Source organism: Pelodiscus sinensis, chromosome 25 (genome assembly GCF_049634645.1).
Source record: "Pelodiscus sinensis isolate JC-2024 chromosome 25, ASM4963464v1, whole genome shotgun sequence".
Lineage (NCBI taxonomy): Eukaryota > Metazoa > Chordata > Testudines > Trionychidae > Pelodiscus > Pelodiscus sinensis.
Window position 1 is genome coordinate 16230187 of NC_134735.1, and position 142985 is coordinate 16373171.

The 142985-nt window shown below is 47.9% G+C and overlaps 2 protein-coding genes and 1 long non-coding RNA gene across 4 annotated transcripts; 1 reads left to right on the plus strand and 2 right to left on the minus strand.

Moving 5' to 3' along the window:
- Window positions 1-14215: 14215 nt before the first annotated feature.
- LOC142819942 (uncharacterized) lies at window positions 14216-18884 on the plus strand. The gene is made up of 3 exons (XR_012897625.1): window positions 14216-14756; window positions 17062-17160; window positions 17703-18884. It is a non-coding gene; the product is annotated as an uncharacterized LOC142819942 (long non-coding RNA).
- A 1308-nt stretch (window positions 18885-20192) lies between these two features.
- MATN1 (matrilin 1) lies at window positions 20193-73238 on the minus strand. The gene is made up of 8 exons (XM_006134553.4): window positions 73057-73238; window positions 63664-64010; window positions 43721-43943; window positions 40366-40491; window positions 37120-37527; window positions 26827-26979; window positions 25824-25904; window positions 20193-21860 (listed from the first exon to the last, which is right to left on the minus strand). Exons 1-8 carry the CDS (start codon window positions 73142-73144, stop codon window positions 21811-21813), a joined length of 1476 nt encoding a protein of 491 aa, XP_006134615.1. The 5' UTR covers window positions 73145-73238; the 3' UTR covers window positions 20193-21810.
- Window positions 73239-96088: 22850 nt separating this feature from the next.
- On the minus strand, window positions 96089-140642 carry LAPTM5 (lysosomal protein transmembrane 5). Of its 2 annotated transcripts, none has more exons than XM_006134554.4 (8): window positions 140485-140642; window positions 121453-121546; window positions 114942-115018; window positions 112861-112989; window positions 109057-109182; window positions 106172-106267; window positions 97715-97807; window positions 96089-96740 (listed from the first exon to the last, which is right to left on the minus strand). In XM_006134554.4, the coding sequence occupies exons 1-8, from the start codon at window positions 140560-140562 to the stop codon at window positions 96666-96668; spliced, it is 768 nt and encodes a 255-aa protein (XP_006134616.1). In that variant the 5' UTR covers window positions 140563-140642; the 3' UTR covers window positions 96089-96665. The 2 variants fall into 2 exon arrangements, with proteins under 2 accessions (XP_006134616.1, XP_075764655.1); XM_075908540.1 differs by lacking the exon at window positions 140485-140642 and adding an exon at window positions 126278-126282.
- Window positions 140643-142985: the final 2343 nt, after the last annotated feature.

Genomic DNA, 142985 nt, shown 5'->3' on the forward strand with positions numbered 1-142985 from the left:
CCCTCTGGACAAAAAGAAAAGGGGGTATAAAAATTGTGAGGGAAAGTGGAGGCAAATATCATAATTCCATTTGTAAAACAGTAAAAAAAAAGAGAGGGAGTGAAAATAGTGTTCTCAATGTCTCTCTCTTTAAATAGTAATAGAAATGTAGCCGTGTTAGTCTGGTGTAGCTGAAGCAAAATACAGGACTATGTAGCACTTTAAAGACTAACAAGATGGTTTATTAGATGATGAGTTTTCGTGGGCCAGACCCACTTTCTCGAAAGCTCATCATCTAATAAACCATCTTGTTAGTCTTTAAAGTGCCACATAGTCCTGTATTTCTCTTTAAACATATTTATTCCCTTTTTTCCAGTGAAAAAAAGGAGGAGGTTAAAAAGGTAGAACATGGTTAAAATAGCCCACACTGGAAATCCCAAAATGAGGGATGTTTTGCATGCACTGAAAAAGAAAAGAAAAAGAAAAAGAAAAAAGAATCATCTGTGATCTGCCCACTCTCCCTGCTAAAAACTTTGACTAACTATTTCTTCCTAGCCTTGAACTTTTGATCAGAGTGGAAACTCATTACAGCATCAGATGTTAATAAAGCACATCTGGGAAGCGTGTTCTATCAGTTAGGACACAGGCGCTGGGAGTTGGCACTTCTACTCTCAAGTCTGTCCTTGGCCCTGAATAAATCACTCCGGGGCTGTGTCTACATTGGCATCCCTTTCTGGAAAAGGGATGCTAATGAGACACTTCGGAATTGCAAATCCGTGGGGATTTAAATATCCCCCGCGGCATTTGCATTTATATGGCTGCCGCTTTTTTCCGGCTCGGGGTGTTTGCCGGAGAAAAGCGCCAGTCTAGACGCGATTTTCCGGAAAATAAGCCCTTTTCTGGAAGATCCCTTATTCCTACTTTAAAGTAACACTTGATTTGCAATTCCGAAGTGTCTCATTAGCATCCCTTTTCCGGAAAGGGATGCCAATGTAGACACGGTCCGGCTGTGTCTACACTGGGCCACTTATTCAGGAAAAGCAGCCGCTTTTCCAGAATAACTTGCCAGCTGTCTACACTGGCCGCTTGCTTTTCTGTAAAAGCAATGACGATCTACTGTAAAATTGTCAGTGTTTTTCCGGAAAAACTATGCTGCTCCCGTTCGGGAAAAAGTCCTTTTCCAGAAAAACTTTTGTGGAAAAGGGCCAGTGTAGACAGCACAGTACTCTTTTCCGCAAAAAAGCCCCATCGCGAAAATGACGATCGGGGCTTTTTTCCGGGAAAGTGCGTCTACATTGGCCATGGACAATTTTCCAGAAAAAGTGCTTTTCCGGAAAAGCATCTTGCCAATGTAGACGCCCCTTTTCTGGAAATACTTATAACGGAAAACTGTTCCGTTTTAAGCATTTCCGGAAAAGGGTGCCAGTGTAAACGTAGCCTCCATGTTTTTTCCCCTTCTTGCCCTTTGTCTTTGTCAGGCTCAGTTGGGGTGGGACTGTTTCTACTATGTATTTGTCTAGCATCAAACACAATGGGTCCCTGAGCTCAGCTGGGCCTTCTAGATGCCATCATGATGATGGCTCCCTCCCATCTGGGCTGGATTGAGGTTGATGACCTAGAGCCTAGAGGTGAAAGGCTTCATGTGTTCTCCATGAGCCCAAATTCTCTCTCCTCACAACTGACATTTTCATTGGTGTTGTGCTGCTTTGGACAAAACAAAAACAATAGTACAATAACACAAGATGCTTGATTTTGAAATCTCCATCGACAGCAGAAGGAGAGACAACCACAGAATAAAGATATCCTGTTCAAAGGAAATAAATAAGATGTTGATTGGCAAGCTAAATCCTCCACAGCCTCACTGCTCATATGATAGGAATTCCAAATGAACCTAACTGCAACATTCTGTCTGCCATTCCCAGGCTCAAAATGCATCCTTAAATCTATTTCCATAAGCCTGCATCAGCACTACCTAGAATTCCACTTCCCATTTCTCTGCCTGGATAGAAACATTCAATATATTGCTCGCCCTTCTCTGTGCTAGCACTTTTCTTCCCGTGTCTCGTATTTCTAAGCACATAGGCAGGGTTAGCTTGTGTTAACAGAGCCATTGTCATGAGATAATGTACTGCTATTAGAGCTTCTTTTTTCTGATGGCCGCGAGCCATTTTTTGTGATAGAAAATAATAATGATTTGTGGTACCCGGATACATTAAGGGAATCAGCAGTCTCCTCTCTTACTGTTGTACAGCACAATCAGTTCTGCACCATCCCTCATGGGAGACAAGGTGGAAAAAAGTCACTGACAGATGACATTATCACGGAAAATTGAGGATGGCTAAGAGGGAACAACTGAACTGAGGCTGAATAAATGCTGGAGCAAAAAGTGTTGTCCAGAGGATAGGCACAAGGCTAAGAATCAGAAGATGCTGGGATTGTTTTTATCTTTGCCACTAATTCACTCTGTCATCTTGGGCAAGTTTCCATCTCTGAGAATGGAGGTGATGCTACTTGCTCTCCTTTGTAAAGTATTTGGGGTCAAAAGTGATACAATTACTTAAGCCAATGGACTGAGATCTTACTATAGGGAGCTTATTATCTCAGGGTATGGGCATAGATGACCTGTGCCTGTTGACAGTGAGAGCAGCTGGCTTTAACAGTGTTACTAAGGCAACGTCTAGACTACAGGTTTCTTTCAGAAGAAGCTTGTCTGGAAGAGATCTTCCAGAAAACTTCTTCCAAAAGAGAGCGTCCACACAGTAAAAGTGCATTGAAAAAGCTATTTTCTTTTTCGAAAGATAGGGTCCACATTGAATGGACACTCTCTCGCATTTCACATTTCAGGTGTGATTACTATGGACGGAGAGGCCACCAGCACAACTGTGCTTTTTTGTCTTGCCTCTTCTTTCGAAAGAACTCCCTGTTCCTTGTCCACACACGCCTTTTTCTGAAAGAGCTCTTCTGGAAAAAGCCTTCCTCGTAGAATGAGGATTACCAATGTCGGAAAAACCCCTCTGTTCTTTTGAATTTCTTTTGGAAGAATGAGATTGCAGTGTGGACGTAATTGAAGTTATTTTGGAAAAATGGCCATTTTTCCAGAAAAAAAACCCTCTCTAGTATAGACATACCCTGAATGTGCTTAGTTCATGTGAACATGCACAATACAAGCCAAGCAGCAAATTGGAGTGACCCTACATGCCTCCCAGTACATCACTTCAGGGTGTGGACTCAGATCACCCCCTTGAGGGAAAAAACCTCGTAGAGGACTGAGAAATACTGAAATGCAGAGCTAGACAAGCAAACATCAATTAACCAGACAGAGGGATACATAGGATGAAAGACAAATCAGCATTGTCACAATCAACATCTTAGCGGTTTTGCCTGCAAAGTCGGAACACATGGTTTCGTGTGCTCATCACATGGCTGGCTCACCTAGAGGCTAAACGTCTACAACTACTGTCTGCTAATAACATTGTTCCTTTAGTTCCAGTGGTGAAGGCCCATGTCTATTTCTTGCTGATTCCCCTCAGTAGGGATCATTATAAAAGTAATTGATGTCACCGTGTCAAGGGAAGAACAGTGAACATGGTAATAACATTAATCTTCTTGTAAGACCCTTTGTGCAAAATTTCACAGTGATGACAGTCAGCTAAAAGAGCAGCCTCCCGTGGTTGTGGGGAAATCCCTTACCTTCATTGCCTTGGTTTCCTTATCTGACCATTTTCCCAGTCAGGTGCCCTACATCATGGGACTCTCCTGAAGGTAAATCAGAAAACTCATTAATCTCGGGTTAAAGAATACTCTGAGCATGAAAAGTTCAATTTCAGTATTATTGTTGTTGTTTCATTAGTGGTGACACACCAAGGTAGAGCTGCAGAGACCTAGCTTCCGAGCAGAGAGCTGTCAGCAGCAACATTTTGCTCTTAAAGAGTTAAAAGGGAAGGGGCTGGATTTCAAAGGCCCGGGGATGTTGTGAAATACTGACTGAGGGCCCGTCAAATTGGAAACAAGAAGTAAACATTCATACTCGTGGCCTCAGCCTGACCCTCCTGTTGCTTCATATTATCCATGGCCACTGTGGATTTTGTGTTTGGTGGCTACAAGAAAGAGCATTGCACACGCTGCCGAGGTTTTGTTGGTTTTTTTATGCAAAGGTTAAACAAATCAAACATTACTGATCCAGTGCAAATGACAGAAGGCTAAATGGTGTTATTGTTAATTACTGTCAGTGTCAAGGCGAATGTGGGGAGAAAGCTGGGGTGGGGGAAATGGGGATTCATGCTTCCTCCTGTCTCAAGCAGACAGCATCAGCTCTCATCCGTGTGCAGATGGAGCCATCTAGCGGCCATGGTTGCACAGTGCACCAGCCCCAGGCTAATGGGATACAAGGTACTGTCAAAACAAGAATTAGAAGAGTCGGTCTTTAAAAGGACCACTGACGCTGCCTGGGAATCATCATTTGGCAGACACGCCCTCTCACGCGTTTGCTGCATCTCTCCCCTGCGCTGTATTACCCTTCAGAGACCAGCTCAGCAGATACAGCTTCTCTGCTGAAGTGGGGAGGAGTCCTCTGCCTTGCAAGGGGCAGACCAAGGTTCAGTCCCCAAAGGCTGAGGAGTTGACCAGCCCCAGAGCTGACAAGTTAGCACCTCAGTAGCTTTTCCTCCGTAGAGCTAATGGTGCTTTATGAAGAAGGCCAGGGCTGGTCAGAAAAACAGGCCTTTTGGTGAAATTTGCTCATTCATTGAGGTTGAAACGTTCCACAGAGATGGTCTGATTTTGATGATCTCCTCTGGAAGCCACACAGGGCTCTGACGAGCAGAGGGGCTGGAAGCTCTCTGAGAAGGAGGCCAGTGGGCAGGGGTAAAGGGATGGGGGGCATGAGAGGAAGAACTGAGACTCAGCCTGCAGAGCGACAGCCATCACGGAAGGGCAGGGACTCGGATGAAGATGCTGAGGCCAGGGAAGCCAACTCAGAGCCGCACAGAATGCCCTTGGATGCTCTGATGGCAATTCAAAGAGGCCTGGGTCTCTGGCCTCCACAGCTACCACAATAGCAGTAGTGGCAGCCAGTAGCCCTAGGCCCATTAGAGCCACCAGGCCTCAGGGCACTTGCTTCTTTTGCACCCTCCTGTTAGTGGACCTGGAATTCAGCTGCAGAGGGAGCAACCAACTCCAGGTTAAGAAGGGGGGGCGGGTCCTGTGAGCTCCCAGCCTGTTCTAGCCCATCCCAGGTCCAGGTCCCTCACCCTGCTTCCATGGTGGCTGCTCCTATCCCATCTGCCAGGTTTTCCATTTGAGGCAGCTCCTGGGTAGATGGGCCTCTAAGGCTACAACTACACTGCACAGTTATTTCAGAATAAGCTATTCTGGAATAGTTATTCTGAAATAGCACGTCTACACAGCAGGGAAGCCTCAAAATGAGTCTGAGGCAGGCTTCCCTAATGTAGACATACTATGTCATAGAATCATAGAATAATAGGACTGGAAGGGACCTCGAGAGGTCATCGAGCCCAGCCCCCTGCCCTCAAGGCAGGACCAAGCTCCATCTACACCATCCCTGACAGATGTCTATCTAACCTGTTCTTAAATATCTCCAGAGAGGGAGATTCCACCACCTCCCTTGGCAATTTATTCCAATATTTCACCACCCTGACAGTTAGGAATTTTTTCCTAATGTCCAATCTAAACCTCCCCTGCTGCACTTTAAGCCCATTACTCCTTGTCCTGTCCTCAGTAACCAAGAGGAACAAATTTTCTCCTTCCTCCTTGTGACACCCTTTTAGATATTTGAAAACCGCTATCATGTCCCCCCTTAATCTTCTTTTTTCCAAATTAAACAAGCCCAGTTCATGAAGCCTGGCTTCATAGGTCATGTTCTCTAAACCTTTAATCATTCTTGTCGCTCTTCTCTGTACCCTTTCCAGTTTCTCCACATCTTTCTTGAAATGTAGCGCCCAGAACTGGACACAGTACTCCAGCTGAGGCCTAACTAGTGCAGAGTAGAGCGGCAGAATGACTTCACGAGTCGATTTAGAGCCCCAGGAGGAATAACTTAGAATGGCTCTGGTGAGGGGCTATTTTGAAATAGAAGAAGTAGAGCGTCTACACACTCCTTATTCCGAAATAGCTATTTTGGCCTGGTGAGCTATTGGCAGCAATATTAGTATTTGTCTCAAATGAGTGATATGTGCTGAGCCTTGTCTCAGAGTTGTGATTCATTTATTATCCCTTAGGAGAAGCTGCTTCTTTCACAGATCCCTATCCTCTGCAGTAACTCACCGAAAGGAGCCTGGTAAGGTGCTAATAAATGTAAGTTGTGCAAACGATCATCTGTTCTTTTACATTTGATTGGCTAACAGACTGCAAATGATCCTGGAGTTACTCTGCATTTCCCTCTGCTGCCATATGCAATTATTCTAATGGTGAACTTTCTAGGGTTGGAGCTCTGGCAAAATGGCTTTATCATTTGGATTTTTTAAAAATCAGTGTTAACGCTGAGAAATGGGGTCTGTTTTTAGCAGTTCTGATGTTGTAGTTTTCTGTGGTACAACTACAGTTTAGTCAGGATATTAGATCAGAGGCAGAGATAAGAGAGATGGACAGGGAGGGGTAATTGCATTGCCACAAAGGATTTAGTTTTGTTGAAATGGAATGAAACCAACAATTCTGAAATTTGTGAAAGGGACGGGAACCCCAACCCTGAGACAGGCTGCCTGCTGGGCTGCTGCAGAGCCAGATGCCCTGGAAGCTCTGGGATTCAGGGGAGATGTGAACCTCGAATCCTGAGAGATGGGATTTCCACGGCTTCCAGGATCCTGGCCCTCAATCGTCGTGCCAAGAAGGCTGTCAAGTAGTCGAGCAGGTGAACTTGCAGGAAACCAGGTAGATTTCCAAGGAGGCAGGTAGGCAGAGATGCTGGAACAAATTGTTTAGTGGAGTGCTGCGAACCATTGAATTCAACAGGAAAACCACTTCAAGCCGGGAGGAGCAGCAGCAGCCGGAGTTTTAGCCCTTAGGCTGGCACGTTCTCTCAGAATCCTGCCTGGCTTCTCTCAAAGCTTTGCCAAAGCTGAGCCACCTCCACCCAAAGGTGTATCTCAGAGATTTGTCTCTGAACCCTACTCTGCCATAAGAATTTGTCAAATAATGAGCAGGATCCAGCTTTTGTGCTTATCAGAGTTATTTTTGCGACAACCTCTATCGTCAGGCTTGAACCTTCCAGCACCACAGCACAGTCTGATACCAGCTCGTAATAGTGATCTGGAGTAGAGAGATTTGCCCCAGATAGCAAAGCTGCCAATTTTTAGTTCTGCTACTGATTTGTTGGGTCACTTTGGGGAACTCACTTTCCCTCATGCCTCTGGATTTGTACAGTCCCTAGCACAAAGAGGTCATGGTCCTGACTGGGTTCTCAGCATTATACAAATAGCTGGCTTTTACACTCCAGATACACAGGCTGCTAGAGTGATGTGTGATACTATACAAGTGAGGCACACACCTGCACAGTATGGGTATGTCTACACTACAAGGTTAATTCGAACTAACAGACGTTAGGTCGAATTAACGTTAATAGGCGCTACACAGGCAAACCGCTAGTTCTAACTTAATTCGAACTAGCGGAGTGCTTAATTCGAACTAGGTAAACCTCATTCTACGAGGACTAATGCCTAGTTCAAATTAAGTAGTTCAAATTAAGGGCTGTGTAGCCACTTAATTCGAACTAGTGGGAGGCTAGCCCTCCCCAGCTTGCCCTGGTGGCCACTCTGGGCACCACCAGGGAAACTCGTAAGCCCCCCTCCCGGCCCCGGAGCCCTTAAAGGGGCACGGTCTGGCTACGGTGCCCGTGCCAGGTGCAAGCCTGCCAGCACCCAGCCAGCAGACCCTGCACCTGGCACAGCATGAGCCAGCCACCCGCTGACACCCAGCCCTCTGCCTCTTCCCGGGACCAGGCTGGTGGCTCCCAGCAGCTTGCCCGGGGCCGCAAGAGGCTGGCGCCTGCCTGGTCTAGTGCGGAGATTGTAGACCTCATCCGTGACCTCCACATTAGGCACAGGAAAGTGGCCGTCTAGGGCAGGAGAGTTGCCAGCCTGGCCACCCAGGAGCAGGTTTGCATGAAAATCAAGGTGGTCCAGTAAGACCCCTGACCCTGAGCCCTGAACTTAGAACATAAAAACATAAGAATGGCCATACTGGGTCAGACCAAAGGTCCATCTAACCCAGTAGCCTGTCTGCCGACAGCGGCCAACACCAGCTACCCCAGAGGGGATGGACCGAAGACAATGACCAAGCCATTTGTCTCGAGCCATCCATCCCCAGCCTTCCACAAACAGAGGCCAGGGACACCATTTCTACCCCCTGGCTAATAGCACTCCATGGACCCAACCTCCATGACTTTATCTAACTTCTCTTTAAACTCTGTTCTAGTTCTAGCCTTCACAGCCTCCTGCAGCAAGGCGTTCCACAGGTTGACTCTTTGCTTTGTGAAGAAGAACTTTGTTATTAGTTTGAAGCTTGCTACCCATTCATTTCATTTGGTGTCCTCTAGTCCTTCTATTATGGGAACTAATGAAGAACTTTTCTTTATGCACTCTCTCCACACCACTCCTGCTTTTATAGACCTCTATCATATCCCCCCCTCAGTCTCCTCTTTTCTAAGCTGAGAAGTCCTAGCCTCTTTAGCCTCTCTTCATATGGGACCAGTTCCAAACCCCTGATCATTTTAGTTGCCCTCCCCTCTCCCACCCTTTCTCCTCCCCTCTCCCACCTCCTTTTCCCAGTCTCCCCCAGTTTTGTTCAATAAAGAGAGTTTCTATTTTTGAACACACGTGTCCTTTATTTTGTACATCAGGAAGAGGGGCTAAGGAGGGGTAAGTGGAAGGGGGTGAGGGAGGAATGGGGTACGAGCCCCCAATGGGGAGGACTGGGGTGGCTCTGTGGGCTCCTCGGGGTGGAAGCTCTCCTGCAGCCCCCCGATCGACCCCCCCCCCCCCCGGATGGCAGTCTGCAGCAAGTGCAGCCGGTCTGATGGCTGAGTGCTGTGATGTGCCCAGTGTGGGCACTCAGGGCACTCCAAGCCAGGATTGCTTTGCAAGCGGGGAACCCCTGAGAACTGTCTGTCCAGGGTGGGAGTCACTTCCCTTTAAGCACAGCCCTCGGCTAGCCTGAGACAGCAGCTCCATGCTCTAAGTCCTACTCTGATGCCCTGCCGGCACTGCTTCCAGCCATCCTTAACCTCGCTTCAGGGTCCACTCAGTGTGGACATGCTAGTTCGAATTAGCAAAACGCTAATTCAAACTAGTTTTTAAGTCTGGATGCGCTAATTCGAATTAGCTTAGTTCGAATTAACTAATTCGAACTAAGTTAGTTTGAATTAGCGCTGTAGTGTAGACATACCCCAAGAGAGTAGCTGGCAGGGCTGGGACATGCCATCTTGCCGGTCACTAGACCATCTGTCCTTGACTGCAGCTCCAGGGGGGCAGGGAGAAGGAAAAAACCTGCCAGATGAGGGAGGAAAGGCCCCCGCAGCCATGTGGGCTGAGGGGAGAAAAAAGGTTCCTGCCATCTGTGGAAGTGGGAGGAGGCAGGAAAGTTGGGGTGCAGAGAAGGCTAAGGAGGGAAGAAGAGGCCCTGCCCGAGCCCTTGCAATGCAAACCCCTGTCCTCACCTTGAGCTCGTCATCCCTGGCTCCACCCCATTGCCCACACCCACAGCCAGAGCCCTTGTACCCAAACCATCTTTTCCACCCCTAATGCTCTCATTCACAGTCCCATTACAGAGCCTGCCCTGCTACCAGAGCCCTCATAGCCCTGTACCCCAAACCTCCGGCCCATGCCTGAGCCTCCTCCCACACTATGAAACCCTTGAACCCTCCTCCAGCACGTTAATTTTGTTATGTGCACTAATATGGAGGTGACCTGCAACACATCACCTCCTTGTTACACATCACCTCCCTACGGGGCCATGTCACAAACTTCATTCCACTCAGAGGTGTGACAAAGTAGAGGGAACACTGCCCACAGGCCAGAGCAAAGGTGGTGGAGCAGAAACATCCACCAGGGATGTAATACATAGCCAGGGAGCTGAATCAGTGGGCAGAGTCACAAGAGACTGTGGGTGTGTCAGGGTGCAAGCCCCCCACCGTGCCTCAGTGCCCCCTGACTGTCCTCATCTAGCCCGTCTCAGGGCAAGTTACAGTCTGTATGGGTTGCTCATCATTGGCATTTGTCTCAATGGCTCAGCTTACCTAGTCGACCTCATGATCCACCCACAAACCCGGGGCTTTGTCTCCAGCCCCTAGCTGGGGGAGTCTTGGCTGGCCCGCTTCCAGCCTTTGCTGGCTATCCCCAGCCTGTCTCCCTCCAAGGAACTCCTGCTTCCTCTACAATCAGCCCTCCACTAGCTCTCCCCTAAGCAAACTGTGCTTCTCCATTTATAGCTGTCAGCTGGGCTCTCACTCGCCCTAATAGCTTCAGCTGGCCCCTCCAGGCAAATTGGGCTTCAGCAAATCGCTACCAGCTGGGCTCTCCCTAGCCCAAACAGCCTCAGCTGGCCTCTCTGTTCCTAGCCCTGGCTCGGGGCTTGAGTCCTGGTCTAAAAGGGCCAGTGCAGGGCAGGCGCCCTGTCACAGTGTGGGATCAGATATTTTGATCTAAAATAGCAGGGCCCTCTATGGTTACAGCTACACTACGAACTTTTTCCGGAAGAGGAAATGCAAAGGTCGGCTCCTGGACTTCTGTGCTAAGTGACGCAAGATGGGAAGAAGATGGACAGCCCTTGGTGGGTAAAGAACAGGTTAGGAACTATTTAGAAAAGCTAAACGTACACAAATCCATGGGTCCGGACTTAATGCACCCGAGGGTACTGAGGGAGTTGGCAAATGTCATTGAGGAGCCTTTGGCCATTATCTTTGAAAAGTCGTGGAGATCGGGAGAAATCCCAGATGATTGGAAAAAGGCAAATGTAGTGCCCATCTTCAAAAAAGGGAAGAAGGACGATCCAGGGAACTATAGGCCGGTCAGTCTTACCTCGGTTCCTGGAAAAATCATGGAAGAGATCCTAAAGGAATCCATTTTGAGACACTTGGATGAGAGGAAAGTGATCAGGAATAGTCAGCATGGATTCACAAAGGGCAAGTCGTGCCTGACCAATCTGATTAGCTTCTATGATGAGGTAACTGGCTCGGTGGACATGGGAAAGTCAGTGGATGTTATATACCTTGACTTTAGCAAGGCTTTTGATACAGTCTCCCACAATATTCTTGCCAGCAAGTTAAGGGAATGTGGATTGGATAAATGGACGGTAAGATGGATAGAAAGATGGCTAGAAGACGGGGCCCAGTGGGTAGTGATCAACGGCTCGATGTCAGGATGGCGGTCGGTTTCTAGCGGAGTGCCCCAAGGTTCGGTTCTAGAACCGGTTTTGTTCAATATCTTTATTAATGACCTGGATGAGGGGATAGATTGCACCCTCAGCAAGTTTGCAGATGACACTAAGCTGGGGGGAGAGGTAGATACGCTTAAGGGCAGAGATAGGGTCCAGAGTGACTTAGACAAATTGGAGGATTGGGCCACTAGAAATCTCATGAGATTCAACAAAGACAAGTGTAGAGTCCTGCACTTGGGACAGAAGAATCCCAAGCATAGTTACAGGCTGGGGACCAACCAGTTAAGTTGTAGTTCTGCAGAAAAGGACCTGGGGGTTACAGTGGATGAGAAGCTGTATATGAGTCAACAGTGTGCCCTTGTAGCCAAGAAGGCTAATGGCATATTAGGATGCATTAAGAGGTGCATTGCAAGCAGATCCAGAGATGTCATTATTCCCCTTTATTCGGCTTTGGTGAGGCCACATCTGGAGTATTGTGTCCAGTTCTGGGCCCCCCACTACAAAAAGGATGCGGACGCATTGGAGAGGGTCCAGCGGAGGGCAACCAAAATGATTAGGGGGCTGGAGCATATGACCTACGAGGAGAGGCTGAGGGACTTGGGTCTGTTTAGTCTGCAGAAGTGAAGAGTGAGGGGGGATTTGATAGCAGCCTTCAACTTCCTGAAGGGAGGTTCCAAGGAGGATGGAGAGAGGCTGTTCTCAGTAGTGACAGATGGCAGAACAAGGAGCAATGGTCTCAAGTTGTGGTGGGAGAGGTCCAGATTGGATATTAGGAAAAACTATTTTACTAGAAGGGTGGTGAAGCATTGGAATGGGTTACCTAGGGAAGTAGTGGAGTCTCCATCCCTAGATGTATTTAAGTCTCGGCTTGACAAAGCCCTGGCCGGGTTGATTTAGATGGGATTGGTCCTGCCTAGAGCGGGGGGCTGGACTTGACGACCTTCTGGGGTCTCTTCCAGTTCTATGATTCTATGATAAGGGGATGGTTGGATGAAATAACATGATCTTGGTAACTAATTGACCATTCATTATCAGTTGGAAATAGGTCAATGGAGGGATGATAGGAGTTGCTATAGGGAACTTTCTGGGTGTCTGGCTGGTGAGTCTTGCCCACATGCTCAGGGTTTAGCTGATCGCCATATTTGGGGTCGGGAAGGAATTTTCCTCCAGGGTAGATTGGCAGAGGCCCTGGAGGTTTTTCGCCTTCCTCTGTAGCATTGGGCACAGATCACAGCTGAAGGACTCTCTGCATGTTGGGTCCTTCAAAGTATTTGAATGCTTCAATATCTGAGACATAGGTGAGAGGATTATTCTAAGAGGGGTGGGTGAGATTCTGTGGCCTGCACTGTGCAGGGGGTCAGACTAGATGATCATAATGGTCCCTTCTGACCTTAAAGTCTATGAGTCTATGAAATGAACATTCATTTGCATATCTCACACTCTCATTTGCATATTCTCTTCCAATCCTTTTTGCAGAAGAGGTTTTTGCTTTAACGGGGTTCAAAAAAGAGCTATATAGATTCCTGGAGGTTAGGCCCATCAATGGCTATTAGCCGGGATAGGTAGGAACGGTGTCCCTGACCTCTGTCTGGAAATGGATGATTGGAGAGGGATCACGTGAGGATTACCTGTGCTGTTCCCTCCCTCTGGGGTGTCTGGCATTGGCCACTGTCAGCAGACAGGATACTGGACTAGATGGACTGTTAGTCTCACCCAGTCTGGCCGTTCTTATGTGTGTTTGTACTCTGTACTCTACAGACTTCCCAGGAGAGACCAGCATTTCGCAAATTGGGGGTCATGGCCCAAGAGGGAGTTGCAAAAGAGGACCATAAGGTTATTTTAGAGGCATGGTGCTGACACCCTTACTCCTGTGTTGCCTACATAGGTTATATCTACACTACAATGATCTATCGGAAAAAGGTACGCGAATTGCGCTGTGCAATTTGTGTTCCTTTTTCTGATAGTTTTTTTAGGAAGAGGCTTTTCCGATATTTGGCCCATCTACACTGGGCCAAATTTTAGAAAAACCTCCTCTTTTGGAAGAGCCCTTCTTCCTCGTGGGAGGAGGAAGACAGGGCTTTGAAAGAGCGTGTCTGCTCTTCTGCATAAAAAAGTGTTCCCTGGATGTGGCAGAGTTTTTCCGGGATGGTATCAATACGGGCATGTTGAAAGCTTTACCCACTCTAAGGAGTAATCAACCTGTTACATTGGGATAATGGTGCCTGCAGCACTCAATGAGCCATTACAGCTGTCTCTCTGTCTGCTTCAGCACTCAGTCCAGATTCCCCTTTTATCTCCTGATGTTAAAATTAGACATCCAGTGATTTAAAAGATAAATAAATAAAGGTGCTAATTGGTGAGAGCTGCAATCCTATTGTTTATGCAAAAAATAATTACAGTGCTGGAGCTAATTGCCGTTGATCACATGACGGAGTGAAGGAAAAACAGTAATCATGTGACAAGGGAAAAGACGTAGAGAAAAGAGAAGTGGAGAAATAATGGCTAGAGGTATCAGTGCACGTTTCTGAGGGATGAGTCGACTCTCAGGCAAATATCTGATGCTAGTAGTGCAGTTAATATTATGGGTCAGATTCTTGCCATCTGCTGTAAAAGATTTCTACACAGATGCAGTTGTCTCAGGAGAAATCGTGCTGATGAAAGATCAATGAAGATGTATGCAACTGTGACGGGGCGAGCCTCTCCCGCACTAGACTAGAAGGGGTTAACTCGACTCTGAGGGCAAAGGAGGCCACACCCCCTGTAGCCTGCTGGGCATGCTCCAGCTGCGCTGGGATAAAAGAGGGCTACACGGGGCAGCTTGGGCATACAGCTGGAGGGGAAGGAGCTCAGTTATGGGCTCCAGATCAGATACCGCTGCAGCAATAGCAGATCCTGCAGTAGCCACTGTCACCACCACAGCAGCCCCAGGAGCAGCAGACCCTGCAGCGGCCATCACCACCACCACCGCTGCTGCAGCAGCTCCAGGAGCAGCAGCCCCTGCCACAGCCGCCACCACAGCAGCCCCGGGAGCAGCAGACCCTGCAGCGGCCATCACCACCACCACCGCTGCTGCAGCAGCTCCAGGAGCAGCAGCCCCTGCCACAGCCGCCACCACAGCAGCCCCGGGAGCAGCAGACCCTGCAGCGACCATCACCACCGCCACCGCAGCAGCCCCAGGAGCCAGCAGACCCTGCAGAGGCCATCGCCACCACTGCCGCAGCAGCTCTAGGAGCAGCAGCCCCTGCAACAGCCACCACCACCGCCGCTGCAGCAGCAGCCCTAGGAGCAGCAGCAACCGCAGCAGCTGCAGTGACAGCCCCGGCTCGGGAAGACCCCTACGATGCCCCAGCTCACTGAGCCAGGCCCCAAGACCAGAACAATACCCAGAGATGGTACGAAGGAGCCCAGGGAGAGGGACTGGCCTCCAGGAGCTCAGTGCTCTTTGGGTGGAATCCCCGCTGAGCAGGCAGCGTATGCTATTGCTGCCAACAAGGTCCTGGGCTGGGACCCAGTGGAGAGGGAGGGCCCGAGTCCCCCTACTGCCCCCACCCCACAGAAACCCAGCTCCAGGCTCGTTGGGAGGCCTATCAGGGAACCAGGCCTCCAAGGTCGTCTGTACCCTGGGGGAGGGGAGCTGTGTTTGTGACTAGGCTGCAAAGGCCGTATTTACCCTAATAGGGATGGACTAGATTTGTGACTAGGCCCAAGAGGCTGTATTGACCCTAATAGGGGGTGAATTGGACTAGTGACTAGGCCGCAAAGGCCATATTGATCCTAATAGGGGTGCATTATACTGATGATTAGGCCTAAGCAGCAGTATTGACCCTAATAGGGGGTGAATCCAATTTGGAAACAAAGCCTGACATTAGGGGCTGTACTTTACGGAGAATTACTAGGGGTGCCCCAGGCACTAGGAAACCCCATGACAGCAACCCTTTTTCTCTCCTTCATTGCAGCCCCAGAAAGAGGGGTGTACACAAGGAGCAGGGCTAAGGGATGATTGGCTTAGTGGCCAGTGTTCTCAGGCTAGGTTTAGACTACACCCTTTTATCAGAAAAAGCAGAGAGCCATTTGCGTAGCTTTTTCCAATTGCTTTTGCGGAAGAGGTTTTTCCGCCATTTCGTCCCATCTAGACGGGGCCAAATGGTGGAAAAGCCTCCTCTTTCGGCGGAGCTCTTATTCCTCGTAGAACAAGATATACAGAGCTCCCCAAAAGAGAGAGCTCTTCCAGAAAAAAAAGCGAAAGAGCAAACGCATTCCTTGGATGCAGCGGAGTTTTTCTCAGATCTGGTATCCTGGAAAAACCCACCAGTCTAGATGTACCCCCAATCTAGCCAATCTGGGCTTCTGAGAAATCTACAAGCAGCCCAAGGAAGGCTCTGTGTGTGGTGGTGTTTTTTGGTTATGTTGTTTAGAAATGGGCCTAAACCCAAACTTTATTTAGAGTGAGAATTCAAACTCAAATTGCCATGCTTGTATATACAGGCAGTTCCCGGGTTATGTACAAGATAGGGACTATAGGTTTGTTCTTAAGTTGAATTTGTATGTAAGTCAGAACTGGTACATATTGTAGGGGAAACTCGAGCCAAACATTTCTCCAGAGCTCAGTTTTATTCTCCCACACCTTGCTTCCCTCAGGGTATGTCTACACTACCCTCCTAGTTCGAAGTAGGAAGGTAATGTATGCATACCGCACTTGCTAATGAAGCCCGGGATTTGAATTTCCCGGGCTTCATTAGCATAAGCGGGGAGCTGCCATTTTTAAATCCCCGCTGCTTCGAACCCCGTGTAGCGCGGCTACACGGGGCTCGAACTAGGTAGTTCGGACTAGGGTGCCTATTCCGAACTACCGGTACACCTCGTTTCACGAGGAGTAACGGTAGTTCGGAATAGGACCCTAGTCCGAACTACCTAGTTCGAGCCCCGTGTAGCCGCGCTACACGGGGTTCGAAGCAGCGGGGATTTAAAAATGGCGGCTCCCCGCTTATGCTAATGAAGCCCGGGAAATTCAAATCCCGGGCTTCATTAGCAAGTGCGGTATGCATACATTACCCCGCTAGTTCGAACTAGCGGGGTAGTGTAGACATACCCTCTGTCCTTTATTCTCAAGCTGAGGTGTCTGCTGAGAAAAGCTGCTCCACGTCTCCCTGGTCTGCTGGAGCGGGAGGGGGGCGCTAGCTTCGTGTCTCCCTTGTCTGCTTGGGGGAAGCAGCTAGTGCGGGGTTGCCTCACCCCGTTTGTAAGTAGGGATCCGATGTAAGTCGGATCCATGTAACCCGGGGACTGCCTGTATACTTTAGAGTGTGTCTATCTGCAAGATCATTTGTTCCTAAACAGTAAGAGCTGGGGCCACCAAATTCAGTAGGCAGCTTCCTCTTCTCCTAGCAAGGTCGGGATTTGATTGTGCCAGGACAACCGGAAGCCTGGGAAAAGGAAAGCTTTCCATAACATGAAGAGGGAGGATCTGCTGTTCGAAGGGATGTGATCTAAGAGTTGCCACTGGGGGCAGTGAGCCCACAGTGGAGAGCTATCCTGCAGTGTCCATGGGGGGCAGCCATACCACCAACAGCATGGCTAGCAGGGCTGAGGCTCATCTGGCCTGCCAGCATACTGAGAGAGAGAAAAGGCCTGTGCCAGATGGGACCCCCTACTCTGTGGCCCGTCTCATTCCTAACCCTCACTCTTGCACCTCCCCAGCCTGCTGAACTACCCCCACATCTCAAGGTCCTGCCCTGACTCCTGCACTCCTCACATTGCCAGCCCCCTGCCTTGAAGGATCTGGGCAATGCATGCCAGGTAAGCCTACTAGTATTTGGTAAGTGCAAACACTGAGAAAGAAGAGGAATTATTTGGGGAGTGGTCATGAGGAATAGGTCAGTTGGTGGCTGGGACTGGAAGGGAGAGGAAAGAGTGGGAGGTGGTGAGGCTCTCCAGGCTAGGGGACGTGGGAGAGATCCTGCACAGGCAGGAAACAGACAGAGAACCCCGAGGTAAGGGTGAAAGGGAAGGGGCTATGTGGGAATTGGCCCAGGGAATAGCAGGAACAGTTACTGCAAGAAGCAGCATGTGGCTGCTATTTGTAGGGTCTCTGGTTTGGGACCCAGAGTGGCAGGCCTGGGTCCTCCCACTGCAACTGGGGAAGTAGTTTAAGCCCCAAGAAGGGGATAAGATGTATTTGGAAACACAAGCAGAAGGATAGAATTTAAAGGCAAACACCTCCAGAGCTCTATACCAGGACTGAGACAGACTTAACACTAGCCTGGAAGGGGCAAAGAGCAACGTGACAGGATTGTGAATGGGAGAATTTATCCTGAGTATCAGCTAAATCTTTCTCACAGTGAGAAAACTCCATCCCTGGGGACATTTGAAACTAGCCTGGAGGAAGCACTAGATGACGTGCTGTAAGAAGATGGGCAAGACAACCAAAGAGCTTTCTTCCATTGGTAGTTTCTGTACATTCCATCTTTTGGGGATATATTTGGATCATTTCCTAATCTGCATGGCAGTTATCCAGTAATGCCCAATCCTGTGAGATGTGCTGAAGTCCATGAGATTTGAGGGAGGTGTTCAAATTGCAAGAGTTAGGTTATATTTTTATATGTGACTGTATTTTTCCTAGGGGTAACCACTAAAATAGTTCATTTTCCTACTTGGCTGATGTTAGGCTTATGTCCTGAGTGCTTCTGGCATTGCATAGCAATATGAGCAAAACCCTAAACATGTTCTTTTTGTATGTGCATCCTGGAGGTATTGATTCAGCCTTGGTTATGTATAAATCAGACACTGAAACTAAATGAGATCTACAGATGCAATAAAAATAACTTCTCTGGGATAATTCAGTGATGCTGGGTCCATCTACCCTGGAGGAAATTAACAAATGGCAGCAGTCTGAGGTTTGATCTAACATGATGTGGGTTACATAGTTTGCAATTGCAGTTGTTGTCCCATGGTCATCAGTCCTTAGTGATTTGCAGTTCACCCCAAGAGATAGGAATAGGAGCCGACATAATGGACTCATGGTCTGCCTAGTCCAGTATCCTGTCTCTGACATAGGCTAGCACCAGATGTAAAAACAGAGATGCAAGAAATGCTGCAATAGGCAGATAGAAAATATTTGCTTCATGAATGTTTCCTCCTACTCCCAAATCAAGATTGCTTTTAAACCCTACAAAATGAGCTTTTATCTCCCTTTCAATGCTCCTTTTGTTCACTGTAGCTATTATAAATCTAGATGTCCTTCTTATTCCTATAAATATCTAATTCTTCTTTGCATCTGGCTAAATGTGTGTGTGTGTTTGCGTGTGTACATGCTTTTGTGCCTTTGTGTTTATGTTGCCGGAAAATTATGGCTGAAGCAGTCAAAGCAGTGACATTCCATTGGATTTGTCAATACGGGATGCAGCCATTATACAAATATGTAAAATTAAGAGAGAGAGAATAGTAGCAACAGCTCATCCAGCCAGCATGAACCCTGCATATGCTTCATCTGTGCTACACCAACTTTTTGTGATGTTACTTATTTCCTTTTTCTCTACTTTCTTTTGACTATATTCTGCCCCATATGACTGAAACTAAGGCTGAATCTAGACTACACTGCTTTTCCGGGAAATTTTTCAAAAAAAAAACAGACTCACTCTTTCGCTGTCCCTGTAAACCTTGTTTGAAGAGGAATAAGGGACATGTCGAAAAAGCACATTTTTCTGAAATCTGGCACTGTGTAGATGCACCAAATTTCAGAAAAGCCTCTTTTGACAGTAAAGCAGAAAAAGATATGCAATTTGCGTACCTCAAATTGCATTTCATTTTCCAACTTATCCTTGCAGTGTAGACCTAGCCAAAGACTGTATATCCATTCAGGATCCTATCCTGTAACTCTCCTAATTCCCTAAGTAGTCTCTGTCTGTGCTGATATATTTAGTTGCAGTATAATTTTAAACTGCTCTATGTCACTCCTTGCTGTTTGGAGACACAAGCTGGGTGGACTCAGTGGTAAACAAAAGAGACAAAGCTGGGACTCTAATAATATGCAAGCCTATTTGATTGGCTGCAATTTTAGCTGTGTTCTATAATAAATGGCTCTTCTTTAAGAAAGTCTGTAGCACTGTATAGAATATTAGCCTAGTAAATAGACCCACAGAAAGCAGTGGATAGGAATTACTCATACCATTAGGGGTTTACAAGATTATTAGCATTGGGATACATGGGTATAATGCTAGAGTAGGAAATAAGTGGAGTTATTTCAGATTTACACCCATATATCAGAGGGCAGAATTAGCCCTTTAGGATACGTCTACACTAGCTCATTAGTTCAAGCTAGGTAGGGTAATGAGGGCAAGCTGAGTTGCAAATGAAGCCCTATGCGACACGGAGGTAGGAATGAAAAGTAATGGTAGTTCGAATTAGGATCTTTAATTCAAACTACCTACTCCATAGGTAACCGTGTAACCGTGGGCACGGAGTTCGGACTAAGGGGGATTTAAAAATGGCGGCGCCCGGGAACATGCAAATGAAGCCCGGGATATTTAAATCCCAGGCTTCATTTGCAACTCCGCTTGCCCTCATTACCCTACCTAGCTTGAACTAACGAGCTAGTGTAGACGTACTCTTAGATTGCAAACTCTTCAGTACAGGAACTTGACTTAATCCACAGACCCTCTCACAGTGGTGCCTTTCCTGAGAGCCTTTCCATTAACTCCCATTGGTACAAATCTGACAGGAGCCTCAGTCAATATAAGTTTACTGAACGTTTTGGGCACTGAACATAATAGAATAATTACCAAAATAATTACAACCGGTAACACAAAACAACCAGCCTTTCAAAGTTTGGAGCAAACTTTTTAATTTTTTCTTCCATCCAAAAACGTCATCTATGGTGACATTTCTGAACAAGCTTCAGTTATTCTGAAAAGCTTTTTACATACACTCCAGTATAAATATTCTGACAGGAAAAAAATAATAATTCCCAAACCCAACCACTCATGCTCACATTTGGAGGGATGCATAACATGGCATGCGTCGCTGAGACTGGATGTTCCTTGCTTCTCACGGAGACTATGACTAGGTGTGGCATGCAGTATCAGACACCTCGGGACCAGGCTGGTTGTTTGTATAGACAGGGTCACCACCAGCTGGGGAAGGAGAATGGCTCTAACACTAGCACTTTGAGATGAGATGGTCAACATAAGAATTCACAGATGCCTCCAGAAATGGGTGGAAGAGGAAGCTGGTGCCCTGCAGGGAGAGAGAACATCATAGTACCTATAGCCTAATTCCATTGACAGCATCTCTGATTGCAGCTTACTGCACCGTGTCTTTGTCTTAGGTTTTAATACAGTTTAAGCTTGAACTGCATTTTTTGAGAATGCTGCCAGAAGGAACCGCACAGCCAAGCAGTTGGGTAACAGCATGTCCCATGGGGTTGGTGTTGGTAGCACTACCTTGTGTGACATAAAGCCATGCAGAGCCAAGTTCATTGTGCATTTCAGGACTTCACCATGGAAGGCTAAACATGGGACAGGTGCTGGCTTAGCCAATATATTACAGGGGTGTAAATTGACTGAGGATGCATCTACACTGCACCCTTAGCAAATTGCGTAGCTTATTTCAAGTTCATTTTGAAATAGCTTATTTCATAATTTAATTTCAAAATAAACCACATTCCAACACGTCCCTTAACCCTTGTGGAACGAGGTTTACAGGGACATTGGAATAGTGAGCCCATGACATTTCAAAATAACGGGCTTGCTCAAAAGACACAGAATAGCTATTTTGGAATACTGGAATATCCGGAAATAGCGCCGCAGTGTAGATGTACCCTGGGAGAACTAAGCTTACTTTCATCTACAGTACAGCAGCTGTGGGTCAAACCTGGCTGTAGGAATGTCCCATCCTAGCACATTTCAAAAGCCACACTCAGCACTCACTGCTTAGTTTCACCTACTTACTTTGTCCTTATAATAATACATTGGTTGTCTTGGGGGAGAGGGGGTTCCACACTAGAGATCCGAGTTGTTTTTAATCCAATTTGATTTTTAAATAAAATTACAGTACGCACAGAAACAAAAGATGCAGAATACCGCAAGGATTCACAGAACTCATAATCAAGTACTTAGTAACAATATATATATATATATATATTAAGCTTTAGATTAAAAAATATATTTCTGAGTTTTTATATATTCATACTATAGGATGCAAGGGACGTTAATGCATTTGGGCACACAGTGATTCACAGTGCTTTGCCCTTTACTATAATGCCTGCTCTAACATTATAATGTTTCCTTTTTAGAAGAAGGCAGCTAGATTAGACTATTTTTTCTTTTTCTTTTTTTAAATTTAGAAAGCTGGATGCAGCGCTGCAGCTGAACTGCTCCTCTGTCTGCACGAAGATCTCCTGGCACAATTCTCTTCTGTTAGGATGGAGCAATATCATAGTGTTCTGGGTGTTTAGATGATCTTGTTTTCCAGGGCTGCAATCCTTTTTGTCACAGCTTCCAGTGAGCAAGAGTTAAGGAATAAAGGTAGCAATGCACTTCATGCATCAAAGTTAGTGGAGATACCCCAATGTATGTCTGCTGAGGATCTGGCCAGTTACAAAAATCAAGTCAGTGGTTTTATCACCTGAAAAGTCATCGTTCATTCCAAGGAAAACAATGGCCAACCACCGTACATTTGCTATCAAAGCAAGAGTGAAACACATAACAATGTGTATGTGTTTTGAGGTGATGATCTTGGAAGATGAGTTGTGGGGAGAGAAGATTTTCTTTATTTTAGATTCTCATAAAATTCTCAATCCCTTGTAACCTTTTTGTGCCTCCTGTGGGGGTTGTGAAGCAGAGACTGAAAAACATCGATATAGTCTGACGTCCTGTATAACATCAGCCATAGAATTTCACCAATGATACCTTTAGAGGAGGGGATATACTATGTGACACTCAGGGCGGGGCTGGTAACTTGAGGCTGAACTATAGCATCTCACGTAGAAAGACATCCAGTTCCAGTGGAAAGTGATGGGGAATCTACCTTATCCCTCAGCCCTGGCCTACTCTAGGGAGTTATCATATATATAGTAGCCCAGTGTCTGTGAGTCTCAGCTCGGCCCCGGCGGGGGAGCAAGCGGCGGCAAGTGGCTGTTTGGGGTCTGCTCAGCTGGGCCCTGGCTAGTGTTGCCAGGTAGACCCCGCTAAAATAATGGACACACTTGTCTGGGGGGAGGGGGAAACCAGCCGGGAGGGGGGCGTGGCTGGCCGGAAGGGGGCGGGAAGCAGAGCTGGGGGGAATCGGGGGCCGTGGGGCTGGAGAGGAGGATGGAAGGGCCCGGAGGAAGGCGGGTGGGAAGCAGGGCTGGCGGGGGATCGGGGCCGGGGGGCTGGACGGGAGGAGGGGGGGACAGAGGAAGGGGGGCGGGAAGCAGACCTGGCGAGGGAGTAGGGGGGTACAGTAGGAGGAGAGAGAGAGAGAGATGGAGCAAGAGAGCTTAGGAGAGAAGACCTGAAAATCCCGTCTTATGATGGGCTAATTGGCTAGTCATACATATAGTAGCCCAGTGTCTGAGAGTCTGTAACGCTGAAACGCTGGCTGTTCCCTCTGGGGGGCGCTGTTGCCTGAAATGCCCGGGCTGCATGGGGAGTCCAGAGCCCAAATGGCCGCTTGAGCCGCTTGCTCCCCCGCCACTTCTGCGCCGCTCAGCCGGGCCGCCGCGGGGGAGCAAGCGCAGCAAGCGGCCGTTTGGGCTCCCCCGTGGCGGCCCGGCTGAGTGATGCAGAAGAGAGCTGAGCGCCACGGCGGGAGGCGAAGGGTGGTGGGGTGGTGTCATGCGGCATGACAACAGCTCCAGACCTCGCCCCCTGGCCGTGAACGTCACCGCCCCGTCCCCCTTTGCCTCCCGCCGTGGCGCTCGGCTGACTTCTGCACCGCTCAGCCGGGCCGCCATGTGGGAGCAAGTGGCGCAAGCGATCATTTGGGCTCCGCGCTCCCCATGCAGCACGGACTGTTTGGGCTCCGTGGTCACCTGAGTGACAGGCAGGAGGGGGAGGAGAAGAGAAAGAGAGAGGCAGGAGGCGGAGGAGAGCTGGGGGGGGAGGAGGCAGTAGGAGGAGAAGAGAGAAAAAGAGAGAGATGGAGCAAGAGACCAGAGGCTCAGGAGAGAAGACCGACGTGGAGGAGAGACCTAAAAATCCCGTCTTATGACGGGCTAATTGGCTATTTTTGAAATAACAAGCGGAGTATCCACCCTACCAAGCCCGTTATTTCAGAATAAAGGGCTGGTTATTTCAAAATAATAGCTCCTGATTTCCACAAGGAAGAACACATTTTTTGAAATAGTTATTTCAAAAATAATTATTTTGAAATAGCGGTAGTGTGGACGCTTCACTGCTGCTATTTTGAAATAACTACTCCCCAGAATCATTCAGAGTAATTACTCCCCCATACTTCCTAGGGCTCTACATTGAGGTAGCACATCCACATTAAGGGAGCATGCCTCAGATTAATTTCAAGGCTTCCCTGTAGTGTGGACACGCCATTTTTAAATTGTTATTTTGGGAGTTATTTCGAAATAAGTTATTTCAAAATAATGTCCTAGTGTAGACATGCCCTCAGTGAGTTCACACAGTGGTTTATCAATTACCCTTACTATTAAAAAGTTGTGACTTATTTCCATCTGGAATTTCTCCAACTTCTACGTCCAGCCACTGTTTCTCGTTCTACCCTTGTCTGCTAAATTGAAGGTCTGTCTATGATGAAATACAATTCTCCTGTTCTCACTGAAGTGAACTGGAGTTTTGCCATCAACTCAGTAGGAACAGGCACCAATTGCATACTGAAAGCAGCATCTCTTTGTGATGACAGACTTGTAGATTTGTACTTAGTATGCACCTTGCAGCAGGGCCTCTCATGAGCAATGTGGTCTGCCCACGCCTCTTCTCTTACTTTCTTTTCTTTTCCCTACTCTTGGGTGCTCTTTTATTTACCCGCTAAGAGAGCCTCCCTCCTCTGGCATGGCAGGAATTCTTAGTCCTACTTCAGGTCCCTCCTCAAAACTTCCTTTGACTGTCCAGCCTTCCATGGCTAATTCCCATTCCACTCCCCACTGCTCCTGCTCTCATGGGCATGTGCAACAAAACATGCCTTGCGTGCATGGGGAAAACTCCCCATCTTAGCCCTACAGCTGCCACCATAATGTCTTTCAAATCCCTTCTGAAAACTTCTCTTTGCTGTGGTGCTTGCACACCACTGTTGTTTGTCATTGTTCGGCAAGTGCCATCCTGTTTGTCTGTCTTGTTCTCCTGCCATGTCCTGTCTGCCTTGCAGGCGCTGCCTTCTTTGTGAATAGAATCCCCATACAGAATGTGTTGTAGTAGAAAGCAGTGTTGGACCTATAGCTCATCTCTTTAATTTGAAACAGGTTTCTTGGGACAACGTGCAGTCTAGGGGGCTCTGCAAGGAAGGATGAGCTCAGTCAGTCCGCAGACAGCCTAGAGCAAGGGTGGACAAACTCTGGCCCTGAGGCCGGATTTGGCCCACCAAGCCTTTCTCTCCGACCCACCCAGCTGATTAGCAGAGGTGAATACTTACAGCTGGCAGCCTGTGTTCAGCTGCCCCTCCCCTCCTCTCAATTCTCCTGCTAGCTGTGGAGCGGAGAAGGGAGAGCTGAAGTGTTCCTCTGCCCTGTACCCCATTGCTGCAGCACAGGGGTGAGGGAGACACACAGTGGAGCTGCTCCAATCTGAAGTGTGGATGGTAAGTGACCCAGAAAAGTGCAAAGCTGGATGGGGGAGACAATGGAACAGGGCAGATTTCCCTTAAATAGATAGTGCCTGGCCTCTCTCAGAAACTTACCAAGCATCAGCCAGCACACACACTCCCTATCTCATTGTCACCCCCCCCAGTCTGTGCCACACTGTACCTGTGCCACACGCACAGTCACTGTCACACACACACACACACACACACACACACACACTGACACGCACAATCAATCTGCAGCACAAATTCTATCTCTTTCACACTCACAGTCTCTTTGTTTCTCCCTGTAGATTCCAGCCCCACCCCTTCTGCTTGAGGCCCCACCCTTTCCGGGGGCCTAGAACTGGCCGGTGACCACGTACCAAAATTTGTGAAGTGGCCATCCCTCTGTGAAAATGATTGCCCTCCCCTGGCCTAGAGCAAGGTGGTTTGAACTGTGCCACTCTGCTTTTAGGGAGCAGCTTGCTTTGTCTCTCTCTGTTTTGGGATTCTTGTGTGTCTGTTGCAGCCTTCTGGCAAGAATACTTTATGTTTTTGTCTAACTTCTCTGTATACAAGCAATGAATTTTTATACAGCACCCAAATCTCCTGACTCCTACTCCAGTTTCTTGACCAATGCACTAATATGTCTCTCTGGTTGGAAATTCTGGCTAATCTGTACTCTCCAGAAAATGGAACCCAATATTGTGAAAATAAGTTGCTTCAAAGGATATGTTTTCTTGTTAATGACTTTATGAGGTTCTCTACTTTTGTCTGGAACTTCACAATGGCTTTACATTCACATGGGTCCTCCTCTGTGGACAAGAACAAAGGCAATGATGAATCAGCCATCAGACAAAGTAAGAAAAGAATATATCAAAATCTAAACTATGTGGCAAATGAGATAAAGTGAAAACCTTTTCTCCCGCCAGAGGTCTTGGGAAAACCAATACATCCTTTATCTAGGTTCTCTGAATGGCTATTGCTGAGTTTAACCTTAAACTAACTAGTCACACATGTCATTGTGTGTGACTCTCTAGGTAGACCAAGCTCGGTGTATTAGCCACATTTTTATTACATTAATGATTTAACTAGGGCTTTTAAAATCCTTGTTACACAGAAATGGCTTTTCTGATTTTCTGCAAAAAAAAATCTGTAGGGTTCTACTTATTCATGCCTTGACCATTCCCTGAAATTTTGGAATTGACCACATGTTGTTTTCAAAAGGGATTGTATTACAGACAAACCGAAATGAGTGTGGCACCTGGCTTCTCCCAGCCAATTAAAAGACCTAAATCAGGTACGTGACTAGAGCACAGGCCTTTTGTGCCATTCCGGTGGCAAAAGGGCTGAGAGAGCCAGTTTAACTGGCCAGGGATGGAGACCCCTAGAGAAATTCCTGGATGGTGGAGTTCAGGAAGGCTGTGAGGTGTTAATGAATTTCTGCTTTAAAAGGATGCTGTGACTTTTGACTGAAAAACACTAGGGCAGAAGTACGAAGTATTCTGATTTGGGCAGACTAACATTTTTTCTATCAAAACATTTTGACTCCACCCCCACCAAAAACAGAGAACTCAACAAAACCACATACCTCCCCAAAAACCAACCAACCCACAAGCACCCACCATCTTTTAGAGAAAACCTTCTAGGTGTGTTCTCCTCCTACTTCCGAGCTCACTGTTTTCCACCTGCAATCTCTACAACTATAAACATCCTCTTGCTCTCTCCCCTACTCACCGACACAGATTTTTGTCTGCAGTTTCTTCCCAATTTGGTTGATGGTTTTGAAATCAGCAGTGTAGAAGTAGTGCTCTGCCACTGGCTCTGAGGCAATTTCCCTTAATTCATCTTCAACTGCATTGCCCACTCCTACGGCAAACATCTTAAAGCCTGAAAGCAAGGAGGAATGTCAGTCCCACTGCCACCCGTTCATTAGAACAGCAACAAGAACCCAGCCAGCTTGTACATCTTGCTTGGCTTTTGGCACACGATGTGCTGCATACAAACCAGGGCACCCGCCCTGTACGAAGCCATGGACCAAATGCTCAAAGATGGGCACTTGAGAACAGTAACATCATTTGCATGTGGAGTTATTGTGTTTTAAATCCCTCAGCTGCAGGGACTCATGGAACGGTTGCTGCTATGGCTGTTTAATGCAAAGCATGCACCTAACAGGGAGCTATCTCTTTAAGAGACCCCTGTGCGGAAGGTAGGAGTGAGCTGAGTGTTACTGTTTCTGGGCAGATTTAGAGCTCCACACCCAGACACTTCTGGAGTTTGTGTGGTAGTTCGGGGTCCTAGGCCATGAGCAAGCAGGCAGGGCAGTTGCTTTTCTAAGGGCCTTGTGTCCTGTGTGAGCTGGCAGAAGCCAAGCCAGGAGCAGAGAGAGGACTGATGTTCCGCACTGTGCAGCAGGCCATGACGATGTTCACCCTCTATCAGGGCACATGGGCAGTGTTAATTAGAGCAAGGGGAAACTGGGAGGAAAAATAACATCCTCTGTGTCAGCTAGATGTAGGGTTACCAGGTATCTGGCTTTGAATCGGACAGTCCAGTATTTGAGTTTTCTGTTTGGGAAACAAATTGAGAAAATATCAATGTCCAGTATGTTCTAAATGCGATGGAATGTCGATTGTCATCTAATGTCAAGTGTGTGCGGTATTGTTGTTGGAACATCTGGCATCCCTAACCGGATGATCTGAGTGCTGTTTGGATTTTTAGCCAAACTGTTTGAGTTCGTGTCTTAGTCAGTGGGATTCTTCGGCATCTCTTTAAATGTAGCAATAGGGAAAGAGCCATTTCTATTTTGTTACTGTCACTTTCTGTATTTTCTTGTAACGGGGTTTTCTTTTGTGAGTTAACTGACTGGCTAATCAGTGAGCTGGCTGCCTAGCTGTGATCACAGCAGAGGAAGAGTCTGCCTGGACTCCAGCTGAGGATACCTACAAGCAAGTGGAGAGATGGTGCCGACTCAGCGTATGGCACAGATTTGATGAACAGAGGCACAAACTGAGACTTTGGTGAACTAAATCTAAGCTTTTGGGACCTCACTGTCTCTTCTTACTGTGTTTGGACTGTACTGTTCAAATTTTACTTTTCGTTTTCTCTTATGCTTAACTGTAACTGGACAAGATGGGTATGTCTTGACTGCATCCCTCTGTCAGCAGAGGGATGCAGATTAGGTAGGTCGACATTGCAAATGAGGCAAGGATTTAAATATCTCGTGCCTAATTTGCATTAAAATGGCTGCCGTGTTTTGCAGTCTCAGCACTTCGTTGGCAAAAAGTGGCAGGCTAGAGGGGGATCTGTCGAGAAAGAAAGCCCTTTTCGACAGATCCCTTATGTCTCCTGCAAGGAGGTTTACTGGCATCCCCTGCCCCCCAGACCCGATGTTACCTGGTTCCCCAGGGAAGCTATGTTCTGGCTTGAACAAGAACACAAAATGGCCACCGGCAAAAAGCCTAAAGACCAAGGGGAAACAATGCCTTCCCTGGGTCTTAGTGCTCAACCTCTCCCCTGTTCCTGTCCATATTCTAACTCTGCACTCACTCTGGGTATGTCTACACTTGCAGCCTAATTCAACCTAGGGCTGCAAATGCAATTTGGAAATGCAAATCAAGCCCAGGATTTAAATATCCCGCGCTTGATTTGAATCTTCCCAGCCAGGCGCCGTTTTTTGAAATTTACAAGCCCGAAGTAACTGCCCGTGTCTACATGCGGCAGTGAAACAGGCGTTCGAAATAAAGCCCTAGTTCGAACTACCTGTTATTCCTCCTGCAATGAGGTTTAACAGGTAGTTCGAATTAGGCTGCAAGTGTAGGCATAGCCTCTGAAAGGGGCCATGTTGTTTTAATGCTGTTTTATTATTTAAAATTTTTTTGTGCTTAATTCTTGGAGTCCTTTTTTTTTTTGCTCAGCAATGTTGGTCCCCCTCCCCCATTTTTTTCCTCAACAGAATTTTTTCCTTGGTGTTTTTTTTTTTTTTTTGTGGGGAGGTGTTCAGTATTTTTGGTTCAACTGTCTGGCAACCCTATCCAGTTTCTATGATTCCGGACCTTCACGCTGGGAAAGGCTGAGGCTAGATCCAATTTTATTTGGGACCCATGTCTAGCCTGTGTATGGGGCACCACTGGATGGTTGCAGTCTAGTGGGTTAGACTATAGGCACTTGCCTTCCATCTCCCAAGGTGAGTGTACTTGCTATCCAGTGATGAAAGGTCTGATGTGATACTGTATATGGATTGAGTGAAAAGATAAGGGAAGAAAATCAAGACCCCTTTAAAACTATTCTCGTCCCAAAATGATTCCAGTCAAACAAATGCTTGTTCCAGGTAACTGTGGTAATTAGTGCCAAGACAGCCCAGGGGGAAACCAGGGGGTCTGAATCCTAAAGATTAAGCAATTGAATCAGATGCCTGAATTCTGTAGTATTGCTCTATAAGTCTACGGGTGTGTCTAGACTACAGAGTTTTGTCGACAAAAGTGGACTTTTGTCGACAAAACTATACCTGCGTCTACACTACTGCTGAGTTCTGTCGACATAACGTCAACAGAACTCAGCAGTTTTGTCGACGCTGGTAAACCTCATTTTACGAGGCATAACACCTTCTGTCAACCGAGTTCTGTCGACAGAAGGTGTTATTGCCTGTAGGGTTGTGTCTAGACTACAGGGTTTTGTCGACAAAGCAGCTTGCTTTGTCGACAGAACTGAATGTAGTCTAGATGCTCTTTGTCGACAGAAGCTTTGTCGACAGTATCTGTTGACAAAACTCCTGTCGACAAAACCCTGTAGTCTAGACGTACCCTACATCTACAATGCAGCACTATTTCAGGATACCTCCGAAAATACCTGTCTGGTCTCCTGTGTAAACTGAGCAAGGTGATGTCAGAGACATTGGACATTACAGTTACATATGAGTCAACTGGGATATTATCAAGAGGAACAGATGAACAGCAGGGGAGAAGAACTTTTTGAGCGAGTACACTTCAGAAGAATACCTTTCAAAGGGCTATTGGACTATAAAAAGAAGGGGCCAGAACTCCTTAGTTATCCATCACTGATGGGATAAAAAGGCCAGCACCCTCTGAGTCTGTGAAAGTTGGCTCCTTTCTGCTGGAGTTGCTAATAACTTGATACAAGTGAGAAATTGTTCAGACACAGACATAACTTGTTAGAATTTTTGAGGCACTAACAACATGTGATTTTTGCTTTGTTTGTAACCCCAATTTCTCTCTCTTCCTTATTACAAATCTGTGTTCTTTCTTCATGCTCTTATTCCTGTTTTGTTACAAACCCATCCCGGTGCTTTATATTAAACTAAAGTAGCTAAACTTAACAGATAGGTGTATGGCCTGTATCCTCTGATCAGCAGATTTAATCATTTTCTGCGGGCGTCCAGGGAGAGGGACTGGTTACTTCAGATAGACATCTCTGGGGGTATGTCTACACTACAATGTTAGTTCGAACTAACTTAGTTCGAATTAGTTAATTCGAACTAAGCTAATTCGAACTAACACGTCTAGAACTAAAAACTAGTTCGAATTAGCGTACCTTTGGGAATTAGCATACCTTTGGGTATGTCTACACTACAGCACTAATTCGAACTAACTTAATTTGAATTAGTTAATTTGAACTAGGGCATCTAGACCTAAAAACTAGTTCGAATTAGTGTTTTGCTAATTCGAACTAGCATGTCCACATTGAGTGGACCCTGAACAGAGCTTAAGGATGGCCAGAAGCAGTGCCGGCAGGGCATCAGAGGAGGACTTAGAGCGTGGAGATGCTGTCTCAGGCTAACCGAGGGCTGCGCTTAAAGGGACCCGACCCCCACCCCGGACAGACAGTTCTCAGGGGTGCCCCGCTTGAAAACCAGTCCTGGCTTGGAGTGCCCGGAGTGCCCACACTGGGCACATCACAGCACTCGGCCATCAGCCCGGCTGCACTTGCTGCAGGCTGCCATCTGAGGAGAGGGGGCAATTGGGGGGCTGCAGGAGAGCTTCCACCCCCAGAAGCCCGCAGAGCCAGCCCACTCCTCCCCATCGGGGACTCGTACCCCATTCCTCCCTCACCTCCTTCCACTTACCCTTCCCTAGCCCCCCTTCTTATTGATGTACAAAATAAAGATAACGTTTCTTTCAACATTGACTCTGTCTTTATTGAACAAAACTGGGGGAGACTGGGAAAAGGAGGTGGGAGAGGGGAAGAGAAAGGCTGGGAGAGGGGAGGGCAACTAACATGATCAGGGGTTGGGAACAGGTCCCATATGAAGAGAGGCTACAGAGACTGGGACTGTTCAGCTTAGAAAAGAGGAGATGGAGCGGGGACAGGATAGAGGTCTCTAAAAGCAGGGGTTGGGTGGAGAGGGTGCATTCAGAAAAGTTCTTCATGAGTTCCCATAAAGAAGGACTAGAGGACACCAAAAGAAAGGAATGGGTAGCAGGCTTCAAACTAGTAAGAGGAAGTTGTTCTTCACAAAGCAAATAGTTAACTGTGGAACTCCTTGCTCCAGGAGGCTGTGAAGGCTACAACTAGAACAGAGTTTAAAGGGAAGTGAGATCAAGTCATGGAGTTTGGGTCCATGGAGTAGTCTTAGCCAGGGGGTAGGAGTGGTGTCCCTGCCCAAAGTTTGTGGAAGTCTGGAGAGGGATGGCACGAGACAAATGGCTTGGTCACTGTCTTCGGTCCATCCCCTCCAGGGTCCCTAGGGTTGGCCGCTGTCGGCAGACAGGCTACTGGGCTAGATGGACCTTTGGTCTGACCCAGGACGGCCATTGTAAGCTCAGGGCTCAGGGTCGGGGGTCTCAGTGGACCCCCTTGATTTTCATGCACACCTGGTCCTGGGTGGCCAGGCTGGCAGCTCTCCTGCCCTAGACGGCCACTTTCCTGTGCCTAGTGCGGAGATCGTGGATGAGGTCCATGATGTCCGCACTAGCCCAGGAAGGTGCCCGCCTCTTGCGGTCCAGGGCAAGTTCCCGGGAGCCGCCAGCCTTGTCCCGGGAAGAGGAGGTGGGCTGGGGGACATCGGGTAGGTGGCTCTGTGCCGTGCCAGGTGCAGGGTCTGCTGGCTGGGTGCTGGCAGGCTTGCACCTGGCACGGGCACCGTAGCCAGCCCGTGCCCCTTTAAGGGGTCCGGGGCCAGGAGGGGGGCATAGAGTTTCCCTGGTGTTGGCCAGAGTGGCCACCAGGGAAAGCTGGGGAGGGCTAGCCTCCCACTAGTTCGAATTAAGGGGCTACACACCCCTTAATTCGAACTAGTAAGTTCGAACTAGGCTTAAGCCTCGTAAAATGAGGTTTTCCTGGTTCGAACTAAGCGCTCCGCTAGTTCGATTAAAATTCGAACTAGCGGAGCGCTAGTGTAGCGGCTATGAATGTTAGTTTGAACTAACGTCAGTTAGTTCGAACTAACATTGTAGTGTAGACATACCCTGGAGGAACTTGAAAACTGGAGTTCACAGAATATTATTTGTAGGGGAAAATGTAGAGGCATTTGCAGGACCAGATTAACTCTTCTGGGGGCCCAGGGCTATTAGATTTTGTGGAGCTTCCTACTCTCTGGGATGGGGCCAAAAATGAGGGGTCCAAATTGTGGGAGGGATCTGTGAGTAGAGGCAGGAGGATGGGTGCAGGAGAGGTGAGGGCTCCGAGTGGTGGTGCAGACTCTGGAGTGGGGTTGAGGTGTGTGTGGTGCAGGAAGGAGTGGTTTGGAGTGTGGCAGGGGGCTCAGGAAAGAGGTTGGGGTGGGGAGGTGGGGTCTGGTTATGAATTAGGGTGATGGAATGGGGCTAGGGTGCATGGGGTGTAGGGTGCTTTCTTGGGGCAGCTCCCCTTGCCGGGGAAGCAGGTGGCTCAACATGGTCCACGCTTCTCTGTGCTCACCTGCTGTTACCATCCCAGCAGCTCCCATTGGCTAGAATTCCTGGCCAATGGGAGCTGTGGGGGTGGAGCCTCAGGCAAGAGCAGCATAGGGATGGTGACCCAACTTTCCACTTTCCATGTGACCCAGCTCCAGCCCAACAGGAGGGATAGCAGAGCACAGTGCTGCTTTCCCCACCCTGCCTAGGAGGGCCAGAATGCAGGGGGTTTAGTGGCTGCAGCCCAGAGTCCCAGGATAAGGGGGCCTTGCATAAAGATCTGGACTCTTGGTGGTCTGGGGATCTTTTTGCAGAGCCCCCTCCTCCACACACACACCTTTAGCCCAGGGTCTTGGCCTGCAGCCCTTAAAGCCCCTGCATTAATACGGCCCTGGGCATTTGTTGGTAAGGAAGATACACTGGTATGTCAGGGAGCTGGCACGCAGTTTAAATTCCAGCAATTCCCTCTCTTGCTGAGGCAGAGGTGTAACGCTGTGGCTTAGGTCCCACAAGTTGAGAGTCACAGGACTATGTCTCAGCCTTTTTCAGCCTTTTCCAGATGGGAACGCAGTGATAATTCCTTTCAGTCCTGTTCATGCCCCCCACAGAGGACATGACCCAGGCTACGAACCCAGGGCTTAAGAGGTACCCAACAGGAAGAGAGATGTTGTTTCTAAAACAGGACCCAGAGCCACTTGCTATGTTCTCAGCACTTCTGAGGGGCAAGTCACCCACTGAAAAGCAGACCAAATGCTGGAGTAATTGAAGCTACTCAGGAAAGTGTCAGAAAATCCCAATTCATCAAAAGTGAAACTCACAAAGTGTCCATTTCAATTTTGCAACTGACAAACAAAACTGAAGGGGACAAAGGTTTGAAATTGCTGAAAAGTTTCATTTCAACTTTTTTCAAAATGAAAAATTCAGGTTTTCTTGTTCAAAATTACTTTTGATTTTGACATTTAAACTAATGATAGAAAAAAGCAATAGTCAAATATTTAAAAGGTTAAAATAGAAACATGTTTTCATTGATCCAAATTGAGTTTTTTATCTCAAAAAAATTTCAATTTTGTTTGATTTTTGTTCCAGTTTTGGAGAGGGGCAATTTTTATGAAATCTCAAAAGTTTTGCAGGCATGGAAAACTAGTTTTGACCAGCGGTACTTTAATGGGAGTTTTGCCATTGACTTCAATAGGGCCAAGATTTATCCCCTGGGACACTGGCCTGAACTCCAAACATATATAGATTCAAGCATTGCTAACATTCCCCAGCTGTGTTTCCTTAGTTCCTTTGGATTAAATCAAACTCAATATTTAAATTTTCAATAGGGCATCTAAATAGAGCATCTCCTGGAATCCTTTCAGAGTACCACAACAAGCAGCTGTTGCATTTTCCGAATAAGAAACATGATCACTCGACAGTTGGTAAAAGAAAAAACAAACAAAGCAACAGATAGTGATGATAAAATAGAATTTGGGGCCTGTAAGATACATTGTTTTGGTGAGATTTATATATACCCGCCAAACACACTCTGTGCCAGCATCCCACAAATCCTGCCAACATGCTTCGCTAGTGCCAGTTATCATGCTGTCTTACTGGATCTGTATTATTAGGCACCAGCCCTCACTCAGGTCCCATGTTTGAGACCAAAGATTAAAAGAGGTGAAGCATTAACAACTCATCAGCATATCCCCAAGGGCATTAACAACTCATCAGCATATCCCCAAGGGCCACAATAAAGGGATACAAGGAACTGGAGCAGCAAGAGTTCAGTAAAAGGGGGCAGCTCACAAGAGATTTATGTTTCAAGGCCTTTAAAGTATCTTTCCAATGGAAGCTGGCAGCTGTAATGTGTCCTCTGCTCACCTCCCTTCTATGTTCCTGAGGAGCTGTTATTGTCTGGTCTGTAATGGGTATTGGCATGGTGCACAGGTGGATGAAATTCATGTGAGAAGGGCCAGCATAAGGTCTGTGCATCCCTCAAGTGCCATTTAAGGCCCTTTTTTGAGGGTGCTTGTTCCTTGTGCAGATGTGAATTTCACCCATTGGTCGGTGATTGGACAGCTGGGTCTTGTGAGGGGACACTATGGGGTAGGAAGACCTTCCCTAGGCCTTACTCCTCCTTTATGCAGGCATCTAGGACACTGTGCTACTTAATCTCTGGTGTGGTATCTCTGATACTTTAAAAAAAATCTGAGTTGTCAATGCTGCCGTACTTAAGACATTTCCTGTGGTTTCCTTTTCATGCCCATTGGCTATAGTGGGTCACACCAAGGCTACATCTACACTGGCCCCTTTTCTGAAAGGGGCATGCTAATTTTACAGGTCGTAATAGGGAAATCCGCGGGGGATTTAAATATCCCCCGCGGCATTTAAATAAAAATGTCCGCCGCTTTTTTCCGGCTTTTAGAAAAGCCGGAAAAGAGCGTCTACACTGGCCCCGATCCTCCGGAAAAAAGCCCTTTTCCGGAGGATCTCTTATTTCTTTAAAGTAGGAATAAGAGATCCTCCGGAAAAGGGCTTTTTTCCGGAGGATCGGGGCCAGTGTAGACGCTCTTTTCCGGCTTTTCTAAAAGCCGGAAAAAAGCGGCGGACATTTTTATTTAAATGCTGTGGGGGATATTTAAATCCCCCGCGGATTTCCCTATTACGACCTGTAAAATTAGCATGCCCCTTTCGGAAAAGGGGCCAGTGTAGATGTAGCCCAATGGTTCAGCTAACCCAGCATTCTGTCTTTGACACAAGGTCAGTGCCAGATGACTCAGAGGGAATGGGCAGAGCAGGGCAATTCTGAGTTACCGATCCACTGTCGTCCAGTCCCAGCTTCTGGCCATTGGAAACCCAGGACACCCACAGCATGGGATCGCATCCCCTCATCAGCTAAGCTAATGGTCATTGCTGGTCCCTCTCCTCCATGAACTTTGTGCATCCTCGGGAATGAGGGGGGCTGAAAGTTGGTTTAGGGCACTAAGCAGAGTGTGTCCTCGCCCCCAGAGCCATCACTGGGTGAGAACAGAATAGGTGAGGAAGTGGGATCGTCACGAGACACCAGGAAACCCAACCAATCTAACAAGCCAACATATGAAAGGCCATCGCTGCAGAGGATTGCTCACATGTCTAGCGATATGATGCCCTTGGAGTAAAGGCCAAACCACAGCATTTCCATCCTCCCCATGAAATGGAGGTTAGCTAGCTCTGCAGCAAATTCCTTTCCCAACAGATGCACAGAGTCACACCCTCACATCAGCATGTCCACCAATATGCCCCATGACGTTATCACAGGTACTCAGACTTATGCCAAGGAAGGGTGTAGCCTGCAGAGCTTAGTTTAACTGTGCACCAGCACGGAGTCCTGATAGCAAGAGAGGGAAGAGTTCATCACCGAAAAGGGTTCATCACCTCTGTCATGTGGGTGCCAAATGGCTACTTTGCTGATAGCTGCAGAAAGAGGCCACCGACGGTGTGGAAGAAAACAAGCCTTCACTCTGCGTTTGTATGCAACAAGTAGCCAGAGGCAGTTTATTTGAACAATATTGCAAAAGAAGCCTGATTTGGATGAGGGGGGGGACCCTCCCACAGGGGGGGGACCCTCCCAGGCAGATCTTCGAAATACAAACAGTTATGAAGCAGCTTAAATACTAGGCAACAATGGCTAGACAATTATCTCTTAGTTCCTCCCAGATGCTACCTTATCTTCAAGGTTCTCACTGGAGTCAGCTTTCCGTCCTTATCTCCGTATGGAGCGAGAGGCGAAGGCAGCGTCTTACTACAGCTCTCGCATTGTCAAGAATCACAATTAGCCTGACTCTTGCTCTCTTGCTAACAAGATTAAGATGGCTGCATAAAAATCCCCTTATCCCCGTTTCCTGCTTCCACAACTGACTTAGAATAGAGATAGAGGAGGAGGCTTACAAAGAGATTGTGGAAATTAGCTGCCCAGTTCCCACTGAAAGCCAAAGTTCCTTTGAAAATCCCTCTTGACCATATAAGGGGCCCTCTAAGTCAGCACTGAAGCACATGGGGGAAGGGAGATTGAGGCAATATAGACCAAGGTTTTGCCTTTCTGATGCCCATGTTATCTGGTGAATGTAGGACATCAGTTTCTGACACTGCCAGTCAGCATCCAATACAGACCAGTACTTGACCCAAAGGAAAAGCAATGTCACTGAATTCTGGAGCCTACCTTGATCCTTGGCTTTCTTGGCAGCATCACTGATGTAGTCTTGTGATCGCCCATCTGTGAAGACAATGCCCACTTTGGAGACACCAGGCCTTGCTCCACTGGAGAGTGAAAAAGAATTGTCAACGAGGTACTGAAGTGCTTGGCCTGTCATGGTTCCTTTCTCCATGTAGGACATATTTTTCACTGCTGCCTTGATGTCCTTTTTGTTGTTGTACCGTCCTAGTGGGAACTCCTGTCTGACAGAGCTGGAGTACTGGACCAGGCCCACGTGGGCATTTTTATCGGAGACATCCAGTGAATCCACAATCTGGTTGATGAACTTCTTCACCAGCTCAAAGTTCTCAGGCCGCACACTCTTGGAGCCATCAATTAGGAAAACGAGATCAGTAGCAGATCCACCACTGCAGGCTGAGGAGAAACGAGAACAGGGCAAAGGGGGAAAGTGAGAAATTCAGCTTCCAATTAGAGAGAGAAAACAAAACCCAGTATGGCTTTATTCATAATAATAATTTATCACCATGGTAAATCTCAAAAAGCATGTAACCTCCCTGCAAAAATAGCGCCAGTCAGATAAATATCTACCAAGGTCCTTACGCAGTTCTGGCTGGCTACTAAGTTTATGTCACTGCTGGTGATCTTATTGTGCCACTAAAGCATTTAATAACCATGTGATATCTAGTAATGTAGCAGCATTGCTTGGTAATCATATAATAATAAAAGTTAATAATAAAAAATAGCTTTTTGAAATGGGATAATTATTTTTCACAAGACTGTTTAATATTATTTCAAAATTTCCCATGAACATTTTTCATTTAAAAAACATTTTTTTCAGTTTGTGAAAACTTTCCATTTAAAATTTTGGTTTTTAATTAAAAATAACTTTTCAAAAATTGAGAAGTCCTGTGGTACCTTATAGACTAACAGATTTATTGGAGCATAAGCTTTTCATGGGTCTTTGCCCATGAAAAGCTTATGCTCCAATAAATCTGTTAGGGTAGGTCTACACTAGCCCCCTAGTTCGATTTAGGGAGGCTAATGAGGGTGACCGAAATTGCAAATGAAGCGCAGGATTTAAATATCCCGCGCTTCATTAGCATGTTCCCGGCCGGTCGCCATTTTAGAAATTGACTAGCCCGAAGTAACTGTCCGTGTCTACACGCGGCAGTGAAACAGGATTCTTATTTAAAGCCCTAAATTGAATTAGCTGGTAAACCTCATTGCAGGAGGAATAACAGCTAATGCGATTTAGGGCTTTAATTTGGAATCCCGTTTCACTGCCGCATGTAGACGCGGGCAGTTACTTCGGGCTAGTCAATTTCTAAAATTGGTGACCGGCTGGGAACATGCTAATGAAGCACGGGATATTTAAATCCCGTGCTTCATTTACAATTTTGGTCGTCCTCATTGGCCTCCCTAGATCGAACTAGGGGGCTAGTGTAGACATACCTTTAGTCTATATGGTGCCACAGGACTTCTAGTTGTTTATGAAGATTCAGACGGCTATGCCTCTGATACTTTTCAAAAATCCAAATCCAAATTATTTTACTGGAAACCAAAAACTTGTTCTGAAAAAATCTGGTTGGGTTTTTTTTGGGGGGGCGGATTGGTCTGGTTTTTTGGGGGAGTTGGTTTGGTTTTTAATAACAAACATTGATTTAAAGGAACTTTTGTTCATTTTTGACAAAAATTCATTTTTCCTACAAAAAAGGTTTGACAAAAAATTCTGCCCAACTCCCACAACAACAGCAAAGCTTTTCATTGATGGATACACAGGGCCTTTCATCTTGGGATCTCTGTGCACAGTCAACACAGTAATTGGTTGAACCTCCACAGTAAGCTATAGAATGCAATTGTCTCACTCTCAGGACCCATTGCTATTTATCCTTTCCACAGGGGCTGGGAGGGGGGTGTATTGGGCACTGGGGAAAGGATGGGGTAGGAGCATGTGTGATGGGCATTGGTCTAATCTGCGAATTGCTGTCATGGGACCATTCCAAACCTCAACTCATAAAATGCACTGTTTGTGAGGGAGTGATTAGAGAGCGATTACAGAGGCAGGAAGAAGCATAATTTCTGGAGCCATATTCTTTCCCTTCGTGTGTCCAGCAGCATGAATGTTTACAAGGGTGGGTTTCAGCTCTGGGTTCATTCTTCAGTTCTGCCACCAACTCAGTTTTTGTTTCACTTGAGTGAGTTCACGTCAGACTCAGTGTGCCTCTTGTTCCGACTGGCAGTGACCTGTCTGTGGATTAACAGGGATCACTAAACAGAGCACACACCGGAAATCTCAGAGCCATGAAGTCATTGGACACTGACACAGTGAGTGATGGTTAATCCCTTTTGTTGACTGACTGGCTGTAATCTGCTGTCATATAACTGGTGTTGGTCACTTTGGCTCCAACAGGAAGCTGACCCAGTGGTTCTCTTCTTACTTGCATTGGCAGATAATTTTACGCACCTCACCTTGGTCAACCTGGCATGGGCTGGGGTAGGTGTGGAGTGGCAGGAGATGGAAGGGGACTGTACAGGCAAGACAGTTCAGGAGCCTCTGGTAGGCACACTGCAGGGCATGGCAGAAGTCCTGAGAGACACTGTCCATATGGTAGTGTCTTCAAAGTTGCCCAAAGGATGTATGCCCCCAAATCCCATTTGAATTTCATTGGGATAGTTTGTGCTGTTTCTGTCCAATGCCACCAGCAAGGCTGGCTGGGATGGGCATTCTCTTCCTCAGATAAAGGAGTAGGAAGTGCTGCTAAGCCTCTTCCTGTTGGGACTTTGTTGCCTCAGTGCGTGTCACATCCTCCTGCTGCTTACCCCTCTTGTTTCCCGATCCTGCATGGTGCCTCAGATCGTGCCTCAGACTCCGTGCACAGCACAGCAGCTGGCTAACTTCAGAGATGAGGCAATCGAGCCCTATTGAAGCATCCACCTCCTGTTCCTCCCAGCGCCCCCTCTGGATCTGTGTCTTCATTTGGGCCTGGGGCTCTTCTGGGGCTCAGACCCACTGATCGACGGAGCTTGTGTTTTATCTACCTCTGCCTGAAGGTGGTTGGGGGCCTTCCAGGAAAGTGTTTTTCTTAGGGGAGAGCTACCCATGGAATTGAAGGCCCCCCTATTTCACTCTGCTTTTAGCATCTTCTTTTCTGAGCAGGGCACGCCTGGGACAGCTCACCAGCAAAACTCCCCAGTCCCCTGCCATATCACTGCATAGCCATATTCAGCTCAGGGGGGACAAATGGTATTTACCGCTACAAGTTTTCCCATCATTGTTCAATGTGAAGCCTTCTTTGCAAGCACAGGTGTATGAGCCGGGTGTGCTGACACAGATCTGCTGACAGTCATGGTCTCCAGTGGCACAGAGGTCTGACACTTCTGTAAGAAAAGATATAGAATAAAAATATGTTGAAGGGGAAAGTGTCAAGGCTGCTTTGGCCAAAGACGGCACTGGATGCATGTTCCTCCACCTGCCTGCGTAGCCAGTATAATAAGCACGTGCTTCAATGCTCTCCCCTTCTGTAAACTTGAGTTGAACTAACAATAGGGTGGTTCACTCAACAATTGTCTGTTCTTTTCATTTCTTCTGAAGCACCTGGCATTGGCCACTGTTGGAAGACGGGTCCCTGGGCAAGGTGGATCATAGGTCTGACCTAGTATGGCCACTCTGATGTTCTTTTTTGCTGCAAAATCTAAAAGCACCCAGGGACGTATGAGTTATAATCATGATTTTTCCAATGGGTGAACTGTGGCATACAGTGACTTGCCCAATGTCATATAATTCAATGGCGGAGCCAGGAACATGTCTCCAGAGTCCCAGTGCAATACCCTAGCTATGGGGGAACTTGTTCTCCAATATCCAGAGCAGCAAATCACAATTTACTTCACTGTTTAATGGTATTCAGTGAGAATTTTGTAACTTTTGTTATTCTTTGAATTGATCATGATCAACTGTCACTAGCCAACATTCATGGTTCCAGCAGGGTGTAAATAATCAGATAAATTACATGGGATTCTTTCTGTTCTAGGGTTATTAAAGTTCATTTTGCGGTGTTACTTGCACATTCAGCTTTAAATTTGCTGTCTGCAATCACAAGTGCTAGCAGAACTCAACAGGGCCTGAGCAAACAAAAAGGAATTGAAGTCAGTGGGCATGTCTATTACTCACCAACTGTGAAAATCAATCCTTGGGTGCAGGAATGTTGGTCGAAAGCCAACACAAAGGTATCGCAAATCTGATAGCAGCCAATTCATTTGCAAATCAAGTGAGTATTTCTAGGAAATGCCAGTATGTTGCCTGGCTTTGCCTCCACCCCAGTGTTTGGTTCACAGCCCATTATAGTCAATGGGAGACTTTCCATATGGGGAGCGGGCAAGAAATAGAGGTGGAGTACAAATATAAGAAAGTTCAAGCATTTTGATTGCTCCAAACAAAGCACTGTTAACTCCTAGCATCTATAAGCAGCCCTACAGCCAGCGAGTTAGCACATCTGCATGTAGAGACGGTGAAATTCAACCCTAGACAGAGGATTCAGACAAGAAGGGTGCACCATTTAAATCCCGTTGAAGTCCTCATAATAGGTCCTACATTGCACTGGCCATATGGTAGGGTTCAAAAAAGAGCTAGTTAAATTCATGGAGGTTGGGTCCATCAACGGCTGTTAGCCAGGATGGGCAGGAGTGGTGTCGCTGGCCTCTGTGTGTCAGAAACTGGGAATGGGCGACAGGGGAAGGATCACTTGCTGATTCCCTGTTCTGTTCATTCCCTCCGGGGCACCTGGCATTGGCCACTGACAGAAGACAGGACACTGGGCAAGATGGAACTTTGGTCTCACACAGTCTGGCCGTTCCTATGTTCTTAGTAGTGTGAATCGTCTGCAAACTCCTATTTACACTGACAGGTAGCACTTGTGACAGCTGGGGACTGTGCCTTTATGGGCTGAACTTCCCAGGCAGGGAGTCCGAGGGAGGTGCTGCAAAGCTCTTCTTGTCATGCACAGTGGGTTGGGCTTGGACTCAGAGTGAAGGAGATCTCTGGCAAGCTCTCAGGCCCAGGTCCTCAAAGGCATTTAGACTTCTGACTGCCATTGATTTTATTGGAAGCTGGGAGGCAAAATACCTTCAAGGGTTTAGTTCAGAGTGACCACCAAAGACAGCAACACGTAACCCCATGCCAGAGCATCACTGTTTCAAAATAGCTGCAATAATACTCACTTCTTGTGTCATCTAAACACACCTGGGCTACGTCTACACTGGCCCCTTCTTCGGAATAGCCATGCTAATTTAGAACTTTGGAATAGGGAAATGCGTGGGGGATTTAAATATCCCCCGCGGGATTTAAATAAACATGGCCGCCGCTTTTTTTCTGGCTTGGGGAAAAGCCGGAAAAGAGCGTCCAGACTGGCGCGATCCTCCGGAATAAAGCTTGAAAGTAGGAATAAGAGATCCTCCGGAATAGGGCTTTATTCCGGAGGATCGCCCCAGTCTGGATGCTCTTTTCCGGCTTTTCCCCAAGCCGGAAAAAAAGTGGCGGCCATGTTTATTTAAATCCCGCGGGGGATATTTAAATCCCCCGCGCATTTCCCTATTCCAAAGTTCTAAATTAGCATGGCTATTCTGAAGAAGGGGCCAGTGTAGACATAGCCCTGGGGTCTCACACGCCCTTCCTTCAAGGCACAGATGTGTGGCAATGGTTTGGGAAAGGTATGACATGATAAAGAGTCGATGAAGGAGACACACACACACACATATATATATATACACATGCCAGATGGTCCAAGACTGATTACACTGCATCTTTACCTCAAAATATACTACACAATTTGTGCTACACAAATTGAGTAGCTTCTTTCAAGGTAATTTCAAAATAAAGTGTTATTCTGACAAATCCCTTAACCCTCGTGGAAATATATTTCGAAATAGCGGGCGTGTTTAAAGATGTGGAATAGCTATTTCAGGATACTTCCAGTATCCCGAAATAGCGCCGCTGTCTAGACGTAGCCTAACAGTCAGTCTCTCTACTGAAACTGTGTGAGGGTAGCTAAGAGCAGCATGATGGCCAGTCTGTGCCAAGTGGGGTCAATGCTTAGTCTAGAGGAGGAGGGTATCTTTTAATCACATGCAGGTGCACATTTTGAATCCAGGGAAGTGATACATCTTCACACACCAAGGGAGTGGGCATCCAGATGGAACCTTGAGGGTGAGGGCCCCACTGAAGTCAAAGAAAGTTTCTAAGTGAACTGAAAATTTCATCCTAAGAGTAGAGGATTCTTTAAAAAAATAAATAGCTGAGAGAGGTAATAAAACACCCACAGTTACATTAAATACCATTTAAAAATGGAAGGGATGTGAAGCTCCTGGTTCCTAAAGCTCATAACTGGGGATTAGGAAGAGTTTTCCTTGATGGGGTGATTATTCAATTATCCCCTCATCAATACCTTCCACCTTCCTCTGAAGCAGTTGGTAATGGCCACTGTTGGGTACAACACTGGGTTACGTGGACTCCTGTTCTGATTTACTCTGGTAATTATGTTTCACATGTGCTGGGTACTCTCTGTTTACCGAGGAAGTTCTGCCCCCGATCCTCTTCCTGCTCTTTACGACTTACCACAGAAGGCCTCTTGAAACTTCGTGGTCATCTTCTCAATGACGCTATAACTCTCTACATAGTCCACGTGCTCATCCAGAGGCTCACTGGCCATTTGCCGAAGAGTGTTCATGTCCACTCGACCCACCCCGATGGCAAACAGTTCAATGCCTAGGGATCTCGCCCTCGCGGATACATCCTTCACGCCATCTTGGGGGCGTCCATCTGTTACAATGATTGCCACCTGAGGAAAAGAGGGGAGGGGGAACAAGAGAAGAGAGGATGGACTGTCTCACTGCAATCCAGCATAGTAGTTTTCTACAATGTAGATGTGAACATAGAGAAAATTGGCTCAATAACGAATTTTTTCATATCCGTGGAATACCCCAGTACAAAATGGAACATGATTCCCTTTCCCTGCAACACACCAGAATGCCAGCATATTCCATTGGGTGTGCCACCAGTGTCTAATTCTGGGCAGTAGGAGCTAAACTGACAGGCTGTGTCTACATTGGCACCCCTTTCCGGAAAAGGGATGCTAATGTAGACTTCGGAATTGCAAATTCCGCGGGGGATTTAAATATCCCCCGCGGCATTTGCATGAACATGGCTGCCGCTTTGTAATTCCTACTTTCAAGTAGGAATAAGAGATCCTCCAGAAAAGGGCTTATTTTCCGGAGAATCACGTCTAGACTGGTGCTTTTCTCCGGCTTATCCCCAAGCCGGAAAAAAGCGGCAGCCTTGTAAATGCAAATACCGAGGGAGATATTTAAATCCCCCGTGGAATATGCAATTCCGAAGTCTACATTAGCATCCCTTTTCCAGAAAGGGGTGCCAATGTAGACACAGCCACATTGTCTTAAATGCTTTAAACAGAGGCTGTCCAGATGATACTAAGGTTACGTCTAGACTGCAGGTTCCTTTCGGAAGAAGCTTTTCTGGAAGAGATCTTCTGAAAAAACGTCTTCCAAAAGACAGCGTCCTCACTGCCAAAGCGCATCAAAAAATCGATCTGCTTTTTCGAAAGAGTGTCCACACTGAATGAACACTCTCTCGCATTTCAGTGATTATTATGGACAGAGTGGCCACCAGGGCACCTGTGCTTTTTCCTCTTTCCTCTTATTTCAAGAGAACTCCCTTTTCCCCGTTCACACATGCCTCTTTGTGAAAGAGCTCTTTTGGAAAAAGGCTTCTTCCTTGTAGAAAGAGGTTCACCGACGCTGGAAAAGCCCCCTCTGTTCTTTCAATTTTTTTTTTAAGGAATGCAATTGCAGTGTGGACGAAAGTGACGTTTTTTTCAGAAAAACTGCCATTTTTCCAAAAAAACCTCTGTAGTGTAAACATAGCCGGAATGTAAGGAAACCAGAGTAATGCAGCGTGTTAAGAAGGTTTTCTTTAACACTGGCTCAAACTCAACAGTCATTGGTCAAATTAAATTCCTTCTGAAGTCATGGGAGTTTTGAATAACTACTGGCTGGAGGAGGGAGCTGGCCCAATAAATATGCCTTTAATTCAGGGGTGGGGAACCTGGCCCAGGGGCCAAACGCTGCCCCGGGCTTGCCCAGATCTGGCCTTTGAGGCTCTGGGCTCCCTTCTCCAGCATTGGAGAGCATCGGGGAGCCTGTGCTGGTGTCCAGCCCCACCTCCTGCAATCTCCCCATAGGGCTGGAACACACAAAATCTATCAGCCTGGGGCCCCCGTAGGCTCTGCAGTGTGAGGGGAAAGTGGAGAATGTTTTTCTCCTTTTCAGTAGGGAGCTATGTCAGTGAGGTCTTTTTGCTTCTTACTTGTGTGATTTTTCTGTGGGTCAACAGTCTTTGACCCAGAAAAGGTTCCCTGCCCCTGTTCCATCTGAGGGTATCAAAGAACTCTGCAAATATTAATTGATTATTTTTATCTCCATTTTACAGATGGGAAAACCAAGGCACAGAGGGTATGTCTACACTACAGCACTAATTTGAACTAACTTAATTCGAATTAGTTAATTCGAACTAAGCTAATTCGAACTAGTGCATCTAGACCTAAAAACTAGTTCGAATTAGCATTTTGCTAATTCGAACTAGCATGTCCACATTGAGTGGACCCTGAACCGAAGTTAAAGCTGGCCGGAACCAGTGCCGGCAGGGCATCAGGTTAGGACTTAGAGCGTGGAGCTGCTGTCTCAGGCTAGCCGAGGGCTGTACTTAAAGGGACCCGACCCCCACCCCGGACAGACAGTTCTCAGGGGTTTTCTGCTTGCTTGTCTAACTAGATGAGGGACAGCAAAGCAGTCCTGGCTTGGGGTGCCCTGAATGCCCACACTGGGCACATCACAGCACTCGGCCATCGGCCCGGCTGCACTTCCCACAGGCTGCCATCTGGGGGGGGGTCAATTGGGGAGCTGCAGGAGAGCTTCCACCCCAAGGAGCCCGCAGAGGCACCCCAGTCCTCCCCATCGGGGGCTCGTATCCCATTCCTCCCACACCTCCTTCCACTTACCCCTCCCTAACCCCCCCTTTTGGATGTACAAAATAAAGGACATGTGTGTTCAAAAATAGAAACTCTCTTTATTGAACAAAACTTGGAGAGACTGGGAAAAGGAGGTGGGAGAGGGGAAAAGAGAGGGTGGGAGAGGGGAGGGCAACTAAAATGATCAGGGGTTTGGAACAGGCCTCATATGAAGCGAGGCTAAAGAGACTGGGACTTTTCAGCTTAGAAAAGAGGAGACTGAGGGGGATATGATAGAGGTCTATAAAAGCACGAGTGGTGTGGAGAGGGTGCATACAGAAAAGTTCTTCATTAGTTCCCATAATAGAAGGACTAAAGGACACCAAATGAAATTAATGGGTAGCAGGCTTCACACTAATAACAGAAAGTTCTTCTTCACAAAGCAAAGAGTCAACCTGTGGAACTCCTTGCTGCAGGAGGCTGTGAAGGCTAGAACTAGAACAGAGTTTAAAGACAAGTTAGATAAATTCATGGAGGTTGGGTCCATGGAGTGGTATTAGCCAGGGGGTAGAAATGGTGTCCCTAGCCTCTGTTTGTGGAAGGCTGGAGAGGGATGGCACGAGACAAATGGCTTGGTCATTGTCTTCAGTCCTTCCCCTCCAGGGTCCCTAGGGTTGGCTGCTGTTGGCAGACAGGCTACTGGGCTAGATGGACCTTTGGTCTGACCCAGGACGGCCATTCTAAGCTCAGGGCTCAGGGTTGGGGGTCTCACTGGACCACCCTGATTTTCATGCAAACCTGCTCCCGGGTGGCCAGGCTGGCAGGTATCCTGCCCTAGACGGCCACTTTCCTGTTCCTAGTGCGGAGGTCGTGGATGAGGTCCACGATCTCCGCACTAGACCAGGCGGGCGCCCGCCTCTTGCGGACCTGGGCAGGCTCCCGGGAGCCACCAGCCTGGTCCCAGGAAGAGGGGGAGGGCTGGGTGGCAGCGGGTGGCTGGCTCGAGCTGTGCCAGGTGCAGGGTCTGCTGGCTGGGTGCTGGCAGGCTTGCACCTGGCATGGGCACCGTAGCCAGCCCGTGCCCCTTTAAGAGTTCCAGTGCCGGGAGGGGGCATAAGAGTTTTCCTGGTGGTGCCCAGAGTGGCCACCAGGGCAAGCTGGGGAGGGCTAGCCTCCCACTAGTTCGAATTAAGGGGCTACACAGCCCTTAATTCGAACTACTTAATTCAAACTAGGCATTAGTCCTCGTAGAATGAGGTTTACCTAGTTCGAATTAAGCGCTCTGCTAGTTCGAATTAAGTTTGAACTAGCAGTTTGCCTGTGTAGCGCCTATCAAAGTTAATTCGAACTAACGTCTGTTAGTTCGAATTAACTTTGTAGTGTAGACATACCGGCTATGTCTACACTGCACCCCTTTTCCGGAAAAGGGATGCAGATTAGACAGTTTGGAATAGCAAAATCCGCGGGGGATTTAAATTCCTTGAAATTAGGAATAAAAGATCCTCCGGAAAAGGGTTTATTTTCCGGAGAATCACATCTAGACTGGCGCTTTTCTCCGGCTTATCCCCAAACCGGAAAAAAGCGGCAGCCATGTTAATATTTAAATCCCCCGCAGATTTTGCTATTCCAAAGTGTCTAATCTGCGTCCCTTTTCTGGAAAAGGGGTGCAGTGTAGACACAGCCACCCAGAGAGAGGAAATGACTTGCTTAAGGCTATTGACAGAGCCAACATTTTTGATTCCTGGGTCTTCATTATAAACAACAGGGGTAAAAATCCTGGCCTATTTAAATCAATGGCAAAATTCTCATTGGTTTAAATAGGGCCAATTGAACTGCCTAGTTAAATCAAATTTTTCTCAGGCAAATGCCCTTGGTAAGAGAGAAGACGAAGAAATATGAAAAAAAAATGCAAGGGTAGGCTAGCTGAACCCGAGCTGTGGAATTTTCAGTGACCTAACATTATTAAGACTAAGCTGAGAATCAGCATTTACAATACTCTCTCCCTTGAGTATTGTTTACCTTCACATCTAGGCTGTGTCCAGACTCAGGGGTTTTTTCGAAAAAAGTAGCCTTTTTTCGAAAAAACCTCACCTGCGTCCAGATTCAAGCCGCGTTCTTTCGAAATTAAATCGAAAGAACGCGGCTTTTCTTTCGATGGCAGTAAACCTCATTTCACGAGGAAGAACGCCTTCTTTCGAAAGTTCCTCTTTCGAAAGAAGGCGTTCTTCAATGTAAATAGGGCTTCTTCGAAAGAGAGCTTCCAGACTCACTGGATGCTTTCTTTCGAAAAAGCAAGCCGCTTTTTCGAAAGTTCAATGTGCAGTCTAGACGCTCTCTTTCGAAAGAGGCTCTTTCGAAAGTATCTTTCGAAAGAGCCTCTTTCGAAAGAGGCTTGCAGTCTAGACATAGCCCTACACAGCAGCAACCACAAGTGTAGCGGGGGATATATATATATATATATATATATATATATATATATATATATATATATATATATATATATATATATATATTGGCAAACAGAATTCACACAAAAAACCCTGCATTTTTTGGACACCAAACCAATTCATGAAGTTGGGTAAAATCAAGCAAATAGTTCAGACAAAAATGAAAACATTAGAATTGTTGAAATGGTTCATTTTAAGAAAATAGAAAAAAAGCCTTTTTTAAATGACAGTTTTGAAACAAAATGTTGAATACAAATGATATTTTCAGAATGAAAAATGTCAAAAATGCTGTTTGAGGAGACATGCCATTTTAAAAAAAATGTGTCCTTTTGACTCAAATTAAATGCTTTTAGTGTTCTAGTGTTCTGTTCTGAAAAGAAAGACCAAAAAAAAAAAAAAAAAAACCAAAAACCCCTCGGTTTCAGTGTAAAACAAACCAATGTTTATTCATACCTTTGGTTTGACCACTGAACTAAAAAAAAATGTTAATCCCTCAAGTATGAGCAGAGAGAACTCAACAGTTGCCTAGTTTTGGTGGTTTAGTTGTTGTTGGTCTAGCTTTGGGCAAGGGGCTGGACTCAATGTACTCCTGAGGTCTCTTCCAGCCTTAGTATTCTGTAAGGGTACGTCTACACTACAGCGCTAGTTAGAACTAACTTAGTTCGAATTAGTTCCACCCCCAGAAGCCCGCAGAGCCAGCCCAGTCCTCCCCATCGGGGGCTCGTACCCCATTTCTCCCTCACCTCCTTCCACTTACCCTTCCCTAGCCCCCCTTCTTATTGATGTACAAAATAAAGATAACGTTTCTTCCAACATTGACTCTGTCTTTATTGAACAAAACTGGGGGAGACTGGGAAAAGGAGGTGGGAGAGGGGAAGAGAAAGGCTGGGAGAGGGGAGGGCAACTAACATGATCAGGGGTTGGGAACAGGTCCCAGATGAAGAAAGGCTACAGAGACTGGTACTGTTCAGCTTAGAAAAGAGGAGACGGAGGGGGGACAGGATAGAGGTCTCTAAAAGCAGGGGTTGGGTGGAGAGGGTGCATACAGAAATGTTCTTTATGAGTTCCCATAAAGAAGGACTAGAGGACACCAAAGGAAAGGAATGGGTAGCAGGCTTCAAACTAGTAAGAGAAAGTTGTTCTTCTTCCCAAAGCAAATAGTTAACCTGCGGAACTCCTTGCTGCAGGAGGCTGTGAAGGCTACAACTAGAACAGAGTTTAAAGGGAAGTGAGATCAAGTCATGGAGGTTGGGTCCATGGAGTGGTATTAGCCAGGGGGTAGGAGTGGTGTCCCTGCCCAAGGTTTGTGGAAGGCCGGAGAGGGATGGCACGAGACAAATGGCTTGGTCACTGTCTTCGGTCCATCCCCTCCAGGGTCCCTAGGGTTGGCCGCTGACGGCAGACAGGCTACTGGGCTAGATGGACCTTTGGTCTGACCCAGGACGGCCATTGTAAGCTCAGGGCTCAGGGTCGGGGGTCTCAGTGGACCCCCTTGATTTTCATGCACACCTGGTCCTGGGTGGCCAGGCTGGCAGCTCTCCTGCCCTAGACGGCCACTTTCCTGTGCCTAGTGCGGAGATCGTGGACGAGGTCCACGATGTCCGCACTAGCCCAGGAAGGTGCCCGCCTCTTGCGGTCCAGGGCAAGCTCCCGGGAGCCGCCAGCCTGGTCCCGGCAAGAGGGGGTGGGCTGGGGGGCATCGGGTGGGTGGCTCTGTGCCGTGCCAGGTGCAGGGTCTGCTAGCTGGGTGCTGGCAGGCTTGCACCTGGCACGGGCACCGTAGCCAGCCCGTGCCCCTTTAAGGGGTCCGGGGCCAGGAGGGGGGCATAGAGTTTCCCTGGTGTTGGCCAGAGTGGCCACCAGGGAAACCTGGGGAGGGCTAGCCTCCCACTAGTTCGAACTAAAGGGCTACACAGCCCTTAGTTCAAACTAGCTAGTTCGAACTAGGCGTTAGTCCTCGTAAAATGAGGTTTACCTAGTTCGAACTAAGCGCTCCGTTAGTTCGAATTAAGTTCGAACTAACGGAGCGCTAGTGTAGCGCCTAGGAAAGTTAGTTCGAACTAACGTCCGTTAGTTCGAACTAACTTTGTAGTGTAGACATACCCCTAGTCTGTATTATGAAACTGGCCAAAGCAGTTATTTGATCATAGGTTTGCTACAGCCAAGGCCAAGGTGCTAACCACCATACTACACAAACTCACTGGTGCGTATATTGGTCCCTAACCAGACATTTCAAGACAACTACATTTCGTGAAAAGACAAAAAAGATTTTGATTTTGTTCCAATGCAGAACAAAACCAAACTCTGACAATTTGGACATTGCTACTAAGTGGTATTGTTGTCGTCCTGTCAGCTGTATTTGAAACCTTACAAGAGCACAAGATCTCTAGAGTTTGCTGTTTCCGGTGGTGACAAATATCGTGCAAACATACGTTCTCGAGGTTCAGCTCTTCTGTTTCTGGCCAGAATCTGGAAATGTGGGTTTGAAAAAAATTATTCTGTGAAAATCCTCGCTGCAGGCTGTAAGAGTATTAGGAAAAAATAACATTCCATTGATGTTTCGTTCTTCCTTTATTGACCAGGAGCATCAATAGAAATATCAATCAAAGCCACAGAGGGCTCCCCTCTGGCCGCATGCTGCAGAAGCCAGCCGTGCAATCCATTCTTTTTGCCAGAAGAGAGAGCCATTGATTGAGTAACTCTCTGTGAAAAATGTCACTCAGCAAGTGGCAATGTACACAGCTTTGCTTTCATGTCTGCTGGCTCTGATATAAGGCTGCTGATTATGGCTTATCAACATGGTGCATTATCAACTAGTGCTAGTGAGCAACACTATCCTGTGAACACGATTCTGTCAGTGAGTAAGTGTCTCTCTAACAGCATCTATCACTAGTGGCCTGATGCACTCCTGGCATTTTCTTTCTCCAAGGCAGATAAGTGAAGTAAAAATCCCAGATTAATCTCTAATTCCACTTCTTTAATTGCACTGACAATCTGTACAGATCAGATATTAGGATATGGATCTGAACCAATATCACAGAGTTGATCCTCAGAGATATCTAATATCCAACCAGAAGCCTGGAGCCAATGGAAATTAGTGCTCAGAATAAAAATCCAAGCTCCAAGGAGCTATGGACCCAGAATTGATTTCAAATTTTGGAGTTTTGTTGCTTGAGCCTGTGTCTAGGGCAGGTCATGTTTTAGAACGACCTTTTGTGTTGTGGGTGCAGCATGGTAGTATGGAAGTATGGACTGGATATGGACTGTAAGGTGGATAGAAAGCTGGCCAATTGTCAGGCCCAATGGGCAGTGATCAATGGCTCAATGTCTGGTTGGTGGTTGGTTTAGAGCGGAGTGCCCCAAGTATCGGTTCTAGGGTTGGTTTTGTTCAACATCTTTATTAATGACCTGGATGAGGGGCTGGATTGTATCCTCAGCAGGTTTGCGGATGACACTAAGCTAGAGGGACAGGGAGATACGTTGGAGGGCAGGGATAGGGTCCAGAGTGACCTAGACAAATTGGAGGATTGGGCCAAAAGAAATCTGATGAGATTTAAAAAGGACAAGTGTTGAGTCCTGCACTTGGGATGGAAGAATCCCAAGCATTGTTACAGGCTGGGGACTGACTGGCTAAGTAGTAGTTCTGCAGAAAAGGACCTGGCGATTACAGTGGATGAGAAGCTGGACATGAGTCAATAGTATGCCCCTGTAGACAAGAAAGCTAATGTCATATTAGGTTGCATTAAGAGGAGCATTGCCAGCAGATCTAGAGAAGTGATTATTCCCCTTTATTCGGCTCTGGTGAGGCCACATCTGGAGTATTGTGTCCAGTTCTGGGCCCACCACTATAGAAAGGATGTGGACGCATTGGAGAGGGTCCAGCAGAGGGTGACCAAAATGATTAGAGGGCTGGAGCACGTGACGTACAAGGAGAGGCTGAGGGATTTGGGCTCATTTAGTCTGCCGAAGAGAAGAGTGAGGGGGGATTTGATAGCAGCCTTCAACTTCCTGAAGGGACGTTCCAGAGAGGCTGGAGAAAGGCTGTTCACAGCAGTGACGGATGGCAGAACAAGGAGCAATGGTCTCAAGTTGTGGTGGGAGAGGTCCAGGTTAGATATTAGGAAAAACTATTTCACTAGGAAGGTAGTGAAGCACTGGGATGGGTTACCTAGGGAAGTAGTGGAGTCTCCATCCCTAGAGGTGTTTAAGTCTCGGCTTGACAAAGCCCTGGCCGGGTTGATTTAGTTGGGATTGGTCCTGCCTACGGCAGGGGGCTGGACTTGATGACCTTCTGAGGTCCCTTCCAGCTCTATGGTTCTATGAGTCTATGATTCTATATGAATTTGGGAAGGTACCAAGAAGTCAGTCTGTGTGCACATGACTAGAATGCTGGCTGCAGCTCTGTAATTAATCCTCTTAATAAAGATTCAGTTCAGTTTTACAAATAAGGAGTCTGCCCAGCATGTGATACATGAAACTCTGAGCCTGTGTGGTTTGTTCATAGGTTTTTTTCATCGTTGGGTGAACAGACAGAGAGACATCAGGGCTTCTAAGTGATGCTATACTTATAGTAACATGGTGGCCTCACTGAGTGGGAAGAGAAGAGTTCTGTAGTAGACAGAGCCTATGACAAGTTTAGAGGGTCATAATCAAAAAAGTATCGAGGATGGGTAGACCGGTTTGTTTGTTAAAATAGTTGAGCTCAGTCAGCCCCCAACTGATTCTGAACTGAACCTTTAATTTTCTGAGGTTCAGAATTTTCCAGTTGCTCTTCTCCTTATTGTCCACTTTCCCTACTAGTCTCTAACTCCTGGTGTTCTAGTGATACAATCCATCCCTTAGATAACTAGGACACATCCCTGTTTGGAGCAATTCCTAGGTGTTCCTCGCATTCGTACAGGTATGGAGACATCCTGAGGATTCTGAGGTTGCCGTATCTAATTATTGAGGCATACCTGGATGTTTTCAATGGCTCTCACTGTAGCATTTAAGGAAGTCCCCATATCTTGTGAGGTGAGTGGATGTGTGAATACCCTTTTTGCTTGTTAATGTTCTTTACAATATGCTGATCCAAATCTTACTGTTCCTTAAGGAGGACAGTAATAAGCCAGAGACCCTGTCGTCTTTTGGTGGTAAAATAGCCAGACTTTTTGCTTTGGGCTACAAAGGAGTGTAAAACAAATAGACACAAAACCCCAGTTACCCCGTCTAATTTGGACCAGGACCACATGAGATAAAATCAAATATGGGATAAACTGGAGAATGGGAAAAGGTGAGGATGTGGTGCCATCTAGTGGCCCCAGGAGAAATCTCCTTGAAGGGATCACCCAGAAATGGTTATTGGGTAAATGCTGAGAGCCAGCTAAGGGAGGGTCAAATAAATGGGGTTCTAATATTTGCCTTGATCCTTTGGGGCTCCTTCCCTCTGGAAGCATAGCGGAGCCAGTGCTCAGAAGGTTGTGCTAGCGTGTGTCCTAGATATCCGGAAACAGCAGCATGGATTTTCAAAAGCAGGAAGCTGCAGCCATGCTCTGCTCCCACTGGCTAATGACATGTTTTCTATTGACTTGAACAGAAGCAGGATTAGGCCAGCACTTCCATTGTTTACACTTCTAACCAGACAGCCCACTGGCTACAGTGGACACAGCCAGGAGAGGAATTTGGCGGACAAGATGGGGAAACGAGACCTTCAGGCTTTGAAGATAATATCAAAAACCCCAAAAAGTTTAGAGAAAGGAAGTTAACGTGCACCATGTCTGTTGTCTGTCTATAAAGTACCTCCTGTGACAGGTTAGGAAGCTCAGTAACTGTGGAGAATGAGGAAGAAATGGAAAGACCAGCAATGAATACAAATCTGGTAGAGATAGGAAGCAAATTCTAGTTCTCTGCTTAGGGGAGTGCTCCAGAATCATGACTATGAAATAAGTGGTTGATTTAATGGGCTGGATCCTTAGCTGATGTAAATTGCCATAGCTCCATTGGATCTGGCCCAGCATGATAAGTAATGTGCTGGAAGAGCAGATGCTCTGTGTATTAGCCTGACATGTTTGAGGGCAGTAGAAATGCAAGGAAATTGTGAAGAACTCCAAAAGAACCTAAGTGCTATAAACAGCAGCTCAACTCCAGTGCAGACCAGAGCAGAATAATAATGCACTTTGGAAGGAACTATATGGAATGGATCAATGGGATGAGATCCTGACATTGTCATGGACAGCTCAGGGAAGCAGACTGTTCAGTGTGCACACTGGTTAAAGCAGCATGTGACTATCTCGCTGAATTAAGCAAAGGTACAGAGACGGATACAGAAAATATTAGAATGGCATTATATCCATCAGTTGTACATACTCATTTTTATCCAGCTCTGGTCTCCTCATCTTAAAAGAGACAGCTGAATGAGGAAAGGGCAAAAGAAGACAGAAAAATGGAGAGAGGTTGGAGGGGCAAAGGCAGATTCAGCGCATTTCAAATGAGATTCATGTGAGAAAGATTATAAAAGGTTGTAGATACTTATTTAATTTAAAAAGATGTAGATGAAGAGAAGGAGCGGTAGAGATAAGTATAATAATAGTATCAAGAAGTCTGGTCAAATATTGTCTTGACCCGATGCAATTAAACTTCCATAAATTAAAAAGTGATGACAGCAAATACATGCTCATACAATGTATGCTTAACCTGTGGAACTCATCACCACAGTATATTATTGAGACAAAGGGGCTAGTAAGATTTATATGAGGAATCCATATTTATCAGCAAAACCACAATGCTCTTGCTGGGCAAAAGTCTGATTAGACCCAGACTTTGCACAGATGAACCACCACTGAAATCAACAGGAATTCTATTTTTACAAGCAGAATGAGAAGAAGAAGACTGGGATTTGTACTGTTGTCTCCAATGGGAATTTTGCCACAGATAAGAGTAGCTGTGTGGAACCACACGTGGGTTAGAAAGCCTCTGCAGCCCTGGTTTGTATTCTGCTGAGGGAAGATTGTGTGCTGTATTGGGGAAACAGTTCCGGCTTTTGACTGTTGCTTAATGTTACGGAATTGCTGTATCAGGATTTGTGTAAGCTATGGGCCTGTGAGGTCCCTGTCATATAATTCCCACCCAGTCCGGAAGAGCTGTAGAAAAATAGCAGAAGTTCGTAATCTGGGCTCTGGTAGGACGATACGTATGCTAAGGAGGCTGGCTGAGGTGGAACACTCAGGTGGTCTCCAGGGAGTCGGCAACTTGGAAGTGTGGAAATCCTCAAAAGAAGAACCAAAGCGAGCAGTAGCAGACCAGAGTTTTAAGAAGACAAAGGCGGTATGGGACATGAGGCAGGAACAAAGGCACAGGATCTGAAGGGGAAGCAGTTACGGTATGTCTACACTAACCCCCTAGTTCGAACTAGAGAGGCTAATGTAGGCATTCGAAGTTGCAAATGAAGCCCAGGATTTAAATATCCTGCGCTTGATTTGCATCTTCCCGGCGAGTCGCCATTTTTGAAATGTACAAGTCTAGACTAACTGCCCGCGTCTACACGTGGCAAGGACCCGGTATTTCGAATTAAAGCCCTACATCGAACTACCTGTTATTCTTCCTGCAAGGAGGTTTAGCAGGTAGTTCAATTTAGGGGCTTTAATTCGAAATACTGGGTCCCTACTGCGTGTAGACGTGGGCAGTTAGTCCAGACTTGTAAATTTCAAAAAATGGCGACCGGCTGGGAAGATGCAAATCAAGTGCGGGATATTTAAATCCCTGGCTTCATTTGCAACTTCGAATGCCTACATTAGCCTCCCTAGTTCGAACTAGGGGGCTAGTGTAGACATACCCTTATATATTTCACCAAGGAATCAGCCAGGGTCAAAGGAAGCTGGCTGGAGGGGAGAGCGAACTAGCAGACAAGCTCCCGTGGAGAAGCCACGAGGAGAGAGGTCCAGGAGAGAGGATTTAGAATCAGAAAAGACAGTGCCCCAAATCCTGAAGAATGCTCCAGAGTGGTGAGGAAAGGGCAAACAGGCGTGTTATTGTGTTGTCTGGGTCTGAAGATTTCCAGTGCTGTCTGCAGGAGAGAGGGACTGACTTGGGAATCCATTTGCAAAGTCTGTGTGTTATGTGCTTCAGTTGTCATGAGTCCCTGGAGAAACCAGCTGTAGAGCAGAAGGCCCATGAAGCTGGAGGTCAGGGAAAGGAGGAGCTGAGGCTGTGGGGGAGGAGGAACCAACACTAACTATATGAAGATGGGGCTGTCAGCTCTCTCAGTAGGGTGCCCCCAAAGGATCTGCCCCCCAAAAATGGTCTTGAAAACCCAGAGCCAGAGGCAGTGCCTGGACCCTTTTCTGACTGAAGAAAGCTTTAAAAGCCTGGGGTCCTTCATATGGGATTTAAGCACAGGAGCCTAGTGAATCTCAAGAAGCAGGAGCTCAGCTAGGGCTTGGGCGCCATCTCAGAGCTGTTTTGTGGCCTGCACAAGATGAAATTGGAACAAGGCACAAAATGAGATTAAACCAGCCCAGGACATAAACAAGAAAACATTTTACAAATGTGATAGAAGCCAAAAGGCGGCCAGTGGGTAGGCCCCGTTATTCAGTGAGGCGGGAGAGATAATAACAGAAAACACAATAATGACCAAACCTTTCACCAGAAAGGTTAGCAGTGATCAATAGATGAACATAGTAAAATAGCTGTGTAAATGGGGTAGCATCTGAGGCTAAAAGAGAGAAGGAAAAAATTATTAATTAGACTACTTGAGTATCTCCAAGTCTCAGGGAATGCATTCTTGAATACCTAAGGCACCGGTTGAAAAGATCCGTGAGCCATTAGTGCTTTTCTTTGAGAACTCATGTAGGATGGGAAAGATCTCAGAGGACTGGGGAAAGGAAAATATAGTACCTCACTATAAAAAGGGGAATAAGGACAACCCAAGGAATTACAAATATCAGAGGGGTAGCCGTGTTAGTCTGAATCTGCATAAACAATGAGAAGTTCTGACGAAGTGGGTCTTTACCCACGAAAGCTCACGCTCCAATAAATCTCACAGACTCATAGACAGAGTCAGATGGGACCATTATGATCATCTAATCTGACCCCCTGCACAATGCAGGCCATAGAATCTCACCCACCCCCTCCTAGAATAATCCTCTCACCTATATCTCAGATATTGAAGCCTTCAAATACTTTGAAGGCCCCAAGATGCAGAGAAACCTCCAGCTGTGATCTGTACCCCATGCTACAGAGGAAGGCGAAAAACCTCCAGGGTCTCTGCCAATCTACCCTGGAGGAAAATTCCTTCCTGACCCCAAATATGGCGATCAGCTAAACCCTGAGCATGTGGGTAAGACTCACCAGCCAGACACCCAGAAAGTTCTCTATAGTAACTCCTATCATCCCTCCATTGACCTATTTACAACTGATAATGAATGGTCAATTAGTTACCAAGATCATGTTATCTCATCAAACCATCCCCTTCATAAACCTATCGGGTGCGTCTAGACTGGCAAGATTTTGTGCAAAAGCAGTTGCTTTTGCGCAAAAACTTGCCAGCTGTCTACACTGGCTGCTTGAATTTGCGCAAGAGCACTGACTTTGTAATGTACAAAATCAGTGCTTCTTGCGCAAATACTTTCACGCTCCTGCTCGGGAAAAAGCCCTCTTGTGCAAGAATACTTGCACAAGAGGGCCAGTGTAGACAGGGAAGAATTGTTTTGCGCAAAAAAGCCCTGAAGGCTAAAATAGTGATCAGGGCTTTCTTGTGTAAAATCGTGTCTAGACTGGCCATGGATGCTTTTGCGCAAAAGCACTTTTTGCACAAAAGCATCCGTGCCAATCTAGACGCGCTTTTGCGGAAATACTTTTAACGGAAAAACTTTTCCGTTAAAAATATTTCCACAAAAGCATGCCAGTCTAGACGTGGCCATCTAGCCAAAACTTGAAGCCAGATAGATCTTTTGTCCTCACTACTTACCTTGGAAGGCCGTTCCAGAACCTCACTCCTCTAATGGTTAGAAACCTTCGTCTAATCTCAAATCTAAGGTGCCACAGGACTTCTCATTGTTTAAGGAATACAGTTCATGCAGCTTCGCTTTGCTATCTGAAGAGACAATGGAGCTAATAATCAAAAAATCTATTTGAAAGCTCCTACAATAGATTAGTGATAAATAACTATCAATAGGGGTTTGTCAAGAACAAATTATGCCAAACAAAACTCATCTCCTTCTTTGACAGGATAACCATCCTGCGAAAGACTTGATTTTAGGAAGACTTTTGATATTGTCTCAGAATATTTTCTCATAAGCAAACTAGAGAAACAAAAGCCAGACAAGCCTGTTATAAAGGTGGTGCACAGCTGGCTGAAAAACCATACGCAAAGGGCAGTTCTTAATGGTTCACAGTGAAGTTAAAAGGGCGTATCAGGTGGAGTCTCCCAGATGAGGACAAATGGGAGGAAATCCAGAGGGTTGCAAAAAATGATTAAAGTTCTAGAAAACATGAGGTATGAGGAAAGACTGGAAAAAGGCGGGTGGGATTGTTTAGTGTGGAGAAGCGAAGACTGAGAGGGGACATGAGAAATCCTCAAGTACGTAGAAAGTTGTTATAAAAAGGTGTTAATTTGTCCTCCTTATACATTGAGCACAGGACTGGAGCTAATGGGCTTAAACTGCCCAAGGGAGGTTTAGGATGGATGTTATGAAAAACTTCCTACCTATCCGGGTAGTTAAGCACTGGAACAAATTACCTATGGGGGTTGTAGAATCTTCATCATTAGTGGTTTTTAAGAACAGGTTAGACAGACACATGCCTGGGATGGTAGATAATACTTAGTCCTGCCTCAGTGTGTATGAATATGTCTTGCAAATATGTATGAATTCCACCTGACAGCCAACATCAGTCCTAGGACAACTTCACTAGTGTCCACAGAGTTACCCCAGTGATTGTTTTGGAACACTTTTCTCATTTAAAAGATGAAGGAAACTGAAAAATAAGCCAAATTCATTCAAATTAAGCTGCCTAAAATTAGGCACCTAAGCTCATATTTCGGGATCTTAGGGTATGTCTACACTGCCACCCTAGTTCGAACTAGGGTGGCTAATGTAGGCATCGAACTTGCAAATGAAGCGTGGGATTTAGATATCCCGAGCTTCATTTGCATGTTCCCAGGAGCTGCCATTTTTAAGTGGCCCATAGTTTGAACTACCTGCTCGCAGCTACATATGTCACGGACTAGGTAGTTCGAATTAAAGCTCCTAATTTGAACTACCGTTATTCCTCCTGCAAGGACGTTATTTAAATCCCTAGTTCGAACTATGGTGGCAGTGTAGATATACCCTAAAATCCTGAAATATGAGCTTAGGTGCCTAATTTTAGGCAGCTTAATTTGAATGAATTTGGCTTATTTTTCAGTTTCCTTCATCTTTTAAATGAGAAAAATGTTCCAAAACAATCACTGGGGTAACTCTGTGGACACTAGTGAAGTTGCCCTAGGACTGATGTTGGCTGTCAGGTGGAATTCATACATATTTGCAAAGGGCACAGGAATCCCTAAGTGGAAGGTGCCAGAGAAACACAAAGTCCAGACCAGAATTCAAAACAACCTTGACAAATTGAAGAATTAATCTGAACTCAACATAGAATCATAAGGTTGGAAGAGGCCTCATGAGGTCATCAGGTCCATCCCCCTGCCCAAAAGAGGACCAACCCCAACTAAATGGCTGTGTCTACACTGGGCCACTTATTCCGGAAAATCAGCTGCTTTTCCGGAATAAGCTGCGAGCTGTCTACACTGGCCCTTGAATTTCCGGAAAAGCAACGACGTTCTACTGTACAAAATCAGCCGCTATTCCGGAAAAACTATTCTGCTCCCGCTCGGGCATAAGTCCTTATTCTGGAACACTGTTCCGGAAAAGGGCCAGTGTAGACAGCCCAGTAGTCTTTTCTGGAAAAGCGCGTCTACATTGGCCACAGACGCTTTTCCAGAAAAAGGGCTTTTCCGGAAAAGCAGCCTGCCAATGTAGACGCTCCTTTTCCAGAAAAACTGAAAACGGAATAGTATTCCGTTTTAAGCAGTTCCGGAAATTCATGCCAGTGTAGACACAGCCAATCATCCCAACCAGAGCCTCAGAAAGCTGGGACTTAAAGCCCTCTAGGGATAGTGATTCCACCACCTCCACAGGTGACCCATTCCAGTGCTTCACCACTCTCCTGGGGAAATAGTTTTTCCTAATATCCAACCTAGACCTGCCCCCATTGTAACATGAAACCATTGAATCCAGGAGAGCTGTCTGTATTTTAAAGAAGCCTTATTGAAGGCATAGGAACAAACCATCCCAATGTGCAGTAAGAAAAGCAAATATGGGAGATGACCAGGTTGACTTAACAGAGAAATCTTTGGTGAGCTTAACTACAAAAAGGAAGCTTGCAAGACATGAAATACAAATGAAAATGTACTAATTTTTTAAAATCACTAATTAATTTATTTTCCAGAATGTAAAGGATCTCAATTAAACATTTTGCTTTTTTCTTTTAGTGCTCAATAAACCAAAACATTTTGACCACAAAAAAATTCCACAAACATAAAAAAAATTCTTTTGTATAGAAAACGTATTTTTCTTTTTTAAAAAGTTTAGGTAATATTTTGATATCATAGTGGTCTGGCACCACCAGTATTATAGAATGACTTCTCAGAAGAAATGGGGAGGGTCATTTGTGATAGAGTCAAAAATAAATAAATAGGTGGTCACTAACTTATTTGCTTATCACACAAAAAAATGAGCAAAATCTATCCCTGGAATAATAGGGTCACTGAGTTACACTAAGAAGGATTTGAGTCTATTATTTTCTGCTCTGCTTTAGGTTTTTGGGTTGGTTGTTACTGAGACCAGACAAAAAATGATAGCAGCTTTTTGCTGGGGTTTTTTCTCATTGTCATGCTGTGAATTATCCATTGTAGACAGTCTAGGAGGAATGCGAGAGAGTCTCTGCCCGGCATTCTCTTCCCAAAGGCCACGATCAGACAATAGAGTGCACTGTTCTCTAGCACATAATACAGTAACATCATATTTCACTGAGCACAAAGCTACCTAGTAGTTTGTAACATGCCCAACCATCCCTCAGTGAAGTGGTGACTGTGTTTGCTAGAGTGCTTGGGAGACCCAGCTGAAAGGAGGCCCTGTATTTGCGTCTGTCTGATTGAGTTTCCACAGTCGGGTTTGCCACCTCCTGCACTGACAGGAGGAACTTGCTGGAAACATTAATTTCCTTCCCTCCTCATCGCCTCTTGCTGCTCTCTCTCCCTGGAAAGGTCTTGCTGGGGATAAAATTTCTCATGAGAGACCTGAACTGCTCTTTAGGGGGGTGAGCTGTAGGTCAGGTTCAGAGAGAAAGGACAGGCTTAAACCCACCCTAGAAAAAGTTCCCTCTGAAGCTGTTCCCAGTTCCACAGAGCACTGCCAATTTGCTCATGCTTTTTGGCTTCAGGGACTCAAGCTCTGAGGGAGGGCAGTTCCTTAGCACATTCAAGTAGGAATTTTGATGCCCCACGCCCTGCAGTCAGATGGTACCTTTACATATGGGATGAAGGAGCCGTGGGCTCTAAGGGCTTGTCTTCACTACATGGTGTATTGATGCTGCAGCAAACGATCCATCAGCAGTCCATTTAGCATGACCTCTGAGCACTGTCCTGTTGACTCCGGCACTTCACCAGGGCTATGTCTAGACTGCAGGCGGATCTTTCGAAAGAGAAATCCGCTTTTTCGAAAGAGAGCACCCAGCGAGTCTGGATGCTCTCTTTCGAAGACGGCCTCTTTACATTGAAGAACGCCTTCTTTCGAAAGAGGAACTTTCGAAAGAAGGCGTTCTTCCTCGTAAATTGAGGTTTACCGCCATCGAAAGAAAAGCCGCGTTCTTTCGAAATAATTTCAAAAGAACGCGGCTTGAGTCTGGACGCAGGGGAAGTTTTTTCAGGAAAAGACTACTTTTCCCGAAAAAAACCCTGAGTCTGGACACGGCCCAGGAGAAGAAGAGTAGCCAGAGTTGACGGGAGAGCAGTCTCCATCAACCTTACAGGAAGGAAGACACCGCAGCATAAGGATAATGCCTTTTTCACTAGCCACCTTGGAAGGCCTAGAGCCTAAGGCCTTCATCTGCAGCCATCATCAAAGAGTAGCAGCCATTAGCTGCAGAGCAGGGAGTTGCATCTTCACATTCCATCTCAATTGTGATAGCAGGCTGGTAAGAAAGAGACCTTGTCCTAACAGCCCCCACTATCAGACGAGAAAGAAATAGCTCCCCAGGCGGTTAAAGAAAACAGTTTGACAGCATCTCATCTGGCAAGACATGACTTCTCAACTACTTGGGTTGTGAAATCCTCATTCTATGACTATGGTCCTCGCTTTCCTATTGTTTGTCTGTCTGAGCTCTGTCTGGTTCCTGTCTGCTGTATAATTAATTTTGGGAGGTGTAAATCAATTAAGGTGGTGGGGTACGATTGGTGAGATAAGTCTGTTACAGGATGTTAGGCTTGGTTAGTAGGATTGTAGTAAAATAAATGGCTAAGGTAAAGCTAAGCAGGACTCAAGTTTCATTAAATAAACTGAGGTCCAAGAAGGAGACCAGGGGAAAAGGAGAAAGGAAAAGAAGGAACAGAAAAAATAAGGAGGAAAGACCTGGGAGAACTCACCTCCAAGACACAGCCTAAAGACCAGAGCTGCCTGTGCAGCAACCAGAATCCAGACAAGAATGACCTTGCCTGGCCAACAGGGAAGTTCAGCTGCCCTGATTAGGATGCATGAGGATGGCCCAGTATGCCTAGCATGTGTATTCTGCTAGCTTGGTAATGGTTAATAAACAGAGAGTATTAGTGGGCAAGGCTCTTTCATTGGCAAAAAGTCCTGCAAACTCACAGGAAGTTACGGCTTGAGCCCTAGGAACTGGGTAAAGTTGGGCACCCCCAGAGTGTGGGTAACAGCTTCAAGTATGTTGACTTCAGCTATCCTAGTCTCATAGCTGAAGTTGCGCAGGTTAGATCAACTGGAGGGTGGGACAGAGGGGTGACAGCGTCACGGAGAAGCACCATGGACTTCTCAGTGCTGCAGCACAGCAGCAAAGTAACTTACCTTCTTAATCTCTGGAGACCGCACACGGGACCCTTCTGACTCGCTGAATGCCCTGGTGATCGCAAACTGGATTGCCAGACCTGTCATGGTGCCTGTGGAGAGGGGCTTGATCTTGCGGACCGCTTGCAGCAGGCTGGCTTTGCTCCGGTGGGTCTTGAGGGAGAACTCGTTCTTGACGGTGCTGGCATAATTGATCACTCCCACCCGAGTGGCGTTAAGGCCCACGTCTAGGGACTCGATGACCTGGGACATGAAGACTTTAACCTGCTCAAATTCATTTGGGCGCACACTCCGGGAGCTGTCTATGAGGAACACCAGGTCCAAGGGTCTTGTCCTGCACAGGGTACCTGCACGACAAAAGTGGGCATGGAAAGGAGAAATAAATCTACCCAAAATATAGCAAGATTCTGGGGTCTGAGCAGGAGGCTGGGGACCCAGGACTCTGGAGTTCTCCTGCTGGCTCTTGTGGGGAGATGGCAGGGAACTAGGCATATTTAATATTCTTTATGGCAATATGCTCATGAATATGAATATACCTAACTCAGATATGCTTTATGCAAAATACCAAGAGAGGGAAAACTGCCTTTGTAGTGAGAGAACCATTCTCAGTCCTTATTCGGTCCCAATTTGATCGTGTTAAATTTGCCAATGAATTGCAGCTCTGCTGTTTCTCTTTGGAGTCTGGTTTTCAAGCACTGTGTAGGAGGCCACCCTTCAATCTGTTACTGTGTGTCCCGGGAGATTACAATGTCTTTCCACAGGTTATTCCTCGTGACATTTCTTGATGTCTCATTTGTGTTTATTTATCCTTTGGTGCAGAGACTGTCTGGTTTGGCCAGCACGCGTGGCAGAGAGGCTTTGCTGGCACATGATGACACAGCTCACCCCCTCCACAACAGAACGAGCTGGTACTGGCACTCCAGCCATGCGGGGATGTTGAGGCCGGATCAAGGCAAGCCACTGGCCACATCTGACCTCTAGGCTCTGCTTGGTGGGGGAGGAAGTGGTTCTCCATTGGGAACTCAGTTCAGAGAAGCTATGTCCCTTGTGCTGGCTTGCAGGCTCTACTGCCCCACCCCCATTGCACCCAGGAATACTGGCCAGTGGAGCCGGAGGAGGAGGTGCCTGCTAATGCAGAATGGCACAGAGCCATCTGCACCCCACTCCCTAGGGCTGCACCAGGTAGGGGCACCCCTTCTCTGACCCCTCCTGCACCTACTACCCAGACTCTACCCCACCTAGTCCTGCATCCTACCATCCCTTCCTTGATCCTGCATCCTACCATCCCTTCTCCGCTCCTACATCCTACCATCCCTCCCCCGCTCCAGCATTCTACCATCCCTCCTCCGCTCCTACATCCTACCATCCCTCCTCCGCTCCTGCATCCTATCATCCCTCCCCCACTCCTACATCCTACCATCCCTCTCCTGCTCCAGCATCCTACCATCCCTCCCCTGCTCCTATATCCTACCATCCCTCCCCCGCTCCAGCATCCTATCATCCCTCCCCTGCTCCTACATCCTACCATCCCTCCCCCACTCCTGCATCCTATCATTTCTCCCTGGCAGCCTCCTCCCACACACCGAGCAAAGACTAGAGCCTAAGGGGACACACAAAACCTACTAGTCTTGGATCTCCAGAAGACTTACTCTGGCCCTGAGGGAAACCCTGAGCCTTGACTCCTCCCCCCTCCACAGAGCTGGTATGCAAGGGGAACACTGGCACTCCGTGTTGAATGAGTGAGCTGAGTGACTTTTATTTTCTGAAGCTTCAGGGGGTAGCCAAGTTAGTCTGTACAGGATAAACTTAAAAAACAGTCTGGTAACACTTTATAGACTAACAAAAAATGTCGGTGGTATCATGAGCTTTCATGGGCACAGCCCACTTCTTCAGATGACCAGTCATGTTCCCATCTGCATGTTTTGTTAGTCTATAACGTGCTACCACACCGTTTGTTGTTTTTTATTTTCTGCTTAGTAATTGGTGGGAGGGTCACATTTGTGAGGGTTTTTCTTGTTGTATTTTTGCTTCTCACTAGTATGTGGCCCCCAGCTGATTTTTCTGTGGATTAGTGGCTCGCAACACAAAAAAAAAATCCCCACCAATATTCCCTCTAATTTTTCCATTTGGCTGTGTCTACATTGGCACCCTTTTCCGTAAAAGGGATGCTAATGAGACACTCCCCCGCGGCATTTGCAATTCCGAAGTGTCTCATTAGCATCCCTTTTACGGAAAAGGGTGCCAATGTAGACACAGCCTCTGTGTGTAGAATAAATGTGTATGTGCACCGAGGCATGTACAGATGTGCACCACCAATAGAAGCCCGTGCTCCCAGCTGTGGGTTTTGTCAGTGCTCTGCTAATCATCTGGGCAGCATTTGACTCTCTCCTGAATGGCCACCCAAACACTTAGCTTACAGGGAACACTGTTCCCCACCCTGCACTAAATAGAAAGAAATGTGAAGGGAGAGGAGACAATTAAGGCAAGTGATGGGGTAAGAAAGGGGGGAGTAAGAAAGTAGGTAGGATGAGTGCAGGTTACAGCAGAGGTTGTGAATCCGACCTATGCATGGGTCTTTGTGGTAGAAGGGGAGTCTAGTGGATCAGAGCTGTGACCTAGGACTCCTGGCTTCTGTTCATTGCTCTGCATGACACTGGGCAAGTCGGCGCGCCTCACTGTGACTCAGTTTCCCTATTTTAAGGCCATTTGGATGGTCATAAATAGTTACTTATATCATAAGGCAAAGTGGGGACTAATTAATCAGTGTTTATCAATGGCCTTTCATTTTGTGCACAAGAAAGTGTTTTCTTCAGTTAAAAAAATATCACCATGCACAAATCTGGGCATTTAGAATAAAAGGTGACAATACCAGGCATTTGTGGGGCATTTCACCCCGCCAGGTTTATGCTCCTCTGCTGATACAACTCAGTGCAGTCACAGTCCAGTAAAACATTGGAGTTGACCACCTGTCTAAAGGGTCTTTAGTAGATGCCCTTCAAACACATTACAAAAATCGATCCATAAATCCCTGCAACTCTGTGCATTTCAGAGATAGATACACAGAGGCATATAGCCTTTGAATAACTACCCCAACGTTCTAGGGGGTCAGTGGAAGTAGAAAAAGAACCCAGGAGTCCTGATTTATATAATCCCCTGCTCTAACCAGTGTGTCTCAACTAAAGGTTCATGGACCACAGGGATATTTAGAAGTCTTTCAGAGGGTATATCAGCTGATTTGCCTACTTTTACAACAGGCTACATAAAAAGCTCAGGAGAACTCAGTACAAACTGTCGAGTATCAGAGGGGTAGCCGCGTTAGTCTGAATCTGCAAAAGCGGCGAGGAGTCCTGTGGCACCTTATAGACTTACCAAAGTGTAGGAGCATAAGCTTTCGTGGGCAAAGACCCACATGCATCTGTCGAAGTGGGTCTTTGCCCACGAAAGCTTATGCTCCAACACTTCGCTTAGTCTATAAGGTGTTACAGGACTCCTCGCTACTTTCGTCAATACAAAATGAAATTTCATATGATGACTTGTTTACACTGCTCTATATGCTATACTCCAAGGATGGCCAACATGTTCCTGACAAAGAGCCTGGATCCAGGTGGATCCAGCAAAAAGAGCTGGGGGGGGGGGAGGGGAAGGAGCCCCCAAAAAATGGCAGAGAGAGAAAAAAAAGAACGACTGACCCTTTAAGGAAGTTGAAGGCTGCTATCAAATCCCCCCTCACTCTTCTCTCCTGTAGCCCCAATAAGCCCAAATCCCTGAGCCTCTCTTCATAGGTCCTGTGCTCCTAGTCATTTTTGTTACCCTCTGCTGGACCTTCCCCAATGTGTCCACATCCTTCTTTAGTGGGGGCCCCAGAACTGGATGCAACACTCCAGACGTGGCCTCATCAGTGCTGAAATAATAATGTTATAATCCAACTGATTTCTTTTACAGTTTCATGTAAAATGAGAAGACGCACAATTTTTCAATAAAGGGCATCGTGACCCTTTTGTGTGTTTATGTTTGATTGTGTAAGCAAGTAGTTTTTCAGTGAGGTGTAGCTTTGGGTTACAAATCAACCTCCAGAAATGGGGACAATCATCTGGAAAGGTTGCAAGCTCCTGCATTAAAGCACATCGTTTCCTATTGATAACCACCAACTCATCTAGATATTTGCCAAATTTTACAGCAGACTATCAAGGCCCTAGTGATTATGCAGATAAATAAGGATGCACGAGACAAGAGATGCAGAGTGAAAATGTAAACCAGGCTAACCAACATAGTTTCCATGGAATGTCTATTTTCTTGGTAAGATCAATAATATACATGATGGCGAAAACGACTGTGGACAAGAGGCTGTGTAGAACAGCTGGATGGACAGTCTCAAAACTGACCATTTTGATGACATTTTTCATCACAATTTGAAATTATGACCAAAAACTAAAAAGGATCGGAATTTTATGAACATTTTCCCAACATGTCCCATTTAGCCTTTCTCTGTGAGGTTCTAGGCTTACATGCTATATTCATATTTCATTTTCACATGGGGGGAGAATACAGTTTCTGCAACAAAGGGAAAAAGCTTGTTCAGACTTTGTTGGCAGATTGGTGCAAGTTTTTTGACCAGCAAGTCTGGCTGAAATTAAGACATAAATATTGAACTTGGTCATCAGTGAGAAATCTGGCAGAGTTCTCATGCTATTAGACAGATAAAAACAAATATCCCATTGTACATATCTAAAGAGAGAACATTGGGCAAATTTCCTGAGAGACTCTAGTATTGAATGAGTCTCAGATTCAGAACAATGTATTGCTAAACATCACAGTGTCCAGGAGGGATTCATAGAGCAGTTAGTCAGTAGGATACAGTGGTTGCCACTGAAAAGTAAACATTTATCACATAGTGTTGATTACATATCACTGCCATAGTCCAGTGCAGGAAATATAAAGCATCAGTTTAAATCAAGTGCTTTAATTCTTAGATCAAAAGAGAACTTTATATCATTTCATTATGCCCATTTTATAGGTAGAAAAACTGAGGCACTGAGGTTTGCCCAAGGTTACGCAGTCTGTCCTGGTGGAATAAGGATTGGAAAACAGGTCTCTTAATTTCCACTGCAATGCCCTAATCACCATCTGGGTTTTTTAAATTGTTGCCTGCTACCCAGAAAGAATTATGGTAACATAGCATGGACATGTGGGCTAAGGACTAACTGAGCTGAAAAATGATTTTGAGATCAATTTTTTCATGAAACATTTTTGTATTTTGTCCCAAATAATGTGTTGCGTATCTCTGCTTATAAAATTAAAACACATTGATTCACTATACAGAGGTTATTGGAAAATCAAAAGTGAATCTAGCAAATGGTCTAGAGCAGCGTTTCCCAAACTAGGGGCCGTGGCCCGGAACCGGGCCATGGGAAAAAAATACCGGGCCTCAGCGCGCCTGGTGGGGGCCGGCAGGGCCCCGCGCCCCTGAACTCGGAAGTGCCAGCGAGTTACAGAGCCGGGGGCTGCTCCACCGATATGTAGAGCTGGGTCTCTCCCCAGGACCCTCCCCCACGGGTCCCCTCAGAGTGTCCCCGCCATGCGTGGCTCCTCTCACCGCCTGCTGCTGCCCGTGGGCGGCGTTGCACGTGGGCGGGGAGGACGCCCGGGTGTGACGTGACGTCACGGCCCGGGATTTTAAAGCTCTGCGGAAACACGTGGTGGGGCCACGCTGGCTCCGGGTTCAGCCTCCGGCCCCGCCATGTGGAAGGCAGAAGGTAGGGAACGGGCTTGGGCGGAGGCGAGGACGAGGAGGCGGCGGCGGGCTTGCGCGGAGGGGGAGGGGTGGAAGAAGAAGGGGAGGAGAAGGCACCAAGGGACATGGTGCAGGAGAGAGAGACACATGCCAGGGGGCCAAGTGCAGACAATGAGGGAAAGGGTAGGAGGGGAGGTGTCAGTGGGAGGGGGGACAGGGTGATGCTGGGAGAGGAGAGGAGAGGAGGGGGAAGGACATTGGGGGCTGGAGGAGGAGGTGCTGGGACAAGGCTTGAAAGGAGGGGTGGCCATGAGAGGTGGGGATGGAGCAAGTCATGTGTGAGGGCACAGAGGGGCAGGAGGGGGTGGGGCAGAGAGTGCTGAGGGGGTGGGTATCAAGGAAAGAGAGGGCAAAGGGGGCAGGGGCAGTAAGGGAAGGGGGAGGCAGCAGGAGGGTGCAGGGCTAAGGGAAGGTACGGGTGCCAGGGGATTCTGGGGTGAGGAGGAGGGGAGAGCTGGCCACCAGAAGCAGCACTGGATGGCGGGACTGGGGGGCTGGTGGAAGCAGGGCTGCTGGCGGGTGCGAGGTTGGGGACAGGGAGCTGGCTGGGGAAGATGTTGGGGGAGGGGGGGAAGAAGTGGCCACCAGAAGGAGGGCTGGACGCAGGCAGCGGGGCTGGCCAAGGGAGATTGGGAGGAGAAGCGGGGGGGACCTGGCTGCCCAGGAGGGGGTTGGGGGAAATGGGGCTGGCCAGAGGTGCAGCGGGGGGAGCAGAGGGGAGGAATGAATCGGACTGTGGGGAGTGGGACTGACCTGGCCATATGTGGATCTTGGGGCACTGCCTCCGTTCCCCCCTGCCCCCCGCAAAGCAAAAAGCATGAGTTAGTCCATCCCGGGGATTCTATTGGTCCCCCCCCCCCCACGCACACACACCCCTCGAGTAGTTGCCAACTGTCTGGCTGGTAGACACACTCATGCAGCCTGAGCACATTTACCAGCCAGGCAGTTTGAAACTACAAACTGATACATCTAGTAATAATACAACTTACCTAATGAGAAAATACCAGACATGTTCTACATCTGGTATTTTCTCAGTTTGTTTTTTATGTGTTTATATTTTTGGGCTGCAAAAAGCAGTACTGGAAAAAAGGTTCCAACTAAAGTAAAACGTTTGGGAAACGCTGGTCTAACCAGCTTTCTGTCTGTCTTACAGTCCATTTATCCAATCCATATTCCTTAACTTGCTGGCAAGAATATTGGGGGTGACCATATCAAAAGCTTTGCTAAAGCTGGCACTGGGGGGGTTGGGAGGACCAGAAACAACTTATTTGAATATTCATCATTTGATTACCATTACCAGTTCGTGAATGGATTTACTGGTCCCCATGTCAAAAAGTTTGGGAACCACTGGTTTAGATGGTCCTTGATCCTGTTGTGACTGGAGGGGACTGGACTTTCGAGGTCCCTTCCAGTTCTAGGAGTCTGATTGTGTCCAGTCCCAGTGTGCTCACTAGTCTTAAAAGTTGTTTATACATGGAGCTCTTCAGGTAGAGCTATTCCAGAACAATTAACCCTGAAAGTCTCCATATATGGCCACTTTCGTTCTGGCATAAAAGTGCCTTTTCCAAATTGATTTTGGAAGGCATTAAAATAAATACAAATGGCCACATATGGACTTATTCCAAAGAATAGATATTTCACTCTAAATCCACAGTCTACCGTATTCCATATTAATTTTTATAAAATTCAAGCTCTTACCACAATAAAACTGAGTCTGGGTAAGCACCGTGTTGCTGTATTTATTAGAAAAAACACAAAACCTGTTAGTAGCTCAGAATTAAAATATTTGTATATTGCAAATATCACGAACTGGATGAATGGTCCATTTGTCATTTCCTAACGCTGGCAGTATTTAGTTCTTGATGGTTCCTTTCACAAAGCTGACCAGTTGGGCAGAAATTTCTTGGTCTACACTAGTTAATTATTTCAAAATAACAAGCAGGGCATCCACATTATCAAGGCCATTATTTCAAAATAAGGGGCTGGTTATTTCAAAATAATGACTCCTGCTTTCCACGAGGAATAGTTATTTTGAAAATAGTTATTTCAAAATAACATTAGTGTGTATGTTCCTTGGCTACTATTTCAAACTAACTGCTCCCCAGAGTCATTCAAAGTAGTTACTCCCCAGTATGTCCTGTGGCTCTAAGTGGAGGTAACACATCCACATTAACGAAGCCTGCCTGGGACTAATTTTGAGGCTTCCCTGTAGTATGGACACGCTATATCAAAATAGTTATTTTGGGAGTTATTTCAAAATAATTTCCTAGTGTAGATATGCCCTAAGTGGCCATGATCTGCACAGGTATAAATGTTGAAAAATGCCCTAAAATTACTCAACCTTTTTTACAATATTTGTTTTGATCACTCCCTGCATCCAGGAGTTCTGCAGGTTGGCTGAACATTAATTGTGGTCTGTAACTTTATCAGGTCCCCTACCAGGTGAGTTAATAGACTGATTTCTTTGCCATTTTTTACAAGCCTTTTTCACTGTTAATCTTTCTTTTGGAATTTGATCCTTGTTCCTTTATTAGATATCATTTGTGATACCACGGTGCCTAACCGCGCCAACATAGTAATCAATGCACTACGCATCTCACTGAGCTAGGTACTGTAGTGATTCCAGCAGACCCTGGTTATCTGCAGGCAGAATCTAACCTGGGACCTCAGGAGCTTAGGGCATGAGCCTCTACTGCATGAGCTAAAAGCCAACCGCTGCTCAGTGGAGGCTGTAGAGCAGGTTCATTCTCTCTGTGTGTAAGTGGTCTCAGTGCCACTGGATGGGACAGTCCCACAGCCAGAAGGTATGTAGGTTACACTGTACAAACACAGATCACGCAGGTCGTCCCTTCCCCAAAGCCCAGAGACAACAGGTGGAAACAAACAGCCTGGGAGTACACAGAACAATGTGACAGTGTTGTTCATCGTGATGGGCGGTCAGTTCCGCACACTGCCTGTCTAGCATTGTCACGTATTTTGTAGCTGGGAACAAAGTCTTGGAGACATGAAAATTAACCCTCCTTCTGTGTGGATGCCCAGGGGCTATCGCTTGGGCAGCCTGTCTCTAATGACACTCAAGCAGCCCCGTCATCCCAAATCAGGCAAAATCTGCCACTGACTTCACCAGCATGAAGGGGCTTCTCTGGAAGTTGGGGTGAAAGTGGAGCAGAGCAGGAGAGTCTCCTCAGCCCAAGCCAATTCCCTCCTCCAACTGCCCAAGCAAAACCAGCCCTTGAGGAAACACCGAGCGGAGAAGAGTGGGGGTGGCTCAGGACATCTCCTTTAAGGGCAGTGCCTCCTCCAGCGAAGGGCGACTAGACCTGACACAGTATGGAAAGCAGAATGGAAACAGCTTTCTGTTACTGGTGTCTGTGCCATGCACATGGGGCTTTTCTTCCTCAGCCAGGATCAGGCAGGAGAACGCAGCAACACATCTGAAGTGTGCTGCCGTGGTCAAATATTTGCAAAAGATTCTTTGCACTGCCCTGCAACCTGCTTGGCATCATTTCCCCCTTTTTTATCTCCCCAGGTTCACATCTCCCTTAGTGGGATGGCTGTGGGTGACTGGCAGGCACCACAAACAGAAGGAGCCCTTCCCTTACCTCTTGGCTGAGGGGCGGCCCCATAAATGCCGTGATTCTGGAAGAGAAGCAGCACGGAGAGCAAGAAGCCAGAGAAAATCCTCTCCATGGTTGCTCAGAAGCTGGAGGCAGAGTGGCAGGCAAGACGCTTGGCCCAGAGATATTAACATGCAGCTCCTCGGAGGGGCAGCGGGCCAGCCTCTGACACGTGTGAAATACCTGGGGGGGTAGTAGGGGGGGAGAAAAAGAAGAAAACTTTGAATGACAAGAAAGGACTCCTGGCTTTGCCCAGCCTCTGGGGCTTTCCACAATGGATTCATTGCTTGCCTAGGGGAGGGGACCCACCATTACCTGGAATGTGGAGAATCTGAGATCTTAACAGACCTGAACAGTGGGGCCAGTGAGACCAGGTTGGGGAAAGGGATTAACCTGTCATTCCCTGGCTTTAATCTGCACGGCTGATGTTTGCCACACTCAGCAAACAGGCTGCAGTGTATCAGGCTAGCATCCTTCCTGAACCTGCAGGGAGGGGGACAGAGCAAGGTTACTCGAACCATCCCTTAGCCAGCCAACTCAGCATATGCAATCCAGCCCTCAGGATTTAGGAAACAGCAGCCTTGTGGTGGATTCCCCCACCCCCCCACCCTCACACTCAGTTTTAAGAATCTGTAGGCAAAAATATCATTCTGCTATGGGAGGAGTTGGAGAGTAGAGGGGAATGGAAGGGCTGGAATCACAGCTGAGTGAAAGCCAACCAGAGTTATGGGAAACAGAATGAGTTAATATCAGGGGAAATTGTTACTTCCATTATAAAAATGATACCTTCCGGAGGACTGAAAAGAGACAGAGGGAGAAGTAAACCAGGAAAATATTAATAGCAAAGGAAAGAAAGATTAGATAGATAGTGGGGGTGGTTGGGGATAGGTAGGTAGGGAGAGAGAGAGAGGGGGGGGGACATTGTGTCTGATTCATTGTCTTAACAGGGTTCAGGGTCAGGGGTGCGGGACCCATTTTTATAGTGAGGTGCTGAAGGGAAAGCCAAGTACTTGGGCTCTTATTCAAGCCAGGGGATGCAGTGCGGCAGCCCCACCAGCACAGCTAGTTCCAGCGCTGAGGTGCACAGTTCTGCCCAACCCTGGAAGACACAGCGCTTGCCACAAGCAGCTCACAATCTAAATAGACAAATAAACCCCCAAATTCTGCCCCTATGCGGATTTAGCAGGCTGCCTTCAGGGTAAGGCAAAGGAGTCATCCCACAGTAACACTGTATATTGTTAAACTAGAACCACACTTTCATTTTGGCTGATTAATGCAACTGTCAGGCTCAGGTATCCAGCAGCCTTCCATGTCGGCAAGCAGTCCCCGATTTCACTGCACCGCGTCATCCCAGAGCCACACCATCCACCTGCAGATCCAGAGGCCAAGCCCTCATCTTCATGCTGAGACACACTTTACCAGTGCCCACCCTGAAAATAAAGGGGCTTCACACAGATTACAGCATAGCTCAAGAGAGTCATGTGCAAGGAAAGCGCAAGCTGAACACAGACGCACTGGCTGGAACATTGCAAAGCCTTCAGCATCGTGATGAGAAATTTTGCTGGAGGGAGCCCAGGGCTCTGAGACCCTCCCACTTTGCCAGGTTTTAGACCCAGCCTGGACATCTACCCTGCTATTTTTAGCCATACAGCAGGACCCTGTGAGCCCAAGTCAGCTGGCCCGTGCTCCAAAACTGCTGCTATGTGTGGAGGGAGGGTTGCGGTGTAGACATATTCTGAGGCCCCAGATCTTCTGCTTATGGTGAGTAGCATCTTGTTTCCCAGTAAGTTCCACTGAGATAAATGAGTCTGATGTCCACAGAAACTGTTACTGAAGGTGAACAAGAGTAGGAGACATTGACTGCAGGTTAGCATGAGAAAATGCACACACTCAGAGCTATGCGCATACACACTCAGAGCTATGCGCATACACACTCAGAGCTATGCGCATACACACACAGAGCTATGCGCATACGCACACTCAGAGCTATGCGCATACACACACAGAGCTATGCGCACACACACTCAGAGCTATGCGCATACACACACAGAGCTGTGCACGCACACACACACACAGAGCTATGCGCATACACATACAGAGCCAGGGGAGGATATAGGGCAGGGCGAGCGGGGTGGCTGCCCCGGGCCCCATGCTTCAAGAAGCCCTGTGCATGTGCTGTGGCGCCACCGTGCATGCGCCGTGGCAAAGGGGGGCCCTGCGAAATTGTGCTGCCCTGGCCCCCGTGAAATGGTCATCTGCCCCTGCTCAGAGCTGTGCACAGACACACACACGCTCAGAGCTATGCACACACACACAGCTATGCACACACATACTCAGAGCTATAGATAGTAGTCTTCTTGATAGTAGTCTTCTAGTATAGCCATTGGCACACACAAATATACATTCTCACTAATGCATTGATGCCCTGAGATATACATTCCCCCACACATGCATGCTCACACATACCCCCGATTCCCCCCCCCCCGACACATACACATATATAGCTGCAAATATATGTTCCCTGACTGACCTTTTCAAAACAGGATACCATAGGTCCTGTTTTTAAAGGGACAGTCAGGGAACAAAATGGAATTAAAATATATGTGCGTTTTGTTTCCATCCTCTTTTCATATGCATTTTTATATAAATATGCTTTTTTCCCTTTTGCTCTGCTCAGCTCACAAAGAACTATTGGTACAGACAGTGCTGCTGGCCATGAATAGCGAACATTTAGAACCCTCCATAAATGAAGTCTCTATGGCCGTTCTTGCTGAAGAAAATACAAAGTGTCTCTGTGTCATTTTTCTGCTAATTAGCAAAAAGATAAATACATTTCAGGTGAATTTTTTCACTAGGGAGGCTGGGGCACACGCGCGACATTAAAGCTTTGAAAACAGGGTGAGGACAGAGGCATTTTGGATACCATGTGCCTGCATTTATAGATCTTTAAAAGAAATGTTTATTTTTAAAATATGAACCATAATTTCCCCCCAAGCCTCAGAAAAGTAAAACACTGACTCCAATATTTCCAGAGGAAAATGTGCATTCAGGCACTCACAACATAAACAGACAAGCTATTAAAGGATTCAGCTGGCCCCATTCTGTGGGGTGGCTATTGTAAGTTTCACGTTTCTAGAAGCATAGAAGGTTGTTCTCTCTCCCCCTCACAGACTCACACTCTGGTTACTGAAGAGGCACTTGTTTCAAAGACTAGATCTGTCTATCCCTTCTGTTTCTAAGGAGCTTTGGACCAACGTACTCCATCCGGATCATTGGAGTGAACTGTTCAGAGCCAATGCCAAGTCCATGTGTACTAGCCCCTTTCCCAAGGAAAGCAGAGTGTGAGGTGATGGGAACTAGCAAAGAACAATACACTGCCCAGTGGCTCACTCTGGGTATGTCTACACTACAATGTTAGTTCGAACTAACGGATGTTAGTTCGAACTAACATTCATAGCCGCTACACTAGCGCTCCGCTAGTTCGAATTTGAATCGAACTAGCGGAGCGCTTAGTTCGAACTAGGAAAACCTCATTTTACGAGGATTAAGCCTAGTTCGAATTTACTAGTTCGAATTAAGGGGTGTGTAGCCCCTTAATTCGAACTAGTGGGAGGCTAGCCCTCCCCAGGTTTCCCTGGTGGCCACTCTGGCCAACACCAGGGAAACTCTATGCCCCCCTCCCGGCCCCGGACCTCTTAAAGGGGCACGGGCTGGCTACGGTGCCCGTGCCAGGTGCAAGCCTGCCAGCACCCAGCAAGCAGACCCTGCACCTGGCACGGCACAGAGCCACCCACCCGATGTCCCCCAGCCCACCTCCTCTTCCCGGGACCAGGCTGGCGGCTCCCGGGAGCTTGCCCTGGACCGCAAGAGGCGGGCACCTTCCTGGGCTAGTGCAGACATCGTGGACCTCGTCCACGATCTCCGCACTAGGCACAGGAAAGTGGCCGTCTAGGGCAGGAGAGCTGCCAGCCTGGCCACCCAGGAGCAGGTGTGCATGAAAATCAAGGGGGTCCACTGAGACCCCCGACCCTGAGCCCTGAGCTTACAATGGCCGTCCTGGGTCAGACCAAAGGTCCATCTAGCCCAGTAGCCTGTCTGCCGACAGCGGCCAACCCTAGGGACCCTGGAGGGGATGGACCGAAGACAGTGACCAAGCCATTTGTCTCGTGCCATCCCTCTCCAGCCTTCCACAAACTTTGGACAGGGACACCACTCCTACCCCCTGGCTAAGACTACTCCATGGACCCAAACTCCATGACTTGATCTCACTTCCCTTTAAACTCTGTTCTAGTTGTAGCCTTCACAGCCTCCTGCAGCAAGGAGTTACACAGGTTGACTCTTTGCTTTGTGAAGAACAACTTTCTCTTACTAGTTTGAAGCTTGCTACCCATTCCTTTCCTTTGGTGTCCTCTAGTCCTTCTTTATGGGAACTCATGAAGAACTTTTCTGTATGCACCCTCTCCACCCAACCCCTGCTTTTAGAGACCTCTATCCTGTCCCCGCTCCATCTCCTCTTTTCTAAGCTGAACAGTCCCAGTCTCTGTAGCCTCTCTTCATCTGGGACCTGTTCCCAACCCCTGATCATGTTAGTTGCCCTCTCCTCTTCCAGCCTTTCTCTTCCCCTCTCCCACCTCCTTTTCCCAGTCTCCCCCAGTTTTGTTCAATAAAGACAGAGTCAATGTTGGAAGAAACGTTATCTTTATTTTGTACATCAATAAGAAGGGGGGCTAGGGAAGGGTAAGTGGAAGGAGGTGAGGGAGGAATGGGGTACGAGCCCCCGATGGGGAGGACTGGGCTGGCTCTGCGGGCTTCTGGGGGTGGAAGCTCTCCTGCAGCCCCCCGATTACCCCCTCTCCCCAGATGGCAGCCTGCGGCAAGTGCAGCCGGGCTGATGGCCGAGTGGTGTGATGTGCCCAGTGTGGGTACTCCGGGCACTCCAAGCCAGGACTGCTTTGCAAGCGGGGCACCCCTTAGAACTGTGTGTCCGGGGTGGGGGTCGGGACCCTTTAAGCGCAGCCCTCGGCTAGCCTGAGACAGCATCTCCATGCTCTAAGTCCTCCTCTGATTCCCTGCCGGCACTGCTTCCGGCCATCCTTAAGCCCTGTTCAGGGTCCACTCAATGTGGACTTGCTAGTTCGAATTAGCAAAACGCTAATTTGAACTAGTTTTTAGTTCTAGACGCGTTAGTTCGAATTAGCTTAGTTCGAATTAACTAATTAACTAATTAACTAATTCGAACTAAGTTAGTTCGAATTAACGTTGTAGTGTAGACGTACCCTCTGAGGGTGACCACGTGTCCTGTTTTTAAAGGGACATTCCTGTATTTAAGCTCTCCTGCAGGTGTCCTGACTTTTTCTTAAAAATGGTCAAATGGTCCCGTATTTCCTGCCTTTCCCCCATGGGCAGGTCCTGCTGTTGGCTGGATCCATGCCCCCCAGCGGTGAGTGCGGGGTGTCTAGTGGCTACACCAGGCATAGGTGTCTAGGCTGGTGGTGGACTGAAGATACAGGATGCAGGGCCAGCCACGCCCCTGGTGGTCCATCAGTGCAGCCCTCACTGCGAGGCTTTTGACCAGCAGGGCCCTGTCCCCCGTCTCATGTGCAGCCAGCACTGAGAGCTGAGGTAACTGGTGAGTGAGAGCAGGTACCCGGCAGCGGCTCTGCTGCCTACCCGTTGGCCTTTATGTGCTCCCCTGCCACTGCCCTCATCCCGCTTTGCCACTTCACCCCACCCAGCCCTGTTGCAATACCCTCCCCACCTGTGCAATAGGAACCAAATCCTGTCTCTGCCAAAGCCCCGCACAACACTGACACAAGGAAGCTTCTCTGTGCTTCATCTTAGCAGGGTGGGCAAGAGAGCCTCCCCAGGCCGGATCCAGCCCGCCACGTGGGTTGATCTGGCCAGCGGACACCCTGCCACTCCCCTGCCCCCAGGGCGGCACTTAAGGGAACCACCAGCTGAACAGATGTCAGTTCACTCTAAGCGCTGCATGCCCCTTGCAGGACGGGGACAGGGAGCGAGAGACTTTGCATGCTCCCCTGCCCCAAGGCTGTGATTGATAAGGGGGCAGGTCCCTAGAGCTGGCTGTTTTCTCTAGGGAGGGGTGGGGGCAAAGACTTCATAGAATAATAGAATCCTAGGGCTGGAAAAGACCTTGTGAGGTCCAGTCTCCTGCCCACAGTTCCCCACTTCCAGGCCAATCAGGGTCTGTGGGCAGGGGATCACAGAAGTGTCCTGGCACCGCCCCTTCCATCTGACACCCCGCCCCTTCTGGGCCACTTCAACAATCTGTGGGCCACCCTTCTACAATATTGCCCACTCCTGAGCTAAGCTCTTGAGTGGCAGGGTGGGGGCAGGAAGCAATTGCCAACCTGTTCACAGTCTGAACGTGCAGGCTCCCCAGCAGTCCCCCCCAGGCAGGGGGTAACACCCTCTTCATCCCCCTTCCTCACCCTGGCTACATCTCGACTGAAGGCTTCTTGCACAAGAAGCTTTTATTGGAAGAGATCTTCCACAAAAAGTTCTTGCACAAGAACGCGTCCAGACTGCAAAAGCACATTGAAAAAGCAATGTGCTTTTGCGAAAGAGAGCATTCAGAGTGCATGGACGCTCTCTTGAAAGCAATCTCTATTGCTATGCACAGAATGCACACCCGGGCATCTGTGCTTTTTCCTCTTTCCTCTTTTTGCACCCAAAAAAAAGAAAACCCCTTTTCCCCGTCTACACACACCTTTTTGTGAAAGTGCTCTTGTGCAAAAAGGCGTTCTTCCTCGTGGAATGAGGGATACTTACTCAGAAAAACCCCTCTGCTCTTTCAATTTTTTTGCACAAAAGCACACGTGAGGTGTGGACGCTCTGCAAGTTTTTTCAGAAAAAGTCTGTAGTGTAGACATAGCCCCTGGGTTCTGCCCCTAAGGAGCATGGGGCTGCCTTGGCTCCTAGGCACCCTCCCCTGCTGAGCCAAGTCTCTGGCTGGGTTCACTGAAGCCCCTGCATCCTGAGGACTTAACCCCGGCCTGCCTGCACTGTCGCCAGTGGCCAGCAGCAGCCTGGAGGGGTGAGCTGCCTTTTGACGCTGTGAGGGCAGGAAGGGACTAGCTGCTTCCAGCCACACTGGCAGGGCGGGGCTGAGGGCAGAGAGAGAGGAAAGACAATTCCAACTACCTACTCTGTGCCACGTGTAGCCGCGGACACGGAGTTCGGATTAAGGGGGATTTAAAAATGGCGGCTCCTGGGAACATGCAAATGAAGCCCGGGACATTTAAATCCCGGGCTTCATTTGCAACTCCGGTTGCCCTCATTTGCCTACCTAGCATGAACTAACAAGCTAGTGTAGACGTACCCTTAAAGATAAGAAGGTTAATATAAAGGATCTAGCTACTCTGTATTTCTATAATTGGGCTCAGTCAGCATGAGTGCATCTCCACTGCACCCTTAGCTCAAGATACACTACGCAATTTGAGCTACACAAATTGCGCAGTTTATTTCAAGTGTATTCCAAAATAGCTTATTTCATAATTCGGCATTGTCTACATAATGCCAAATTTCAAAATAAAATGCTATTCTGAAATGTCCTTTGCCCCTTGTGGAATGAGGTTTGCAGGGACATCGTAATAGCACGCTCGTTATTTTTAAAGATATTTTAAAACAACGGGTGCACTGTCAAGATGTGGAATAGAAATTTTGGGATACGAGAAATATCCTGAAATAGCGCCACACAGTTTAGACGTACCCTGTGATATTAATTTGAAAGTTTGTATTGGATTGCTCTAGTTGATTGCTGTTGAACTTGCTTGAATATGAGTAATTTTACCAGGTCTCCTGTATTCAGCAGAGGGAAATATGGTCACTCTCCCTATGGATCTTACTCAAGAGTTATTCTTGATTAAGTGCAAGAATGTTCAGTTCCCCAAAGAGCCAGGCAAGAGGAGACCAGCAGCTTTGATACCTTGTCCGATCAATATAGCGCACTCAGTTTTGCAAAGCTTACTTAACAGAATGACCATGCCAAAAGCCTTGCAGAAGTCAAGGTCAATTATGTCCACTGCATTCCCCCCATCCACTAAATCAATTACCCTGTCAAGGAAGGAAATCGAGCTGGTTTGGCATGATTTGTTCTTGGTAAATCCATGCTGGCTGCTAGTGATCACCCGTTCGTCCTTCAGACATTTGCAAACTGAATGTTTTATATATTGCTCTAATACAGGTTGGACCTCCCTAGACTGGCACCCTTGGGACCTGACTCCTCCCGGATGAGGGATTTTTCCAGACCAGGGGAGGTCATTTCATGCCCCTGTTGCTGCCATCCCCCAGGTCCCCTCCCCCTCCAAAGACTTCCTGGCTACTCCCCAGCCCAGCTGAGCCACACACCTGCTTTTGGTGCCTTGCCATCCCCACCCACAGCCCAGCTGAGCGTGCTGACTCTCTGCCCCAAAAAAACCCAACTGAGCCATGTTCTGGCTCCTGGGCCCTACCTGGGACTCTCTGATCCTGGAACATCCCTGGTCGTGCCGGACTACAGATGTTGCCGGACCAGAGAATCCCAGATTGTAGAGGTGCAACCGGTAGGGTCCCAGGTATCAAAGTCAGCCTGACTGGTTTAAAGTTCCTGGGGTTCTCCATTACCCCTTTTAAAGATGGGACCACTGTTAACCCCTCTCTAGCCTGCTGGGACCTCTCCTGTCATCCAGGAGCTTGCAAAGATTATTGCCAATGGCTCCGAGATGTCTGCAGCAAATTCTTTCAGTACCTTCATGTGAATAGCATCAGGCCCCATTGATCTGAAAATGATAACGTCAAAACCAAATATTTTAGCTTATTGAAATGAAACATTTCGACATTACTGCAATGAGATGATTCCACATCATTTAAGTGAAACATTTTGACATTGCTGAATCACAATGTGTTGGTAGTCTTGAATCAATTTTTTCAGTTTCTATTTAACAAGAAATTAAGAAAATTCAGTTTCTCATTTTATTTCAGAACAAAAAATTGATTATTTTAAAAACTTGGAAGTTTCCATGAAATGAAAATTTCAGATTTCCATCCAGCTCTTGCTGTGAAGCACTGAAAATTTTGTTACATGCCCAAGCAAAGAAAATCTTGTTTTCCCGTTTTCCGCAGACTCTGACTCTTCTCGGTCCTCTTTTGGAAATGCAAACACAAATACATGTTGTAGACTTAGCACTGTTATCATTTATGTTATTTTATTCTGGTGTTTACAGTAAATGTAAAAGAATAATGAAATGTTTTTACTTCATATAAAGGGTCATCGTCAAGTACTAGCTTAAGATATAGATTTTTAGTTTTAAACTTCCCAACCATTTAGGGAACTGTGCCATCAGTGCTGGATTTTAAACATGGCTGCCCGTGTTCTCAGCCTTCAAATATAAACACTTTCTAGGAGGAATCCAGAGATGTGGCTAAAGTAATGTTAATTGGCCACCTAGGTCGCAGAAAAAAGAGAAGTCTCTGGTTGAGACAGCCAGCCAAACACTGAGTACCAGTAGTTTACTGTTGATTTTTATTTTATTCAAAATAAATATGTTTCCCCTGGCAAACACAGCTTTCTTCTCCTGAAGACACCAGAAAAACATGACGGGGTTCACAAAATACCTTAGCACTCTTTTAACAGTTATATTTTAAAAAAGGCTTCCTTTGATGTTCCTATTTCAATGTTATTGAGTTGGACTCAGCCTCAAAAATGCATGGGGAAATTTTGTGTCTAATGCTTTCATTTACCAAAAATCTAATTCCAAACGTTTTCTCCCCACAATGATTCTGTATAATTGCTGGCTTTAAAGGAGCTGAGGAGCCATTTACAGTCTGGCTGATTATCAGGGAGAATGTTTATTGTCAAACCACTTCACTGAGGAAATTAATACCTATTTGGGGAGAGTGGGATTTGTAAGGCACACAAGTAATTACACAAACAATGGGAAGGGTTGGAAACGGGGGAGAAATGTACTGCTTTAAATATAGACCATTTGAATAACTTTTATGACCAAAACAGGGAGTGAATATTTATCCTTTATGTTGTAAATAGCTCTGATGCTATAAACAGTAAATGCTTTTTACAGCTAGTACCTCTTTCTGTATTTTATGGGTCATGTTTGTTTCATTTTCGCTTGACCAGACAGTAAGGGTGAAAAATTGGGATGGGGTGGGAGGTGGGTGCCCTACATCCTCAGTTTAACCACATACCCTCCAGGAAGCCAGGAATCAATAGAACTCCTGGGTTCTATTTCTGGCTGTGCCATTGGTTGTAGGCAAGTCACTTCCTCTCTTTGTGTCTCAGTTTTCCCAGCTGAGAACTAACAATGTCAATACATGCCTGTGTATCTTAAGAGTCTTAATTGAAGTCTCCACCTACTCTGCAGATGTGCAAAGGAAGACCTTGGATTTTGTGAACTCAGTGCCGGTCCAGTGCAAAGAGAATGCAGGATTGAGGGCAAGTGTGCTGAGTGGTGATACTCTCAGGGCACCAGGGAACACGGCTGCCCAGAGAAGGTCAGGGGAGGAATGATGCTGGCTCCTTGGGGTGATTATATAGATCCATAGGTCACTTTCAGCTGGAGATGAAAGGAAGCAGGGGCACCCTGGTGCGAGGTTCCAGCAAAATCTAGCTGAGCTGCGGCTAAAGCCATCAGGGAGCTATTTCAAGAGCTGGCAGGGACCCAGGTTGCAACAGGACAGTCTCAAAAATGGAGGAATGATCTTCAGGGGGGTTTGCTGCAGAGAGGCTCTGTGATAGCTGGGTAGCCTGCGGTGAGGGTGCTTGCAAGCAGCCTGGGCGGCAGGAGCTATATAAGGCAAAGGAGTTAATGTGATGCATAAGAGTTAACCTGATACTGCAGACATGGTAGTTCATCCCCAAACTGAGTGCAAGAAAATGCCCCATTTAGGGTAACCAGACAGTAAGGGGAAAAATTGGGTTGTATTTATGTTCCTTAACCTGCCTCGAGGTATTATTATTAACTAGCCAATTAGCCCGTCATAAAACAGGATTTTCAGGGCTTTCCTCCATGTGCTATTCCCTTTCTATCTTGGACTTCTCTCCTGAGCCTCTGGTCTCTTGCTCCATCTCTCTCTCTCCCCTCCTCCTACTGCCTCCCCCTCTTTCTCTCAGCTCTTCTCCATCTCCTGCCTCTCTCTCCATCTCTCTTTCTCTTCTCCTCCTCCTGCATGGGGAGCGCGGAGCCCAAACAGCTGTTTGTGCCACTTACTCCCGCACGGCAGCCTAGCAGAACGGCTGCCTATGGGCTCCAGCTGCCCCCCTGCACCGTTTCCCTTCACCCCAGCACTGATCCTGCAGCCTCCCAGTTGTCCTCCTCCTCCAGCCTGCTGCTCAGCTGCAGCCCTGCAGCCTCAGTGCTCCCCACTGTGCTCGCCTCCTCTTTCCACTCACCTCCACACTCCTCTCCACCTGCCCTCTCCATTGCAGAGCCACGCAGCAGTGCGCCAGAGGAAAGTGGGCTGCTAGTGCTGGTGATGGGCGCGTGGGGTCTCAGCCAGGCAGCTCTTTGCTGTCCCTGACTACTAAGGGCTGTGGCCAGGGCCACGTAGTAACTGCCCAGCTGTTCTTGGGGTTGGAGCTGCGTGGCGGCAGCGACTGCTCCTCTGGCGGCTGGAGCCAGGCTTTGGGCCATGTGACTACGGCGGCTGCTTCTACACAAAAGAGTCCATATCGCAGAGAATGCAGAACACGGCCACTTTTTTGATAGTCTCAGGAGAAAGAACAAAAATTAAATTTCCATGAAGATTGAAATAAGGTAAGATCAGCATCTTTATTTATTTATTAATAAAGTCGCTAAAATGTAAGGTCAATTAGTGACTTTAAAAAGTATCAGTGGCACACAGATCTGTAAATAGAAGTGAATACGTTAAATCTTGGCACGCCACTTCTGAAAGGTTGCCGACCCCTGGTCTCAACCCACTCTTGCAATGGGGACCATAAAAAACCTACGATAAAAAGGGATTGTTTGATGCAATATTGCAGTTGTCAATTTCTAACATTAACAGGCATAGTGAAAGCCCTGGCAGTTCTAACTTCATGGATCAATGTATCTGAGTCCTGCAGGCAGACAGTGTAATATTGGGTCTGGCTGCAGGACAAATCTAGAGTCCATATTTGTATTGATTTAGGTGTAACAAATAATAAAGGCTGTAGGTGACCTGACACTTTATTAAAAACTCACCAAAACCCCGGTGGCATTAACTCATTATGTCAACAGGAATCTGAAGCCAGAAGCCCTTTCCTCATCTGGGAAACCCACTTTCAGTCCTTTTCAAAGGCCAGGTCATCAGATGAGTTTGTGGCAACTCAGCCCTTGCACCAAGCAGATGCTATTGCTTGGGAGCCCTGTTTTTAAACAACGCTTGATTTCTTATGTTATTTATTTACTAATTATTAATTATAATTATTACTATTATTATTGCCATGGTTATTCCAGTTCTATTATGTGGTAATTCTCATTCTGTTGGCCATCTTTCCTATCCCTCAAGCCCTGGGACTGGCTATTTCGCAATCTGTGCACCTGCTTTCCTCAGGGAGGTCTATAACTTTCCCTGTCTACACAAGGGGACAGGTGGCAGGCTGTGAGGGGCTGCAAGCTCCTCACTTGGCCTACTCAGCCTGGGAAATGCAAAACAGCCTGTGCATCTGGGTTCACATACGCTGGTCTGGAGCACTCAGCTCCATGATGCTCTCACACAGGAACCTCTCGGTCCTTCTCACAAGAGGCCAGCCTTACTCCCGCCTCCGTGGTGGGACACTTTCCCATGACAAGCCACCACTAAGGAGGCTGGAGTCATGGAAACACACAGCAGTGCCGCACACGGCACAGGGTCATACTCGCATTCAGGCAGCATGTGCTTCCAGTTAAGTGTGACAATGCAAAGGGAACCTACCGGAGGGAGGAAGAGGAGGATACCCCTTTAGCTCTCTTGCTGGCAAGTAGTTTCTGCTGTTCACGCACACTTCCCCCAACACTACCCTCTACCCCCCACAGTGGGCAGGGATAGATGTTTTCTCTCTGCAGGATGCCTCCAGTGCCAGACCCAGCATGTCTCTCATGATTTGTAAAGAACTCTCATGGATTTGTAAAGAACAAATCATGTCAAACCAATCTGATAGCTTTCTTTAATAGGATAACAAGTCTTGTGGATAAGGGAGAAGCGGTGGATGTGGTATACCTAGACTTTAGTAAGGCATTTGATACGGTATCACATGATATTCTTATAAAAAAACTAGGTAAATACAACTTAGATGGGGCTACTATAAGGTGGGTACATAACTGGCTGGATAACTGTACTTAGAGGCTGTGTCTACATTGGCACCCTTTTCCGTAAAAGGGATGCTAATGAGACACTTAGGAATTGCAAATGCCACGGGGGATTTAAATATCCCCCGCGGCATTTGCATGAACATGGCTGCAGCTTTTTTCTGGCTCGGGGTTTTGCCGGAGAAAAGCGCCAGTCTAGATGGGAACTTGCGGAAAATAAACTCTTTTCCACAAGATCCCTTATTCCTACTTTCAAGACCTAATTCCTACTTTCAATAACTAATGAGTTCACAATCCTGCTGGAAAGGCATAACAAGTGGGGTTCCGCAGGGGTCTGTTTTGGGACCGAATCTGTTCAATATCTTCATCAACTATTAGATATTGGTATAGAAAGTAAGCGTATTAAGTTTGCAGATGATACCAAGCTAGGAGGGGTTGTGACTAATCTGGAGGATAGGGTCATAATTCAAAATGACCTGGACAAATTGGAGAAATGGTCTGAAGTACATAGAATGAAGTTTAATAAAGAGAAATGCAAAGTGCTCCACTTAGGAAGGAACAATCAGTTTCATACATACAGAATGGGAAGCGACTGTCTGGGAAGGAGTACGGCAGAAAGGCATCTAGGGGTTATAGAATATGACCAAGTTGAATATGAGTCAGCAGTGTGATGCCATTGCAAAGAAAGCAAACATGATTCTGGAATGCATTAACAGGTGGATTGTGAGCAAGACACGAGAAGTCATTCTTCCGCTCTGCTCTGCGATGGTTAGGCCTCAGTTGGAGTATTGTGTCCAGTTCTGGGCACCGCATTTCAAGAAAGATGTGGAGAAATTGGACAGGGTCCAGAGAAGAGCAATGAGAATGATTAAAGGTCTAGAGAACATGACCTATGAGGGAAGGCTGAAGGAATTGGGCTTGTTTAGTTTAGAAAAGAGAAGATTGAGGGGGGACATGATAGCAGTTTTCAGGTATCTAAAACGGTGTCATAAGGAAGAGGGAGAAAACTTGTTCATCTTGGCCTCTGAGGATAGGACAAGAAGCAATGGGCTTAAACTGCAGCAAGGGAGGTTTAGGTTGGACATTAGGAAAAAGTTCCTAACTGTCAGGGGAGTCAAACACTGGAATAAATTGCCCAGGGAGGTTGTGGAATCTCCATCTGCGGAGATATTTAAGAGTAGGTTAGATAAATGTCTATCAAGGATGGTCTAGACCAGGGGTTTCCAAACCTATTGACATCGGGCCCGGTAAATCCATTCACAAACTTTTGGAGGACCGGTAATGTTCATTTGCATATTTGCATATTCATTAATCAAATGATGAATATTCAAATAGGTTGTTTCTGGTCCTCCCAAAACCCCCAGTGCCAGCTTTAGCAAAGCTTTTGATATGGTCACCCACAATATTCTTGCCAGCAAGTTAAGGAATATGGATTGGATAAATGGACTGTAAGACAAACAGAAAGCTGGTTAGACCAGCGTTTCCCAAACGTTTTACTTTAGTTGGAACCTTTTTTCCAGTACTGCTTTTTGCAGCCCAAAAATATAAACACATAAAAAACAAACTGAGAAAATACCAGATGTAGAACATGTCTGGTATTTTCTCATTAGGTAAGTTGTATTATTACTAGATGTATCAGTTTGTAGTTTCAAACTGCCTGGCTGGTAAATGTGCTCAGGCTGCATGAGTGTGTCTACCAGCCAGCCAGTTCACAACTACTCGAGGGGTGTGTGTGCGTGGGGGGGGGGGACCAATAGAATCTCTGGGACGGACTAACTCATGCTATGTGCTTTGAGGGGGGAGGGGGGAACGGGGGCAGCGCCCCAAGATCCACATATGGCCAGGTCAGTCCCACTCCCCACAGTCCGATTCATTCCTCCCCTCTGCTCCCCCCGCTGCACCTCTGGCCAGCCCCATTTCCCCCAACCCCCTCCCGGGCAGCCAGGTCCCCCCCGCTTCTCCTCCCAATCTCCCTTGGCCAGCCCCGCTGCCTGCGTCCAGCCCTCCTTCTGGTGGCCACTTCTTCCCCCCCTCCCCCAACATCTTCCCCAGCCAGCTCCCTGTCCCCAACCTCGCACCCGCCAGCAGCCCTGCTTCTACCGGCCCCCCAGTCTCCCCAGCCTGCCCCAATTCCTCTGTCCAGTGCTGCTTCCGGTGGCCAGCTCTCCCCTCCTCCTCACCCCAGAATCCCCTGGCACCTGCACCTTCCCTTAGCCCTGCACCCTCCTGCTGCCTCCCCCTTCCCTTACTGCCCCTGCCCCCTTTTTCCCTGATACCCACCCCCTCACCACTCTCTGCCCCCATTCCCCTCATGCTCCTCTGCCCTCACACATGACTTGCTCCATCCTGGCCTTCCTCATGCCCACCCCTTCTTTCAAGCCTTCTCCCAGCACCTCCTCCTCCAGCCCCCAATGTCCTTCCCCTCTCCTCTCCTCTCCCAGCATCACCCTGTCTCCCTGCCTACTGGAGGCATTCCGATCAGAAATCAGAGCAGTAGAGAATAACGGACGCACTTTTAAAAGACCCTTGTATCAGACTCAAATACAGCACTAAGAGCAACACAGTTTCACTCATTAGCAGCGTTGGGGCAGCTCACATTTAGTTTATTTTGGCCAAATGCTCTAACATTTCACAAAAACCAAAATCATTTCCCGTCTAGCACCCAGCCTCTGCCTTGCCTGGAAATGCACAATAAATCTATGCACTTTTATCAGATTTCATGGCTCCTTTGAGGCAGGCTTTCAGGAGGGACTATTTTCAATTCTGAATATAAATTACTATTCAAAACAGAGCCACCGTCTGGTTTCCTAAACCAACCACACATCAGGTCCATTTAGGACGTCAGGTGCTCTGGTCTGGGGCAGAATATTTGAATCCTCTTGACAAAAGGCATTTCTCTGTGTGTGATACATCCCAGAGACGTGAGCAGCTTTATTGTGGCAGATGATTGGGCCAAGAGGTTTAGGAACTTTTAACTCTGTTCCATAAGTGAATGGCTGGGCACATGAGTAGTGGTGATCTATTTTAAAGTAGGCGATTACACCATTTACATTCTTGGGAAAGGATTTTAACATATTTTAATTAAATCTTTGAGGCCTCTGACCAGGGAGGGTGAAGTCTGCTCTATGCCCTTAGCTAAGCCCGAGTTGGCTTTTAGCTCATACAGTGGAGGCACATGGCTTTAGCTCCTAAGGTTGTAGGTCGCCAGTTTAATCCCATCTGTGGCTGTCCCGGGCCCATTGGCTTTACAGAGCATTGTGCTACTAGCATTGTGCTTGTACTGCCCCATGACCATACTTTCAGAGTGGTGCCAGCAAAAGACAAAAGCCAGTGCTAGTGACCATGGGAGCCCCTGCCCCTGAAGAAGAGCTTAGGTCTGCCCCTTGGCAAGGCCTTTCCCCATAGTGAATGGCACAGGATGACCAAGGGCCTCTCCTCCTCCCCTAGAGTGACCCATAGGGACATGCTCCTCTGGAAGGATGGTTACTAGACTGCAGGGCCAGAAGGGACCACAGTGATCCATCTCGGCGACCCTGCTGTGCAGCATAGGCCAGCGACCTCCCCCAAAAGGAATTCCTACTAGCGCACTTCTTTTAGGAGACAAGTTTCAGATGCTGCCGTGTTGGTCTGATTCAGCAAAAATGGGGCGTCCTCCTTGTGGGCCCCTAACAAATGTATTGAACATCAGGTTTTGTGGGCTGCAGCTCACTTTTCAGATGCACAAGCATCACAGGCCCATGGGACTCCTGGTCCTTTGAGAAAAGCATCCAGTGGTGAAGAAGCTCCACACCTGGACCGCTGTGACGTGTCTTGTTCCCCTGTACTCAGGCCCTGACACGCGGATGGACGTGCCACTGGGGATGGCATGAGGCTGCAGAGAGAGTATAAGTTGCCTCACCTTCACAGCAGCCCGGGCTGCAGTGTTCCCTGTAAGCTGCCCAGGAGAGATTCAAATGCCGCCCAGCTGATTAGCAGAGCGCCCAGCCAGGTTTGTATTTCAGTTGATGGTTGTCTTGCTGCACATAAAAATATTATTCTGCACATGGATGGGAAAGATTAGAAGGAAAATTGCCTGGGAGGCACTGTTCCTCGGACACACACTGTGGGTGACACCTCCTCCCCAGGGCCTGGATCAGCAATAAATTATTACTCTCCACTACGCGGACTCAGCTGCTCTGACCAGCATGTTACGAGGGCACATTGCACAGTTATATCTCTGTCCCCTCCAAAGATTGCCACATGAATGTGTGGGGCCCAGGTGGGGGGGAAGGTTCCCAGGCATATGCACTAAGTTGCACTCTAGCCCTCAGGGTACGTCTACACTAGCCCCCTAGATCGATCTGGGGAGGCTAATGAGGGCGACCGAAATTGCAAATCAAGCCTGGGATTTAAATATCCCGCGCTTGATTTGCATGTTCCTGGCCAGTCGCCATTTTAGAAATTGACAAGCCCAAAGTAACTGCCCGCGTCTACACGCGGCAGTGAAACGGGATTCCGATTTAAAGCCCTAACTCGAATTATCTGCTATTCCTCCTGCAATGAGGTTCACCAGCTAATTCGATTTAGGGGCTTTAAATCGGAATCCCATTTCACTGCCGCGTGTAGATGCGGGCAGTTACTTCGAATTTCTAAAATGGCGACCGGCCGGGGACATGAAAATCAAGCGCGGGATATTTAAATCCAGGGCTTGATTTGCAATTTCAGTCGCCCTCATTAGCCTCCCTAGAGCTATCTAGGGGGCTAGTGTATACATACCCTCAGATATTAGCTTGATACCTCCTAATAGCCTCTGTTTAACTAGTCAAGACCCATTTCCCAAGGTCATCACTGAGTCTCAAAGGTCTGAGTATGTCCTGTGACTTTTCCCTGTCCCCGTGTCAGTTCTCTGCACAAAGACTCCTTAATATCCGACTGCTACAGAATAGTGTTTTATTACTTAGCTCCATGTTGGCTCCAGACTGCAGGACTGTTTACCTTCCTTGTGATTATTTACCTTCCTAGCATGGACGTGGCTGCCAGCTTAGCAGTTATTGTGCTAGTTTGTCTTTAGGATTGCAGGAAAAACAAATTAGTACATGGGGAAAGCTTCTTACTAGATTTAGCCACAGGATCTGCATGCTAGAGGACATGCTAATTGCAGAGGGATAGGATCAGCTGGCATCGAGGGAAACATTCATTTACATGGAGAATTCTATTATTTGTTTTACTTTAACCGTGAAATTCCTGACCTGAGACCAGGTGCCATTGTGTTAGGTACAAATACATAGTACAGGTTGAACCTCTCTATTCCAGTGCACGCTGGTCTGGCAACATCCGTGGTCTGGCATGATTTCAGTTAGCTGGATCTCTACTTGGCATGACCCTGGCCAAGTTTCCCACAGTCCCATAAAGTTTGTTTACAGACACCAGTCTTAGTTCCTGTGTTCTGTGCTTTTATTTAGCTCTAATTTACCTCAAAATGTCTAATGTCACCAGCCTCCTGTGGTTTGACATATTCTCTGGTTCAGCACCGGTCAGGCCCAAGGGTGCTGGACTAGAGGGTTCAGCCTGTAGGAGAAAAGCCCTGCCCTACAGCACTTCTAATTTGATCAGGCCAAAGAAGTATTATCATCCCCATTGCATAGACGGGAGTGCTGCATACGGAGATAGTTTCACCTTTGTCTATAGTAGAACTGGGAATTGCACTCTGATTTCTAGCTTATGGCCCAGGGCAGGGGCTTAACCATAAGTGTCGTTCCCCCCCTCCCCCCCCCATGAATACTGACCTGGTGAAAACACAAAAGAACAAAACTTTCTAGGTTCATTCCACTTTTACTTTGGCAGCTTAGAGAGTTGGCAGATCTAGAGATAAAGTTTGTGCCTGTGCAAGATCAGAATAAAACGTGAGTATGAACCTCAGGCTGCAGCCCATGTAGAATCTCCCGTGGCAGAACGATTAGCACAGGCTCACTAACACGTTATACTCAGTGGCGTCTGACGAGAAATGAAAGGATCAGACGGAAGTTGCGTGGGAAGGAGACAAACGCCATTGGGCACAGCTGGCAAAGGGTCACCTCGTTAAGGTAGTTTGAGTTCCAGGTAAGGAGGCCCCCAGACTGTCTTGGCAAACGTTTTTCAAAATGCTCTTAAGGGAGTTAGATGCCCAGCGTGTCAATGAGGTTTAGGTTCCCTAGAAAGTAGTTAGGTGCCTCGATTGTCAAAAGCCCCAAATCAGGTTAGGAGCCTAACTCCCCTTTCAATTAACACTCTTGACAATCACAGTCATTAGGGGTCTAATTAGCGTCAAACTCTGGCCCCTAAGCACAGTCTATGTCACCAGTGGCATTAGCCTGCAGCCACCTCAGCTAAAGAACAAAGCGGTGTTCTCCCCCTTGGACAGAGGCCCAGAAAGTCCCTACCCAGGGCGCTTCCTAGCAGAACTGAAGCATTTTTAACCTTCCGATAGATGAGAAGACAGTTTAGCTCAGCTAGCTACCACCGTTCAGGGGAGCTGACAGACCTGTGGGGCCCTGGGCAAGATGGGGGGACCCAGCCCCATGTACCCAGGATCCTGGGTGGGAGGGGCGGAGCTGGGGGAGCGTGCTGCAGATTTAACGGGCCCGGGGCTCCTGGACCATTTGTGTCCCAGGGCCCCTTTAGCCCCCTGCCCCACTCCCGTTGGCAGGCCTGCGGCCAATAATGGCACAAACCAACCGTGCTGGAGTGTTCAGAGCGGTCTGAGTCCTCGGCCACTTGCACGCTGGGAGAGGGATGGTCATTTTGGTCTGTGCTTGTGCAGCCCTGGCCCATGGCTGAGACTGCTAGTGCCTGCTGCGTCACTTAATACACACTGGGAATTGTGCGTGAGCTGAAGGGCCTCCTAGCGCACAGCTGAAGCAGGGACCCTGTCTGCAGGCCAGGCCTTCCCCAAGCAGGGCAAAGGCCCATGCATAAGCTCCACGGCTGGAGAACCCATGGCACAATTGGCGAGTGCTTAGCAGCCAGTCCCCCTCCCTCCCAGCACCGCAACCTGTGGCAATGGGCCGTTTTGCTGCATGTAGGTGGCTCAGGGAGGAGCAGGTGGGGCATGCTTCGGGGGGGGGGGGGGGGGGGGGAAAGGTGGGGCAGGGAATTGAGGGAAGGGTGGGGGGTGGAGGCAGGGCCTGAGCCCGAGCAGCGTGTTGAGCATTCCCCGGCCCAGAGAAAGCTGGCGCCTACGGGCCCATCTCCCAGCCTAAGTACAACGGGGCTCTCTTCCCACGTCTGTGTACAGAGCACTGCCAGGGCGCTGAACCGCTCCATCTGCCCCGCCCCGCCCCGCCTTGCCCCGAACACCAGGGCTGCCATTTTGAAGCATCATCTCATGTTGGTTGTTTTCCTCTGAGCTATTTCCGGTTTGTCTTTGGTAGCAACAGACAGATTCATCAGCAAGACTTCTGAAGGGACCAGGCCAAAGGCCATTACAGGAGTCAGCACATGCCTCACGCCAATCATTCATTCCCTGCCAGTTGGAACAGACGTCGCTCCACAGGACTTTCAGCCACATTCGCATCGACTTGACCAGAGGGCAGCATGCCCAAGCAGCAACCCTCCTGCTAATTGCTAGGAAAGCCAGACCCCTGCAGCCCTTCCTCTTGGCTGGTTTCTAGGACTATGTCTGGCTCTCGGCTGACTGGATTGAGCTCATTAATTGGGGTTTTCCATTTAAATTCAATGAGATTTGGTCTCCTAAGGCGGTTGGAAACCCCCACTCTGATGAGCTGTTCTGATGGAAACAGCGAGTGCAAACTAGTAGCTGGGGATCCACGTTTATTGTCTCTCAGTGGTTCATGCATCAAAGGTGCCCAGCTCATGAGGGAAATGATGGCATTGTGATTGACAAGCCTCCAAACGCTGTCCTGGGATCTTTGAGCCAAGCTGGGTTTGTTCCATCTCCTGCATCCTCACAAGAATCATAGAATCATAGAATAATAGGACTGGAAGGGACCTCAAGAGGTCATCGAGTCCAGCCCCCCGCCCTCAAGGCAGGACCAAGCTCCACCTACACCATCCCTGACAGATGTTCCGTGGGACAAACTAGACTCAGTGACGGGCAGGCAGCCCCATTCTCTGGAGCTGATGCCTGGTGCTGTTCTTAGTAAAAAATCACCTAGGCTGTGTCTACACTGGCATGAATTTCCGGAACTGCTTAAAACGGAATACTATTCCATTTTCAGTTTTTCCGGAAAAGGAGCGTCTACATTGGCAGGCTGCTTTTCCGGAAAAGCCCTTTTTCCGGAAAAGCGTCTGTGGCCAATGTAGACGCGCTTTTCCGGAAAAGACTACTGGGCTGTCTACACTGGCCCTTTTCCGGAACAGTGTTCTGGAATAAGGACTTATGCCTGAGCGGGAGCAGAATAGTTTTTCCGGAATAGCAGCTGATTTTGTACAGTAGAGCATCGTTGCTTTTCCGGAAATTCAAGGGCCAGTGTAGACAGCTCGCAGCTTATTCCGGAAAAGCGGCTGATTTTCCGGAATAAGTGGCCCAGTGTAGACACAGCCCTAGAGTTTGCAACAAAGATCAGGGCTGCTCCAGCGTGCTTGGTGCTGTACAAACACATAGCAAGAGACAGCCTCCGCCCCAGGAGCTTGCTATCTCAACAGACAAGAAAGACCAAAGCTGGGAAGGGAAGCAAGTAGAAACGATTGTGGCCAATGGTCACACAGGTGCAGAGCCTGTTGGGAACGTTTCGACAACTGCACAGAGGAAATGAGCAGTTTGGGGCGCCGCTTGCAGAGCTGGGCAAACAATTGATTTCTCACTGTAGTGTCAGTTCTGGGAGGGGAGGACGGACAGAGCAGGGAAGGTGCATGTCAAAGCTTTCTGAACGGATCTGTCATCTGAAAAAGGCCCTTTTGTGTTTGCCTGGGAGATCCCAGCCTGGGGCAAGGGATGGATAACAGGCAGCAAGCAGTGTAACCCTCCTCCCCACTCCCACCCCCAGGACGATTTCTTCCTCCTCCGCTGACTGATCTGAGAATGGCCAAAGCCAAGTGTGTCAAATCTGCACAAAGTGTGGAGTCGACCAAAACTGCATTTGTCAGAAAGTAAACTGCATGTCTGAAAACATCCCCAGGTCTAGCTGCTTGATTCCTTTAGTACTTGCTTGTGGCCCTATGTGCCACAGTGATTAGTTATAAATTGCATCTTAGCACTCAGGGAATCTTCTCTCTCTATTTTGCTGCAGCCTTAAGTACAAAAATCAAATTTTAACTGATTGTTACCCCTCTTTGGCCCTGCAGAGCTAACAGAGCTCTGGGAGCACAAGCAGGACCCTACTTCCCTTTTGTGCACCTTTATCAGCGCTGCGGAATAAATTCCTGAGTTGTACCTGCAATCTGAACCGATTGCTACAGTGTATCAAATCGCACAATTTGAATGGCTGGATCTTTATTCCACAAATCATGTGCAAGGAAAAACCCAGCTAGACTCTCGGCCCTCGACACACAAGGTCGATTTTGTTAAATCGGGAGTTCTTAAATCGAATTCAGTCATTTCAAACTCATTTTCTAGTGTAGACGCGGCCTTATAAGGTTGTCTAGGAGTTCGCCAGGCCGGCAGTTAGCCTTCTTTGCAATGATGCCCGTCTGATCTGGAGGCAGGGAACTAAAATAACCTTCTGCCCCCACCATGGCATTTTTCCCAGAGTTGCTTTGAGGAGGAAGGCTGCTCAGTTGCTAGGGCAGAGCTCTCCAGACACCAGTCAGCCAGGGACTGAAGCCATCAGCGTTTTATTGAAACTCGTTGTTCCAATCACACATGAAAAGCAAAACCACAAACACTTGGCAGTGCACAACAGCCGGGCAGGACGTAATGGCCCCAACCCCTCTAAGGGCAGCGCGCACAGTTACTCAGTTCCATACACAGACAAGCTGAGCACCGCTCTGCAGCTCATTTGGGGTCACCTGCCCTTTGGCTTTTCCCTTAGGGCTGCCGGGTACCTAAGCATCTCTCAGAACTGTGCTCGCTCAGCTCCTGCCTGCTCTGTGGCTCCCATTCTCCTCTCAGCCAGAGCGCTGTGACTCAGGAGAGGGGCCCCGGAAGCAAACCGAGCTGTGCTGGGGTGAAACCAGCAGGAGGGGAGAATCAGACCCTGCACGTACATTTTGACAGCAGCAAGAGGTTGCTCTGTGCGCCAGGCCCATTGGAGCAGAGTGAGCTTGGTGCAAACGAGGGACACGCTCTCGCCACGACCAAGCGAGGCCAGTGAAGCCGAGCTCGGCCGGGTACGGAAGGAAAGCTACGCAGCATTCACAGCAGCAGAGCGGTCGTCCCATCTCCGCGCGTGAGGCTCAGACTCCTGAGTAGGGTGGTGGCGACTCCTTGCAGGGCAGTTCTAAGGCTTCCTCGTAGGAGGGCAGCACGGCCTGGAAGGAAGAGATCGTTAGAGCCCCACTCGCGCTGGACACAGGGACATTTCCAACTGGATTTTGCCTTTCCCCGGGAAAGGAGCAGGGAGGGTGCACCAGGGCTTCTGAAGGCCAGAGGTGTAGACAGTTAGAGCGTGTGGCACGGACTGAATCCAGAGCCACTGACTCAAGAGACAGGAAACTCGGCAGCCTCCATAGACGACCCAAGAGTTCTCCTAGCTGGACAGTTGTCACAACTGGCTGACATTTCCAAATTGAAAGACAAAACCAACAAAAATGTTTGAATTCCATTTTTTTTCTGTCCATTTTTGGGGGGGGTGAGAAATGATTTGAGGGGAGGGGTTGCTACTTTTCAACCCTCCTGAGTATCAATATGCTTTTAGGGTGTCTCCCTCTGTCTTTGGGAATGGTCGTTCAGAGGCTCCACTCATAATCCCAGAGCAGCTTTGCTAAAATGATCAGCAGTGAAATAGTTAAAAATATTGACATCCCAGTGAGGCTTTAGATGAGCTGCCCTTGAGATGACTGGGAAAGGATCACGCTTGGTAAGACGCCAACCCAGCAAAGCACCAACCTGAGAGTTGAATTTTAGGCCTGTGCTACTGACTTCAGGGAGAAACTTAGATTCCTAAAGCTCAGCACGGGCTGAAGAGCTTTGCTAGGCTGAGGTCTTAGCACGACGGATTCAGGCTGCCTGTAGATTCAGCGAGACAGCTCTGCATTGGTTCACAGTCAGGTATCTTCTGCAGTAGAGAAGCCTTGATTCAGAGCTACATTCTAGCAGGTTTACATGCAGCCCTGTGTAGCTCCAATGGTTTTACACGTATTGAAACTGTAGTAATGTTGGGGGCAAATGAGACCTTTACACAAGCTTCAATTCTGCATGAAGTAACCCGAACTGCTGGGCCCCCTCTCCAGGCACCCTGCCTTTTTGTGATGGACACCAGGAGCTGGGGTTCAGAATGTCTCACCTTCTCAGCAAACTCCGGCAAGACTTTCACCTCCTCTCTCTTGCTGGCTTTAAGGTGCTTGTAGCATCTCAAGACGCAGTTGAACAGGTAGGCCTGAAAATCAAAGGGGGAAAGAGGTTGGTCATTGCATTATGGCCATAGAGATGCTTTTTCATCCCTGACAAAAGTCGTTGTTTCACAGATCAGCCATTGCAACACTGCCATAGATCCGCCACTGCACGGGGTCATAGAATCATGGAATCTTAGGGCTGGAAGAGACCTCAGGAGTCATCGAGTCCAGTCCCCTGCTCAAAGCAGGACCAACCCCAACTCCATCATCCCAGCCAGGGCTTTGTCAAGCCAGGACTTAAAATCCCATAGGAATGGAGATTCCACCCCCTCCCTAGGGAAACCATCCCAGTGCTTCCCCACCCTCCTAGGGAAATAGTTTTTCCCAATATCCATCCTAGACCCTTCCCCGCACTGCAATTTGAGACCATTGCTCCTCTTTCTGTCATCTGCCAGCACTGAGAGCAACCTCTCTCCATCCTCTTTGGACCCCCCTTCAGGTAGCTAAAAGCTGCTCTAAAATCCCCCCTCACTCTTCTCTTCTGCAGACTAAATAAGCCCAAATCCCTGAGCCTCTCCTCGTAGGTCATGCGCTCCAGCCCCCTAATCATTTTGGCCACCCTCCACTGGACCCTCTCCGATATGTTCACACCATTTCTGGGGGAGGGTGGGAGCTGGAATTGGATGTGATACTCCAGCTATGGCCTCACTAGTGACGAATAAAGGGGAATAATCACTTCTCTGGATCTGCTGGCAATGCTCCTCCTAATGCACCCTAATATGCCATTAGCCTTCTTGGCTACAAGGGCGCCCTGTTGACTCATATGCAGATCCTCATCCATGGTAATCCCCAGTCCTGGGGAGTGGAGGCCCTAGAGCACTGTCCACCACATGCTTTGGGGCTCGGAACAAGCTGTCTGGGTATGGATCTTTCACCTGGAAGACGGAAGCTCTGCTCTGAATCCCCCCCCTCTGAGTGCCAAAGAGTTTGATTGTTCAAGGTGACAGGGCTACTCATGTGGCTGAAGTTACAGTGTTTTCAGACTGTGATGGATCAGGGACAAGATTGACCAGCAAAACTGAGCCCAATATTGGGATGCAGGTCAACGTATTTTACTTTTTTTTTTTTTTTTTTTTGAGTGGGACAGTAACCCAGAAAAGCATTGTGAGCCATAACCCTTGCATCTTAGCCCTCCGGCAGTAACACAAAGGATACTTTCCAAGAGGAATGAACCTGAAAGTTCTGTCCATTTAATTTATTATACTTTCATTAGTTCCACTTTTCTGGTAAAATAGCCTTTGCCCTTGGAGAATTTTATGAGCTTAAATAAATAGACTTTTTCTAGGAAAATAGATCAATTGACAGACTGTGGCCCAAGAAAATAAGCAACGTACCATATTAAATAAACGTTTGCTTTGCGATGTGCAGCAAGGCACAATCATGCATCTCTTGTTTTTATTGGCATGTGCTTTAAAACTACACTTTGGAATGTGCTTGGAAATAAACCCTAAACAGGACATCATTAAAAGACTAAGGATTTTCAAAGGAGCCTTAGGGATTTAGATGCTGAAATCATAACCCTCTGATATAAATGCACTTCTCTGAGGCAATGCAGATCACAAAGCTTAGGCCAAAGCAAGTAGGAGCTGAGACCAAACATTCAAGGGAATGCAGCTGTGGAACGAATGTCCAGAGGAGATCAAGTGAATCCAGAGTCTAGTCATCTTTTGCAAACCCTGCAAAACCCCCTCATGAGAAGCCCCTTGTGCTATAACAATGGCATTTCACAAGGCTGCCCCGGCTTCCTGCTCTTAAACCCCAGCTCTGACACCTCTTTGACCCACGATGTCCTCCCACAATCAGTCATCCAAAATAATTACCCTGAAACAAATCAACCTAAAAAAACTGCAAAGATCCCAAGCAAAACTTTTACCCCCAAAAGAGAAAAGTGCCAGATGCTCCACAAATTCCACTAAGGACCCTGCTGAAACTGGGGGGACCTGGGCACATAGCTGTCCTGGATCTCTTCGCAAGTCTCAGCCTATTGGGAAGAGCCTGCTGTCCAGGATTCCAGTCCCAACCTGGATAGCTGCACTAAATGTGACACTGGAATTTGCGTGAATTTCATCCAGTTTCAGTGTCAGCAGAACCTTTCCCTAAAAAATCTGACTGGTTGTGTCTACACTGGCACCCTTTTCCGGAAAAGGGATGCTAATGAGACACTTCGGAATTGCAAATTCCGTGGGAGATTTAAATATCCCCCACGGCATTTGCATGAACATGGCTGCCGCTTTTTTCCGGCTCGGGGTTTTGCCGGAGAAAAGCGCCAGTCTAGACGGGATCTTGCGGAAAATAACCCCGTTTCCAGAAGATCCCTTATTCCTACTTGAAAGTAGACTTATTTTCTGCAAGATCCCGTCTAGACTGGCGTTTTTCACCGGCAAAACCCCGAGCCGGAAAAAAGCGGCAGCCATGTTCATGCAAATGCCGCGGGGGATATTTAAATCCCCCGTGGAATTTGCAATTCCGACTGGTCTCATTAGCATCCCTTTTCCGGAAAGGGATGCCAATATAGACACAGCCACTGTGTCTGGAAAATGTCAAGACCGGCCAGGCTAGGCAGTGAATTCGGGGTCATCCTTTTATACAATTGCGCAGTGTTTGTAACTAAAAAAGGGAGCAAAATTTGAGGCCTGCCGCTGTGTCCCTGAAAACAAAGCCTGGTTTTGTTTTCCAAAACAAACCAATATGGCGCCCTAATCCCAAATGTGTCCGTATAAATCCACCTGCTTCTTGTAACTGCAGGATTGGGGGAGGGGAATTGCATTGCTGGCTAGAAACTCAGGTAAAACATCTTTCAGCCTAACAGCAGGATGACTGAATATAGGCCATTTGGGCCAGCGCGAAGGCAGTTCAGTGCTGATCTGCCATCCAAATTCAATGGGACGTGGGCATCTAATTCTCTGGTATCTGATGAAATCCTAGTCTCAAAGCTCCTTTGCACAGTGGGAGAGGGAAGGACTGGTCCCCCTGGAGGCTGCTGGCGGCCGGTGGGCAGTTCTGGGGGGGGGCAGGTTTGGGACTCGGGGGGTTGAGTGCGCTGGGTGGGAGGAGGATAAACTAGATGGTGTGATGGGATATATCCCACACCAGCCCTGACAGGTTTAAAAAGGGGCCAATTAGCTCACCTGGCATCACATGTGAGAGGGAGGGTCAGTATCAATTGTGAATGATGCCCAGCTGGGGGGGCTGGGGTTCAAGCTAAAGCCAGAAAGCAGAAAGAGCTGCAGACCCCATGGGAGGTCACTCAGAGCAAGCGCAGGGGAAAAGAAGCACGGGGGGGGGGGGGGGGGAGGGAGAAGAAGCGCCTGCCGTGGAGTACGGGGTCTGGAGCGAGGTTAATAGTTCTGGAGTTGGGTAGGTTCCCAGGGTAAACCTGGCGCAGGCAAGAAGAAGGTGAAAGGTTAGGGAGAAGCTCAGGGAAACAGCACCAGGGACAGGGACTGAGGACCTGCTTGCTGGTTGTAGGGTCCCGAGGCTGGAACCTGGAATGGGGCAGGCTGAGGATCCCCTGCCAGCCCCTGGCTTACTGACCTAAGGCCCAGAGCTGGGCTGAACACCAGCTGGCGATGACAGACAGGCAGTGGGACCATGGGACTCTGTAACCCTGGAGAGGGTGGACAGCGGTGACCTGGAGGGCCAAGTTCCCAGCAGACTACGGCAGAGCGAGAGATGAGCAGCCGGCTCAGCAACAGTCGCATTCCCTGAGGGGTGTGCCAGGAGGCGGGCTCTCCAGGAGTGGCAGCTTGTGACTGGCGGAGCTCACTGAATGCAAGGGAGGCTCGTCGTGGCTAGGAAAGGGCTGAGGATTCAGCACCAGCTGATGGAGGAGTGGAGGGGGTGCCAGGCGAGAGTGCAGGTAGGATGGCAGATGGGAGTGAGTAGATATGACTGGCCAGGTCCGTGACATTTGGATCAAACCCTCATTGGCCCAGCCAGGACAGCAGGACTGACCCAGCAAACTGGAGTGATCCCAGCAAATCTGGGGGCTGGTCATTTCAGCCGCTGAGGAAAAGAGAAGCATGAGCACAGATGTTCAGTGGCAAGGAAAAGGCTTTGAGGGCCTACCCCCGGGCCTATATTCCCTGGATCGTCCTTCTTCCCTTTTTTGAAGATGGGCACTTCATACATTTGCCTTTTTCCAATCTTCAGGGATTTCTCCCAATCTCCACAACTTTTCAGAGAGAATGGCCAAAGGCTCCCAAATGACATTTGCCAACTCCCTCAGTACCCTCGGATGCATTAAGTCCGGACCCATGGTTTGTGTCCATTTAGCTTTTCTAAATAGTTCCTAACCCGTTCTTTACCCACCAAGGGCTGTCCATCTTCATCCCATCTTGCGTCACTTAGCGCATTAGTCTGGGAGCCCACCTTGTCCGTGAATACAGAGGCAAAGAAAGCATTGAGTACTTCAGCTTTCCCCACATCATCTGTCACTAGGTTACCTTCTTCATCCAGTAGGGGCCGCGCACCCTCTCTGATCACCTTCTTCTTGTTAACATGCCTGTAGAAACCTTTCTTGTTATCCTTCACATCCTTAGCCAGTCGCAATTCCATCTGCGCTTTCGCCTTCCTGATAACCCCCCGGCATTCTCGAGCTATACATTTAAACTCCTCCCTGGTCATTTGTCCAAGTTTCCACTTTGTGTAAGCTTCTCTTTTGTGCTTAAGTTCACCAAGGATTTCCCCTGTAAGCCAATCCGGTCTCCTACCATGTTTGCCTCTCTTGCTACGCGTCGGGATGGTTTCTTTCTGTGCCTTCAATAAGGCTTCTTTAAAATACTGCCAGCTGTCCTGGACTCCTTTCCCTTCATGTTAGCATCCCAGGGGATTCTGCCCATCAGATCTCTGAGGGAGTCAAAATCTGCTTTTTTGAAGTCCAAGGTGTGTATTTTACTACTCTCTTTTCTTCCTTTGGTCAGGATCCTGAAATCTACCATCTCATGATCGCTGCTTCCCAGCTTGTCACCCAGCTGTACTTCCCCTATTAGTTCCTCCCTGTTTGTGAGCAGAAGGTCAAGCTGCGCACGGCCCCTGGTGGGATCCTTCAGCACTTGTACCAAGAAGTTATCCCCAACATTCTCCAAAAACTTCCTGCAGTGCCTGTGTACTGCCGTATTGGTTTCCCAACAGATGTATCTCTGTCCCCTCACAGGAATGCTTAGAAGGCCCAGACATAGTCACTCATTCAGCTTGGACACTTACTAACATTGCAGGGAGTTACCTACATTTAACATTCCACACAGAGCTCCCTGCATGGTGTGTATAGACCCCGCCCCAATATGCAGGCCCCTGGGTGGGCAGAGCACGATGCCAAAGATAAATGGCTCCGCAGCACATTGTCAGGGTTCCATTGCTGCTGTAGCTCTGCGAGGTGGTGAAGTGAGCACCAGGCTGACAGGCCCAGTTAGTTACCAGCTCTTCAAAGCATCCAGCAGCAGGGCACTAGCTGCCAGGGGAATAACAGAGCAAGCACAGGAGCAGTTTGGGCAGCCAAGGTGCTGTCCGAAGGGGTCATGGCCCTAGGCCAGCTTGCCCAGATGGCATTGGCCTGAGACCTGGGGAAGGCATGCCAGGGGAACAGCAGTGAGGTGAATACCTGTCATGATTCTCAGTGCTGGCAATAGGCCGGGGGTGGGTGGGAATGTTATGGCCTGGTCTCATGCTCATAAAGAACAAAGAACCATAATCACTTGTAGCAGGTTTTATTACATACCTTAAAAATTCCCACCTGTCTCCCACGTTCCACCATGGCCTGCAGATTTGTTTGTGATAAAGCCTTTGTCTTTCCTTCCATTGGGTAGTGAAGGGGAAGTTACTTAGCTTAATGATTTAAATCTTCATCAGCCCCAGGTATCCTTTAATGTACATGGTTGGGGCAGAAATATACACCCCTAGAAATAAGGGAGGATTCAATTCTGGTCCTCTGTTTTCCTCTCCAGAAAAGCCTGCATTGCCTCTCTTGAATAATAGCGAATAACTGTAATAATACCAACACCCTTCTGCACTTCCAAAGCTGTCTTCGCCTGACAGCCTCAAAGTGCTTTATAACAGTCAGCTCCCACTGTAGGGGTAGAGCAGTACAATGCTGATAAAGCCTGTCTCTTATCCTGCTGTCCATCTCAAAGCGCTGACATATTTAGCCTCCCTTGCTCCATCCCACAGATGGGAAACTGAGACAGAGAGATTGAATGACCCAGGGGCAGAGCAGGGAACTGCACTCGCAACTTCTCTATTGTAAGCCACTGTCCTCACCACTGGGCCATCTGCCTCACTTAGGCACAGAGCAGTTAAGCAGCTTGCTACACACCACCAGGAAATTAGTGGCAGATGGAAATGAAATCCACGTGTCATAGCCCCCTCTTCTCTGGCATTGAGCCTGCTTTCCTGCACAGCGTGTTCCGTGCAGCAATGGTGTGTAGAGGACAGAGCTCAGGGGCAGTAATGTCATGTTAGAAGGAGAACAGGCAGCTCCACATGTCCAGTAGGAGGCTGTTTGAATGGAAGAACAGTAAATGCTTGCAATAGGTCATTAGGTGCTGGCTTGGATGGACCTTGAGGTGCTGTCCTGGGGGCACCAGTGAATTAAAAGAGATGAACCTAAATGAGCCAAATGTCCTTTTTAGACCTAAAATGTTTCCGTATGTAACCCTGGTCCTTGTAGAAACTCTGTCGCTTGGAACTGGTCCCCTATTGGAACAGGCCTCTGCCTCCAGCCCTCACAGTCATTATGTTCCAGAGGAAGGTGAAGGAAATATCATGGTGCCTGGATTGTGGCGCCACAGTGTGTGAATTTTAGGGGCCAGTTATGTTCTGCTGTCAGTCAGGAGTAGCAGAGGTTCACCTGTCATTGCCATGGCAACCAAGGTGAATTTAATCTGAACAGTGTGAATAACCTCCAAACAGTAAGACCAGTGAGGCTGTGGGATAACTCCACGAGGGCGTGAAAACAGTGACATCTCATCTCACTGGGACAGCCAAACCAGCAAGAGGTTGGCCAGCTGGGGCTGGGAATCACCATCTAATCTGCCACCAGACCAGGTAAGTAGCCCCTCTTCCACAAACCCTTTCCCCCTCCTGGCCCTTGGCCACAGCGCTGGGGGGCGGGGGGGGGGGAGAAAACCCTGCAGGACAGGAGGGAAAGACCCCTGCCAGCTAGGGAGGGGGAAGGAGAGAGAAGACACATGTCAGTTGCGGGGTGGGGGAGAGGAGGCTCCTGCCAGCCAGGGGGTCTGGGGGGAAGGAGAAAAGGCCTCTGGAGGGGCTGGGGAGAGAGAGAAGGCCCTTTCTGCAAGGGGGACCGGGAGTCTGGCTGAGGGGACAGAGAAAGCCCTTCCAGATGGTACACCCTGGCCTGAGCCCCTCCTCAGTCCTCACTCTCACCCCCCATACCCACACACATCCCCAGGCCCCTGCCCTGAGCCCCTCCTTAACTCCCCACCCTGACTCCCACCCTTAGCCTCCTGCCCTACCACCCCCCTCCCCAGCTTCCCCAAGGCCCTGCCTTGACTCCTGCACCCACCCTCCCTCCTCCCCCTCACTGCCAGCCTGCTGCCTGAAGGAGCCGGGCAATGCCGGGTAAGTCTAATGTTGAAAATATACGATGAAGTCATGTCTGACGTGCAATCAGATAAGACATTGTGCTTCAGAACAGCTCGTCTGGCTGCCTGGGAAGAATGTTAATAACAAAATCTCCACTTGACAAATTGCATTTTCATTCGGGGGCATCTGCTGGGATACCTGGAGACGTGGTGGGGGGTTTTGAAGTGATATGAAACTAGTCAATGAAAAAAACTGTTCTCTGAGCTTTGCAGAGAGGGGCAAAAAACTCGGCTGTGAAGGTATTTTCTACAAGGGAGGGAGGAGTCGGGGGTTGGTGGGGTTTTAATTATTTTCAGGAGAGCAGCAGCCCTGCAGCTCAGCTGGTGTAAGCTGGGCTAAGCCCCAGTGACATCAGAGCATCTCCACTGATTTTCACCAGCCAAGGAGCCAACCCTCTAACTACTGATGGGATATATTTTGTCACGCTGGAGCCAAAGCACCCCCATCTTTTAATCTCAGCTCATGATGCTCCGGGAGGCTGACACAGCAATGTCAGCTCTAAAGGTTGGGGCAAGATGGAGCTGTGGGGAGGTTTGGTTTCACACTCGCAGTCGGCAGAGGGATGGAACCAAATTGTTTGAATCTCAGGCCTCTCTCCTGCACTTGTCCCAGTATCTAAGCTCTGTGTTATCCACACCGATCCTGTGGTAAGTGCCTCTAGTGGCAGGTCCACAGAGGAGCAAATCTTCATGTCTTATGGGGCAGCAAACTTTTGCTCAACCTTCCTGGGACCCAGGGCTGATTACCTTTAGGAGGAGGACAGCGATGAATGTGATGGTGAAGGTGATCATCACTTTGGCATACTCCTCGGAAGAAAACTTCTCACGGCTTGGCAGGAAGCTCTGAAAGGAAAGGGAAGTGCCCATAAAAGTCAGATGTCTTTAACCCAACACTAAGGGCTGCGTGGAATCAGTTGACAGTTTTGGTTTGATTCCTTGGAGACACATTCCTTGCTTCCCTGTTACTGGGGAAAGTTTTCATGACAAAGGATTAAACTTTCTGGTTCTGCTGAAGTGGAAGCATAGTGACCCTTAAGGGACAGGTTTAATTTCCTGTTGATAACCAGGTGTAATGTTTCCTGGCCTGTATCAGGACTTTTATTAACCCAGGTTGGATCTAGCCCTCTCTGACAGGAATATGTGTAATGACAGACTATGGGCAAAATTCCTTGCTCTCACGAGTAAAGGCAGATCTTGAGTTAGTCAACATTTCCCACACACCCCCAACAGAGAATTTCAACAAAAATGAAAAGTATCATCTGTATTTTCAATGGAAAATTTGTAGTTTTCAGGAAAAAATCAGGTCTCAAAATATTTCAGCCAAAAAAAAAATATTTTGGCCAAACAAATATTTTGATTCTGAAATGCTGATGCAGTGCCTTGTGGGTGCTATAGTTCAGGTGCCTCATGCTCCCACTCTCTTCAATATGCAGGGTTCATTGGTCAGCCTACATCTCTCAGGATGCACCATGCTGTGCCCTTTGTGTATATACATTTTTCAGATTTTGGCTGAAGTATTTATTTTTTTATTCTTTTGCCAAAATATTTCAGTTTTCAGATGTTCTATTTTTTAACCAAAAATTTTTAAAAAAATTTTTGCAGAAAGAAATAGAGTGTAATCAAAATCTCAATTTTCCATCAAAAAGAATTTTTAATGGAAATTGTCAACTAGCCCTAATATTTTCACTAAATTTTAACTCATGAATTTGTTATTTTAAAACCTGAGCCTAATCCATTGATATTAAAGGCACTCAGGGTACGTCTAGACTACATGGCTCCGTCGACAGAGCCATGTAGATTAGTGTACTCGAAAAAGGGAAATGAAGCGGCGATTTAAATAATCGCTTCTTCATTTACATCAAAATGGCTGCCGTGCTATGCCGATCAGCTGTTTGATGGCACAGCGCGGTAGTCTGGAGGCTCTGCGGTCGACAAGGAAAGCCCATTTCATGAGTCATAATGGGGCGGTTGACAAGGGCTTCCCTTGTCGACCATGGAGCATCCAGACTAGTGCTCTGTGCTGTCAAACAGCTGATCGGCACAGCGCGGCAGCCATTTTGATGTAAAAGAAGCAGCAATTATTTAAATCGCCGCTTCATTTCCTTATGTCTAGAAACCGTCGATGGAGCCATGTAGTCTAGACATACCCATAGACTTCTAGCTAAAATAGTCTTTGAGGGGGAGCCATGTTAGTCTGTAACTTTAAAAACAATGAGTAGTCCTGTGGCACCTTAGGCTAGATCTATACTAGGGGATAAGTTTGAATTAAGATACGCAATTCCAGATATGCTAACTGCATAGCTGGAGTCAAACTATCTTAAATCAAATTTTGGCGCCATCCACAGCAGGAGGCTGACAGGAGCACACTCTCCCTTCGACATCCCTTACTCCTCATAGGAGCAGGACTACCAGTGCCAACAGGAGCACCCTCTCGGTTCAAATTAGTGTCTTTTCACTAGACCTTCTAATTCAAACTCCAGAAAATCGACTGTGCCAGATTCAATCTTTCCTGCAATATAGACAAGTCCTTAGAGACTATCTAAAATATATAGAATCATGAGCTTTCATGGGTAAAACCCACTTGATCAGATGAATTGGAGTGGAAATAACAGAAACCAAGAGATATATAAATGTAAGCAGGGTCCGAATCAATGCTTCCATTACAGCCAGCTGGAATGGGAAAGACATCCTCGGTGTGTTTACATAAATGCAGTTTGCCCCTGTTTTGCTTAGATGTGTTAGATATTCAGCTGTTACAATCGTGTTTTACTCATTGTAATTAACTTGGCTGGTGTTGGGTTACAAAATGTGTTACTATTAATTGCAATGTCTGTTATTATTGTGGGAATACAAAATAAGAAAGTCTGTGCTTACCCTGGCACAAAGGAGGGAATCAGTGTCAGTTTAAAGAATGAGATTCTGTGCTTGTGCATGTGTACACAGTTCACTCAGTTTCTTAGGCCTGCTAGATATTCAAATAGAAACAGATTGACAGAACCAGACAAGTACCCAGAAGTCACCTATGTCAAGACAGGCCCAACAAGAAAAATAACAGAACTCCACTAGTCATGACCCACAGCCCCCAACTGAAACCCTTCCGGCTCATCATTGACAATCTACCCACTAAAGCTCATGATTCTATATATTTTAGTTAGTCTCTAAAGTGCCACAGGACTACTTGTTGCTTCTAGCTAAAGTTGAAGGTGTTTAATTGGTTTGCTGAGTAGGTATGGACTTGGTTTGTGTGTAAGTGCTTTGCTGTATGAGAGCCACAGTGGAGATATGTCCCGAGGAAGGCTGATTTCCAGCCTCCCAGTTTTGCAGATCTAATTTGCATACACAAAATTTGCTCTAGCAAAACAAATTGTGCTTTTAGGAAATAATAATTGCATGAGCAAACAGGGAATAGCACAGTTATGTTGATTAAAAAGTCCTACAGCTGTCCTTTGGCACTGAGCAGAACAAATTTGGGGATGTGACTTTAACATCAAGTATTAAATAAACATTTTTAATAACAGATGAAAACTGGTTGAACATTTTGCTGGTTTCCTTAATAAGCTAAAATTACTAAATAATAAAACATTCTGACACTCACTGTACAGACTCATGGTTGTCATTAATTTCTTACCTACCTCTTGGTTCACAGAGTGGAAGCTGAGATAGGCTGGGACCTCCATGTAGGAACTACAAAGAGTTAAGATGCTCAGGCAGAAATCAAGTATTTCCATGGTCAGGAAGGGAACCTTTGTGTGTGATTTCTACAGAGACAAAAATGTCAGAGTGAGCAAGGTTTTACATAAGAACGGACGTACTGGGTCAGACCAAAGGTCCATCCAGACCAGCGTCCTGTCTGCGGACATTGGCCAATGCCAGGTGCCCAGGAGGGAGTGAACAGAACAAGGAATCATCACATGAGCCCTCTTCTGCCATCCATTTCCAGCCTCTGACAAACAGAGGCTAGGGATACCATTCCTACCCATCCTGGCTAATAGTCATTGATGAACCTAACCTAACCTCCATGAATTTATCTAGCTCTTTTTGGAACCCTGTTAAAGTCCTGGTCTTCAGAACCTACTCTAGCAAGGAGTTCCACAGGTTGGCCATGTGAAGAAAAACTTCCTTTTGTGTGTTTTAAACCTGCTACCTATTAATTTCATTTGGTGACTGTTACATCTTATATTATGTTTTATGTTTGGTTATATGAAAGAACCATGCTCAGGGTTTTTCCTTAACTATAAAGGGATGGATTCTTCTTTGTCCTGCACTTGGGTCTTATTCTCATTTATGCCACAGCCCTTTTATGCCATTCTAGCAGTGCTATCAGAGCTTTACATGGCCTTAAGTTTAAGTTGTTCCTGAAGGTGCCTTTATTTTGCTGAGATGGTCTAGAGGTTATGTCTATACTGCGATTAGTATGTCATACTGTAAGGCAGTGGTCCCCAACCTTTTGAGGTTGTGGGCGCCAGGGGGCGTGGCCGTTCGCCCGCTGGGCGCCAGGGGGCGGGGACACTTGCGCGCCCGGGGGCGGCCCCCCCCATAGTCGCTTGCCCGGGAGTGGCCCCCCCCATAGCCACGCGCCCGGGGCCGGGACCCCCCCATAGCCACGCGCCCGGGGCCGGTGCCCCCCCCGCAAGCACCCCGCAAGCGCCGCGTGCCTGGGGCCGGCGCTTCCCCCTCCCCCCTGCAAGCGCCGCGTGCCCGGGGCCGGCGCTTCCCCCTCCCCCTGCAAGCGCCCGGGGCCGGGGCCGGCGCTTCCCCCTCCCCCCTGCAAGCGCTGCGCGCCCGGGGCCGACGCTCCCCGCAAGCGCCGCGCCATGTGCCCGGGGCCAGGCCAGCCCTGAGCACCTGGCGGGCGCATGCACCGTGTTGGGGACCACGGCTGTAAGGTATGTCTACATTGCAGTCAGAAGTGTGATTGCAGCTGTGGTGACATACCCACACTAGCTTACATCTAGATAGCTTTGGTGACAAAGCAGTGAAGCCATGGCACCTTGGGGCTATGTCTAGACTGCAAGCTTCTTACAGAAGAAGCTTTTCCAGAAGAGATCTTTAGGAAAAGCTTATTTTGAAAGAAAGCGTCCACACAACAAAAGCGGAATAAAAAAAGCATTGAGGAGGGGGATAGCTCAGTGTTTGAGCATTGGTCTGCTCTATCAAGGGTTGTCAGTTCACTCCTTGTGGGGGGCCATTTAGAATTCTTGGGCAAATCTGTCAGGGATGGTACTTGGTCCTGCTTTAAGGGCAGGGGGCTGGACTCAACAGCCTCTCAAGGTCCCTTCCAGCTCTCTGAGATAGGTATTTATTTATCGGATGCTATCTTGCATTTAAGTTGTGATTAGTATGGAGAGAGTGGCCACCAGGGCACCTGTGTTAGTTCCTGGAGGCCTCTTCTTTCAAAAGAACTCCCTCTTCTGCATCCACACATGCCTTTTTCCCAAAAAGCTTTTTCGGAAAAAGGCTTCTCCCTCGTAGAAAGAGGTTTACCACTGTCAGAAAAAACCCTCTGTTCTTTTGACTTTCTGTGGACATAAGTATAGTTTTTCCAGAAAAATGCTGCAGTGTAGACATACCCTGGATGTCATCATGGGCTATACAATACCCTGGGACTCTAGAGACACACTTGCTCAGCTGGGCCATGCTGCCACAGCCTCACTGCTATACTTACTGGAGCTAGGTAGATCAGCGCTAGCTTTGTGATGACTTCACATGCATCAATTACACCTCTGACTGAAGTAGAGCCATACCCTTTCTGCTAACGGAGAGCTAATCTCTGGCATTACTATTGACACCAGTGCAAAGTGGATGTAAAATTTTGTGGTTTACCATCTTACCCTTTGCACTAGGGCACCTGATGGTACAAGGGGCGAGGGGTAATGGTGGTGTATCAGGCCTGTCACCTATAAACATTTTTTAAAATAGTCTAGAAAGTGTAATACATTCTCAGGCCAAATTTTTTCAGACTTAGGGTTCATCTAGACTGCGGGTTTTTTTCCAAAATAATTGCACTTATGTCAACACGGCTACTGCATTCTTTCAAAAGAAAATCGAAAGAACATTGGGGGGTTTCTGACATTGGTACACCTCATTCTATGAAGAAGAACGCCTTTTCCAAAAGAGCTCTTTCAGAAAAAGGCATGTGTGGACGCGGAAGAGGGAGTTTTTTCAAAAGAGGCCTCCAAGAAGAAGCACAGGTGCCCTGGTGGCCACTCCATCCATAGTAATCACAACTTAAATGCGAGATAGTGTCCATTCCGTGTGGATGCTATCTTTTGAAAAAGCAGATCGGTTTTTCGATGCACTTTGGCAGTGTGGATGCTCTCTTTTGGAAGAGCTTCTTCTGAAAGAAGCCTGAGGTCTAGATGTACCGTTGGGGAGTTAGTGCTAATATTAGGCAGCAAAATCCATATTTAGGCATCCAACAAGTGGGCTGAATATCATGCAAAAATACAGCTTTCAAAGCTTCTGGACGGCTGATGATGGAAGCTGCTGGCTTTCACTGCCTCTGAAAATTGTGGCTGATTTTGGTATCTAAATATGTTTGATGCTTATGGCCTCAAGTCTGACTCTTGACCAGAGATGAAACGTGTATTTAGTTACCAATGGCATGAGAGGAGAATTTATCACTACAGTTTCCCTTTAAAGGACTGACTAGAATGACCTCAGACCTCTCAACTGTGCATCGCCTTAGACACAAATGTTCCCCTGGGCCAACCCTCAACCAGTTGTCACTTCAGTTTTATTACGGTAAATAAAGTTCATCTCGTACGATGAATCAGGCAAGTGAGCTTCTCGGAAATGTGATCGATATTAAATGAATGATTCCTGCAGCGAGGCAGAGTTTCCACTTACACAACGTTGGGAGACTAGCACTGGACTCTGGGCCCCAATGAGTCCAAGGGCAAAACACCTGCTGAGTTTGGTAGGGCCAGACATTCACCCTTCATTCAGATAGCCCACCAAGTATCCTGCTTGGGACGCCACGTCCAATCAGATCACTAGCGTATCTGCCTTAGGTATTTATACAGCCCCATGACAGTATCATGGGAACGCCTCATCATGGTTTCAATGTATTCATCCTGTGAGGAAACACTCCATGGCAAAGGGGGAGCTGAGTCACAGAGAAACTAAGTGACTTGCCCAAGGTGACACAGAACATCTATGGCAGAGCAGGGGTTCAAACCCTAAATCTTGGTTAGATGCTCCTAACCACTGGACAAGCCTTCTCAACCTCTAGAGCCTTTGTCTAATCCATTATGTCTAGTATCCTGCCCCCAGGGTTGGCCCATCATGAGGTACCCTAGGAGAGCTAAGCCACTCCATATATAAAGCTAACCCAGTAGGATGCCTGATCATTCATGCCTGGAGTCTCCATCACATAGAGTACTATAGATCTGAGCCCTGGCAGCCTGAATTGGGGGCTCATGCTTGTTACTTACCACATGGCTAATGGACATAAATGACAGCATTTCAGGGACCTGGATGTAGGAGCTGAAAATTGTGAAGAGGGTGAGGAGAAAATCCATGATTTGCAAAGCCAGGAATGGAATCAAGAGGCGTTCCCTGTTCTGTGAGAGAGAGAGAGAGCAGGCAACTGCATATTATTATTCAAGTGTGATCATTTAGTTTAGAAAGAGCTGATCTAGTGCCAATGTGCTGTTATAACTAGGAAAATTCATATACACCAGTGGTCCCCAACACGGTGCCCGTGGGCGCCATGGCGCCCGCCGGGGCATTTATGTGCGCCGGGCTAGCGCTGCCCCACTCGCACTGCTGCCGTGCCGCTTGTTGTTGATTTCAGCCCCTCCCCCCATCTATCCCCTTCCCTCCGGCCTCTTGTCTAATCAGCTCCAGGAGAGCTCGGGAGACCCTCCACCTGCTCCACGAGGAGCTTGGACCCTGGCGCAGGCAGCGCCCCACCCAGCGCTCTGCCTCGCTCCTGTTCCCAGGTGTTTGTACAGGGCTGCCAACCAGCTGCACTACCACGCCGGCCCCTCCACACTTCCGCAGCACCCCCGGGAGCTGCTGGCCACAGAATCCCTTGCAGCAGCTGCAGCCGAGCCCTGGCCTGGCGGCTCCTCTCTCTCCTCTTGCAGGGGAGGGGCGCCTGTGGCGCCCCGTTTCACATCGGGGAAAGTTGTGTACAGCTGCAGAGAAAGGGAAGTAGGGGGACCCGTGACACTTTTCACCTCTCCCCCAAAGTGCTCCGACATTTCCGCGCGTGCTGTGGGGAGGGGACACAAGGATTTGGTGGGGAGAGGGAAAGGAGACGGAATTCGGTCATTGGGGGGAGGTGGGAGAGGGGAGCAAACTGGGTCTGGTTGGGATCTGGTTTGGCTGGGAGGGAAGAGGGTACAGGGTGGATCAGGTGGGGGAGAGAAGAGGGGTAGACTGGGTCCAGTCACTGAGAGGTCAGGTTTGCCTGGGAGGGGAGAGAAGGTGGAAATTGGGTTCTGTGCGTGCATGGGGGGGGGGGAGTCGGGATGTGTGTGGACAGGGATGTGTATGGAGGGGAGACAGGACGTAGGCTAGGTTTGGCCGGAGAGTGTGGTGGGAGTCAAAGAGAAAGAGGCGCTTTCCTCCTCAGTGCCTGTCCTGGGGGGGGCAGCCAAAAAAATGTTTTGCTTGGGGCAGCAAAACACCTAGAGCCGGCCCTGGCCCCACCCCCGGGTGCGCAGCCTATGCGCAGCCCCTCCCCCGGGTGGCCCTGCCCCCAGGTGGCCCAGCAGCCCCGCGCGGCGCCCACCACCCAAAAAGGTTGGGGACCACTGATATACACACACCTCTGGCAGGACACTTCACCTCTAGCTCAAGAGACCAGTGTGATAGGCATGTTAGAAATCTGCATTATAGACATTAAAGCTGATCAAAAATGGCTTTTGGTTTTTTAATATGGAAAATGTAGTTTTACTTTTCAGCCTGAATGCTGAAATATTTCATTTGGGAAATTCTGCTGCTTTGCCTGATGGGATTCTAGTTTGGGTGCCTCAAACCGCTGTTCTCCTCTGTCGGCTAAGCTCCGTAGTCAGACTATATCTCCCATGACTCACTGGAGATGGGAAGACGAAGCCCTGGCTGGGTTGATTGAGTTGGGTTGGTCCTGCTTCGGGCAGGGGGCTGGACTCGATGACTCCTGAGGTCTCTTCCAGCCCTGGGATTCTATGATTCTATAAGACGGCCACATCATGGGAGTGTGTCGTCTGACCAGCCCATATAGAAAAACAATGGCCATTGGGCAGCATTTGCACATCACAATATTTGGGGGGTTAGCTGAAATATTTCATCAAAAAATCTTAACTGTCAGTGGGAAGCAGACTCTTGGTATGATAAAAAAATCAAAGAAAACCCAATTTCCATCAAATACAATTTTAAAGTAAAATTCCCCCCTAACTGTAGTAGGCATTTCCAGACTCTGAACAAGTTTGTGATTGACCAGATCAATGGGTTTAAAATGATAGATAACCTTCCACTGCACCATGCCCTCAAAAACAAGATTAAAGGCCATTTGACAATGACGTACCTTCACCACTCCATAGAGAAGACAGAAGCTGGTGATAAAGAGCATGATGATCAACAGGAAGCTGGTGGTGACATCCGCTAATAAAAAATAATAATATTAAATCCTAAAGCAACACAGTAACATTTTAAATCATGGGCCAAATCGTCTCACTCAATCACCACTCAATGGAAATTTTCACTGAGCTAAGGGCAGAAGGATTTGGTTCCATAAGCCAAAGCTTTTCCTTCACCATAATGACATCCCCTTGTAGGACTGAACACAGGACCCGCACTGTTAAATCCAGTTGCTCCGTCCCAACTAAAGAAGTAGCTCTGCTAGGTGCCACCAGTTATAGGCTCATACCCTCATGTGCAACAGTTGCTAGCCAGAGACATGGCACAGTTAAGCAGAGAATTCTATAAAGCTCTGTTGTCGGTGGAAGATAAATATTTTGCAGATGTTAGGCTATGCAAATTGTCTCCCAAAGCAAGTAACAAAGCCGCCATCTTGGAGGACATTTGCTTCTGGGTTGGATGGACACTGGAGAAGAGACTGAAAATCCTTATAGGGTCTTTTCATATTTAACTTCTGTAATTCTACAGACTAAGACTCACTCCTGGGCATTGCTGTCTTGGCTCTTCCTACACTCATTCAGAAGCCTGTTCCTGTGGTTTGTACTTCAGGGGGTGTGAATGTATGGAACCATGTCTCATTTGCCCCCAAACACTCCCACATGAAGGATCAAATCTGCATCCACTGAGCCAGACCGGAGTTTCTATCCATGCTGCAGAATTCTCCCTTCCACTTCCTATGGCAGGTCTGCTGTAGGTGCAACAATGGCCCATGGTGTGCTACAGAAACAACAATGCCCCCCTCTTCCTTTAGCAGGCTTTTGACTTTGGGATCCTGCCTCCCACTCGCACTAGGGCATCTGGCTGGTGAGTAGTCATAGAATCTCTAACCATGCTTCCTGCCCTCCCCCAGCCTCAGACCTACACTGAAAGTTGCCATGGGAGACCTCTGTTCATATCTGGGGAGGAAACCCTCCTCCCCCGCACAGCCTGTCCACTTTGCTTGGGGATTTTTTTGCTGTGGATGAAAGCTTCCCCAGATTGGGGGGTGGATCTCACGAGACTGCTTCCGTCTGTGATTTATACATACCTGCTGGCAAATGAATAAACATGCTATATGGGGCTCTCTCTCTCCCATCTGTCTGTATGCATCACTGCTTGCTCCCACGGCTGAGTATCCCAGAGATACCCAGGAATTTCATAAGCAGGGAGATGTATGCTATGAAATAAATGTCCTCTCTCATTGCAACTGTGATATAAACAGCGTACGCCTTGGCGGTCTGATGAAGTCTACACTAGGCCTTGGCAACCATCCCAGGGGGACCAATAAAAAAGCCGGTTTTATTTGCCAAATGTGTATTTTGATTAACTGCTGGCCACATCAGAGTTTGTGTGTTGAATGTAGCTAGAAGGGGCGTTGAATGACTCCTAATGTTTCTCTTGAATGCAAAGAGGCCTGTTTCTGTTTTATGGCCCCATAAACTGGCCTGGGGAATGCGATTTTAATAGTCATATTTGCTGATTACTAGGGATGGAGATGTAGGTTCTTGGGCTGCTGATACACTGCGGAGTGCCACTCCTGACCAGCAGGGCTTAAAGACGGGGCAGAATTGGTAAGCGAAATAAACCCAATGGTCCTTTCAGTGTGTTCCATTTCCAGTGCCAGCGATTTGGGCCCATATGACAAAAACCACTCTCACCATTCTTCCTGCATACCTCTGGCCCTTCCCTTGGGTGATTCCAGCAAGATTGTGATGACAACCCCAGTCAATATTGCCACACTGAGACAAGTTTATATATTAATTAAACAAAACCAAAGGAAATTGATTCACTGCCAATGGAATAAAGGTATACTATAGAGCTGACCTTTCCAAGAGGCACAAAGGCCAAATAATTCCCACTGAAAGACAAAAGATTAGGGCACCTGGTCCTATTTACACCTTTGAAAATCTCCCTTGATGAAGTTAAGATTGTCACTCCGCCCTTCTCTTCCACTATTGTTTATTTCATATTTGTGTAGTGCATGAAATCATACAACATTAGACATACACAACTTGGAGCTGCAAAGCTTCTGAGAATGATAAAGATATTAAAAGTTTAAATTCTAATGTATGCACTTTTGGAGTTTCTCCCATAGTTGAGTCTTGTGGGAAACCAAAAATTAAAGGGGTGTGAATTTGATTAATAGGAAATGGTAAAGAGTTTGACAACATTCTAGGGTATTAACACAATCCAGTCTGCTGCAATATATACACAGAGGCCAGCAGGAATAGAGGACAAGTGAGAGAACCAGTTTTGGGAAAAAATAATCCTATATTTGAATTCAAGGTGAGCATTTTGAAGTGTTTAGACACATTGTTTTCACTTCTAGTTTCTGGAACTATAAAGGCTGATCTTTGTGATATTTCCCAATATTATTGGAAAAAGAAATGCCTGAAATCTCACGAGGAGAGCTCCGTGAAAGATTTTTGATGCATCCTGGAATCTAAAAGTGTTTTAGGGTACATCTACACAGCACCCTAAACTCAATATAAGATACGCAATTTGTGCTATGCAAATTGCATATCTTATTTTGATTGTATTTAGAAATAGCTTATTTTGAAATTTGGCGTGTCTACATAGTGCCAAATGTTTAAATAACACGCTATTTTGAGACATCCCTTAACCCTCGTGGAATGGGGGTTAAAGGGATGCTGAAAAAGCACACCTGTTATTTCGAAAAATATGTCAAAATATTTTGAAAAATACTTTGAAATAATGGACGCATTTAAAATATGCAGGGTAGCTATTTTGGGATACCGGAGGTATCCCAAAATAGCCCCTCTGTTTAGATGTATCCTTAGGGTGTGTCTAGGCTACTGAGTTTTGTCGACAAAAGTGGACTTTTGTTGACAAAACTATACCTGCGTCTACACTACTGCTGAGTTCTGTCGACATAACATCGACAGAACTCAGCAGTTTTGTCGACTCTGGTAAACCTCATTTTACGAGGCATAACACCTTCTGTCGACAGAGTTCTGTCGACAGAAGGTGTTATTGCCTGTAGGGTTGCGTCTAGACTACAGGGTTTTGTCGACAAAGCAGTTTGCTTTGCCGACAGAACTGAATGTGTCTAGATGCTCTATGTCAACAGAAGTTTTGTCGACAATATCTGTCGACAAAACTTCCGTCGACAAAACCCTGTAGTCTAGACGTACCCTTAGATTGCATTGGAAATCTGCAAAATACAGCACCTGTGGAAAGGAAGGATGAGTGGAGGGAATACATACCAAATTTCATTTTTTATAGTTATTTTGTTAAAAAATCACTGTTTTCACCCCAAATCATTATAGTTTTAGAAGAAATCTCAAGGTTTGTGAAATTCAGTATCTAGCTTGTATAACAATCCATTTTTGCATGGAAATGTCATTAAAAATTAAAATCTCACAGTTTTTCTACTGGCTAAAACTGTTCATTTAATTCAGGGGCTGTAAAATGTGAAATGTATCATCATTCAGTTATTTTTTTCATTAGAAATGGAAACAAATCATCATTTTTATACATCACTTGTAGGAACATTTTATATTCCATTCTACAGTAGCCCAAACAATTTTGCTGCACAGAATATACACGTATATTTACAACAGTGCTGGCAAATATGAGAGGTAGCATTGGCTGAAAAAAAAATCAAAATTGTAGAAGTTGTCTACTAGTTTTTCAAATGTCATCCCACCTCACAATGTTAACATTGAAAATTTTGAAAACTGTTTTGATAGTTAATTTTTTTAATCAGCTCTTTAGCTAATAAAAAATCATAAGATTAAAAAAATACTCTTGTTTTGGTCAAAAATTGCATTTTTGTGGACACACATAATTGAAACTTGAAATTCAGAAATATTTTATCCATCTCAGGGCCGTTATAAGATTTAATCAATTAATATTAGCTAGGGGGTTTTGTGATCTGTGTTTGAAAAGCTCTCTCCACTTATACAAAATAAGCACAGGATCTTCAGGGGGCATCTGAAGAAGTTGGGCTGTGCCCACGAAAGCTCATGATACCATCTGCATGTTTTGTTAGTCTATAACGTGCTACCAGAGCATCTGGTGTTTTTTAAGTTTATCAAGCACAGGATTATTACTCTTTACAATCTGGTTTAGGTCCTTACATGGGTCATGGTGTAGTATTTTCATAGATTCTAAGGACAGAAGGAACCACTTCAGTTCTCTAGTGTAATTTCAAGTGTAACACAGGCCATAGGACATCCTGGAATAAATCCTGCTTTAACCTGAGAATGTATAATTTAAAAATCAAGACTGGATGCTTTTCACTTTCAAGCAATGGTGAATCCCCACAGCCCTTGCTAAATTGTTCCAATTGTTAATTACCCTCAGTCATACAAATGAATATCTCAGTTCCTGCTGAATTTGTCTAGCTTCAGCTTCCAGCCATTGGATCTAGCCCTGCACAATCCTTAATGTAATTATTGTGAGGTAGGGCACTGCTATTGTCAGGGGAACTGAGGCACAGAGTAAGTGGCTTGCCATGGTCATGCAGGAAGACTGTGGCCAAGTGTGGAACTAAACCTAAATCTGCTGAGTTTAGGCATTTGGGGGTCAAATGCATGAAAAGACTCTGAGGTTCCAGATACAATGATAACAGAGGCCATGTGAGTGCCCTTAGATAGAGAGTGCTCAGAGCTAGCACCCGCACAATCTAACACTGCGAGGCTGGGCCTTAGAGGCAAAGTGCAGACTGAACATTTCTGTCTTCTCTCTGTTGCCTTGTCCTCCCCTCATTTGTTTCTTGTATCCAGTGTAGACACAGCCCATTTGTTTTCTCAAATGCAGTATATTGCCAGTGACAGCACTGTCTGCATGTGTCTTACAAGGAGCCTGATTCCCAGCTCAGAAGCTTTATCCAGAACTGTGGTTTTACTCTGAAAAGTGACTGTGCAAAAACGGCAGCATGTGTTTCCAGACACACCTCTGCATAGTTTCAGATGAAATCAGCTCAGGTTGGTGGGTAAAAGTGGAAGTGGTGCCCATCAAACTCTCCCTAGACTCTGACTGTCAAGATGGGTCTTTCCTGGCCCAAACAATGAGGCTGTGTCTACACTGGGCCACTTATTCCGGAAAATCAGCCGCTTTTCCGGAATAAGCTGCGAGCTGTCTACACTGGCCCTTGAATTTCCGGAAAAGCAACGACGCTCTACTGTACAAAATCAGCCGCTATTCCGGAAAAACTATTCTGCTCCCGCTCGGGCATAAGTCCTTATTCCGGAACACTGTTCTGGAAAAGGGCCAGTGTAGACAGCCCAGTAGTCTTTTCCGGAAAAAAGCCCCGATTGCGAAAATGGCGATCGGGGCTCTTTTCCGGAAAAGTGCATCTACATTGGCCACAGATGCTTTTCCGGAAAAAGGGTTTTTCCGGAAAAGCAGCCTGCCAATGTAGACGCTCCTTTTCCAGAAAAACTGAAAACGGAATAGTATTCCGTTTTAAGCATTTCCGGAAATTCATGCCAGTGTAGACACAGCCTGAAATTTTTTACCCTCTCCTGAACTGCTGGGCAGTGCTAAGAGCTGTGTAATGGGGCAGTCAGGTCTGGCAGGCAGCTGGGAGAGCAAGAGGCTAAGGGACCAGAGAGACCGGAGAAGAGGGGAAGGTGAGTTGGAGACAGTGTGGGAAGGGAAGGGAGAGTATTAAAGAGGATGCTGGGCTTGAGGGCACAGGCTCCAACTCTGTGGTATTATGGCACTGCAGAATCCATGAAAGAGAAAGGGTGCTCAGCACCCATCAGCCACAGCTGTTTGGCAGCGCCCCAATCAGCTGCTTTGTGGTGGCGCTGATAGTTGTTTGGCAGTGCTTCCAAACAGCTCTTTGGTGGTTGGGGGAGGAGTCTGAGGAAGGGTGAGAGCAGCAAGTGGGGGGCAGGAAGAGGCCTGAGGAAGGGTCTGAGAGGGGGCAGGAAGAGGTGAAGTGAGGGCAAGGACTTGGGGGCAAGGAGCCAAGTGGGGTGTTGCCTCTGGGCAGAGTAGGGATGGAACAACCTGGGGAAAAATAAAAGTCAGCACCTGGGACTGAGGTGATGTTAAAGGAACGTGGGTGGGGAAGGGAACCCAGCTGAGGCAAGCGGGGCCCAGGGAAGCCAGGAGATGTGCGGCGTGCTGCAGAGTACAGAGCAACCGTCTGCCCAGAGCTGGCTGAAAACAAAGGGAAAAGTGCAATTGATTTGAATGGACTTTGGATTAGGCTCCAAAAGGCAAACATGGCAACTCGTTCTTGTCTTTATAATGGGCTGAACAAACCCCCTGGATCCAAACAATCCAACTCTGGAGCTGGCTCTGAGGCCCCTCTGCTCTGAGTGCCAGCGTCTGGTGCCTGGTTTGAAGGAGATTTGGAGAAGGAACAACCTCAGATTAGACACACCCTCTCAACACAGCCCTCTCAGCTTCCCCTCTGGCTTCTCCTTCCCACCACCTACCGATTACGTAGTAATCCTTCTCCAGGACTTTGCAGTAACTGCTCCCAGTAGCCACCTCCAGCGAGTACTCAGTCAGGAGCAGTATGCTCATGACCTGGAAGAATGAAAGCAGAGGAGACGGTTAGGCAGCCTGCCTGCCAATTTCTTATCAACCAGTTCCCAGGGCTCATTACTGCTTGGAATTCCTACAGCACACACTGCCTCTGGGTCTCCAAGTGCTCCACAACCATTAATGGATTGAAACTGCTCTGGGAGAGGCCGAGGGGGAACTGAGGCACAGAGCGATGTCACCGCCGCCAGCTCACAGAGAGAATCTGTGACAGAGCTAGGGAAAGAACTCAGTCATCTCAGTGCTGTGCTTTCACAACAGCGCTCTGCTTCTTCCTTAGCCCTTTTGCAGGCTCTGCAGGGAGGAATTTATTTCAGACATCAAACGTTTTTCCCTTACACAGAGCACCATCCAATAGCAAATCTCAGGGTCAGATGCTCAAAAGAACTTGACGCCCATGTGGGCCTAAGGAGAAGTGGGTGGATTTTACAAAGAGCTCAGCTCAATCTAGGGTTACCTCCTTTGAAATGCAACAAAAATCCCAACCTCCTCTTCCCACAGGGCAACTCCTGAGCTCCCACCCTTTCAACAGTTACTCACAGTAGCTAGAGGTATCCCACATATAGGTAAGTTCAGCAGAGCCAACAACCTCTGTGGGCCCCAGGGCAAGGTGGGGGGTAGTTCCACACTCCTGGAAGGGGCGAGGCTGGGAGCAGCCAGTCCTCAGCACTGCCCGGAGTGCAGCGCCCCCACCTTCTCCCAGGCCTTAGCACTACCCAGAGCACATGGCACTCCAGCAGCAATTTAAAGGGCTCCACCAGCCACCGCCACTGGCCCTGGGGCACCATCGGAGGGGCTGGATACGTTGGATACACTGCACTTCTCCGCACTGTCCTGTGACTCCGACCACAGTAGAGGGGGCCTGCGTGTTGGTGGGCAGACAGCTGGCGTGTTTTCAACCACTTTGACCTGTGGAAGTGAGACCCCGGCAGCTTCTTTAGCCAGACACGGACATTCACCATTCGATGTCCCAGTCGCTTGTGATAACAAAGCAAATCTTCAGAGCCAAGAACAAAAACTCGCCAGATTAAATTATATTTCTGTAAACAAGCAGTTACCCCAACCAGGATGGGAGCTGCAGGGGGGCTGAGAACTTCTGAAAGTCTCACCCCGGTGGTGGCTGCTGACTGTAGGGCCAGCCAGAGAACTATTCTGTTTGGTTAAAAATTCAAAGGCTTTGGAATTTGGGTTTGTTCTTATATGGAGCAAAAATGAGGCCTTTGGAATTCCAGCATGGAAAGAAGCACAGGAAACACTTTTGGGGGATGCAAATTTGTCAGAGGAGGGTCTTGAACTGGGGTCCTGAACAACCTAGCGGAGACTCAGCCTCATAACTGCCATTGCCAGCAGCAAGTGCAAGGAGTTTCCAGATTAAACGGGATGGAGATAAATGCAACTTTGGTGTCGGCCTGTTACTATTTTTCTGGTAGCAGAGTTAGGCTATGTCTACACAACAAGCCCATTCATTCAAAATAAATTCAAAAAACGGGCTTCTTGCTCCAACTCCTGCAACCCTCATTGTAGGAGGAATAAGGGAAGTCGGGGAAGAGTGCTCCATTTCCAAATAACTGCCGTGCAGACTGCGCCAGAAGTCAAAATAGGCTATTTCGACTTAAGCTTATTTCGAGTTTAGCTCTGCTGCGTAGTGGTGCCCTTACGGCCCTGCAATCAGTCTGGAGCTGCTTTCCACCACCGGTCTGCTGCGCTGCGCTTGCTTGCTGCATTGCCCAGCCCAGGCTTCCACGTTCTAGACCGCAGGCATCTGGGACATTAGACACCCTTTGGAAGAGGGTATTTTTATTTGTGAGTTGGCAGCACGAGAGCCATGTAGCATGAGGACCAGAGCAGAGCTCCAGCCGATGCTCGTGCGAGGTTTACACAAAACGAATCTGGCCTTTGTAGCATGGGTGCTTATCCTGTGGTTACTACTGTTTCATAGTTGTTTGGTGCTTTACAGAAACCTACAGTACCACTGGGTGGGAAGACAGGCTCCCTGTTCAGCCTTTCCCTCTTCCTGCTTTTTGTTTCTCTTCCCCAGTCCTATTGTTGCTTCTTTTCTTTCACTTCCGTCCCCCTTCCCTGGTCTGTTGCCAAAAGGGCAGTAAGGACAGAGTCCTGCTGACAATTAAAAGCCCATCCTTAGCTTTCAGAGGCAACACCCCAGTAAAATCAGTCGGGGAGATATGGCTGACACCTTGCACAGCCATTGGTCAGGATGTTTGCAAACTCAGAGGAAGTGCTGCTTTGCTTTGCTTTGCTTTGCTTTGCTTGTGTAAGGGGACTGTTACCCCTTACTAAAACTCTGTGGGAGTTTTTGGTTTGCCAGCTCGCAGTATCTGAAGGGGAAGAGTTCATGAGACTGACTGACCCCAGAGACAATGGAAAGCAGCCAACACTCCAGCTCTGCCTCATTGACAGGTTGGACAGGCCAGTGAGGAAGGGGAGAGGCTAGGCCCCGTCCTCCCTGTGAGCTGGGATTGTTCTGGCTCTCCCTCTCTCTGAACAAACAAGCTGTGTGCAGAAGAGGTCCTGCAAAGACAGAGAGCTGAAAAGAGCAGTGCAAGCTGTATGAAGAAGTCCTGCAAAAGGAACAGAGAGCTGAGACACTGCTAAGAGGAGTGCAAGCTGTGCTGAGGGGCAGTTTTTGCAGCAGCAGAGCCAGGCATACAGAGCACAAGGAATGCAGACCCTGTGTTGAGCAGCAGACTGGCAGGGCTCAGAGAGCAAAAAGGAACAGAGAAGCAACGCAAGGAGCTGGAACTGGCCAAGCAGCACAGCCTGCAGCTGGATGTGGTGAGCACCTGGGACCAGCAAAGTGTGGGGAGAGGCTCTGGACTGGGGGAGGGGTCTGGCCACTTCGAGCTTGAGACTGTGTGGTCACTACCAGAGCTAGCGTGTCCAGCCTGTAGCCCCCCCTGCAGCATATCCAGGGCCTCTAAGAAAGAGACTGTGGACTGTCCTTATACTCTGCAGGCTGCTGTTTTGATGTCCCTGTGCTACAGAGCAGAGCTGTGTGTTCTCATTTAACCATTCTCATTTTTTTTCTTATTCTTTTCTCTTTAATCCGTTGTTGTTTAATAAATTGTATTTGCTTTGAACCTTATAAAGTGATCACTGGGCCAAGAAGGCCTGCAGTGTAAAGAGAGCACCTCGGAGTGGGGACACCCTAACTCCTGCCCCTAGGAACTACAAGGTCAGGGATTAAGCCCCAGGAAACCTGGGCCCAGCCTTGTTGGGGTTTCAAGGGCTCTGCTACTCAGAAGAGTGGAGGGGGAGCCCTCAGGATCAGGGAGCCGTGGGGTAAAGGAAGTGGGAGCGGGGACTCAGATCCTTTCACTGGTTCATTTCACCGGGGTGTATAGAAGCCAGGAAAGTTCCCCACAATAGCGGGACCATTCCCCCGCTTACACTTGGATGGGTTTTTGGTTCACATTCATTAGGGTGAGTAACGTGGTGAGGGGGTTGGGCTTTCTTAAAATAGAAATGTAGATTCTGCAGAATTTGAATATGCTGCATGAGCTCCATAAATAGGACTCAGCTGCAGCCTCAGTGTGTGCAAACCCAGGTACATGTTGTATCTGTATGTTGTGGGCCATGCACGTATGTTCTGAGTCTGTACTTTATATTATATGCCCTTAGTGTAAATTGTACAGTCAGCCTGTCTAGGATGGGTTCCAGGTAATAAATTCCCTCCTGTTGTGCTTTCTATAGCTGGCTTGCCATGACCCTCCTTTCTCCTTTGTTACTGGCCATCCCTGGACCTGCTCTACTCCCCCTGAAAACCGCCTTGAGAGTTGGAAGACTTTTCCATTCTGCATGGGGACAAAATGGAGATGTTTCAAAACCTTGAGGAGAAATAGAGAGCGGCAGCTCTGCCCAGAATGGTTTCAAGAGCGAGGCCCTCGCAGGGAATGTGGGAAGAAGAGGGAGAAACCTGCACTCTTTCAGAGTGCTACACAAATTGCATAGTTTATTTTGAGTGAATTTTGAAATAGCTTATTTCATAATTTGGTGCAGTCTACACAGCACCTAATTCCAAAACTGAGCGCCATTCCGAAACGTCCCTCAATCCTTGTAGAGAGAGGCTACACGGACGGACTTGCTGAAAAGACACAGAGTAGCTATTTCGGGACACTTCCAGTACCCTGAAATAGCTCCATAGTGTGGACAGCCTCACGGACCCTGTGAGCACCTGAACAGCTGAGCTAGAGGAGCTCTTTCTGGACCACTGCATATTGACACAAAGTGGAAGAGCTCCACCAGGAGCTCTGGAGAAGGCAAGGCAGCGCCTGACTCTCTCGTCTGGGAGCCTAGACATGCATCTGAACTGAGGGAGACAAGCTCCAAGCCAGGACACTGGCACTCTGTGCCACACGCCTCCGGGACACTCTCTGGCTCCAGCTGGAAAAAAGTTTTGTCCAAACTGACTCTTTCCTACAAGATGTTTCCATTTGGATAAATCAAATGAAAAAACATTTTATCATAGAATCCCCGACCCCCTCGGCCCACAGCCAGATTCGACGGTGCTCCTCAGACACTCCAATGCTCCTGGTGTCAGAGGCAGCGCCCAAAGGACAGACTACTTACTTTGCTAGGTGAGCAAGTGTAACCCCCACACCTGCTGGGTGCACTGTCCCATCTAGTGGCATGGAGGCCCATACACAGAGAAGACTGAATCTGCTCTACAGCCTTATCTAGTAAGCAGCTGGCTTTTAACACGTGGTAGAGGCTGATGCACTAAGCTCCAGCAGTTCAGTTCCAAGAAGTAGCAGAGAGAGGCCATAAGCTCTGTTCATGAGAGGATGGACCCTATGACGGGCCCAGGAAGCATGACCCTGACCCTGCTAAGGTGAACATATCTGCTATCTGACTTAAGCAACTTCTCGCAGTATTTATAGCTGCCTTTCATCTTGAGAAAGTTGCCTGAAAATGATGCAGAAGACGACAGACAGGAACCGCTGTGGTTTGTGCTGCTGTTTGCAATGGGTGTGTACAGGAAACAGCACTGAAGTGGAAAACAGAGAAGTGATCAAGCCCAGGGCTGTGTGCTAACCAAGTAGAATTAAAATTACTGCTGTCAGGAAGATGCACTGCTCTGCAGGGCTAACGTGGCCCTCCTGTCATGAGAATCAAGCCCTTAATCTTCCTATGTAGTAAGGCAAGACTCTCCTAGAGCTGCAGGTCCAACCTGAGCACCGTGACTCAGGTGTGAAGACACTTTGTTTTTCCTTCTTATTTGCCCCTTTCGGTTGGCTTGACAGAGACACCGCTGCTGGGGGAGATGGGAGAGCCTGAGCCAACAGGTCCTTCATTTGGATCTGCACATGGATTAAGGTCACATTTGCTCTAGAGTAGCCACAACCACATGCCTGCAAGTACCATCCCCACAGGAGAGACTGAACCTGGGAAGCAGGGGCACCAAAAAGCTGGGCTGCTGCTCCTTAAGCTAAAGAATTCCTTCAAAGCAGAACAGGGTGCAGGCAGATATGGGTCCTGGAGCTAAGCTCAGCATAGTACCGTGCAGCACATGGCATGCTGGCTCCAGAAGCCACAGCCAAGTGTTGCAGCACCACAAGGAAGGGTGCTATCTAGACAGAGCGTCTGCCTCCCTGGTTTTCTCAACTGTGTCCTCTATGAGCTCCCTCTTTGGGTACGTCTAGACTACAGACTTTTGTCGATGGAAGTTTTGTCGACAGATACTGTCGACAAAACTTCTGTCAACAAAGCAAGCTGCTTTGTCGACAAAACCCTGTAGTCTAGACACAACCCTAGATGCAATAACACCTCTGTCGACAAAAGTCGTTATGCCTCATAAAATGAAGTTTACCAGCGTCGACAAAACTGCTGAGTTCTGTCGACATTAAGTTGACAGAACTCAGCGGTAGTGTAGACGCAGGTATAGTTTTATTGACAAAAGTCCACTTTTGTCAACAAAACCCTGTAGTCTAGACACACCCGTAGACTCATGTTTCCAGCATCCCTCCCTGTTTCTACATCAGCAATGTTGAGAAACAGCAACAGTGAGAAAGCGGGTGGTGAGATTTCACATGCAAAGCCAGAGGGAATAAGAAAGCAGCTGTCATGTTACGGACTCTCACAGCAGTGACTGTGCATGGCCGGGGCTGGGCGCAGGGGAGCAACACCTCAAAAAGCTGGGGAAATATTGGGAACATTGTTGCAAACATTAAGGAAGAGAAGAAGGAGCCACGTGCAGCCTGTTTGGGGGAAGAATCAGCGAAGTCCAGGGGTTAGACACATTGGAGGTTTGGGCCAAAAGAAATCTGATGAGTTTCCACAAGGACAAGTGCGGAGTCCTGACTAGGGACAGAAGAATCCCAAGCACAGCTACAGGCTGGGGATGGACTGGCTATGCAACAGTTTTGAAGAAAAGGACCTGGGGATTACAGGCGATGTCTACACTACCAGGTTATTTCAAAATATGCTTATTCCTTGTCACAAGAAGGAGTTATTATTTCGAATTAACAGGCTTGGTAGTGTGGACGCTCGTGTTGTTGTTTTGAAATATACCCACAGTGCATAAGAAGGTGGATATGAGTCAAGAGGGAGCCCTTGTAGCCAAAGAGGCTAACAGCATATTGGGGTGCATTAGTAGGACCCGGCAGATGTTTTGTACTGAGGTCACATTGGGAATATTGCATCCAGTTTTGGGACCCCCACGACAAAAACAGTGAAGACAAATTGGAGACAGTCCAGCAGATGGCAACAAAAATGATTAGGGGGCTGGGACACAGGATTTATATGGGGAGGCTGAGGGATTTGGGCTTATTTAGTCTATTGAAGAGAAAATTGGGGGGGGGGGATTTGATAGCAACCTTCAACTAACCTGAAGGGGGGTTCCAAAGAGGATAGAGAGAGACTGTTCTCAGTGGTGACAGATGACAGAACAAGGAGCAACGGTCTCATGTTGCAGTGCGGGAGGTCTAGGTTGGATATTAGAAAAATCTATTTCACTAGAGGAGCTGAAGTACTGGAATGGGTTAGTTACTAGGGGGAAGGAGGGAATCTCCATCCTAGGAGGTTTTTTTAAGGCCAAGGGGTACAAAGCCCTGGCTAGGATGATTTAATTGGGGTTGGTCCTGCTTTGAGCAGGGGGTTGGACCAGATGACCTCCTGAGGTCTCTTCCAAGCCTAATTGTCTATGATACTGTGTTAGATGCTGTGCAAAAACATTGCAAGAAACAGGCACTACCATAAAGAGCTCTCTCAGTAACCTCACTATTTTGGCCACGTAAGTTAGACACACTGGGTATGTCTACACTAGAAAGTTAGTTCGAACTAACGGACGTTAGTTCGAACTAACTTTCCTATGCGCTACACTAGCGCTCCGCTAGTTCGAATTTGAATCGAACTAGCGGAGCGCTTAGTTCGAACTAGGAAAACCTCATTTTACGAGGACTAACGCCTAGTTCGAACTAGCTAGTTCGAACTAAGGGCTGTGTAGCCCTTTAGTTCGAACTAGTGGGAGGCTAGCCCTCCCCAGGTTTCCCTGGTGGCCACTCTGGCCAACACCAGGGAAACTCTATGCCCCCCTCCCGGCCCCGGACCCCTTAAAGGGGCACGGGCTGGCTACGGTGCCCGTGCCAGGTGCAAGCCTGCCAGCACCCAGCTAGCAGACCCTGCACCTGGCACGGCACAGAGCCACCCACCCGATGCCTCCCAGCCCACCCCCTCTTGCCGGGACCAGGCTGGCGGCTCCCGGGAGCTTGCCCTGGACCGCAAGAGGCGGGCACCTTCCTGGGCTAGTGCGGACATCGTGGACCTCGTCCACGATCTCCGCACTAGGCACAGGAAAGTGGCCGTCTAGGGCAGGAGAGCTGCCAGCCTGGCCACCCAGGAGCAGGTGTGCATGAAAATCAAGGGGGTCCACTGAGACCCCCGACACTGAGCCCTGAGCTTACAATGGCCGTCCTGGGTCAGACCAAAGGTCCATCTAGCCCAGTAGCCTCTCTGCCAACAGCGGCCAACCCTAGGGACCCTGGAGGGGATGGACCGAAGACAATGACCAAGCCATTTGTCTCGTGCCATCCCTCTCCAGCCTTCCACAAACTTTGGGCAGGGACACCACTCCTACCCTCTGGCTAATAGGACTCCATGGACCCAACCTCCATCACTTGATCTCACTTCCCTTTAAACTCTGTTCTAGTTCTAGCCTTCACAGCCTCCTGCAGCAAGGAGTTCCACAGGTTAACTATTTGCTTTGGGAAGAAGAACAACTTTCTCTTACTAGTTTCAAGCCTGCTACCCATTCCTTTCCTTTGGTGTCCTCTAGTCCTTCTTTATGGGAACTCAGGAAGAACTTTTCTGAATGCACCCTCTCCACCCAACCCCTGCTTTTAGAGACCTCTATCCTGTCCCCCCTCCGTCTCCTCTTTTCTAAGCTGAACAGTCCCAGTCTCTGTAGCCTCTCTTCATCTGGGACCTGTTCCCAACCCCTGATCATGTTAGTTGCCCTCTCCTCTTCCAGCCTTTCTCTTCCCCTCTCCCACCTCCTTTTCCCAGTCTCCCCCAGTTTTGTTCAATAAAGACAGAGTCAATGTTGGAAGAAACATTAGCTTTATTTTGTACATCAATAAGAAGGGGGGCTAGGGAAGGGCAAGTGGAAGAAGGTGAGGGAGGAATGGGGCACGAGCCCCCGATGGGGAGGACTGGGCTGGCTCTGCGGGCTTCTGGGGGTGGAAGCTCTCCTGCAGCCCCCCAATTGCCCCCTCTCCCCAGATGGCAGCCTGCGGCAAGTGCAGCCGGGCTGATGGCCGAGTGGTGTGATGTGCCCAGTGTGGGCACTCCGGGCACTCCAAGCCAGAACTTCTTTGCAAGCGGGGCACCCCTTAGAACTGTGTGTCCGGGGTGGGGGTCGGGACCCTTTAAGCGCAGCCCTCGGCTAGCCTGAGACAGTATCTCCACGCTCTAAGTCCTCCTTTTATGCCCTGCCGGCACTGCTTCCGGCCATCATTAAGCCCTGTTCAGAGTCCACTCAATGTGGACTTACTAGTTCGAACTAGCAAAACGCTAGTTCGAACTAGTTTTTAGTTCTAGATGCGTTAGTTCGAACTAGCTTAGTTCGAATTAACTAATTCGAACTAAGTTAGTTCGAACTAGCGCTGTAGTGTAGACGTACCCACAGAGAAATTAAATTTCGTAGTTAAGGAGTCAGTAGCGAATCAGGAGACTGAATCAAGATCATTAATTACTTTGGGAGTAAATGAGCAATGAGGGCAACTTGAGACCATCCATTTCATATGGGCTGCCTTTCGCTTTCAGGGAATGCAGCAGCTCCCAGCAGAGGGCAACTAGAAGCTAAAAGGTTGAATGGACAGAAGCTGAAGATGGCGGCCATGAATGGTTTTCAGCACACAGAAAGAGGGTGTGTCTAGACTACCTAGTTTTGTCGACAAAAGTAGACCTTTGTCGACAAAACTATACCTGCGTCTACACTACCGCTGAGTTCTGTCGACATAACGTCGACAGAACTCAGCAGTTTTGTCGACGCTGGTAAACCTCATTTTACGAGGCATAACACCTTCTGTCGACAGAAGGTGTTATTGCCTGTAACATTGCATCCAGACTACGGAGTTCTGTCGACAAAGCAGCTTGCTTTGTCGACAGAACTCAATGTGTCTGGACGCTCTTTGTCGACGGACGTTTTGTCGACAGTATCTGTCGACAAAACTTCCGTCGACAAAACGCGGTAGTCTAGACGTATCCAGACAGTCCATCTCTGGGACAAGTTCCCACCTGGGAGCTGCATCAATACTACCGCAGTGGAAGCTCCCAGAGCATCTACAGTGTCTGCCTGTCCAGAGTTTTTCTGCAGAGCCCCCACCCCTCCGGTGTGAGGGAGGGGAGAGTTTCTGGGGATGAGGCTGCAGGTCCAAGGGATAGAAGGGTGCCTGACATAGGAAGAATTCCAGCTAGGGGTGGAAAGAGGGTTTGGGGAGGAAAGGGGAATCAGCAGCTGATGGGAGGGATGGAGCCCTTAGAGGGAGAGGGGTTGCTGAAGTGATTTGGTTTTAGTATTTAGTTCCCTGATTCACTTTTAATGTGAAAAAACTTTAAAAAACAACAGATAGTCTTGCAGCATCTTAAAGACTAACAAAAATGTAGATGGTATCATAAGCTTTCATGGGCACAGCCCACTTCTTCAGATTAATGGAGTTAAGGGGTCAAGGTTGCAAAATAAATAGCAGAGAAAGAGAAGGGATGGAGAGAGGGAAAGAGAAGGAAAAATGGGGAAAAAATTGTCAATTAGAGAGTCCATGCTAAATGAAGCTGATAGCATGGGTCTTAAGTACTCTTAAGTACCCAGGTGCTTGGCTTTTTATGTCATTAGGGTGTGGAATGTAGCAGGTAATCCAGTTAAGGTCTTTGTTTAAACCTCTACTGCAGATATCAAACTTGGAAATGAAATTAAGTTCTGCAGCTTCCCTTCCAAACTGGTTTTTAAATTGGCTTGTAATAATATGGTAACTTTGAGATCCATTAATGAGTGCCCGGCAAGTTAAAACATTCCCCAACTGATTTCTGTGTGCTACCTTTTTGAATAGCTGCAACTTTTAAGATGAAGACTTTCTCAGTCAGAGCTTCAAAGAGGTCACACTTGAAGCCTTCCGTTAGCTCCAGCCAAGGACTAACAGTGAATGAATCCCAGCGGCTGTGCTTGTGCAATGTGTGGAAAACCTGGCTCAGCTGCTAGTAGCCGATAACTCGAGCCCGGGCTTCCTGGGAAATTAACAATTCCTGCTTCTTTTTAAAACAATCAATGAATTTCTGTGCTATGCATCATGGCACCCCTCCAGTGTGTGTTAATCCCAGGCCTGGGCTCTGTCTTTCATTGCTTCCACCTCCCCGTTCACTGGAGAACATCCACGATTTATTTCCATGGTCTATGGAGAGCTCAGCAATGAGTCAAATCTAATTTACAGGAGTACAAGACACCGCCACAAAGCCTCAGTGCTGGTGTTTGATGGTGTTGCTATCACAAACTATCACCGGGGTTCATCACAGGGCTGCACAGCGATAACTTGTACTGATACAAACGAAGAGTATTGATTGTGCAAATCATCCAAGCCCCTGCCGGGCTATAAATTCCCTTCCCTGTATCCAGCTTCAGAAATGTGCAGAAAAACACTGGCAAGGAAAAAATAGCTGTACTCATATTTTACCTTTTAAAGAGCTGATACTAGACAGCTTCTCTGCTGTGAAACAGCTGTCAGTGGGAAACACAGTCAGGGCATATAAACCAGGAATGGACTGGGATCACTGGGCTGTGTACTCTTATGCTGTGGGATGATTGATACCCTGTAAGCAGCCACAGATAGAGAAATAGATGGATGAGTACAGAGAGATTGGTTCGTGGAAGGGAAAAGCTTTCGAACTTTACAGAGCTCTTCCTCAGGTCAGGAGAAGAGATAGATAGATAGATAGATAGATAGATAGATAGATAGATAGATAGATAGATAGATAGAAGTGTGCAGGGAGTCGTGAGATCAGAAAAATAAGTCTGTTTGACATACGCTGCATTGGGAAGCTCCTTGTGTCAGCCCAGCTTTGTGGGGCCCTTTCTGTCCCTCACACAAAATCCAGGCTTCCCATTCTCTGTGGAAGCCTGTTGGTTGGTTGGTTGGTCAATACAGTCTGCATTGAAAAGGGCCCATTCTTTTAATCAGCAGGAGGGAACATTGCAGAAAAGGTCTGCAACTTCAAGCAGCCTAGTTCCAGAGGCTTGCCCCAGGCCTCGCCCCGCCTTGGCAGTGCTGAGGGGACCCTGGCGACTGGTTAACTGGCTTGCAGAAGGCAAGGCCTTTGGCTGTAGAAACAAAGACCCTCCCCCCACACCTCAGTGGCAGCTGTATGTCAATTTCCGAATGACAGTTCAGCCCTTGCTCCCTGGTGCCAAAGGGGGGGGAGGTTATTTGTACCAGCAGTCTCAGCACAGCTGAGTTCCTCCTCCACAAGAATCAGCAAATGGAGGTGGGGAGTGTGCCTGCTCACCCACCCTCTGCCCTGCCCACTCCCCATCCACCTGCATGGGAGTCAGCAGCAGCCCACCCCGTCCTAGAGGGTCCGGTGATGCAGGTGGCCAGTGCATGCGAGAGGAGGGCCATTTATTCCCCTTACTCCCCTGCATGCAGGCAGGCTACAGTCTGGCCCTAACTGACCCAAATCCCATTCTGAGAGGCCAGGGTATATCACAGCATGTCAGTGCCCTTGGTTCTTGTAGTGGTATCTGGTGAGATGCTGAGTTGCTTCACCTCCAACTTTGTGTATGGAACTACTCCTGATTACTAGCTTCTTTCATCATTCTTTCATCATAGAAGCAAGAGGAAGACCAAGGAGAGGGTAGGCCCACTGGTCAGTGAGGAGGAAGAAACAGTAACAGGAAACGTGGAAATGGCAGAGATGCTCAATGACTTCTTTGTTTCTGTCTTTACCGAGAAGTGAATGCTAGTGGGAGGGGGGTAGTTTTAGAAAGCAAAATAAAAAAAGAACAAGTTAAAAATCACCTATAAAAGTTAGATGCCTGCAAGTCACCAGGGCCTGATGAAATACATCCTAGAATACTCAAGGAGCTGATAGAGGAGGTATCTGAGCCTCTAACTATCATCTTTGGAAAATCATGGGAGACAGGAGAGATTCCAGAGGACTGGAAAAGGGCAAATATAGTGCCCATCTATAAAAAGGGAAATAAGAACAACCCAGGAAACTACAGACCAGTTAGTTTAACTTCTGTACCAGGGAAGATAATGGAGCAAGTAATTAAGGAAATCATCTGTAAACACTTGGAAAGTGGCAAGGTGATAGGGAACAGCCAGCATGGATTTGTAAAGAACAAATCATGTCAAACCAATCTGATAGCTTTCTTTAATAGGATAACGAGTCTTGTGGATAAGGGAGAAGCAGTGGATGTGGTATACTTAGACTTTATTAAAGCGTTTGATAGGGTCTCGCATGATATTCTTATCAATAAACTAGGTAACTACAACTTAGATGGGGCTACTATCAGGTGGGTACATAACTGGCTGGATAACCGTACTCAGGGTATGTCTACACTACCCTCCTCGTTCGAACTAGGAGGGTAATGTAGGCATACCGCACTTGCAAATGAAGCCTGGGATTTGAATTTCCCGGGCTTCATTTGCATAAGCGGGGAGCCGCCATTTTTAAAACCCCGCTGGTTCGAATCCCGTGCAGCGCGGCTACACGGGGCACGAACTAGGTATTTCGAACTAGGCTTCCTAGTTCGAAATACCTAGTTCGTGCCCCGTGTAGCCACGCTGCACGGGGTTCGAACCAGCGGGGTTTTAAAAATGGCGGCTCCCCGCTTATGCAAATGAAGCCCGGGAAATTCAAATCTCTGGCTTCATTTGCAAGTGCGGTATGCCTACATTACCCTCCTAGTTCGAACTAGCGGGGTAATGTAGACATACCCCCTGAGAGTAGTTAATAATGGTTCACAATCCTGCTGGAAAGGCATATCAAGTAGGGTTCCAGAGGAGTCTGTTTTGGGACCGGCTGTGTTCAAAATCTTCATCAACAATTTAGATATTGGTATAGAAAATACGCTTATTAAGTTTGCAGATGATACCAAGCTGGGAGGGGTTGCGACCAATCTGGAGGATAGGGTCACAATTCAAAATGACCTGGACATATTGGAGAAATGGTCTCAGGTAAATAGGATGAAGTTTAATAAAGACAAATGCAAAGTGCTCCACTTAGGAAGGAACAATCAGTTTCACTCATACAGAATGGGAAGCGACTGTCTGGGAAGGAGTACGGCAGAAAGTGTTCTAGGGGTCATAGTGGACCACAAGCTGAATATGAGTCAGCCGTGTGATGCTGTTGCAAAGAAAGCAAACATGATTCTGGGCTGCATTAACAGGTGTGTTGTGAGCAAGACACGAGAAGTCATTCTTCCGCTCTGCTCTGCGATGGTTAGGCCTCAGTTGGAGTATTGTGTTCAGTTCTGGGCACCGCATTTCAAGAAAGATGTGGAGAAATTGGAGAGGGTCCAGAGAAGAGCAACAAGAATGATTAAATGTCTAGTGAACATGACCTATGAGGGAAGGCTGAAGGAATTGGATTTGTTTAGTTTAGAAAAGAGTAGATTGAGGGGGGACATGATAGCCGTTTTCAGATATCTAAAAGGGTGTCATAAGGAGGAGGGAGAAAACTTGTTCATCTTGGCCTCTGGGGATAGAACAAGAAGCAATGGGCTTAAACTGCAGCAAGGGAGGTTTAGTTTGGACATTAGGAAAAAGTTCCTAACTGTCAGGGTGGTCAAACACTGGAATAAATTGCCCAGGGAGGTTGTGGAATCTCCATCTCTGGAGATATTTAAGAGGAGGTTAGATAAATGTCTATCAGGGATGGTCTAGTTAGTATTTGGTCCTGCGATGAGGGCAGGGGACTGGACTCGATGACCTCTCAAGGTCCCTTCCAGTCCTAGTATTCTATAACAATATTGGAGATTTATGGGCAGAGCGCCAAAGAGTGCTACGTGAGAAGGCAGTGTTGTTAGCCTCATTTTGTAGATGGGAAACTTAGGTACTTGTCAGTGAGGTGACTTGCTCACAGTCACCCAGCAGGCCAGTGACAGAGCTAGGACTAGAAAATGGGTTTCCTGGGTGGCAGGGCAGTACTGCCTCTACTAGGCCGCATTGCCTCACACTTCACCAGGGGCACCACAACGAGGTGGATCAGCGTCCTTGCACTGTCCCTCGATGATTGTTTTCTGCCACTGCCAGGCCTACTGATCACAGCTTGAACAATAAGCAAATAAATGTGGACTTAATTGTAACCCTAAAATGTCGCCTGAAATTACATTGGGCTTGACTGAAATCCCAGTGGAATCCCTGCTAGCTGTGGTTGCCTTCGGGTAAGGCCCGGTACTTGTTGAACTATTGAAAAAAAGGGGAAAATTTCATACAAAAGTTGACCACACTCCAGCTGTGTCTAGACTGGCAGGTTTTTCCGCAAAAGTGGCCGCATTTGCGGAAAAACTTGCCAGCTGTCTACACTGGCTGCTTTGAATTTGCGCAAGAGCGCTGCCGATCTAATGTAAGATTGTCAGTGTTCTTCTGCAAATACAATGACTCTCCCGTTCGGGAAAAAGCCCTCTTGCGCAAATGCTTTTGCACAAGAGGGCCAGTGTAGACAACCGAGAACCATTTTGCGCAAAAAAGTCCCGATGGCAAAAATGGCGATCGGAGCTTTCTTGCGCAAAACCGCGTCTAGATTGGCTTTTGTGCTTTTGTGCAAAAGCGTCCGTGCCAATCTAGGCGCTCTTTTCCACAAATGCTTTTAATGGAAAAACTTTTCCGTTACAAGCATTTGCAGAAAATCATGCCAGTCTAGATGCAGCCTACATGTGTTTGTAGCACCCTTATACAATCTACTGCTCATTTATTAACCCTTCATAGTCCATCTATAAATGGACTCTTAGTACAGAGTGAGGGGGAGCAATTCAAGCTTCCACATTGATTTCCCTTGGATCAGCATGGGTAAAATCTCAGCTGGTGCAAGTTGGCTTAGTTCTACTGACCTCAACGGATCTACACCAGCTTACACCAATTGAGCATTTGGCCCTATAGTGGGATAACTCCAGATATGCATTGTGGGCCAGTGTGCTTCTTTGTGCTAAGAGGGCTGACGGAGCTGTAGCACCCTGGGGATCCTAGCAAGCCAGCAAACATGCAAACAGGTGGCACACCTAGGGATGCTGGCCTAGAACGGAGGGGAACGCAAGCTGCTCCCTGCTGATGGACAGTGGGGACTTCTCTGAGAGGAGGAACCTGAACACCGATTGCAGTGCAGTGGAAATGCTGACAGGCACAATCAAACCTGGGACTATGGAGCTCAGTGTCTGAGTCTATCTTGCATGCACTAAAAGCCAGTGGGCTGATAGCTTAGGCTGTAGAGCAGATAAATTCGTGTCGCTGTGGGTATATCTACACTACAAAGTTAATTCGAAATAAGAGCCGTTAGTTCGAATTAACTTTCATAGGCGCTACACAGGCAAACCGCTAGTTCGAACTAGCGAAGCGCTTAATTCGAACTAGGTAAACCTCATTCTACGAGGACTAACGCCTAGTTCGAATTAAGTAGTTCGAATTAAGGGCTGTGTAGCCACTTAATTCGAACTAGGGGGAGGCTAGCCCTTGTGGCCACTCTGGGCACAACCAGGGAAACTTGTCTGCCCCCCTCCCGGCCCCGGAGCCCTTAAAGGGGCACGGGCTGGCTAGGGTGCTTGTGCCAAGTTCAAGCCTGCCAGCAACCAGCCAGCAGACCCTGCACCTGGCACAGCACAAGCCATCCACCTGTTGCCACCCAGCCCTCCGCCTCTTCCCGGGACCAGGCTGGTGGCTCCCAGGAGCCTGCCCGGGGCCACAAGAGGCGGGCACCCATCTGGTCTAGTGCGGAGAACGTGGACCTCATTGAGGTTTGGGGGGAAGCCTCCAACATCCATGACCTCCGCACTAGGCACAGGAAAGTGGCTGTCTAGGGCAGGATAACTGCCAGCCTGGCCAGCAAAGGCCACATGCAAACCCAGAAGCAGGTTTACATGAAAATCAAGGTGGTCCAGTGAGACCCCCAACCCTGAGCCCTGAGCTTATAACATAAGAACATAAGAACGGCCGTACTGGGTCAGACCAAAGGTCCATCTAGCCCAGTAGCCTGTCTGCCGACAGTGGCCAACTCTAGGTACCCTGGAAAGGATGGACCGAAGACAATGACCAAGCCATTTGTCTCGTGCCATCCATCTCCAGCCTTCCACAAACAGAGGCCAGGGACACCATTTCTACCCCCTGGCTAATAGCACTCCATGAACCCAACCTCCATGACTTTATCTAACTTCTCTTTAAACTCTGTTCTAGTTCTAGCCTTCACAGCCTCCTGCAGCAAGGAATTCCACAGGTTGACTATTTGCTTTGTGAAGAAGAACTTTGTGTTATTAGTTTGAAGCCTGCTACCCATTCATTTCATTTGGTGTCCTCTAGTCCTTCTATTATGGGAACTAATGAAGAACTTTTCGTTATGCACCCTCTCCACACCACTCACGCTTCTATAGACCGCTATCATATCCCCCCTCAGTCTCCTCTTTTCTAAGCTGAAAAGTTCCAGTCTCTTTAGCCTCTCTTCATATGGGACCTGTTCCAAACCCCTGATCATTTTAGTTGCCCTTTTCTGAACCCTTTCCATGGCCAAAATATCTTTTCTGAGGTAAGGAGATCACATCTGTCCACAGTACTGAAGATATGGCGTACCATAGTTTTATACTTCCCCATCTCCTTCTTCCCCTGACTTCCCCCTTCCAGCTCCCTCCTCCCAGGTTTCCCTCTCCCCTCTCCCACCTTCTCTCTTCCCCTCTCCCACCTCCTTTTCCCAGTCTCCCCAGAGGTTAATCCCCCCCCCCCTCCCAGTTTTGTTCAATAAAGAGAGTTTCTATTTTTGAACACACGTGTCCTTTATTTTGTACATCAGGAAGGGGGCCTAGGGAAGGGTAAGTGGAAGGAGGTGAGGGAGGAATGGGGTACGAGCCCCCGATGGGGAGGACTGGGGTGGCTCTGTGGGCTCCTCAGGGTGGAAACTCTCCTGCAGCCCCCTGATTGACTCCACCGGATGGCAGCTTGCGGCAAGTGCAGCCGGGCTGATGGCTGAGTGCTGTGATGTGCCGAGTGTGGGCATTCAGGGCACTCCAAGCCAGGACTGCTTTGCTGTACCTCATCGAGGTAGACAAGCAAGCAGAGAACCCTGAGAACTGTCTGTCCGGGGTGGGGGTCGGGTCCCTTTAAGCACAGCCCTCGGCTGGCCTGAGACAGCAGCTCCATGCTCTAAGTCCTAACCTGATGCCCTGCCGGCACTGCTTCCGGCCAGCCTTAACCTCGGTTCAGGGTCCACTCAATGTGGACATGCTAGTTCGAATTAGCAAAACGCTAATTCGAACTAGTTTTTAGGTCTAGATGCGCTAGTTCGAATTAACTAATTTGAATTAAGTTAGTTCGAATTAGCGCTGTAGTGTAGACCTGTAAGTGGTCTCAGCACCACCACATCCAGCAGGCAGATGAGTTACACAACCACACACCCCTTCCCATGGTGACAACCATGCGTCTCACAGGGCGTCCCCCAGTGTGTCCTCTGGAGGCCCTGGCTCCTTGGCTGTGTTCAAAAGGTGCCCAGGGCAACTGGAGAGGTGATTTGAAGCCATTTTTGTACTTCCCCAGTCCCGGGCTGATTGTGCAAGAGCCTGAGTGTGAATTACGTCCACCAGAAAGCTCCTCTACCCCATGCCACCAAGCAGTACTCCCAGTAGCTGGGGTTCGCTAGGGTGCAGATCCCCGCGCCGTACCCTATCGCTCCTCCCCCTGCACAGCAACAATCCTCCCAGGACAGCCTCCCAGGGAGCTTCACAGAGACATCATGGTCAATGAAAACACAACTGAGAACCAGGTACAGTCTACAAGGAAAATTAAAGACTTTCATGGCTGCAATTCTTACACACACACTCACACACCTCTCTGTAGATTCGTACCCTTAACCATTACATAACCCTTTGCATTGTCATCCCACTGCACACATGCACAATCTAGAACAAATGGATCCACCTGTCTAAGATGGACGCCTGTGTCATTCACAGCACTGACGGCATTTGCAATGGCTCATACTCGAGTAGCAGAGGACAAACAGGAAGCAGTGAATTTCCATCGGTTCTGGCACAAGGAATGTGTTAAGAAAATGATCAGCACAGTAGATTTCTTTCCCCCTCTCTCTTATCCATCATGATCAGCCTTACCCCCACCCCCATCCCCACTTCTCAGGAGCACAGAAAAGTCAACATGGACCTTGGGAGCGATTTGATTTCTAACAATTTGCAGCTGTCCCATCTGTACTTGTGTGTCGTAACTTACCACGTGGTAGATTCCGAGGACAATGGTTCCAGTCTTGATGGTGAAGCAGCAACATTTTGGGGGCATCTGGGAAGACATTTTTTATCCCTTTCGACTGTGGAGCTAAGGTTGTTGAATCCAAGGCAGCTGCACTACAGTGAACAAAAAGCGCAATGTAATATCTTGTTGCTCAACTTCCTTCCGGGTCTATAACTATGTCAAGTCATTTCCGACGTCACATGAGTTCTCTGCGATTTCCAAACCCCAGAGAAAACAAAAGCATGCTGAAAGCATCTGATTTTAAATATTGCCAATGCCTCAGCGAATGCTACTGCTTAGAGCTGCTCAGCATGGTTATGTCGTGTTAAGCACAAAGCTTGTACAATTACCAACAATAAAAGCAGGAACTAAGATTTTTCAACCTAAAATTACCCAACTAAACTCACTGTCAGTAGACCAATTTTCAGATGTGCTGATTGTTGCACGGATTCCATTGAAGCCGATGGGTGCCCCGAATATTTGTCAAATACCTGCTTTTAGGCCACTAAATAGAGAGTTAGGGTCCTAACTGAGGCACCCGCTTTTGCAAACCTTTTGACATTATGAAAATGTCAGCAAATGCCCCTTAAAGGCAAATCTGTAAGTGCAGGTTTCAGAGTAAAGACAACAACGGCCACAACAAAGCATCCGCCCACCCCGCAAAGCCCCGGACATTTTTGCGCGTGCACACACACACACACATGCACGCACACTCACATACACAGATGATCCCTAAACATATGGTCTTCTGGTGGTGGGTTTGTAAATGACCTAACCCCGTACACCCAGGTTCAAGCATATCCTAAGCCATTGCCCTGTGTGAAGGGGTGGATATACCCCACACTAGAGGGTGGTGGGGGGAGGTGAAAGGCCTCTGGGTGGAGGAGGCACCTCCTCTTTTAACCATCTGGGGATAGGGTTACCAGGTAGACCTCCCCAAAATACAGGACACACTTGATCGTGGGCGGGGGGGGGGGGGAGAGGGACTGGCTGTGAGGAAGGCAGGCGGGAGGCAGGGCTAGCGGGGCGGGGGGGGATTGGGGGCCGCAGGGTTGGCCAGGAGGAAGGGGGCCAGGAGGTAGGGCTTGCCGGGAGGAAGGGGGGTGGGAAGCAGATTTGGGGGGGATCGGGGCCGGTGGGGCTGAACAAGAGGAGGGGGGCTGGAGGAAGGGGGTGGGAAGCAGAGCTGGCGGGGGGGGGGGGGGTGCAGCCAGAGTCCAACAGGCTGTGCCCCCAGCAGGAACTCCCTCTAGTTGCTAGTAGAAGCCGGGTGGGGGCAGGAGGAGGGGCTGGGAACCACTCCCCCTGCCCACCTTCTGCACGCAACCAGAGGCTCCCAGCTGGGAGGCGGGGCCACAATTGGCACTGGGAGCCTCTGGTTGTGTGCAGAAGCTGGGTGGGGGGAGTGTCTGGGAATTCCAGCCACTGCTCCTGCCCCGCCCCTCCCCTCCCCACCCGGCTTTTGCACGGGACCACAAGGCTCTCAGCGCCAATTGCGGCCCCGCCTCCCAGTCACTCCCCCACCCCCGCCAGGCTTCCGTCCAGGGCCCCGCCGGAAATTCACAAAATACCGGACATTGCACAGGTCCAATATTTTCTGAATTTTTCTACTGGACAGAGAGCGCAAATACCGGACTGTCCGGTAGAAAACCAGACACCTGGCCACCCTCCCGGGGCATGCTCCCAGTGCAGAGACTTTCTAAACGCTCGGTCAGGAGAGAGGGCAAGCAGGGAGGGAGATCGGGCTGGAGCCCCTGGGCTGTCCCGGTTGTTGCAGCCGCCATCCCTGGAGCTGCATCCCCAGCAGCGCCCACTGCAGCTGCCCCTGAAGCAGCAGCCTCAGCCACTTCAGCCACAGCCCCTGAGATCACCCCAACGAAGGCGGGGGAGGGTCAGCCCCAACAGTCGCCTATGCCGAGCCACACTCCGAGGACCGCACCGCGTGCCTGTGATGGTAAGAAGAGGCTCAGGGCGGAAGGCTGTTCTTCCGGGAGCTTAGTGTGTTTTGGGCGGAGCCCCGCCGAGCTGGCAGTGTGGTCTCCGCAGCCAACAGGCCCCTGGGCTGGGACCCGGTGGAGCGGGAGGGCCCGGGTCCCCTACCCTCCCCCCAACTGGTGCTCGACTCGCCAACAGCCGGGTGAAGCCCACCAGTGACTTAGGCCTCCAGGCCAGAGTGAACATTGTGACTAGGCCTATAGGGGCTGTAGTTACTCTGGCCAGAGGTCACTGAACTTTGGGATTCAGCCTGCAGGCACTGTATTTCCCTGAGAGCAGGAACTGAACAGTGAGACTAATGCCACGGGGGTGGGCTGCCCCGTGACACGCGGGGCTCCCCCCACGACACCCTGCATGAACCCTGCCTCAGTATGCATGGGCCATGGCGGCACGTGAGCTTTCAGGAAATCTTGTGGTGTGGGCCATAGCTGGGAGAGGGTGAGAAGTGGGCTGTGCATCATCCGCGCAAGAGAAATGGGCTCAATACA

What these genes read in the sequence shown, in the direction of transcription:
- LAPTM5 (XM_006134554.4), bottom strand. Translation starts at nt 140,562, where the DNA reads ATGTCTTCCCAGATGCCCCCAAAATGTTGCTGCTTCACCATCAAGACT. An exon ending in GAAGGATTACTACGTAATCG is followed by an intron (nt 115,019 to 121,452) that starts GTAGGTGGTGGG and finishes ATTTTTTATTAG; the next exon opens with CGGATGTCACCACCAGCTTC. An exon ending in TCCACTCTGTGAACCAAGAG is followed by an intron (nt 106,268 to 109,056) that starts GTAGGTAAGAAA and finishes CTTTCCTTTCAG; the next exon opens with AGCTTCCTGCCAAGCCGTGA.
- MATN1 (XM_006134553.4), bottom strand. Translation starts at nt 73,144, where the DNA reads ATGGAGAGGATTTTCTCTGGCTTCTTGCTCTCCGTGCTGCTTCTCTTC. An exon ending in GGTCTCCAGAGATTAAGAAG is followed by an intron (nt 43,944 to 63,663) that starts GTAAGTTACTTT and finishes TCTTTTCCTCAG; the next exon opens with GTGGCAATCATTGTAACAGA. An exon ending in AAAGTCATTAACAAGAAAAC is followed by an intron (nt 21,861 to 25,823) that starts ATATCCTTTGAA and finishes ACTCTTGCTCAC; the next exon opens with TGGAAGCTGTGACAAAAAGG.